Source organism: Corvus moneduloides, chromosome 1 (genome assembly GCF_009650955.1).
Source record: "Corvus moneduloides isolate bCorMon1 chromosome 1, bCorMon1.pri, whole genome shotgun sequence".
In the NCBI taxonomy this organism is placed as follows: Eukaryota; Metazoa; Chordata; class Aves; order Passeriformes; family Corvidae; genus Corvus; species Corvus moneduloides.
In genome coordinates, this window is record NC_045476.1 from 152689329 (window position 1) to 152823295 (window position 133967).

Consider the following 133967-nt stretch of genomic DNA (forward strand, 5'->3'; position numbering starts at 1 on the left):
AGTTTAGACTGCATAAAAATTGTGAGTGAAAATGTTCCAAGCAGTAAGAATAGTGAACTCTTAGGGTTGTCTGCAGCAGATGTGGAGTCTCTGTCATTGAAGATTTCCAAGGACAAGTTAGTCAATCATTTTTTAAAAATAACGTGGCTAAATCTGGTTCTGCCTTGAGTCACAGGAATGGGTGATGACTTTTGCAGTTTATTTTACCCTCTTTTTATTTCCCTGAATCTAGTCCTGTAACTTGCTCATTTGACTTGCTGATTCTCTGATGGAACTACACTAGACTGAGAAGTTTTTCAGTATAGTTTCTTAATGAATGTAGACTGGGTTTGTCTCAGATGACAAGAGTGGACTTTAATTATTTTTCTTTCATTACTGGTCCGGTAACACACTGCTGTCGAAGGGCAGATCTTGCAGGTGTTACGTGTAACTAACTACTGAAGCAGTTTCCGAGTCTTCTTGCTGTTGAATGAATAAAGACAACAAATTCAAATTTTCAGAGTAGACCTGTATCTTTGCATGTCAGTTGTTAAATGCTGTCTTATGCAATGATATACTTATTGTCTCTTCATATTTCTGTTAGAAAGGGAAGAAATGTAACCGAACGAAGAAGTCGGTGAGAGCCGTTCACTACGAATACAAGAACTGCACGAGCGTGCAGACGTACAGACCCCGTTACTGCGGCCTCTGCAGCGATGGGCGCTGCTGCACCCCACACAACACCAAAACCATCCAGGTTGAGTTCCACTGTCCCCAGGGCAAAGTCCTAAAAAAGCCAATGATGTTGATCAACACCTGCGTGTGTCATAACAACTGTCCTCAGAGTAACATTGTTTTCTTCCAGCCATTAGATCCCATGTCTAGCGAAGCAAAAATATGAAAAGCATGAATTAGATAGCGCAAAAAATACAAGCAGTTTATACAACACTTGACCCACAATCAGGTGAATGTAACAAATGCATATATGAAACATCTAAAATATTTTTCAGAATGGTCTTTCAAACTAGGTGCTTTTTTCCCTCCCGTAGTTTATTAAATACCTCGTTTTACATTTGCCGTCTCTGAATGTCTTTTATTCACTTGAAGGAAACTTTGTACCTTGGACAGAGCCTCCTTTTTTTCTTGATGGTGGCATAAAGATTACAAAGCCAATAGCTAGACTTTCCCCTTGAGTTAAGGGGATTATGCTGCAAGTTTCAGTAGGTGTAAGACTGGGCTCCTTGAGAGTAAACGGATTCCATGAGGAATGCATGATACTGTATCACATACACTTCCAGGCTTTTAACTTCACTTTCCATACTGCATATAAACACTTCAGCAGTGTTCTTTTTTCTTTTTAATGAAACTCTAGTTTTTGATGACAGTAAAAATCTTACTGATGAAAGTGTTGCTTTATTGTGGCTTATGCAATACCTTCTGTCAATACCTCTGACTTTGAGGATTAAGTTTGCACATAGCTCCTGAAACTACATAAGTAAGATCTCTTATCCTGAAGCACAGCAGGTTGATAGCTGGCAGCAATTAAATTTATCTTTGGTAACTTCAATAGCAGTCTAATCCAAAACCAGCTGAAGTCAGTGTTGTATAAGAATTTGGTTCTAATCAATGCGTGTCTGTAGATAAAACTATTTGGATGCAAAAATAATATATCTGTAAATTCCTCTAAAATACTAACTGTATCATGTGGTGCTTCATTTCTTAGAAAGGTGTATATGTAAATAGAAACTGTACATACTGTAATATAACTTGACTAAGTAAATAAACTTTATGTGATCCAAAATATTTTTTCCTAAAGTTGTTTTTCTTAAACTACCAGCTTTTAACAGATAAAAGCAATGGGAAGAAAAAGGGTCGCAGACTCCTAAAACCAAGATGCTTTCTTGCGTTATTCTTAATGTCCCTCATCCTAATCGCTGTGTTAAAAGTCATGCAGTGCCTTGCTACAGGGAAGCATGAATAATTTGTGGGGCACATATAAGAAAGGAGGTTTCTTTCAGAGTAAGTTAGCATGGGAGATAGGATGATGTAAATAAAGTTAGTGTGCCCTGAAACGTGGTGGTGGTGAAGAATAATTACACGATTCAGAGTTCATATTTGGTTCTGAACAACTTAACAGAGTATTTCATTGGGTCGTGCAACACTCCAAGCCTCACAAAAATCAGCTTGTGATCATGTTTGTGTTAGATACTGTATTGCAATATCCCCAAGGAATATAGAGCCTGAGGAGGATGGCAGTTTCATGTATGTTAGATCATATATGTAGCAGGATTGTGCCAATAGGTCCTAACTACAGTTGTGGAGACATTCAGCTGCTTTGACTGTGAGACCAAGTTTAGCTTGGTGTGTGTCTGTCTCTGTTAGCAACAGCAAAGCTGTACTTATGCCACAACTGTTCTATAACCATATGATAGGAAACAACTCTGTCTTGAGAAAAAAAGGCAGAAAGCCTAATCTTAACATATTTGGCCTAGTGTTCTTCTCTGAAGGAGCTATCAAACTCCAGTTTGGCAATTCCTGAGGGGTGGAATTCAGCTGGGGCCTGAGACTCCTCATTTTAGACAATGAAGCCTAAGGTAAAGATAACTATGAGCAAGCATCAACAACTTATGGGTTTTTAGCAACTTTTAGGTTATCCTTGAAATTATGAGGCCCTGGTGCTAAAACTGATTCAGTTAAGGTTTAGATAGATCGGGTCCTCACCTGGGCTCTTGCATGTCTTTCTCCACTAACTCCACCAGTGATGAATTTCTCTGTAGTCATTGCTATTGTTATCAACACATTCCTGCCTGTTTTATACTTTTCCAACAGCTGGAACAAGACTATGTTTGTGCATACATGCAACACTCCCTGCCCTTGCACTGTTTATAGTGCAATCCCTAATCATAGAATCATAGAATAGTTTGGGTTGGAAGGGACCTTTAAGGGTCATCTGGTCCAACCCCTCTGAAATAAGCAGGGACATATGCCACTGCTTCAGGTTGCTCAGAGTCCTGTAACCTGACCTTGAATGTTTCCAGGGATGGGGATCTATCACCTCCCTGGGCAACCTGTTCCAGTGTCTCACTACCCTCATTATACAAAATTTCTTCCTTATATCTAGTTTGAATCTACCTCTTTTATCTTAAAACTCCTCTCTCTCAGCCCTTCCTTGGAGGAGAGGTACTCCATCCTTCTGACCAGTTTTATGGCTCTCTTCTGGACCTGGTTCAAAAGGTCCGTATCTTCTAATGTAACACCTTCTGTGCTAGGAAATGCCAAGAGCTAGACAGGACATGGCCAGGACTCCTCAAAGCAGCTGAGAAGTGATTAAGGAGTAGATCAGAATCCAGGAGAGATGGAAGAAGGGCTTTTTTTCAACTACTTTCATTGCACATCTCCTCCTGCATCCCCCCCCACCCCAAAAATCAGGCTGGCTTGTGCAATGCTTCTCTAATATAATGCAAGCTATCAAATATTTCTCTGGGTCATCTTGCAAATTACAGGCATCCTGATTTTCAAGAGATGCATCAACTACTGAGCAATGCAGCAATAATGTCTGGACAAATTTAAACAGTTTTTGGATTAATAAAACCCAGCCAATCCTCAGCCAGACGTAATTAGAGAGGAATGCAGTCAACCACTGATTTCCTATGAAGTAAAATGGTTCATTCACTTTATTTTGACAGTTCCTCTATTCCATTCACACCCCAAGTTAGTTATACTTGTGCATCAGCTTATCATTGTTGCATTGCTTCTCCTCTATTCCCATGCTTTCCCTTAATGTTATCTGGATTTTCATGTCATTCCTTAAGTTTTACTTTTATTGGATCATACAAGCAAAGCACAGGCACCAGGGAGAAGCAGTTCAATAAGTAGCTTCCACTTTGCAGGCAAGTTAAAAAGCTCGTCTGGGATATGAACCCACCACCCTTTGTACATTGTCATCCACTACTCTTGTCGGTTTTTTCCCCCAACAAAGGCAGGAGTTTTATTTCTGGTATTTTTGAAGAGACATAAATGTAGCTTCCTGCTGGGACTCTTCTTGTGGATTGTCCATCACTTCTTTTGGAAAGGGGAAATACGGGCACTATGGCATATGAGTTCAACTGCAACTTGAGTAACTCCTTTTGTCTATACTGTTTCACCAGCACTTTAAACTACAGTCTGCACTTCAGGAAACCAGTGCCAAAATGCCTCCATAACCTTTCTTAGTGCTGCTCTACCTGATTTCTACGTCTTTAACTCATTTTGTGAAAAGGTAATAGCGTTATTATGAGCACTGCAACCTCCACAAAAGAGAAGTGCCACCGTGTTCAAATCCTTACTAGCCATCTTTATAAACGCCAGAACTACAGCAGTCTCGATGTCTTCTTATGTTACTACAGCATTTCAGCAGGAAAACATATCTTTTGGAAGGAATCACAAGTGTTTCCTCTGGACAAAAGGAGCCAAATATCTGACCCAGTTTTACTGTCTTTTAGACTATGTACATAATACCAATTCAGTGGCTATTTTTACCTCAGCTCAGTAGAGACAGATTTTCATCTGCTATCAGTTTGGTTATGTGCATTTAGATTCATTTTACTTTAATATGGACAGTTACTATCTTAATCTTTGGGCTAATTTCAGCCTGTTCCTGAAAAAGCTCTTGACACTTAGTTAAAACACAACAATGGTGTGTCAAACCTGTGAAATTTATATGAGTAAACTCCAGTGATAAAATCCTGAACATTTCTGTAGAGCTGTTATTTTCCTAAAGAAGCAAAGTTAATTACTCAGATTGAGAAAAATTAAATTATCCAAATGTCAGCAATTCATGCTCATATCTCCAAGGATTCATATCTGAGCATCTCAGGGAACATCACTCAGCGTTCTATGTATGAGTCCATATAGCAATGTGAACTGTGTGTTGATGAAACAAGCACAAAATATGCTGGTCAACTTGTTCTTCCCTGTAAGAACCCAGAGTGCTGAGAATATTTCTCTGCCTGTTTTTAAGGGTTCTTACGCCCCTGAACAACACTGTTTTAGCCTCCAACCTTGGAAAAAATTACCAACGGTCAGACAAGAACTAGAAAATACAGTGGTGTGAATTAGGTGATAGACTACTATGTAAGATTGTCACAGGGTGAAAAATTCAGAGATTTTGGGCTTCTCTTTGTAGTAAATAGATAAGAGTAAAAAATACCAAAATGGAGGATTGTTGTTGTTCTCTAAACCTTCTTCTCCTTCTTCTACTACTCCATGTTCTGCAGTAAAAGTAGTTTGGAATGATTGGATAGAAAATTCCACAGTTCCTAGTTGTGTTACTGAATAATTGGTAGGAAAGTGAAAATAATGTACGTTTTTAGTAACTATTGGTTAAAATCTCTTTAAAAGGCTGTGTAAATCTTGATAGAGAGCCCTCACTCCTGCTTTTCTGTGCTCTATGATGTACCTGGGTCACGCTAGTGGCTCTGTTCCTCTGATAAGACTTAATAAACAACTATCTGGAAGCATTGAAACTCAAGGAAAAGTCTCGGTTTATCTTTGAAACTCCTTGCAAGGACTTTCAGCAAATTCTCTCCCATCCGGAGGGACTTGATTTACGGCACAGTTCAGTGTCATTCCCATGTTCTCTGAACATATGTACCTTTCCTTTGCTACTACAATTGAAGGACTGCCCCAAAAATAAGTCACTTAACAGTTTTTGGTGTTAACAGCTGGTAGGCTAAGTACACCTTCAATAACTGACGTTAATGATACCCAGTGTTACACCCTACAGCATGTAGCCTGAGATGTTTATAGCTACTTCCAGGACTCTTTCATCTCTAGGACTTCATCAAAACAGCATACTTCTTGTATTTAATCTGCTTTGAATTTCTCTAGGGCAGTAGTCAAACACATTGACAATGTCTTTTTTTTGCCTTCACTGTGTAAGGAGACTGGCTGACAACCTCCTCAACTGAAGCCTGACACTAGAGTGAAAACCTCAAAATGGGTAGAATTCTACAATTGATTTCACTAAGATCATGGCCTCACCCTTTCTGTTTTCCAGTATATTTCCAGGAGTAGTATAATATATAATGAAATAGATTATAATGAAATAAAAAAATAGAATGTTACTATTTTTTCTTTCTAGTCCAAGGCATAATTTTTCTTCACCCTGTTTTCAATAATTTCTAGGTGTGTGGGAAGATGGATGGAAAAAATTCATTTACTGATTCTAGTCCTAGTATTTACGTATTATGACAAATGTGGACTTCATGAAATAACATTTTATTTCTCTCCTCTGAGAACTCAATAGACTGGCATTTCTTTTTCTTCTTATTTTTTTAAATAATAAAATAATTCTTTTGTACTAAAGCTTTCTGTGTTGGCAGAAGCTTTGTTTCTTGTTTCAAAAAATAATTCTAGTTATGTCCACCATGCTAAATTTTGTAATATGAGCTGTCTGTTGAAGGCACAAAATGTAGTGTGACCCGAGGGAAAATTCTGCTCTGCTTTTCCTGCTATCAATCCCATTTTATGCATTACACAGGTATGTACACCTGTTCTATGACCAGAGCTACTACACTGGTATCAGTCAAGAGACCTACCATACAACTACAACAGAAAGAGTTTAGTTTCAAGTATCTAGAAAATATTTTTAACATTTGTTTTACTCCATGATGTTAAAATTTTTATTTCTATAAATGTGTAAAGTTAGAGCTAAGTCTCTTTCTTTGTCATTAAACCCATGTTTAAAATCTCATGTTCTCCATGGACTGTAGAGGGAGGCCAGCAGATTGCCTGCCAGTGAGCTTGCTGGAGGACACAAAATTAATCTCACACTAAGCCTCTCCACCCAGAGAGGACCCTTCCTGGTCAATTGACTTAATTGAATGATTTTTAGATTAGGCAAAAAAAAAAAAGCCCTATTTGTGTCCCAAGAAATAGATTTATTCTGCCTTGGACATGCAAATGGTCACACTAAAATAATGAAGAAAAGTGCCCTACTGACCTAAAACTCTTCACTGTTAATGGACGTTAATCTGGTTGTTGTTATTCAATGTTAGAATAAAGTATTTCCCCCAAAATTTTGCATTTCAGTTCATACAGGGAGACCTGGATCTCCGGTCTCATCTGTTGTCTCTCCTCTTCTTTAGCCTCTCGAGCTATCACCGTGTGCCAAGACTGTTTTCCACCCTCTTCCATATTTTTTCCATGCTTTCCTTATCCTGCTCCTTATTTTTCACTTCCACTGTGCCCTCAAGTGGTAAATTATGCATGTACATGCATACTCCGTGGCCAGAGGCCTTCCCTATGCACCCCATGCACCCCATGCATCCTGCCTTCTCCCTTTCTCCACGTGACCTGCAGCCTTCAGAATACATGTTGTATCCATCGCAGTCCACTTGCTTGGAGCTAACTGGACCTTTATTTTTGAAGCATGTCAAATTTATTTTTTCTTCTGGTAAAAGATAAATGCTATTTAGAAGGATGCTAACTGAGGGAGATTTGCTTTCCTGCACCTCTGGGTCTGGCTCATTAAAGACCCAGGCTCAGTGCCTCATGTTGCTTGATTCACAGAAATTCAGAAAGAATCTATCCATTAGGCCAAACAGAGACTTGAGGCTGCACATACCCAGGATTGTGCTCTGACCATCAGGACAGAAGAATAAGTATGTTAGACCCTGTGGGAGGTTTGCTAGTTTGGGTTGTTTGGGCTTTTTATCCTCTCTATTTTTCATTAAAGAATTGCACTTTAATATAAAGTTGGGAGTTTGTGCAAAGAGGCAAAACCCAAAAATCCTTACACAGATTGAGGCAGAATTAAATTCTTTGAATTGCTTTCATATACGAGTATAATCATTGAAATGCTTAAAAAGTTGGGCCTTCACCACTTTGCAAAAACTGTATTTTCAGACTGTAACATGTTAGACTGCCTACCTCAGAAACAAAATGTACATCTTTGGGGAAAAGAATCCAAATTTTAACATAATGAAAGTATATAACTTTAGCGTTCCACAGCTTACGTGCTCACTCTGTGAGCTGTGAGTTTGCAATTGTACATGAAACTCTGTCATTCTCATAATAGGACAGTGCTAAGGGCTGCCTTTGGCACTGCTGCACTGCTTAGAGGAAAGACAGAAGAGCCCATCTTGGGGCCAGAATTACAAGCACTATTTCACTTCAAATTTATAAGGGAAGATGTGTTTCAGCGGCACGGCGCAGGTCTCCTGCAAACCATGGAGAAGGGGGGACACCTGGTGGCTACGGGCCATTTGGACTTGTTAAGGATAACCTTTGGGTCTGCTGCTGAAAGCAGGGATGCATCTCTGGAAAGGATGAGGCCAACTGATGTTGCTTATGAAAACTGACACTGGTTAGGGGGACAACAGCAGCAGGGGAGGACAGAAGCCCAATTTTTAAATGTATCTAAATTTTTATTAGCATTATGGCAGGCCCCAGTCTCCTCCAGGACCTTGTTTGCTTCGTGTAGATAAACAATGCAGAAGAAAGTTTCTCATCCCAGACTTTCCAGTACAGCAGGAAAGACACAAAGGATGAAGGGGAGGCCCTTTTCTCTGGTTAGCACACAAGGCACTAAAAGCTCAGAATATATGAGCAGCTTCCTCCCCACCACACACAATTTGTGGTAAACCCAGGAAATGAGCCATTTCTCTTAAGTCACCATCCACAGCCTTAACCACAAAGGCTCTCCTCCTGCTCCTCCTCCTGCTCCTGTTAGCTTTACCCTTTTCAAGTCCACTCTGCACTTCAGACGATCATGTTGCAGAGGAAATGAAGCAATATGCTTTCTTTTCAGATAACAGAAGGGGTCTCAGGCACCACAAAAGAGAGGCCTTTAAAGAACAGAAGGACAATGAGCCCAGGGAAAATTATGGTCTTTGGAACGGTTATTATTCACTCCATAGAGAAGGGGCTGCTCTCTGTATAATGCAGATGTACTTAAGACAGTCCTACTTCATCTGATTACAAGCCATCTTGTTTTGGGTTACACAGTGCCTGGTGGAATATGGCTTTGCATCTCTTCCTTGGGATGCTTGTGAAGGAAATAGCCATCCCTCACTTGCACTAACCACTATTCAATGTGGTTGCCAAATCTTTCCTCTTCCAAGTTGTAGTGAACATTTTAGCTTCCCTATCAGAGTGAATAAAACCACAGAGGGATCAGTATCTGCAGCCCATGCAAAGTGACAGAACTCCCAACTCCATCAAGAGACAAGGAAGATCAGGAGCCCCAGGGCTTGGCAGTGAGTCCATGCCCTGCCTCCCAGGCACTCGGCACGCAAAAAAAAAAAAAAAAGAGAGGAGAAGTTTCTGCTGCAACCTTCAGGCATGTTGGAAGTGGGAGGGGAAAGGGAAGGGCAGGAGAATTGTTTTGAGAAATAGGAAAAGCCTCAAGGCAGCTGTTACACAAAGTTCTTTGAGGTATCTGTGTTCTTCTATTTAAGCTTATTTGGGGTTTTGGTTCCTGGAAAGAACTGATCTGTTCTTGCTTTAATTCACATTTGTTCAGCATTTTAAAGCCTCTCCCCAACTTAAAAAAAAAAAAACAAAACAAAAAAAACCTTGAAATGCAAGTGCTGAACTTTCACCATTTCCAAGAAAAGAGGTTTCCCAGAGGTTTTCCAGATTTACCACGAGGGGGAGGCAGCTGAAAAATTATAAGACATCTGTTCTTAGGACTCGGTTTTTTTATGAAAAAACACTGGGACATCCACAAAAAGAATGCAAGCAAATCTGTTTTCAGCCTTAAGGCAAATACTAACCTTTTTATGTCTATTATCAATTCATATCCTTTTATGTAAGTTTATTTTTAAAAAATCTTATTAATTGTAGTTAGAATAAAATTAATCATTTCCCAGAGGAAGGGTATGTGCTAATGGAAACTATGCTCTTGCTTTTATAGATAGAGTGAAATAATAGAAATTGCTTCTCCAGAACTTAACCCACAAACACATGCTGCGTGATTCTTATGAAGTAGTAAAAAAACTTTCTAAATTTCATGTGTCTTATAATTCACATTGAATTACAAAATTCATACTTGTGCTGAAAAAGCAGCTGCTTTCTCTTTCTAACGGAATATTCTACACACGCCAAATCCATTCCTCAAACTAATTAATTTCCCGTGTGTCTGAAACAGAATTTTTAAGGATATAACTATCAAAACCTGAGAATATGAAAAGTCTTAGAATGATAACTAAGGTCACCAAAAACCTTCCACTGCCCATAACATGACCAGACAAGGCAGAGGAGAAAGCCATATGAGGCAGATAAAGGCCAGGTCTCCAGCAGATCAGTGGCAAATCCAAACTACAAGGGACTGGTAATGTGTCTCTTGGATGACTTTTCTTGTTGAAGTGATGAAAATAAGAGGAGGTTTCTCTCTCAGTTTCTCTGATGACTATACTTCAACAGCCATCGAGAATGTGAAGTCCAAGGTCAGTGTGAACAGAGAGCTATGAAAAGCAGCTGGGGAACTCTTTGGGAACATTAATTACAAGCCTATGAGAAATGGTCTTTTCCCCTGTGTGAGACATGAATCTATCAAAGATTGGCATTCAATAGCAAGCCTTCAGAATAGGCCACCTTTGAAAGGTTAATGAATAACCTCGAAAGAAGCCCTTATAAAATTGTAAACATGCACAAGATACTAGCCAAGGGCTTAATAAAATACACAAGCCCCACATGCAAAAAAACAGGCAAAACAAACAGAAACCTATGGCAACTCCAAACATAACAAGATGGACCTCATAAGGAGGAATTAACAGCAAATCTCTCAATAACTTGCCTTTTGTGGCCAGAGGTCTGCTATCTCCCCAGGGTACAGAGCACAGAGAAACCAAATTAAACTGTGGTTATCTGATGTCTCTAGTGAGATTCACTTTGTCGCACGTCAGAGCTCAGTGGGTAGCTGAAGTCCAGGACTGGGAGTCAGAAAGTCTGCGTTTGGTTCCCAGCTCTGCCACAGACTTGCTGTGTAGCACTGCTCTACTTACTCAGCCTTTGTTTGCCTCAGTTTCCATGGCATAAAGAGCCAGGGATTGCAACAATGCTGCTGCACAGGGCAATGCTGCAAAACCCAGAGCCGGGCTGCTCGCACACCCACCACGTCAAGGGGGGTAACCACTGTCAAAATGCTAGTTTCTAGATGTTCAGCATCACATATTTTTGAGTTGCTAGGATTCCTGGCATGGAAGGATGGCTTTCAGACCAGCCTCACTCTATGGACAGTGGATTAAGTGATTGCTGGAAGATGTGGCATTTCTTAATTGCAGGAGGTTAGTGTGCCCAGATGTCAAGCAGTGTGGTGAGGGGAGACCACACAGCAGTACCATGTCCCAGGAGCCCAAGGCCACATTGCACGGCACAGCACTAACAAGGCTGGAGAGGGGCTGTGGTCCCTCAGAACCCCACTGAGCTGCTGGACTGTTTTTCCAGATATTAGTGACCATGAGTTGCTCAAGCTGTAGCTGTAGGGGCAGTCTGCTGAGCCACAGAGAACTGGGACCATATCATACGGCAGTGATGATAGGGAACAACCGTGCAACCTTTGTAATACGTCAGCACCAAAAAGGTGTCTTCATCCCCACGGTTACATGACACCATCTGCAGCAGAGCCAACCCCAGACAATGCACATTTTTGGCCTCCTGTGATCCCTGCAGTTTACAGATGGTGTCATAGCCTGGGGCAAACTCAATTTCATAGAAAAGAAATCTTGGAGGGAATTCTGAGACCCTGGTGCAGATCTATAATGCTACTTGGCAAGGTCTCATCCCATTATGTGCAGTAGTTTCCCATACTACCATGAAACAGGAATCCTGCATCCACCCAGGTTTCTGATGGAGGTGTATCTAACCACAGAGAGGGGAATTTGCAGGAAGCCTGTGGGAAAAGAGGGCTGCAGCCAAAGGCAATGGGAATGCACTTGGCATACAGGAACATGGGATAACAGTGAGCTAGATCCTGGCACAACACTGGGATTTAGCCCAATGCATATTCACTACACATGGAAGAAAGTCAACAGAGCCTTTCCAGTGCCAGGAGATCAGGCAACCAGCCTGTAAAAAATGACTGCCACAAATGGAAATATCTGAATTAAAAACTAAGTCCATTTTAAAAGAGAATAATTAATATTATTGCAAATTCAATCCTTCCCAGCCTAGAAATGTCACTAATAAAGCTGCATGTGTGACATGTGATTCAAATAGGTTCCCTTATCAGTCTCATTCTTTATTTGCTTTAAGAGTTGAATCATTATCATCATAAAAAGGTTTGTGTTAGAAGAGGCATCTAGTTCCAACAACCTTCCATTAGAAGGTGTCTTGATGTCATGAATTATGAATTATATTATTAATCTTGTTGTTACAATTCCCAAAAGTAACCAGGACATCATATCTTACCTGGGATCTGTGGTCAAAACAAGAACTGTGAAGCCCAAGAGCCCACCTCTGAAGAGGCTGGGTGTACTGCTTATAGCAGCTGGAGGAGGCTCCATGATAACAAACCAAAATGACAGGGCCTAAGGCAATAGGAGTTGATGTCCCCTTGCAGACAGACAGGGAACTAAAATGTATGAGCCAAACAATCTATGCTTACTTTGAAATAAGATGAAATCAGACAGGCAGGAGGTAGAATGGCTGTAGTGGAGATGTGTTTCTTGTTTACAGACAGGAAAGGTCACTGGATGCTACAACCACTTTGTAGTATCACAGGAACACCATCCTGATTCCTCCAGGCATTTCTCTCTGCCAGATCCACAGTTTGTACCTCCAAGGTCTTTACTTCCTACTAAGACTTAGAGGAAGGGTTAAAGGAAGCCAGTGAGTAAGTCATTTACAACTTTCTCCTCATCATCCTCAACACAGGACTTGTACACAGACCTTACCTGGTTCAAAGCACTTCAAGTTTGTACAGCTTTGAGACTTATGTTCTCTCATGGGAATATAAATTAAGGCTTGAATTTGTCCTTTTGGAAAAAAAAAAATGAATAAGTGAAGTAACTTCAGACAGTTTTCTTGCATTTAAATAGACAACATTACTTGCAATGATTAATAATCATTAAAATAGGCAGTGGTTATATGGACTGTAATCCAACAACTTGTGTCACAGGAACTGCTTTCTTTTTACTTATGACATCAGCCACATCTTAGCTTCTATTATCCATTAGACCCTTTTTTTTACCCTCTTGCATTTTTGACATAAGATGTCATAGAAGCTGCCTGGGGCCTTTATTTTCACAAAGTCATTTTTAGCTGTTCCTGTATTTCAGATGAAAATGTCATTTACATTTTACTTCTAGGAATACAACAGGACAAGTATAGGAGTACAATAAGACAAGAGAATAAATAAGACAATAGGAATTCAGTAATACAAGATAAGGAGACTGGGAAGCTAGAGTGACAGAAATTTATTAAGAAGTTGCCTTGGTCATGGCCTGGCAGAGAAGATCCCAAAGACCACAGGAATCTTCATAAATTGTTCTGTATGCATAATGGAGCTCTGCACAGGGGACAATTCCCATAAATGACTTTGGCAGCTGAGGAACCAGTCCTCCAGCCTTCAGGGCTTTCTCTGTTGTGTGCCCTTTGCAGGTCTGTTTTCCACTGTTTGATTTCATGTTTTTGAAGTTGTTTGAAATTTGCATCCACAAAATCATTACAAGGGAATTGTATCAAGATGTGTTTTAATAGACTTTATTTTTCCAGGCAGTCTTTCTGTCCACCTCCCAAGTCCCAGAATTGTACTGAATACATAAATAAGAAACAGGGTTGTGAAATCACCTCCAATGTGATGCAGCCCAGGCCAAGGCTCAAAAGACTGTGTTGTTCAGTCTGACCTACATCCGAAGGAAATGTAAAACCTGATTCCTGATGCCCTGACTGTGCTGTGGGCAGTGAGCCAGTCTGAGCACAACCCTGTCACTGCATCTTACAATCTCTCTTCAGAGTGGTACTGCTTTTGATCTGCTTCCTGTAGGTCTTGAGAGCTCTGAATAAAAGCCAATTTTACCAATTTTTTTCATGGAAAAAGGTCAGTATTTTAATTGTGGTAAAGATAAGGACAACAGCATGAAAAAAAAATCTGTGTTCTCTTAAATTATACCTGTAATACATAGCCAAAAAAAGTTCCACAGCATCTCACAGGCTGCAGTGAAATTGCCACCGGAATAAAATTGCCCCTAATATGACCATGTTGCAGACACAAACAATTTTGGCTCTGAGTTTTTCTGTTTCAGTTCTGAATTTTACTGTTTCAGATAGAGAGTCAAGAAGGATTAGATGGCATACACAACACAGGTGGTCACCTGAAACAGAAATTGTAAGACTTGGAGCAAATGGTTTCTGACTAAGAGAAAGGCTACAATCTCAGCATAAATTTTCTCCAGGTATTTATAAAATATTTATATTACCACTTGGAAAGAAACCTAATTAGATGTGCCTAGCATGATGGTGCTTGTACTTATAGCTCTGGTGCAACATAGATCATGATAAAATATAATAATAATAACTACAATGTGGAATTAGCCTCCACACAAACATCTAGCACTCTTGTAACTGGGATAGCACTTGTGCCTAACAAACAGCAGCTGAGACTGTCCGGCCTCTGAGAGCTTGAATGTTGCAAAGCCATTCAGATCCAGCAAGAACACTACTGAGTTTTGGCCAACCAAAGAGCATTCTGGATTGAAGCAAATTAAAACAAGATACTGGTCTACATGGGGAGTCCATACAAAGTGGTTTCATACTGCCTTGCTTTACTGTCCCTAAATGCTAAGACATGTCACGGTTTTTATTGCAGGAAGGTGCAGATGCTCAGTGAGCCTGGCCCTGGCTTACATAGCACAGGGAGAGCCTCAGACATACCAGTCCTGATCAGCCTACAGAGAGAGCAAAGCAGTACCAAGGGAGACTTGGGTTGCCTGGGGACTGGAGGAGCAGAAACAGGCTGAAACTTCATGGTATATAATGCAAAGCTAAACATCTTGGGGATTAAGAGTATTTGACAGAAAACATGGGATTGTGATTTGAGGAGAATGACTGACATGTATTACAGCTATGGTGCGCCAGCCAGGCATACACATGCATAGAGAAGGAGAAATATTTCTGTGAGTATAGAATATAACTGATATTCCAGGTTTTAGTAAGTACAGGTATGGGGAATCATAAGGTAGAATTAGGTTGTGAGCTGTAAAACCTGCCTGCAGAGGCACATGGCAGCACAAAGGAGCACACGGTGGCACAGAGAGGCTTGTCTCCACCGGGCCTGGGGGGAGGAGGTGTCACACGGCAGAGCCCTGCAGAGGGGAGCCCGCCGGGAGCTGCCGGACGGGTCAACAGCGAGTGACCACCCCAGAGAAGAACACTGAGAAAGTGTGCTGCTGATGTGGCAACCTGGGACAGGTCACGCCATATAAGAAAATACTGTGCCTTTGAAAAGTGTATAAAATCAACTCACTCCTTTGAATAAAGGATTCCGATTCCCTGCCAGTCTGGGTCTGAGCTTCAGTCACTGACATACAGGTGAAGGATTTTCGTTTGGAGGAATTTGCTATGCATTTTTCTTACATATCCATTTTCATTAAAGTTGATTTTACAGCTAGAGGAGCTATGAAGGAAACAGGCAACAGGAACAGCTACCTTACAAGACAATATTAGAAGCATCTGGCTTAGCCTGGAGCAAACACCCACGGAGAAAAATTATGATTACTCTCTATAAACACAGACAAGTAGAAAAGCTCATTCAAGAGCACATGGGCACAGGCTGGCAATGAAGTTTAGGCCGGAAGTTTACAAAAGGGTTCCTAATGGAGAAAGTCAGCAGTATATTCCAGTAGGAAGGGAAAAAGCACCAAACCAAACTTATTTCTAGGACAATGCTTGTTAAAGACCTCTGAACCTTCCATTTTACTGCAGTGGCAAAGGACTTGAATTTAAAGTTGGCTTACTTTCCAGACCTAGACATTGGACAGTCCTGGCTGTGCACAGCCTTATCAAAGGAAGCACCTGGACACTTCACCTAAAATTAATTGGGATGCCAAAATTGGGATTCATACCTCCTAAACTGTTTCAGAGGTGCCAACTTTGGTGTGGGACCACCAGAGAGCAGATTCAGCCACCTCTACACACACAATAACAATTCTGCTTTTCTTCAGCTGACAAGGGCAGGGGTGTTGCTCTCTCATGTGTTATATCTTAGCAACAAAAACTTTTGTCTGGGAAGCACAAGATCAGGACCTGATGGGAGCTGACCGTGTTCCATGTTCAGTAGGGAATAAGTAAAACAAGAGGAGGTCAGAAATCTCTGGGCAGATGGAATCGTCCCTGCTGTGCCTGCTCCTGCCCCTGCTAATGTTACCAGGCATTGGATAAAATATGAGAACAGCTCTGGAGATAGAGAGGGGAGTCCAGGCCACTTCCTTCCCAGCTAAATGCCCTCTGCCCTGAACTAAAAGGTCATGTTTGTGCTCTTCCTCTCCTGCAAAGAATGCTGATTTTTTTCGTGCAGTTTTCCCAAGAGCAATGCACCTTGCACAGTCCAGAACAGTCTACAGCTGGCCACTAAAAAGCTGCGGTTTGAAGGGAACCATGGTTTTGAATGATGGACACTGTTGTAATCACCAAGGTATGGGAGGAGAACCAGCCCTAGCTGCAGGTATAGCCTTAGGCTGCTCCAATTTGCTGGATGACAAAGCTGTAAACAGCTTTCTTCAGGGTTGTAAGCCTCTAGCCCAGAGCTTATAAAAATCAAACAAACTTTGCCTTTGCCTAATCTTAAATATCCAGCTTAAACTGAGGTACTTTCCCTTTTAGACAATTTTCAGGTATTTAACCTAAGGAAGCAATAAAAGAGCCAACAAAACTTCCCCAATAAAATAAGGTTCATCTCCTTTTTTTTCCCAGCTTAACCTCTGGGAACAGACTGCAATGACCATCTCTAAAGTCTTTCTGCTTCTCAGCTCTATACCCTGCATCTGCCCAACTCCCACTTAACTGAAGAAAATGTGAAAAACATCCCTCTTCTTTTCCTCCCAAAATATTACAGGTTTTTGGACAAAAACTTCTGATATGTGAATACAGTAGTACATACAAAATGATGGGCTAAATAAATCATAAACTGGGAAGACAAGACCACAAAGAAACATTTGTCATACTTCATGATACTTTTATTTTTAAAACTGACAAGCAGAGCAGGCAACACAGCTCCCAGCACATGAAAGGAGAGGACATGCTGTAACATTTAACTTCAAACAACAGAACACAAATAGACTGTTGATCTGCATAATTGTTTAAGCCAGTGTTTCCAAACTTTTAGAGTAATGGGACCACCATTAATGCTAAGACCCTCTTGTGGACCACCATGTACCCTGTATCATCAAATTTTTAATTGAAAACACAACAGAAAGCTGTTCAGCTTGGTTCTGCAGCCCAGCTGTGGACCACTTACCATAAGATTATGGACCACCAGTGGTCTGCAAACCACAATTTGGTAATTATCGGTCCAACTGACTCAAGACCAGGCATGTGCCAGAAAAAGCAATGGAGGGGCACAAATGTCATTACAAAGATATTACACATAACTAACCATATGGATACAGAGCTCTTTATACCACCCGCAGCTTTCCATGTGGGAACACTATTCCAGTTCCTGATTGTCTTCTTGCTAATGTCTCCCATACAGTGTATTTTTTGCAGCATATCCTGAGACTTGTTTATATGCATGAGCTTTGTGCCACAGCCAGTAGCTACAATTTAAGTATAATTATAAGTGGTAGGGAAGGGAGGAAAACTTGGCTACCAGTAAATTTCACAATCAACGGTTCTCCTGCTACTCATAAAAAAGTTTAATTGCTCCCCTTCTTGTTTGCTTCATTGTTTAACTAGTTATAGACTGGGCTGCTTTTTCCAAGTCTCTGAGTCTTGTGAGCCTGTATTTTAAGGCCTGGTTCTCCTCCTCACTTAGAGGAGGTGGAGCAGTGCAAACCAGAGATCTCTAGCCACAAATGACTACTTCGAGTCTTGCCCAAATACAGTTTTCTTATATGTTTTGGGCATCCTTGAATTCTTGGTTTATGTTTTTAGGTTCATCCAAACTCTAATTACACACTGATCTTTGAATAGCAGATACTTGTTTAACCTGCTGTAATACATGTACACACATGTACTCACATACACAGAGGGTTTATCTGCAGGACACAGTGAGGTGCTGTGCAGAAATGCCTTAACTATCTATAGATGACCTTGCTGAGGACTACACAGCACTGCACAGAGCCGTGCTCAGGAGCCCAGTGCACCTTAAAAGCCAATCTTTTCATTCAGGGTGTAGGTGGATACCACAAGGTAGAGAAGCCCAAGTTGTCTCTAAACAAGTTTACTCAGTTAGTACAAATAGTTAGTCATGACCCCATGAAGCAGTGTAGGCATATTGTAAAGGACATATTCTTTAATATTAACACACTTGAGGCTTCCATGGTGCCTTTGGAAAGGAACACTCTCATTCTGTCCTTACTCTGTCATGGACAGGTAAATAAATGCCAGGGAAGTCTCCAAGGCAGCAACAGGCTTAGATTATGCAAAGACCAAAGAGGCAAGAAAGGAGAATTTCAAGCTGCCAGAAGGAGTAAGTGGGCCTCTTTGGAGCTCCTTCACCATCCCTAAGGTGAACCCTTGCAAATGCATTTAAAAGCTCAAAAGAAATTGTATGTGAAATTAATCTTTGGCACTTTCCAATTCAGACTAGGCACGGCTTCTTGGACAGCATTTGTGGCTGCTTGGGAAGCAAACGGCACGTTATCGTTTGGAAGAAAGGTTGGGTCAGTTGCTCTAAATTGCACAGAAAATCAATGGCAGGGCCAAAAACTGAGGCAAGGAGTGATGATTACATGTTCTGTTCTCTTGACCCTACGCCTCCATCCCAGTGCTGCAAAAGGCATCTCACTTAAGCAAACACAGAGAGGAGGGAGGGAGCAAGGAAGAGTAAGATTAAAAACTCTGGAAAAGAGATTGCAGAGAGGAAGATGTTGCATACCACCCCTAAAAAACTGTTTGACACATGGAAACAGCAGCAGTACTCCCAGGCCAAGCCTGTGGAGACAAAATTATCTCTTGTGCAACATTAGTGAAGGAAAAAGACTAAGTTATTTCAAGAATGGATTTGAGCCAATAAACCAACCCATTTTTGCTGTGTTGTAGCAGAAATTTTTCTTACTTTTCTTTATCTTTGACCTTTCATTGGGGGAAAAAAATAGAGCTGAGCAAAGCTGTACTCTGGTAAGAAAAATGTATCAGTAGCACGTGGCTTCATGAAATAGAAGAGCCGTGGATGTTTTTTATTCAAGGAGGATCTCATAGATACGCTTGGTTTACACAAACACTATGCTGATGGTAATGCTTGCCTATGGCACTCCACACGATGTGCTGTTCCAACACTGCTCAGCCCCTGTGTCTGAGAAAAGAATGTGACGGCTAATGAAACAATCCTAAGTCCCTCCAAGGGAAAAGAAAAAAATTCTCTTCTCTTGCTTCCAGTGCTTCAAAGCGTGTGTGAACCTAATGATGCTCAGAGGCATTCACAGCCCCACTCCCACGCTCGGGGCCAGCCCGCAGGAAGCTGCTGGTGCAGCCACTGAGCTGCGTTACACACATGGCACAGCACAGGACTGTGGTGAGGAGTGCTCACCACACACCAGCTGCCACAGCTGGGCTGGCACACCTCCACTGGGGTGCTGAAGGCAAAGCAGCTCAGCTTCCAGCAAGGTGATGGCTCTGTGTCCTGCTGCAGCCTTGCAGCTCCCGACAGGAGACAGCCAGCTCTTATCTTCTTGACAGGGCTGTATGTGTGAACAAGCATTTATACTTTTTTTTTTTCATTTTTTTCACAGGTTGTTTTTGGAATCTGGGAGCTTACAGGTCTGAAATAACATGAAGTCTGTTTTACTCATGATACCTCAGGTCCTGCTTGGAGGAAGTACAGAAAGCAGATCAGACCTAGTCTTATTTTATTACATCTTAGAAGCTCCTTGAGGAATTCAGAAAGCCTGTGAAAACCCAAAAGACAAACAGAGAAAGAAAAGAGAAAAACCCACAAACAAAGAAATCCAGCTTTATTTGGGCTCCCCCTAAATATGTTTGTCAACTGCACAGCGCTGCTCACTGAGATGATATTTCCTCAGTTATCTTATGACTCACTGAGCTACATAAACTGTTTGCCAGTCCCTAGGGCCCTAAGTGGTGCATATTTAGTTTACCTCTATCCCTTTGCATTCTTCTTCTTATTTACTGTTCCCAACTTCCCTCCATCTCTGACTATGCCCATTGTGACCTCTCAGATAAGGAGATCTACAAACTAGTTTTTATGCTGTTTCAGGGCAGGTTTTGGGTGCATGTTTTTTTCTTCCAACTTGTCCCAGCAGCTGATTTGGTGTATGGTGGGATCTCCCCACACTTTCTTCCCCACAAACAGTTTCTCTGAGGCCTGCCACAAATTTTCACAATAGAAGCAATGGATTGAACTCCCAAGCTCCACTTGGTTTTCACTCCACCAGAGACCTTAAAAGGAACTCTTATTTTAAAGTCCCTCTGTGGGACTTACTGTCCACATCAGTGTAGACTGGTACAGATACATCTCCTGTCCCTAACACTAGGAGGTTAAAACACTTTGCTGATCTATTGCCTTGCTTACCCTGATCTCCTCCTGTGTATTAAATTGCATAAATATCCTTGAACCCATGCATCCAAGGGGAGCTGCAGCTGAAGAACCACCTCAGGGAGCCAATATCTCTTGGACTGAGCCCACAAAACAAAGCTGTGGGCAGCAGCCCCAGGGCACTGGACCCCAGGCTGCCCCCATTACCTCATACTTGTCCTCACCTCAGGTCTGTGGCAGTCCAAGGCAGCAGGGAGGACCTTGACCAAGGACCCAGTACTCCATGTCTATCCCAGAAGTAGCAATGGTGGCCAGCCTCTCCATGCTAGGCAGAAATGTTCAGCAGCCCCTGATACTGCCAAGGTGGCTTGGTCAGCAGTCAGGGACTCAAGAGCCACAATTCAACCCCTGCAGCTGCTGTGGTTAAACCATCTTCTTAATTACACAGGAAAATGTGCTTGAAATCATGACTTTCATTGGTTCAGTTCACCCTGCCTGAAAACAGAGTGAACTGGGCAAAAGGAAATCACAGTTCAGAGCCAATTTTGCCTATCTGCACCAGCCTTATCAGGATGTGGGGACATTCAGTGACTGGGAACCAAAGGTTTTTTCTGAAACAGAAACATTTCTTAAACCAACACAGATTTTTTTCACAGTTTGTTGTGGTTCATATTTGTTGTTGCTTTTTTACCCCACTCTCTTAAGAAGCTACTGCCACTGATACCTGCAAGCACTGTTTAGCAAGTACTGAAGGTTTTTCTGTCATAGACACAAACGACTTTTTTTTTTTTTAAATGTGTCATAGGTAGCTATGTCCAGAAATTTGGAACCAAGAATAAACTCTTGAGACAGATCAACTTGCAACTATTACAACAACTGCCCTTGCAGTGCAGTGCTGTTTAAAGCATACAAATTAATCTTTGCAAATGTAGGATACATTGCTTGAGCAGCTGTGCTTTTGAAGACATTGTGGACTCCTTACTGCAAGAAGACTGAAAATTACTTTCATCATACTGTTTAGAAAAAATAGACAAAGCTCAGGGATTATTAATGATGTATAAATAAATCAAAGTTAGCATTCTGGGGAAGCAGTATACAGCAACAGTGCTTGAGATCCAATGTGGTGACCCAGATAACAATACTCATCAATGCTTTCCCGAAGGAGGAAAAATTAGGGAGTGTAGAACTAGTGACACCATTCAGTTTAAAACTGATAGAGCTTTAAACTAAACAGAAGGAAACAACTTTATAAGGTTGTAAAGGGGCTTTTTGTTCACCTTTTGCCATGCCTCCTTTCACTGTGCAAGGTTGTTATCAACTTTCATTACTGACTCTTTTGGCAGATAATTTTTCTCCCATGAAACATGCAGATTTTTATAGACCAAATTAAGATTATTAAATTAAAATCCTGGATGCTTGGCAATGAAATATGGCTGAGAAGGGTGGTGGCCGATTAGCCTGTAGCACAAGGGACAGAGAGAGCTCTTGGTAAGACAGTCTCTGGTGCCAGAGACTTACCGGCCATGGTGAGAGAAAGGAGGCGCTCCGAGGCCACCATGTCCTGTTATGTTAATCTATCCCAGTTTGGATTCCACGGTTGGCTGTCAGCCTCTACCCCTCATCACTCCCCCAGAGCTCCCCCATTGGTCCCCGTTCCCTAGTCCCGCCTTTTCCCTGCCCCTGGATAAAACTGTGAGTTTCTTCATTATGCTTGTATTTGCCTTTGCAACCTTTGGCAGCGTAGGAGTGGTAAGTGCTCCTGCTGGAACACACGCAGGTATCCTTCTTGACTTTTTGTTACCGACTATATTACTGAACCCACCTGTGCTTCTGTGGGAGCACGTGTATGCCCCACAAAGCCGGGTCAGGGACAGTAATAGCACACTGTCAGGGACAGTCTGAAAGCACACAAGAAACAATCAAGTGTCTTGGCAAAAAAAAAGAACAAGCAAATAAATACTTTGTGGCTGGAAAAATGTTAGGTTGTGTTAGATTTCAGGAACATCGGGGACATAAGCTCACAACAGACACAGGAGAGCAAGTTTAAATTGTCTTCTAAATCAGAGGCAACCACATGGAGTTCTAAACTGGGGTATCATATTTTCTTGAAAAACACATCAATTTATTTTACTGAAACATTCACTACATCTGGAACCCAAGACAAGTAGCCACAACTACTAAGCTTATTGCTTCCTCTCACTGCAGGAATCCTACAGGATTCCTGCAGAGGGAACCAGCATCATCAGGAGCACAGGAGACATCCCAGACTGGTCTGCCCATACCCTGAGAGCTGTTGTATGTGCCTGGAGAGAGGCACCTATACAGAGGAGTAACAGACCTCAAATGGAAGAGTGAACTGAACGTGGGTCTTCCTGACCTCTACAGTTGTCTCCACCACCAATTCACAGGGACAGGCTCCCATACTGACCCCTAAACCTAATCCTACCTCCTGTGGGCTCTTTCCTTCCACACCACACTTCCTGTGGTTCTTCTTCATGATAGGTGATCGAAAGACGGGTAGGAAGAAGGTTCAGCCCCAAAATCAAACCAGGTTAATGCATTAAAGCATAATACTAATAAACACTTTGGTGAGTCTCAGGCAGGCCCTGCTCTCCTGCACCAAAAACTGCGCAAAGCTGGAGCTCTCTTACAAAAAGCAGCAACTCACAATTTCACGATTTCTCTTCTACTTTGTCCGCAGGCAAGGGGAAACATTAATTTGGCTTTTATCACAGATCTTCCACTCTTCTCACAATACTCCTTACTAGTGATGGAAAAGAGGCAGGCCACTTGGTCATGGTAGAGAGCATCAAGAAACACTTTCAGCTTGAGAAGCAAGACAGGGAATCCTCAAAGACAAGAAGGAAAATACAACATGGAGGACAGAGAGCACAGAGTTCTTACAGGAACAGACATGTAACAACACCTACAGAAACTCTTACATAAGAAATATAGACCCAACTGGAGGCAGTACCAGCACTGGGGTAGTCTTAACCATTAACAAAGGAAGGAATTGGAGAGGCTGGTTTGCTTTAATTGCATGCAGACAGAATGAAATCCACACCAGCAATACTATGTACTTAGTGCTTTCAAGAAGTCAGATTACACAAAGCTGAAAACAATTATGAGCCAAATTATTGCAGAGAAAGAATTTAAACAGGAAAAATGTGAGTGATAATTGGGAACTATTTAAACACAATTTACAAAGTGCCCCAAAAGGCCCACTCTCCCCTTGCACAAAAGAGGTCAAGTGGAGTTAAAAACAAAAGCAAAACAAAACAAAAGTACAAGCTGGCTTAGAGAGGAAATTAAATCAGCTTTTGCAAAAAACTCCACAAACAATTCCCCTCCACAATTCAGCCAGCAACAAAATATTAAGCAAACAAATGCCACATATATCATCATTAATAAGGAAGGAACTGCTGATAACAACAGTGTATCAGATACCAGCAAAGGTAGATGAAAGGAAATAATGAAATACAAAAAGGGGGGGGGAGGGGGTTGGCATTGAAATGATAGTAGGGGGAATCTTTTTTTTCCTAAGCATATCAGAGGAAAAAGGCCTCCTAAGAGTAGTAATTATTCACTGTTAGATGGTAGAAGTGGAAGAATCATAGAACCATAGTTCTAGGAGTTTTTGTTGTTGATAAAGGTCATAATATTTTCACTGTGTACTTAAATCTCCATAAGGAGATTTTGATTTAGAACTAAAGAACTGGCGGGAAAGTAATGCAACAGTCGAAATTCAATTTGTTGCATGTTAAACATGTTTAGAAATGCTGACCCAAAGGAACACTGCAATGCCTCTGAGGCAGGTAGCAAGATCCAGGGGACAATGCATGTCAGGGAAGGCGTTAAGATGGACCTTTCCTGGCTGCATGCACAACCCTGTCCCACCACAGACCCCCAGTCAGGCATACAGTGCTCCTGGGGCCTCATAGGATGCATGTGAGGAGGAAAATGCCACGTTGTCAGCTGTGCAGGGTGATGGGGATGCTAATTAGGAGATCCCTCTCCCGTGCTGCAGGTTCTATGCACCATACCCACAACAGCACAGACTTAGTTACAAAGCACCTCTGGGCACCTCGGGAGCCCAAAAATCAACAAAAGTATGACCTAACAAAGGCCATATGTGTTGAACAGTGAACCCAGGCCTCTGGACTGCATTCCAGTGCCTGGGTAGAAGTGGATCAGGCAGAGATGGACAGCATAAGTGGGGCCAGCACAAGTGTCTTTCACCGTTCATGTCCATCTCCCCCAGCCTCCAACTTGGACCTGGGACCTTACACGGACACCCTTGGGTTTTTTAGGCTTTCTGCCAGTTCATTTAGCTTCAAATGCAGCCTGATACCCCACTCTTGAAAGACTACTGCTATCAGTGCTGGTGCCCTGTGAGAGGCATCCTTACAGTGACTCCAAAATCCAGACTCCTATGATAACTTGATCCATGGCATTTATGATGACTTCCAAGAAGTCAGGCCATGAGGACAGTGGTTTTAAATTGCTGTGACAGATGATATGTGTTTGGCTCACAGCTGGTTGAATGTGAATATGTTACGTGCTTGTGAAAGGATTTGGGTGAACAACAGAGAGAAATGCTACCACTTTGCCTCGTCCTGGCAAACGTCCCTGCTGTGCCTGTGGGTCAGGCAGAGTCATTCTTGGGGAAGGCAGATGGAAGGTGACATTTTCTCTGAAAATCCTGGGAAGGGAAGAAAACTGCAGGCAGGAGTATGTGGTGAGCAGAGGGAACATCTTTCTTTGGCAAAGCAGGAGCCCTTCAACAGAGCAGAAAGTGGGATGTGCAGCAAGGTGCTTCTCCCATATCCCAAGAGGGACTGGCAAGGCTGGATGCAACTGAAGAAGCTGGTATGACAGGGCAGGACTAAGCCTAGGCTTGATGGAAAGGACCTATCCATAATCACACAATGAGCAGGAGTGCGATTTGTTTACAGGCTTTTTAAATTTAATGCCAAATTTCCTTGAAGTTTTCTTGTCATGATTCTTCTGGTAAAGCCTGGCCATGGAGTTCACAAGCTCCTCTGGCACCTGGATGCACTCATTTTCAGAAAAAGATACAGATACTCCAAGAGTACTGGGTATCATCCACTCTTCTGACAGCCAACATCACCTCAAGACAAGGCTCAAAACCAGACCAAGGGCTTTTCACCCACTGCTGCAACTCCACCCTCTCCAGACAAGATTTTGCATTGAATATTGCTCATAGATGAATTAAAAAATAAAGTTTTGCTTATGAGAAGCCTTAAAATAATATTTTCATGGCACATCCTCCTTGGGATCAAAAAAAAAAAAAATTATCAATCAAAAGATATTAAGATAGTTGCTGGCTAGAAAAGGAAGAAATGCAACCATAGGCGCATGCTTGCTTTCCGGCAGGGGAAGACATGCAGACATTCGATGTGATTGGTAATGCAAGCTTCATTTATTAGCAATACAGAGGCACTTATATAGTATCAGTATATATGCTTGTCAGTTCTTGATTGGTTTAAGCTTACAAAAGCGCATTCTTACTTCTACATAATTGGGTTAGATAAAAGACTACATTTGGCAAGCTTCTATTATTTATGTTTTGTCTTGAGAGATCAAAAGATCTTCCTCCCTTCTCATGGTCAGCACATCTTTATCAGAACAGCACTGTACCTCCTAAAAACTCCCTTTTGGTTCTCAGGCCTGTTTCTCACGCAGGCATTTTCTCATGGAGGCTTTTTCTCATGCAGGCCTTTGCTTGCAGGCTTTTGCTTTGTGCAGTTCTTTTATTGATTTGTCTTTATCAATAATCTATGTCCCTGATCCTCTAACCATTCTCCAACAGGCGCATTTCTGCAAAATAGTTTTGCTTCTCGTTTCTGCCACACTTAAGGAACAGCCCAGAGGGGAAATAGTGGGAAGTGACCATTATTTTGGACGTGATAATCTTAAAGGTCTTTTCCAACCTAAATAATTCTATGATTGTATGACCCCACAAAGCAAAGCTGAGGCTGTGGCTGAGGCTGTACCTGGCAGCCCTTGTCCTTGGGTCTTCACTGACCTTGGCCAATAGTGGCCTGGAACTGTGGATTTCATACAGACTGGGTACAAGGTCCTTTCCTCCCTTTGTATAGAAGATGGGATTTCCAAATTTTGGTACAAGCATCTGTAGAGATAATTGCAAACATGCACCCAAGCTTGGCTTGATCTACCTCCTCCCTGCTTTACTGCCTGGCTGGTCCAGGAGCTGCTCCTGCCCCTGCCACCCCAGCTCCCAGGGGGACCCTTGGAAGGTAGAGGGGCAAACTTCTCAGAGGGGCATGAAAGCCCTGGAAACAAGAGGATATGGATATTTAGTCCTATTTCTGTAAGTTTCTACACAGAAATAGAGACTGGAGAACAAGCTCACTGAGCTTTTATTTGCAATAACTGTGTTGCTCAAGGAATGATGCTTCTGGTGGGGTCCACTACAGGGGCTTCCCTGGCCTCTTCGGATTTGCTTCCCTTCTTATGACTGGTCTCTTCTGTGAGCTCTCTCATCTCAGCCTTGTAGTCTGCCATGATGGCTGCAACAGCATTTCTCAGAGAAGGACAAAGATGTGTGGGAGCAAAGTAATTGGGCATCTCTTTGGAAACTGTTCAGACATGCTTCCAGGTTTAAGTTCTATCTAAGCATACAATTATTTCTCACTCTAAGAATTATTTCAAGGAACATTACTATTGAAAACTTACTGCTTTAAAGTATGCCTTGCATTGCTTAATAAAATTTTAGCTGTGAGACTTTCTCTACTAAAAAATTTAGAAAAACATAAGGACTTTAATGTCCTGAATTACTCTTTTAAGGTGAGAAACAAAAGGGACTTGATTTGAGCCTCCCCACTATGAAAAAAACCCCATGAGCTGCTGCCTGATTTTTTATGTTCTGAGGTTATCTTGTTTTCCTAACACATTAGCTTTACTGGTACATTTGATCACAACAGGTCAAAAATAGACTGAGCTATATATGTAAAACAGATTAACAGATATATGAAAAGATGTCAGCTTAGTATTTATATCTTTGGCCTAGATGCTACTTAATATTTTTCAACTTCAATACCTTTTGATCTCTCAAGACAATACACATGTATTTCAACTTTTACCTCATTGAAAAGAGAGATTTTAATTCAACATTTAAAGATTATTTAAGAACTATTTTAAGTGTTAAGTGCTTAAAAATCTTCCAAGGTTCAACATGTAAAGTTTCATTTATACTAAGAGAAATCAGCTGAGATGAATGTAGCACTTAAAGTACAGGGTAAAACCATACTTTGTAAAGCACTTGCAAGTTAAGTGTGTAGGTTTAGAAGAGATAAAGAGGTTCTTTAATAAGCTTTGAAACTTGTGAGTTAAACCAGCACCAGCAAAACCACTGTGGGGAAGTCAATGGCCCATATCAATATACGAATTAAAATGCCAAAATCTATTTTGCCCTTTTCCCCCTTCCCTCCCTTTACTTTGCAGAAACATTTTTCTCAACTTCTGGGACTTCAGACCAAGGCACTTTATCTAACCAAAATAAAAGTCAATTTTTATATTGTTCAATAATTTATAATACCAAACATCCCATCAAGAGATAAAGATTGCTTGCTTTGTTTGTTCCTTACTGAAAGCTCACTGTCTGGTAGATCATGAACTACTAAGCTCACTGAACATTAATCACTACTACTTTGCAGGCGCTCTTAGAGATTCATTGTTTTCTCATTTCCTTTTATACACTATTTGGGATTGTCAGCTAATATAAGAATTTATTGCAGGTGAGCATACTTAAAGAACAAAACAAACAAACAAGAACCCCCCTAAACTCATGCATTTTGAAATAAACTTAATGGAGCAAAAAATTACTATTCCAGCAAGCAGAATTTATACAGAAATGCAATTAGCAAGTACCTTTATACATATAATTCATAGATGACAGACATAATACTTACTAACAAAAATCAAGGTTGTTTTCAACTATACATTACCATTCCTGGAAAATCAGTCTACATTATTTTTAGCACAGGTTAGGAACTGGTGTAAGGATTAAGTGATTTGCCAAGGACGTGGTTAGACAGACTTGGAAAACTGGAAACTGTGATTTCTTTCCAAAGGGAACATGTATCATAGTCACAGCTGGTATCGCTATGTAGAAAAGTTCAGTCTTATAATTCATGGTGTAAGAGATCAAACAGGTTTTAATAAAAGCCTCCTATTACCAGAGTAACAGGAATTATCTAGGACTTCTGTCAGGTCTGGGACCTACTCTGAGGCTTCAGCAGGCAAACCAAAAGATATGAAAGGATTCACAGTTTATAAATACTTTTTTCTACACCCCAATGTACTTGCCCCCCTCAAAGGAAAACCCAATGTTGAAAAACACTTCTCAGCTTTAAACACATGATCAAGTGCCCTCAAAAATCAAAGGGATTTAAGTATAGAGACGTGAGCTAAACACATGTAAGTATCCTGCTGGATTACACGCACACACAAATTTGTTATGACTGATTGAACCCACATTCCAGTTACTAGAATATGTGTAAAGCCAAGGCTGTTGGTACAACATACCCATTGTACAATACCCTAGTATTTTGCCAAGGAGTAGTTCTGTGAAGGGTTAAATGTCTATAAAAAAGAGTTAGGGAAGAGTAGAGATGATGAGAAGGGTTTTCTCCTTTTCTAGCATCCAACTTTATCTAGAAAAACATTTTTTAATTTCACTTTAGTTAGAGCTACCTTAAGGTCATGTTTCCTCTTATATTTGCAGCTGAGAAATGTGTCTAGGCAGCTTCCATACTACAGACTTGTTCCGTGCTGCCCCTCAGTTTTGGCTTTCAGAGGCTCTGGAGGCAGCTCTGGTCCCAGCAGATGGTAGATGTGCCGTGCTCATCCTGTGACCTGAGAGTTACCAGGGTGCTGCATTGACGGCTTTGGCATGTTCAGAGCATCCAAGAGTCACTGGGTGTGCCACAGCCAGTCTGTCCATCACTGCACCCATCTTCTCAAATGTCAGGCTAAATTCTAGGAGACTTTCCTGGAAATTAACAGTATCAGATGAATAACATTACTGCTTCTTCCTCTTGGTTCCACCAGCCTTCGAGACTCCAGAGTTTTGAATAACTGGCCAGGTCAGAAAGAACCAACTGTTATTTAATATGATTCCATTTTGCTGTCCCAGTCAGAGATAATCTATCCTTGCAAAAAAATTATGCTGTGTGACATTAAAGAGTCATCTTTCCTAGAAGGGTCTGGAGCACTGAAATTCCTTTTGGTTTAAAAATTTACTAATTTGTACAGCTTGGGTAACCAGGACAATGCCAAGTTTAAACCACATGTAGGACTCAGTGTAAAACTAATCTTTTCCCCTCAATAAATTTGTTCGTAAATGGCTTGACAATGTTCTACCTAGATAGGGAGGATAAAAAATAATTCACAATAGAGAATCATGATCTAAAGATGATTCAGTGTAAGACCAGGATGAAAGGCAGGAAGAGATTAAGCACCTTTCAGAGGGAAATACTTCGTTTTACATTGCAAATAGAGGGCATCAGAGAAAACACAGATGAATCAGATAATAGCGGGAAGCTTTTTCATTCAAATGTTAAAAACATTTTGAAGAAGAGATCCTGCATACACTGACACTTGCAGTGAAGTACTGCAAAATGGCTTCTTCTGTTCTTTCAGCCTTGAAAACATACCCACTGAAAAAGCAAAAAAAAGTTAACAGAAAAAAATGGCATTGCCTAAAATGGGCTTGTGAGGGTTCAGTGAGAGGATCTTCAGCTGGAAACAAGGTGTGAAGCAGCAAAGAAAATGTTTGACCAAGAAACTAAAGTTCCAAGAAGGAGGCCTTTGTTAAAGGGAAACAAACTGCCAGTGAAGTGGTTAAACCAGCTCTTAGCTCACTTACAGTAAAGTGAGAACAGGGGACATTTGCAAAAGCAAAAATAAGATCATCTAATAAGGATTTTCCATTAACAGTGTCTGGTGTGATGAAAGATGCTGAAATTGCATTTATATCAGGCCCGTATCTCCTCGAGGCTGGTTGTTTGTTTCACAAAGTGGCATATACAGGAGTTGCAAAAGTGTATAGATGCTGAAATATACACCCAGCATTTGCATCTTCTGCTTCCTCCTGACTAGCAGGTCTATTGATGCATCTGTGAAGATCCCCTCCAAAGGAGAACACTGGGCTCACCATCACTTCTATTTATTGCACCTCTTGGACCCAGATTTTTACCCAATGATTATATGAGTTGAAATAAGACCATGGAGATAAAGGTTTTTGAAGGTAGGAGATCACACAAATGATGCAATCACATCACTGGGTCAGAAATATTTGTCACTCCCAAGAAGAGTGTATTTTTCACACACAGAGCATTCCCAGCAGTTGCATTAAACAAATACCTGGACTTAGGGAGCTCCTGAAACGCTTTGCTGAATAGAGCTGTGCAGGACCTTATTTTCAGACCTACGAGTGAGTAAGAAATCTTATTGGAGTCCACAGAAACAGTCAGCACCATTAAAAATCAAGTCATATGGCTAGCTGAGCAATCAGGTATTCAGGCAACTGCCTTAAAATCATTATTTCAACACATGCAAAGTCCTCATGCTTTGGACTGAAGCTCTCTTAAGCAAGAGATAGAATCATAGAATGGTTTGGGTTGGAAGGGAACTTTAGAGATCCTCCCCCTGCAATGAGCAGGGACAGAGCTAGTTAGAAGAAAGCACAGCAAAACAGAAAGCTTCCTAGCTCTGGCCCACTGCAGCTGATAACACATATCTGTAGAGAAATACTCTACAGACACCCTCATTTCTACTTTTCATGAACAGCAGTAGAGGTTTGCTTTGTTAACACCTGACAGTGACTCAGCTGAGCCCCCAGTTACTGCTTTTGGGAGCAGCCTCAGGATGAAGTGCCACAGGATGGGTTGAGCTGAGAAGACACAGGTGCCTAAGTGGTAAAGATGCACTTCTGGGTGGGAAAGCATTGTTTAACAGGCTCAGCTGCCTCATTGCACTACAGGGCAAGCCTGCACCAATATGGGTAGCTGGATTAGTTTGAAGCATTAGTAAAAGTGATCTAAAATAATCAGGCTGCTTTGTGAGTTAAGCAGATAAGGGCTATGAAGGATCATCTCACCTAATTCCAGCTGTCTCAAATGAAAATACCTTTAGTCCCCACTAGATCATCTCAGTCACTCCATCACTAATTACCACTCTTGTTTCCTAACTAGTCATATCTTGTGTTGCTTCCTAACCCATTTCCAAGTAAAATGAGCTACATGAGTAGAACTCTAGCTTTTAAACCCTTTAGTGAAATAAACTATTCCTCCTCCTGGAGTGAGTTACAGGGAAGCAATTCTGCAGGCAGTGAGGAAACAATAACCCTTGACAGAGAGGAGGCAAAAACTTCTTCAGCCAGTTCAGTGCACCTGAGAGTCTGTGTCCAAAGCCCAGGAATATCACATGATCTGCCTCTGCCACACCAAGAAATTTAACTTTGTGCTGGAGGTGGTGGCTTGATAAACCACTCTAGGAAGTCCCACAAGAATATATCCTCAGGCAAAAACTAACACTAGATTATGTGGGGATGGACTGAGGGACTTGCTAAAGAATTATTATCTTTGTGCAAGCTTTATTTGCTAGTTTATATTTAATTATGAGAATGGAAAATACAGTCCTCTCTATGACATCCATGTTATGAAAGTAGAATTAAGCAAGGGTATAAATGTAGGTATGGGCTCACATAAATCTAAATCCATAAAATAAATAATAAACGAGCCTCTTTTTCCGGAATCAGTTGCAACAGCTTCTTTTCTTATTCAGATGAGATGTGTTTGCAGGTTAAAAAAAACCCAAGACACCAAACAACCCCAAAGTCAAAAAAACAACCAACTGAAAAAATACTTTGGAAAGGAGTGGGTGGGTTATTTAAATACCAGTAAGGAAGGCGAGCTTGTTAGGATAAGAATTATGTTGACACAAAAGGGATAAGAAGGACAAGAAGATATAATCTGACCATGAACACATTAAAACTGTTGCTGCCTGTTCCGAGCTTCCCTTCCCCCCTCCCCAAGACAAGCCAGGACTTGCCTCTGCCACGTGCTCTAAACTCCTTTGTTCCAAGCACGGGCAAAACCAAATGTAACTCAAACTCTTTAGCAGTGTCTGATTGGCCGGTCACCCCGGGTCCGCCCCCAGTCCTCCCCTTTCCCCTCCTCCGAATAAAAGAAGGGCCCAAGAGGGGGACTGCCCTCTTTGGCTGTGCAATCCTTCTGCGAACATCTATGTGTTTCTGTTTCTGTTTGAAAGCTTCTAATTGGGGGAATTAGGCAAGCTGAAGACTGTATTTCTTCCTCTTTGCTTCCACTGGTGGTATCAGCTTTGCAGCTACTATTTGCTGCTTTTAGAGCCACTGAAATGGTGGATTGCCCATGCTACCTCTCTAGGCTGCCCGAGGCTTTCTAAGGCATTGAACTACGAGCCTAGCCAGTAAAAAGCTGTAAGTATCTCCACATAAGACTTGCCAGTTTTTATCACTACAGTTCTGGATTTAGCTTTTACTTAGAGCAGCGAGACCAACAGCTTAACCGCAACCCCAAGAACTGCTCGTTGCAGTTCTTACTAGAGGTTTCCTAGACCAGCTACTACCTTCAGCGTCCAGTTGGGATGCAGTGATCTTAAAAACTCACTACTGAAAGTATTTGTACACTCTTTTGAGTGAAATTCAGAAATTCAGCCTCTAAGACTTGTGGAGTTTGGGATACTTCTTTTTCTGTCAGATAATGCTTAGGATAAAAACAAAGCTCCAAAAACCCCATCCTAAGCTAGCCTTGTGAGACATAGTGCATACTGAAATTTTGGGTGGGATTTTCCATGACTCTCTGTATCTTCAAATGTTGTAACAGTATTACAACCTAGACGCTTCAAATCCTTTTCAAGCCGTTGTGGTATGTGCTGTATTATCTTAAAAATGACAAGCCTTGAAGTATTTACCTTCATGAATACCCAACTGCCTTTCCAAATTCCAGGGCAGAGAGGGAAAATCTGAGGCTCTCAGGCCTTCTCTGCCAATCACTTTGTGTAGTGAATCCAGTGGACCATGCTGGGATCTTCGATGCAGCCCACAAGCAGCCATGGTGAATCGGTGTGAGAGAGCACAGTTGGGTGGGTGCTCTCCTCTTTAGTTATACAGCAGGAAAGAAACACTCAGCATCAGCCCCACTACAGGCAAAAGCATTCTCTTGCCCTTCCTCATTTTTATCTCACCCTTTCCTACTCCCTCATAAACCTGCTCAAGATTCCTGACAGTTTTGCTTCTCATGTACAATGAAACACCATTAAAAAGGAAGCAATTGCCTGTGTGGAAACAGAACTTTCCTGAGGGGCTCTACAAAGGCCACAAAATGAAGTCCCTGAGGAAATGTAACACCTTTTCTACAACTTCAGCACAACGTTAAAAATGAGCTCACCAAAGCCCTCAGGATCACATACTTCTCCAGTGTGGAAGACAGTAAACTTGGAATTTGTGTTGATAACATTATTTAATGCACAACTGGAGGGTTCTGAGACGGACTGATGATGAGAGCCTGACTAGATCAGAGCAAAAAGGGAGAAGCCTACAAAGGACAGCAAACAGGGAGGAGGAGTATGGAGGGAAGAAAGATGAAGTAATAGGCAGATTGTCAGGCAATACCCCAGCCTTGGAAAAGAGATGTGGACAACATCAGATAATGGCCAAAGGGAGTGAGAGGTAATGGGATCGACCCCTTCAAAAAACTCATGAAACAATCTAAACTTTTCTCAATGAATACTCCAAGGATAAAGTTTAAAATGGAATTGACTACGTCAGATTTGGGGTAACAACTGGAAGAAGAGCTCATGATTTTGACCACAGGAGGGCTCCCAGGTTTCATGAATGCATATGGAAACCTTTTGAGGAGGGTTAGAATTACATGATGAGGCATAGAAGGTGAAAACCATGAAGGTGCACTCTTAGTTCAATCTGGACATCTACCAGCCTAGCTGAGCATGCTGCATATATATTTTTTCTTCAACAAAGAAGAGAAACACAAAGAACTATTTTTCTGCAAACTTCTTTTTTCTCTACTGCCTTGAGAGGATAATTATAAAAAATGTCACTTGTTAGATCCCTCAAACCAGCAGTGTTTCTTCCGGTGTTACCAGTAAGGAGAATCTTAGAAATTAATGGTGGTACCAGTAAGGAGAATCTTAGGAATTAATTTTTTTTTTTTGCTAACAAATAATGTTTGGGGATTCAATGTTTATCACATGGGAAAATACTGTTCACATCTGCCCAGGCTGCAGCCCACACAGGTTAGATACAGCCCAGGAGAAGATAACACATCATCTGTGACCTGCTTCCTAGTGTCCTTTCCTCTAGACTCTGCAGAGGTGTACAGTAAGTGTACTACAGTTCTGAGTCCAGCAAGGGGCCTGTGGCCATGGGGAAGCAGGGATGACTGTTCATGTGGCAGTACAATGGAGGAGGAAGAGGACGATGTAGCTACTGTTGACCCAGAACACCATGTCCATGCACCGCAAAACACACCCCAAAAGCCAGCTAGAAACATGGAAAAGACTACAAGTACAAATGACAATGCTCATCCAGCAGAGAGCAGGTGAATCCAGCCTTCAGCAATGTCCTAGAGACTTTGTTAGGTGAAAATGGGCTGATGAGCAGAGGAGGTGATCTGTCACAGTCGATGCTGAGACAGAACCTGAGCTCTGGCTCATCTGGATTGGGTCTGAACTTTCTAGTCCCAGAAGAGAAAATACCAACATTATTAATAGCTAATTTTCTTTGTTGTAAGTAATGGTCTAGTTGGTCATGTGTGGAGAAGTTCTGGTTGATTCATCAGAGCTTTGGCATTCTACCCTCAGTAACATTAAATGCCTTCAAACAAAGACACGTACCTGGGTAAAGGCCACCAGCTTAAATACTCTGAAGAGGGTTTTTATCTGCAAAAGCTGGCCCTGGGTTTTAACTGCACCGGAAAAGAAAATGGGGATATATCAGGATCTTCCACATCCTCTTCTCTGCAGAAGGAGTGTGTAAGACCTGACAGAGCTGGTAGGCTAACACCAGAGCTATTTGCATATAATTAACAGATCAGAGCTGAAATAAAACAGGGAGGTCAGCAGAAAAAAACCTGCTGTGTAAGGGGATAAGAGAAGTTTCCCACTTCAGATGACAGAAGAGGTTGAAGGTCCAAGAGATGCTGCCAGAAGGGGACTGGGGCTGGAGATTTATTTGGTGGGTGTACAAAGTTCCTGTTCCTTCTTTATCCATCCTCTTCTGACATATCAGTCCTCCATGTAGAAAAGAAGAAATAATTGTCTACTTGCTGCACACAGCCAGGAAAAAGAAAACTCAGGAAAATATCCCCTGAAAAGGATTTCATCCTTTTCTGTTGAGGGTTTATGATGTCAAATAATCCCACCTCTTTTCTAGTAAATTCTAGTTTTAGGGTCAATCAGTTACAGCTGTGCTAATCCACGGTTACCAATTTCTTTGCCTGATGATGTCTCCATGGTGAAACCCGCAGAGGAAACCTGGGTGACCTCCATCTGCCTTTCCCTACCGTGTTTAGAAAACAACAGATAAGGTAACACAGTAAGGTAAGGCTCCAGAGCAACTGTGCACATACCATGGGTGCTGTAGGCAGGGCAGGGATTTTCCTTTGCGAGGGCAGGTCTGAATAAGTCACATCCCAAACTTTTGACTTGTAAAGGGAAAAAATCCTGTGGGTTTTTTTACCGCAGCTGGCTGCAGCAATTCTGCTTTTTATGTCAACATACATTTTAGTAAATGTTAGTTTGTACTCTGTAGTGACAGGCTGTTTGCAGTAACCTTGGGACTACTGCTCTTATCTTGTATTTACACAACAAGTGCAAAGAAACGAGATTAGGTATTTTTCCACAATGTTTAAAAATGCCTTTTTTTTCCTCCTCTCTTGAACAAGGGCTGAACTTTAAACATTTGAACATTTCCCCCATTTGGAAGACATACAGTTAACATGGTATTAATCATTTGCTGGCAGGTCTATCCTGGTCAGGGTATACTTATTTTTCATGACTATACCATGTCTCTCAGGTCAAGTGCAACAGTGGTCTGAGGCTGCAGTAAGGGAAATTGAAACTAGTCAAAAACCGACCTGGACTAGGACTACAGACAAGATGGACAGACAAGTGCTGTGGCATCCCTGTGGGATACAGAAGGATTCTGGTAAGGAACCAGGCCTACCAAAAGCATTTTGATGCATGGGATTGACAGAAAACCAATTCAGCATTATTTGTTGCCCCCAAAGGAAGGGAGTTTTGCTTCTATTGCCCTGTATTCAAGTTTTATTTCAGCCCCATGATTCTGAAGATTTTGCTTTACAAAATGTGCCCTGTGCTCTCCCCTCAGTGATAGCACTATCAGAAATGATTTCAAAATGTCACGTATTAAGCCCCGCGCAGTAGCGCTGTGACCAGCTTTACTGGCCATACTCTATGCGTGCACATAAACAGACTATCCAACCTCTCCATGCCACAGTTTCATCCATGCCTGTGTAACAGCAGCCTCCCAGGAAGGTTGTGAAGTTTCACTTGTCTCTCTGTGCCAAACCAGCAGAATAAACCCTGCTGCCTTAAGTGACAAACCCATTGGAAGAGCACTGTACTGGAGCAGAGAGGAGATGGCAGCCCTGCAGCACCCATACTCTCCCCTACTCTGGGAAGGCCTGGTTGTATCCCTCTCTCACAGGGCAGAACAAGCGAATCTGCAGGGGAATTTTCTCAATTGCACTGCAAGCAGTATCTCCTCTGCTTCCTGCAGAAAGGAGCCAGGGTAATCTGCACAGGAGTGTAATACAAATTTAAAGGTAATTAAAGATGTTTGATGTGGATGTGAGACTGAAGGGAAGGATTGCTGGAACATCAGTTCCTGCTGCTACAAATTTTTTTCTTTCAGATCAGGTTCTGCACTGTGTCCTCACAGTCCAAGCCAGACACTCCCCAAGTTCCTGCTCTCTCCTGCAACTAGCAACACCTTCAGAGGGGAGCTCCTTCAGCTTTCCTGAAAAGGTTTGCTTCTGGCTATGTGCAGGAATTAGAGAGCTATTTCACCCTATACAGACTGATGTATAGGAAGAAGCGAAATGCAAGGGGAGCAGGGACTTCATAAACCTGCCATGCATGTGTGTTTTCATTTGTTAGTCTTAAAATCTTCACACATTCAGCTGACCGACTGTTTGCATATAAAGCACTGAGAAGAAAGAGATCATGGCAGGATTGCTCTGGAGGAGCCTCCAGGGACACAGCAAGATTGGCCTAATTAAACATGGTTATTACTCACACTATATCCCTGTGAACTCTGGAAAACCTTCAGAGGATGGCACAGACCTGACAATTAAATCGTTTCATTTTCTTGTTCATCTGGAGCTGAAATTGCTTTATAACACAATACAAACTGATCTGCTGTTACCAAAACAGAACCAACATTCAAACAAGTGCAAAAACTGTTGAATGTTGTACCTAACCCCATAAAGAGGCTAAAGGCTGGACATGGAGAAGAGAGAAACAGCAAGTAGAAAGTATCAATCTAATCAAGCTGTTAGCTGACCAGGACAGCACATAATCATCAGTCATTGAGTACTGTGGTACTGCCAGAACAGGATGGTGACTTTTGCCATAATTTCACCATCACAACTATTCTCTTGGTCAGGTTACTTGACCTGCTTTCAGTGCTTATCTATTAAGGATACGTGACTGTGGAAAATGGGTTTTAAAAAGCAACAGTTTCCAGTAGCAGGGTTATTCCAGTTGCCTAACTGCCTCTGAAGGATTTTTCCCGAGTAAAAGGACCTTGCTAGGTGTGCAGGACACCATGGCTTTCGTTGTTGTGGCAGTTGCTCAACTGAACTGCCTCTAACCCATTGAACATGCCTCAAATTTGGATCACCAAGTACAAACAGTAATTACCAAACCCTCAAAAATAGTGTTTGCTCAACAGAAAAATTCAGTGCTTGTTCTCCTCAATGGACCTCTTGCTGAAGCCAGAAAAGGCAACATGTAACAGAAACAAGTGGTATTTCATCTTTTCAAAATGGTCTAACAGGATTGGAAAGCAGAGGGGTTCCTTCCCTGTGCCCTAAGCTAACATTCACCCTGAATATTACACCAAAGGCAAATTACAAGTTTCCTTTGAAATACCTGTCATTCCTGCAGAGCTCATGTTGCTTAGAGGGATTTACAAGGCTTTAGCTTTGCATTAGAGCTTTTGAGTTGATAAGGCATCTTTCAGTGGGAAAAGTACCCCATGCCACATGCAGAAATCACCACAAGTATTTCTCAGTGCAGTTATTTCTGCTAACACAATAAAATAAAACAGCAACATCATGCAAGACCATAGAGCCAAAGGCTGAAGAGAAGTAGGTAGGACAGAAGTAAATTGCTATTATTTACTGTCACAATAAGAAACGCAGTCAAAAAAATGATGTTTCCCAACACACTAATCATCGTTCTTTAGTGAAACCAAGAGTTAAACTGTCTCTCACAACAATTTTCAATCACTAATTATATTTCAGAAGCAAACTTCTGTGAACACAAGATTATTTTTCAGAGCTTAAATGTTCCTTTGGTATGAATTTCATATTATTTTGGGAGAAAATAATTACATAATTTGTTCAATTTGATTAAAAACCCAAGCAGAGCAACAGATTAATGTCAAAGCAAAAGAGCAGGGGTGGGCTTTAGTTTAGTTTATGAACCACCACATTAAATAATCACTAAAGTTCATGTTGAAGGAATTAGGTCTTAAGAGAAAGCTCTTTTAAATCCAAAGGAAATACCCTTTATAGTACATGTAAGAACATAAAAGCTTATCATGGCAAGAAGCCCTGCTGAAAGCTTAAAGGAAAATATTTCTGTGCTACCAGACAACCACAAGAGACAATTATTAAGTTGCAAGAATAGGATGTTTCCCATAGCTTTGTGCAGTTATTAGAATTTCCATCCTAACATTTTGGAGGTATTATAAAGCATTCAAGTTTTGTGTTTTCTAAATAAAACAGAATTTGGCACCTAGAATAATAAATTTTTGTCTACTGGTCACAAGATCTTTATTATCTATGTCAACGTGATTAATTCCAATTTACTACTTTCTCTTAGATGGATGCTACAGGGGTGCAAGTTGCTGTTGTGCCAAACTAGTTTTACTTCGGAGACCTGGCTACTGGTCTGTTTACATGGCTGAGATGCTTTCCAGCCCCTCCCTCTTCCCTTCAGTAGTTGCAACCCTCAAGGAGAAAATAGACACAAACAACTTTCATAGAGAGAGGGAAATCTCTAACCTCAAATGAAGGCTTTACAATAGTGGCATTAGTGGGTTTCAGCCTCAAAGACATTCTAAACGATAATTTCTCTGTTACATCATGTAGCTACACTAACACTAATGCTCCATAATATGTCTTCTATAAAAGCTGTCCAAGCCAAATCAGGCCATTATCCAGATACCAGCACACAACAGTGTCTACTCCACTGTCTTAGGACTCTGCCCTCAGTGGCACTTGTAGGGGGGCTTGCCAGGATTATGAGATTGTTACTGCACTGAAGTAGCAAACAGAGACTTGACCAGGTCTAGGTGATGGCTCTGAATCACGTGCACTGTATGGACTTCACTGTACCAGAAGTTATATGTGTGCAATCAGACCAAGGGGTTTCCTTTGAGAATGAGGGCTGCCATTAAGCCTCAGACTAGGGGAACACATCTCAGGCTCTGTCCATTAGAACAGGATGATAAAAATCAGATTTTCTTCTCACAGCTAAAAGTCCACTGTTGTATATTTAGCAATGTCACCTCTTTCAGCTTCTGTCTCATTTCAATTTGCCCCAAAGCTGAAGCAAAGGATGATGGAGCAGGTATTCCCATGAACCAGCCCAGACCAGCTGTGGTAGAGAAGGGGTGTGACACAGCCCTACCAGCAACAACCGATGTTATCACCTTGGATCCTTTCCACAGTTCCAGAGCAGGGCCAAGTGGCCTCAAGCATGGAATAATTCCCTGCTAGCTCATGACAGCAAGCATCCTCCCCTCCCAGCTCTGCCCCTATAGCAAAACCTAACCAGTAATGACTGCTGTGGGTGTCTATTTTATGTCTCATTGCTGAGTACCAGGGCAGGGCACCTGGGCCCCGGAAGTCCTCTTACCAGCAAACCTAAGGCTCTTGAGAAGGGCTCTGCTCACTAAGAGATCTGTCAGCATCCAGCTGCCCACAAGCCCCTCTGAACATCCCTGTGAAAGGAAATCAAAACACATTAAAAAAACCTGAATGTGTGGTTTATTATATTTAAGATGCTATTTGTCTATAGTGTTTAAATATGTCTGTCACACAGTTATCAGTAAATGAATGTAATTTTACATGTTCAGTATTTTGATATACAGTACAGGACTACAAGTGTGGTAAAGGAGCATGAGAAATTTCCTTGATGCACGCATCAAACCTTGCAGCACCACTTAAAAGCTCCGAGTAAGGACTCAAAATGCAGTATTACAAGCACTACTAAATCAACCAAGAGACATACCTATATTAAACATTAGAGAAACAAAACAAATGACACAAAGGTTTAATGTTTAAGATTTGATACAGGATTAAAATACTAATATTTTTAATGTCCTGGCTTCAAATTAATAAATATAAAAACAATATAAAAATATACACCAATTGATAAAAGGATGCACTGAGTAAAGGTTAGAAAGCTAAATTTCACTTTCAAACGTATGCAGGTATGTCTTTAGGGAGAGGATTTCTGTGTAGCTGCGACTGGTCTTTCGGAAGAAGTCCAAGCTAGTGAGCTGTTCAATGTCACGCACACGTGCAGTGTGCATCTTCAGAAGATCTTCAACCCACTTTGATTCATCCTCAGAGCTCTGGGGAAAAAAAAAAAAAAAAAAAAAAACGTTTTATAGTAAGTCTTGTCAAAAATCATCTCCAAAAGCAAATGCAACTTGTCTACACATTTGTTCCAGATTTGAAGAACCTCTGTGCCTTATTCAGGAATGAATAAGGTAAATGAGTTCCAAGAAAACAGATTTGACATTTAGCAAGCAAGATGAATCCTACAGTTTTAATTCAGTACCCATTTTAGGATGGGGTTGACACAAAAACATAATCATCTAGAAAAAGCTAGGTTCAAGTTGCAGGTGTTTCAGAAAAACAGCCATATATTTTTAGAAGATCCACTGGTCACTCCATGGTTTTTATCTCACAGAAGGAACTCCATATTAATTATTTTTGTATTACCAAAGGCCAAACTCTAGGCTGTTTGGCTTTGAATCCTACCCCTATACATTATTCTCAATTGACCACTACATCATCTAACACAGTAATATTTTAATCTTTCCACTTTACTTTTAGGAGACCTTTACAATTCTTTACACAGTTGGGACAGTGGTTTATGTAGGTACCTAAAGACTCTTGTTACTGGAACATACATATTTTTCACTGATAAAAAAAAGAATTTCACCAAACATTTCCTGATACAAAAAAAAAAAAAAAAAAAAAAAAAAAAAAAAAAGAAAAATCAGGAAGGTTATGCTGCCAGAGTGATTGGGGTCAGGTTGTATGCTCTTAGGGGATAGCTGCTGCCTCATGCCTTGTGCCAGCACCAGCACATGTTGGAGTCATCCACAAACTAAGGTAACTCGCAAACACATCAGAAAATCAGCCCTGCGAAACGCTGCAGTGACTGGGACTGGCTGTTTGTGTGCCTTAACCAGCCCAGCAACATGTGCCATGAGCACTGCACCCAGGCCTGGGCACTGCATGATAGGGAGCAGACATGGGAAAAGGACAAAGCAAACAGGACTTTTCCCTCTTTGGCCCCTCTGGCTGGTACCTCTAAACCACTGCTAGGGAAGCAAGTTAGGAATGGTATCTCCGGTATTTAGACTTCATGTGTGTGACTTGGAAATCTTGCTGATAAAAATCTACTTCTGGGCCTATTCCTGGAAATGAACTCTTTTCTGACTGTCTCAGCAAGGTCCTCCTACTAAGTGACCCTCTCATAGACCAAGACTAAGCTCCAGCAATGCCAGAGCCCATCCAGTGTAGTAGTTGTGCCACAGACCAGGAAGTGGGTCACCCAACAAAAGCCGGGAGGGTGAGCGCGGTCGTTTGCACAGAGGACACAAAGTCCCAGACAGATCACAGCTGGCTGCTCTAAAGCAAATGTCCATGACCGAGTCAGCACCTGTTCAGTTCAAAGCTCTCAGCCCCAAACCAGCTTTCCTCTCCATATCACTAACAACCTGAGGACCAAAACCAGGTCTGGAACAAGAAAAGAAAGATGCAAATTAAGAGGGAAGAGGAGGGAGCGCATCCTGCTCACTCCCCTTTGCCTGCAGTGCCATGCTCCAGGAATGCCGCCTGGCAGCATGTGGCTGCAGGAAGCCCCTGCTCAGCCTTCAGCCTGGCAATCAGGAGTCTGCAAACAGGCCTCAACAGGGTTGTTATTGCAAATGCAGCCACTGTGACATTTTTGTTTTCCTCAAGCCTTTCTTCTGAGCAGGAAATCTGCAGAGCTCAAAAGGAAGTTATGAGCAAGCTACAAAGCTCACTTTTTTTGAATACAAGCAGTGTGCAAAAGATCTGCAACATGAATAAATCACAGGACTGTGAGGCTTGTTTAAACCTAGTCCAGCAAGATGGCATTTGCATGACTCCAGAAAATCAATCCACTGATTTCCATTTTTTTTTTTTTCTAGTCCACAACCTGCCCATGAAGCCTCAGGTGCAGCAGCAAGGATCTGAAATACAGTGATCAACTAACATGGTATTATATTGCCACATAATAATGAAGTGTTTACATTTAAAATGACAGTTTTCTCCAACTGTAGTGCTTAGTCTCACCCCCATAATACAGAGAGTTTTAGAAGGAAAAAATAACAATTGAAAACACGGAGACAAATAGAAATAGGTAATCAATTAGGAGGCTAACCCAAAATCCAGTGGAAAAAACACCAGATATTCTGCACAAGAATCTCTCTGAATATCAAATGGAAAGCTGAACATGATGCATGTAGACAGGTGGGTGAGGAACTCACTAATGAAAAGAAATTTAAATGTTCTGCTGAAGGGAAAACAGTTGCCTAGAGAAAGTTTCCAGTAGTTTCTAGGGTTCCTTCAACTTTGGTCTTGGAAAGGATTTTGTGTAATGTTTTCACACATGCTTCTTGTGCCAAGGTCATTAGTTGCTAGCAAAAAGCCCCAATAGTCAGGAACTCCTGTCAATGCAGAGGAAGACTGGAATAGCACAGTGGAGGATGCAGATGCAGGAGCTCCCAGTATAGCATGAAATTGGGTTATCCAAACTGACACACAGAAGAGAAGCACCTGAGTGTATCAGTTGTGCACAAATGTGAGCCACCATTACAACACAGCTATGGAAAAAGCAAATTATAGGTAGTATCAGAGGAGTTGTGTCCAGTGGAAAGAAAACCATTTTCATTTTGAGATCTGAGCTGCAGTACTTAATCTCATTCATGATCCAGGGGAAAAAAAAGATTGGACTGGATGAGATGCACAGGATGTCTGCCAACAGGCTCATTCTCTCTTAAAAGAGCAAAAAAGATCCTGGGTCTTCCATGAATAGAGAGAAGTATATGCTTTGAGAATCATCATAAATCATCCCTAGGGTAAATCCCAAAGAAGGGCTATTTAAGACACAGAAAAATGTTGACACAAGAATAAATGGGCATAACCTCACCATGAATAAACACAGTTTAGAAAAGGAACAAATTCAGATGAGAAGAGTAGTGGTGTTCTTCAGTGGCTGTGTGAAGAGAGAGAATGTGTGTACAGCTAGAGCAGAGCAGAGGGAAAGCTAATATTTCTTCAAATCTTAAAAGAAAACTGTGGAGATGTTAAGGTAAAATTCCTATGTTATCCATGCATTTCATCCATGAAGTATGGTGAGGTTTTACGCAATCACTTCTTCGGACAAGTAAGGTGGAACATCATGTGCAAAAGTAAGACTGATGCTGGATTTCAGTGGTAGAAATTTGCCTAGCTGTATTTTCATTCAAGAGCAACATTTAAATATTTTTGGAGTGGTTCTTTGCTATATAAAAGGCATGGACCAATATCTGCTAATGACCTTGCAGAAGCACTGAAGTTTTTCTCAGACTGCAAATACATACACTGTAAGTAGCACAACCTACAGAGAAAAGAAGGTTGGTTTGAAATGTAAGAAATCAAAAACTAGAAGAGACCATTATTGTAAAGAGCTCATAAAAAGGATTTCAGCAGTTTAAGAGAACTATGACATGCAATATCAGGAGGAAAAAAAACCTTACTTTGTCATAAAATTACATGTGGGCCGAGTTACAAGGGCAGAGACACTTAATACCTGCCAAAGTAGTGATTTCCAGATCACTAATTGGATCTTGATTCAGAGAAAAGCAGTCCAGAGAAAAACCACAATGCAATATATGTAGGACATTCTGAGACTCCTGGTGGAAGACATCTCTGCCCAAAGCAGTTGAGAATCTAAACAGGGGAAAGCCAGACCTGCTCAAGAGAGAGGGATACTGCTCCAAAAGCATGGGTTTAAAAAGTGGACCCTGAAAGCAGGAAATGTTTGATGAATGAAAAAGAAACACTGTTCAAGGTCAATTGTGTTCAGAATTGGAATGACTATTTCTGCTTCTAGCTGGAAAAGGAGTCTTAACTTTTTTTGCCTATACAAAATTTATAACATCAATGTGTTCATTCAGGAAACGGTTATTTGATGAGTGAGAAAGAAACAGTGTTCCAGGTGAATTGTGTACAGAGTTGGAATGACTATTTCTGCCTGTAGCTGGAACAGGAGTCTTAACTTTTTTGCCAATACAAAATTCATGACATTAATGAGTTCATTCAGGAAACAGTCTCCTGGCAGCCTATAGTGAAGTGTCTGTGTGCAGGAATCCACACAGCTGTGTAATGGGAGAACAAGTTCAGGCGGAAGGACAAGTCTAAATACAGCTGCCTGGGAGCTCTGCTGTCCTCGCAGAGCACTGGAGCCCATGGGGGACCCAACGCCCTCCTGCCACACGATCAGCTGCCAAGTGTGCACTTTCTGCAGTGCTGACCAGACCAAAGCCTTCATTAAGATTCTTACAGTAGATGATCTTGCATCCTAATGGAAGATAGGAAAGAAACCAGAAGGGTGTTTGGCTAGCTCTGTAATAAGAACCCAAACCTTTCCCTTGCATCAAGGTGTTCTGAAAACAGCAAGAACTACAATTCTACCCTTGGCCGGTTATAGCATCTACTTTTAATACTGTTGGGTTGGATATAATCATGCTGATTGATGCACCCAGACTGCTGTAGCAGACAGATTGCACTGTACCTGCATATAGAAACTGACCTCCATAAAAACATCAGGCTGGCTGCCAGCACAGTATGTCTACCTATACAGCCTCCCCCCAGTCTGTTCTGAAGTTACACTGACAAAACATAGAATCCTACAGGCAATAAACAATACTGCCAACCTACTGTATGTCAGTGCTTCCAGACAATTTTAGGTGCAGTAATAGTTCCATATTGTTGCTGATATAATGAAGGCGTGCATTCGCTTAACAGAGGCACTATCCTGTGCTTCCCATTCAAGACATCAGTGAGCGCTTGCTTCTAATAGTAATGGGTTTTCACATGTCCCAGGAACGTGTTTACCCCAGAGCTGCAGTAGTGCAACAAAACTTACATTGCAGCTCTCATCATTGTCAGGCCGGTGGGGAAGGATGTATGAGAGCACAGAGAGCGGTCCATCACACTTGTCGGCTGGCTGAGTGAAATCTAAGCAGCTGGTTATGATGGCATAGTAATGAGTTGGAACAGGGATTGCACTGCCTTCCACAAACCTGAGGGAATAAAGCAAATATTTATCCACAAAGGATGAACTTGTTTGGAAGAAGGTTACACAAACAACATGGTCTTTCCTCTCCTACGTGTGAGGACACACATACATTGTTGAGATGTGTTTGATTCCTGAATACTGTTGAAAGTGAGCATCCAATTAGCTCACACTGTGCTACATAATTACCTCCTGCAGCGCTGAAAGGCTTCTTCGGTTCAAAGACATAGAGAGAATGCATTACAGAATTAACAAAAGACTTGAGCATGTAACTAAATAGCACTGCTCTTAAGTTCTAGAGAATTTTAGAGACAATAGACTCTGTGGAACCTAATTCAGCTTCATCTCAAACCAAGACAAGGATGAACACAATTTCAAAGTCAAGGTGAAAAGTTAACTGCTGAATTGTCATTTCCTTATTTTTATCACTGTCCTATCTACATGGGCATTCAGTCCCAATAACTTTAGAAAGAGCTAGAAAATTATGTCCCCTCCCAAAAATCAAATGATGTTCAGATAATTAATTGTTTAAGATAAAGTCATCAGCAAGAGAAGCAACAGCAAACCAATTTAAAGACAAACTCTTACTGTTTTATTTTGTCAGGTGTGTCATGTAAACCATCATAGTCATAGTCAAAGATTGGTCCACTTATAACATTGACTCCATTTCGTTCAGTGGCGTATCTCTTCACCAAAACCCTTTGGAAATAGTTCCACACCTCTGTGGGGAAGAAAACCAAACCAAACAATCAAACCAAAAGTAATAAAAAAACCCCAAAACAAACAGAAAAAACCCAACCAAACAAAAACCCCACAACACACCAAGATTTGGATAAGTCAAAACATGTCGAGGTTACAAACAGTTTTCTTCTTCCTGAAGATAAAAATCCAGTGGATATTATTTGTGAGATAGTAGGGGAAATCAAAGACTAAGCATTACAGAGTTACTGCAGCTTCATTCAGTTTTGTCAATAAAGCCTATTCAGGCTTCTTTGTTCTCTGTTGATTTTTTTTCCCCAACCAGTGATAAAGGAAATGCACGGTACAGCTCCCAGGCTGGCATTACCACAGGCCTTGCACAGAGGTTCTGCTGTTCCTTCACCAAGCTGTAGAAACAGTTATTCACACGTTTTTGATATCTCTGTAAACGCTACCTTTGTCTTTGTTATCTGCTTACAGGGAAATATGCTGGGGTGGTGTGTTTTGGGGGTTTTTATTAATTTTAAAAAGGATACAGCACCACGATTAAAAGCTGAAACCAAGCATTTTAAAAGAAAGGGAAATACAAAGGTCATATTCATTCAGTTAAATTCTCCTTCGATACAAAATGTTTAACTTTTAAACTAAATGCAATCAAAGAGGACCAAAGTCATGTCATTACAGCAGCCTTTGGGAAGAGCATGACACACTTTCTCCCACCATGTCCTCCTCAACCTTAGCAAGTTAAGATTCTTGCAGAGATGGGAAACACACTGGAATCTCCAGTGACGTCATTCTTACAGTTCTTTTTTTTTCTTCTTTTTTAACTAACAGAAGTGTATGTAAACAAAACTTCTCAAACTTGTAAGAGTTTAACTCTTGTCTTGTCAGCTCAGACCATTAAGTCCATGGTTCCCTGGAGCTGGTGGCAATGCCAGCCTCAGAAAGCTCCCTTGTACACCTTGTTCTAAGCCAGCTGGGGCTGATGCCCAGGGTCCCACCAGCAGTGGTCTAACAAGAACTTCAGCCTAATCACTTGGCAATACCACTCCTCCAGCTGCTCACTTCTCCAGTGCATGTGCCTTAACAATAAAAAACAGTCCAAAAAGGAAAGATTCCATCTCTCCTCACTGCCTTGAGTTTTGTATCTAAATCAGAGCCCTGTTCCACTTCCCACTGCAATCGCATACAGAGCAACACCAGGGCAATGTGGTCCCAGCCCAGGGGCATAATTTTTGTAGCTCCAGCAAAGCAGGAGCTGCTTAAGCCAATCTCACTACGGAAAAGATGGACACAGAATTATTGCCTGTGGGGATGGGATGGGACAGTCAATTATAAAAACAAAGCAGAGGAGGGGGCCCTCTGCAGCCAGCACTACCACCAAAGCCAGCAAAGCATAAACTGCCACATCCTATTTCACCTGTTACAGAAAAATATCCTTATAATCAGCTTATACTTGGCTCTCAGCACTGCAACCTGCATACATGGAGTGGTTTGTAATTCTGCAGGAATGACATTAGTACCAGAATTTTTTTGCAAGGAATCCTTCACCCACTTGTGATGAAGAAGGCCACTAGACAAAATGAGCTGCTAGAGGTGGGTTGTTCTCCTGTGATTAGCATTTCAGCAAAATACTGAGATTAACATTAGCATAAAGAGCACTTTTATGAAGTGACTCAGGAGCGGGAAATCCCTGATAATTTTTCACTACGTAATCAGTCAAGTGCTTTTGCTCAAATTTCCAGCAAACATCACCACTTGGTCCTACACAGAGGCTTTTCAGTTAAAAACACTCTTTTCTGGTTAAAAAGAAACAGGCTCCCATAGGCTTTGATGTTTATCCAAACCTCTCTGGCCTAAAATCTTAATTGGAAATCTCACAAGAACAGGCTCTTGAGATTCTTCCAAGGCTTGTCAATCCCTGCCGAGCCAAAAATGCCACCAGAATAGCCTGATGGTTTTCCTACCTCTTGGCAAGACTAGAGAGAAAAGGGATGTGCAGACAAAAGAAATGTTAGTATTATAATCCTGCAGCACTGAAAGTTTCAGACAGGTTTAAATCATCCCTCATTTTCCATAAATTGGTTTTCTCTTTTTTCTTTATAGGTAATAAATATGTTCAGTCTCCTTCTAAGGGCATGGAGAGAAAAATCAAATCTAATCACTTGTCCCCGAACTACAAAATGCCAAGGACACACTCCCAGGCTTGAACATGCTCTCAGGCTCCAGCTGTTGCCTAAGTATGTTCCGCACTAGCTTGGGCTACAGACAAGAGAATCTGAATGATCTTGCAGACAGTGAATTACTGTGACATAAAGCGCAACTGCTGACCTACAGCACGTCTGTGCTCTTACCTTAGCCCAGCACCAAGGAAAATAAACTTTTCTTAAAACTTAAGCCTTTCTTGTGGTATTTATTTATTATTTATTTATATTGTGGCATATATAGCCTGCCCATACCTAGCACTATACAGGTGCCCACAGGTATTATCTGCTGGCTATAGGTAACTGAATTTTATGTTCTAAACTTCTCCCATCAGTTCATTCCATAATCCAACACACAGTAAAAAAAAAGCTTGTTGTTAAAGAGGAGTATAGTCATGGAAAAAAGCACTTACTTTTGAAGGCAGGATACATTGGAATTATATTTGTTATTAGAAAAGCATCATATTTTGCTTCTGCAGAGGAACTTAATTCTGAAAACAGTGAAACAGAAAAATATTAATGAGATGAAATATAAGAATTTTGTAAAAGATATAAATGTTTTGAAAATGGCTTCAGATCTTAACCAAAGGGAATACTATAATCTAAACAGCAATCTGAATGCTATATCCAGAAATGCACATTACATACACAAAATTTGTCTTTAACATGACAGCTGAGCATGGAAAGGAAGGATTTTATCTTTACTTCAACTGTCAGTCTGTTCAAACTATTTTCATATAGCTCATCTATTTTTGCTCTCTTAAAAGGCAGAGAGCTGCTCTGCAGGCATTTACAAAAGCGGCCAGCAATTTTCTGGGAAAGAAGTGTGGAATTATCTTCTAGTTCTGAGCAAGCCTTTGCACCAGTAATTCCATTTCAGAAATCCACCATAAAATATTTCAGCCACTGAGTGAGGAAGGCAGAGCAATGAAGTTCACAGCTGTGAGAAAGTTGTGCCCCTTCAACATTTATTATTCCCAAAAGATCACTGCTCCAATACTGGAGTAAAGCAAGTGCATCAGGAGAATCAAGAACACTTGTTTACATAGGCTTTCTACTATCACTATTTCTATAGGATGGTAGAAACTTTTACAGTATGCAAAAGTCTAATTTGGATTTATGAATTAAAAATATGTTTATCTTACTGGTGTTTGAATTCAAAATTAGTCTGTTTTTATCTGGTGGGGTTTGCCTGGAGTATGTTCATACCAAAGGTTTTCCCTAACAAAACAAGACAATTGCAAAATCCTTAGGTACTAAAAAGCTATCTAAACTTACGAGGAGGGAAGAGGAATCCATAGGAGAGCTGTTTGTCGCCTCGGTATGCGGCGCAGCTCTGGCTGTTTCCTGGAGAAATGCGGAGGTCAGGCCTCACACAGCTGGCCAGGTGCTCCGGGACACCTGATACCTCTGCCTGTATTGAGGAACATGGAGAAAGCAAAAAAAAGTAATTTCAGCTTTTACAGATAAAAGGAAACAGTTGACAGACTGCACAGAAGGCCTTCTGTAGTAAAATAAACCACTACAACCAAATCCTGCTCCTGCATTGCTACACAGTCCCTTCTTCAGGGAAATCTCCATGGGAGATAATTCAAATGAAGGCACTCATAATAAAACAAACCCCCACTGAACAAAACAGGAGAAGAAATATATGACCCTTCTGCCTTAAAATTCTTCTCTCATGAAGGAAATAAAAGAATCTGGGCATTGTTTACAGAGGTACTTGACATAATTTCTGGTGCGAAAATTTCCCTGGGAAAGGGAAATTTTAGGACTTCAAGAACACAGATACCAAAAAATTTTCCCCAGGATTTTTTAAGCACATTTCAAGAGTAGAGACAGCTCTAACCTGTTTGGAAATAGTGTAGGATGTCCAGAGAGGCATCAGGAATGTTTCACTGTAGCCACTTTCAAAGTCGTGATGATGCAAGATATTGTATTTTGTGCGGTACAGTACTGCAGGGCGTCCATATAAAAGATGCTTCTCTAAAGATCAAAAGAAATTACATTTACACTTATTACTAAAAATCTTAAGGATGAAAAAAAGAAAAATGGGGCTGGCTTTTTGTCACATGCTGATTTTTCAGTGATCATTAATGGGATATTGACATCAAATAATTACTAAGGAAATCTTTTGAAAGAGAGAGAAACAGCTCTTCAACTGTTCTGACTGCAATCCCCATTCCAGGCTCACAATACCCTTTGGGATTAAAAGTCCCTTCTACACTTGAAAGCTTGTTTGTGTTACAGGTTGGAAAGAGGGTATTTTTCCAAACCCTGGAGACTCTTCAATGATCTTTGTGTCCACATTTCAGTCACACATGAGGTGATAAGCACTTTTCTTCATAGCTTTAAATCCGTCCCTGGTCTATCAGTCTTGCCACTCTTCTCTGGACTTTCTCTCCTTCCTAACTTTTCTGTAAAGTCCCTCTCAAAACGGAGGCGAAAGTGGGCACTCACTAAAAGAGTAGTTTTTTCCCACTTGGCTGATACAGATTAGTTCTGAAGACTGATGTGATATTTTTTGTCAGTAAAATCAAAGAAACAAACTAAGAAAAAAGCCTTTTCCTTACTTTGGCTACAAAAAGATACCTCCAGCTCTGTAAAAACTGCCCTTCTTCTGTCTTGGTGATATGTTATGGTTAAATGTCCTTAGATAACTCTGACAACCTTGCTTATAAAAAGACAAAAACATTGAAAGAGATAGAAGAAAAATAGATTTCCTGGATAATCTTGCATTGCCCTGTAGAGTTCATTGAATTTGATAACCTTTTGGCAAACACACATGGCTTGCTTTTGGAAATTAAAACAGAAAATTAAAATAGAAACAAGGAAAGCGGCCTAACACAATTCCCAGATAGGCATTTAACCTGAAAGAAAAGGGCATGTTTTATTAGTGCTTGACTACAAACAGAGGATGTTTTTATAGGGCACAAGAAGAAAAGTAGGAAAAGCCTAGTCTAAGGACAAAGATGATAAACTTGCTTTATTCAAGAGAAGCTGAAGTCATCTTTTTCTTCTGCCTGTGAATAACGACATGGTGCACTGTGTGGGAGAAGGGAATTAAATAAATGCAGGAAGATCTGTAAACAGGTGCTACAGCTTGTCTTGAAGTAAAACAAAACTTGCATGCAGCAGAACTGCTTGTTTAAATAAGGACACACGATGCCATTTAACAGAGAATTGACAAATGAGCAAGTGCAATTGGTTTGAATGCTCACATATTAAAATATATCGAAATACTATTTTTATATTACTACAGTGAAGAAGAATGAAAACTATAAACCAAAATAAAGATGTTGAGATTTGAACTACAGCAGTGACGGTGTTTTCTCCTGATGCCAGAAACTGTCACAGTGAGGAGTAGCTCTTCATTGATTGGGAAAATCAGTTTAACAAGATGAAAGCTGCAGAAAGGCAATTTAACTGACAAAGAGGAGGAATTACATCACATTTAGAAACTAAAGGATAGGCTGCATTGCCTGTTCACAACAGAGAAACTGAAAATACCTTCATAAAGTATTGCCTTCATAAGGGAATTGAAACAAATCTCCTTAACCATCTGAACAATACAATTTGAGATACCTCAAAAATCCGTGTCTAAACTCAAAGCTTCAGAATTTGTTAATCTGGACAATTGTTATGGTAAGGGAAATGCTGTGAATTGTTATGCTGAACTTGATCACCACTGTGAGAAGGAAAACTCTGCTTTGGTTCACCTTTCAACTCAGTAGTGCTGCTCAGAAAAGTAGTGCTCCTCTGCTCCTATTGCTCCGCTTTAACCTGGACCACGGCCCTGATGCAGCTGAGAATGCAGTCACACAGAAGTCAGCGCTGGCACACAGCAGGAACTAGTGTCCAGGAGAGCTGGGAATGCTTTCTCCTGGAAGTAACATTGACTTGAACACTGAAGAGGAACAGAATTGCGCTCAGCAGCCTAAACTAGCAGAGCACTTGTTTCACTCTATAACCTGCACCCTAAGAGCCAAGCATTAAGACCTAGTCAGGGATTGTCAAAGCAGCTGTAGCATCCTTTCTAGGTGAAACCTGAGCCTGGATAACTATGGGAAAACACAGCATGCAAATACAGTCTGGTTTTTCCCCCACTTACAGCCTGTGGTTGAATGGAGTACCACCTCATGCACCCTCTCCTTTCCTCATGTCTCTACCTTCACATCTGAGCTTAAAACTTCTGAAGGTGATGGAGTGGAAGAATTAAAACTCACATCACTTTGAACAATGCTTTAGTCCCAGTTCAGCAAAAGGTAGTGTGCACTTCGTCACATGAGCAGCGCTTCATCCCGAGATCCCACATAACTCATGTGTGTCTGTGTGCTACTTCAGCAGTTACTTGAAAAGACAATTTACCACACTTAACCACACCAGGAGCTGCTCTGGTATTAACGACGCAAAGTAATTTACAAAAGAAAATGAAATCAGCTTTCATCAACTGAGGCAGCAGGCTCTTACCTTCTGTTCCCTTGACATGAAAGCGCTTGTTGAGTTCATCCAACTTGTTCTTCTCAAGAATAGAAAAAAAAGGAACAAAATTAGGACCACTGGAGCACTCTGACATCTCATTTTACTAGGCATCTAACACAACAAAACTAGTACTATAAGACAGTGATCATTTTCTTATCTTCACTTTTACAAAAAGCCATAATTGTTCCAAGAGGGCAAAAGACTTCACAGGAGGGACCTGGGGAAATTCTTACAGATCAAATCCTCTCAAAACAAGTAAAATGGCTACAACTTTACCAAAAACTACTGCTAGTAGTGGAGGCTTTCACAGATCCTAAACACCTACCTTATCATCACATGTACATCCTATATCAAAATCTGATGCAGAAGGTAGAGCTACAGGATACAGTGGTTTAGCAACTTCATCTGGCACAGTTGGTTTATAAACATTGGCTCTCAGCAGGTGATTTAAACTTCCATGGGTGCCATTATTGGGAGCAGGCTTTAATCCAAGCAGATCTATGAAACCACCGAGGAAAAATGAATGGTGGTTAGACTCCAAACATGTATTCAGCAGCAACTCTATCAAGCCAAGACATTTATTAGTAATATTGTTTACACCTACAGCATGTTAATGAAAGCTTTTAATGTAATGAAAACACTGATCTTTTGTCCAAGTCATAAAATTGCAAATGCCACATGAATAGTATCTTTGCTTTCATGACAAAATGTTAATTTGCACCAAGACACTGGAAAAATTTTAAACTGTACAGAGTTTTATTATAACTACTCCTTCAGCTTCCAGTGCAAACTTATGCTCAATGTGCTGACCTTACACCAAACATCTGCAACACACTGATTTATAAATAAGGGCTAACTACCCCTTAGGTTATACATATTTGGGAAAAAAAATGTGAATCACATCTTTGAAACACCTTGAAGTTTTACTGTGAATTACACGTTGAAAATTTCATTTTTCTAGAAAATCAGTACTAAAGAAAAGATCTTAATGAATATCTGTATACATCATGAGATTCTTCTTCGTGGCTTCAGTGCAAATTCAGGAAACATAATCATACCAGGAAATGCCATAGAAAACTAAGTGATCAGCCTGAGCTGCTGCATGAGATGTGCAGGTGCAGAAGCAAGTCTCTGAACAGAAACCTCTTTCCTAGACTGCTGAGATGTGGACACCACACATTATAGGGGTGTCCATTTGATCTCTGTCAAGCTGCACACATCCTAACTATAGTAACGCCCTTTACTGGCCAGCACCAGAGCAAACTGAGACCCCTGAGATGTGCCTTCAGCCCTCCTGGCAAGTGCTTGGGAAAGGGGGACTAGGAAAAAAACACTGGGAGGAATTCAGGGCATGAGCTCATGGGTACCTAAATGAAGCCCTGGTAAAATAAGTTGCTGCTTTTGCAACTTCTCAAGCAGGCAGCTTACCACACATGACGTTGTACAGTTCAATGTTTTCAAAAGGAGGCACTTTGGTCTTGTACTTGAAGGTAGGACCATAACCTATAAAGACAGTCTTAAAAAAAAAACAGAAAGAAGAACATGAAGGAAGAACTTTAAAATGTGGGGGGTTTTCACTGAATATTTACATTTCAGAGACTTTCAATTTCTTCTGCCTTCAATGACCCTCCCACACATTGCTCGTACCTGCATGCTGTTTATCTTGTTGTCATAGCCATGGTCTCCGTGAAAGAAACATTTTCCTGTTGGTTTCTTGTAAACATCCACAGCTTTCCTAAATTGAAAAAGTATTAGAAAATTTCCCCAAAGGTGTCTGACCTCACAATATCCTTTGGGGGCAGGAAGGATAAGGTTACAGGACAATGCATTATTTATCTTTCTTGAATAGCAGTAGTAGGACTGCAGGCTTATACAGCATCCCCAGGGTTTCTCCCTCTACTCCCACTCTAAGAAACAACTATTATTGATAAAAACCTTAGTATCTATTATTTTCTCAGACCTTCTCATATCACAATCTCCTGCAGGCTGGAGGTGTTGGACCATACTCTTCCAATCCTCAAAAGGCCCACAGAGGCTGCTCAGAAAGCACCTTTGTGATGTTACAGTGCCACAGTGTCATACAATGCTATAAAGTGCTTTCGCCTGTTTGCCTTTAGCCCAATAAACAAAAATGGGGGGCAGAAACAAAGCTGAAAAAATAAAGATTTTCATGAACAGAAATAGCTGGGATGATAAGTGCTGTACCATAGGAATGATAATTATCAGCTTGTTATTGAGATGGGTTTTTTACAAAATAAGTGGAAAAATAAGTATTGTGTCATAGGAATTATAATCACCAGTTTATTTCAGAGTACTTCTATACAGTTTTATAGGGCTATGTGCAGGCAAGTCATGCAGAGGACCACGTTATCCTACAAATTAATTTCTTCATGTGCAATAAAATAATGCTCAGTCAAAGCTTGATTTTGGCCTTATATTTATATCTATGTTTATATACTAGAGTTACAGCAATCAGGCTGTAACTACCAATTACACTTACACTAATGAATGAATTAGTGGTGAAGGAGAGCTCTGAAAATTCATAAATAAGCCAAAGAAAGACTGATGTAATTAGTAAGAAATTACTAAATGTAAATCAACCTGGGCAATCCCATAAATTCCAGTAAAATTCTTAAAACTAAAGCTTTTATAGGCGTAAAATTCAGAGTGTGATTCTTTGAAATATACATAACCCCAGCCACAGGGCAGCCTGCCAGCAGCCAGTGGAGTTATGCAAGAAAGCAAATGGGGTTTCTCATTCAGTGCTTCAGCAGAGTGATTCTTGCATAATTCATGGAAAGATAAGCACAGATGTCAAAAGCCACTTACAACACACTGTGTGTTTGCCTGGCAGCTATATGGGCAAAAAACCCTACCATAATTTAAAGCTCATAACAGACTACCATGAGCCAAAAGCTGTGTCATCTTCCAAGAAGCACTGAGTCAGATTCATGCAAAAAAGACCCTACCATTCTCATACTGTAATACACAACACGTGTCAAAGTATACTCAAATGGAAAGCTGTGCATGATCCATAAACAAAGGCTACTCCTCTCCTGTTCACTCTATACATGTATGTGCCAACTTGTTTTTCCTCATTCAATTTTTAGCTAACTAATAAATACTGCCCATATTCTATATCCAAAAATTCAGAGTCATATGGTTAAGAGCAACCCAAACCAGAGTTTTTCCTGAGCTAAAGCATCCTGGCTTTCTGTGGATTTGTTTTGAAACACAATACATTGCCAGCACAGCATTTTGATGGCCACCCCTCATATCCTTCCACATGTTCTCAGGCATTCACCCACTCCGCCAGTATCTCCATTTTCTTTCCATTCATCCATTTCATCCACTCAGACTCTTGCTCCCTCACATCCCCTCACCACATAAGCCTGCCCCTTCCTCCCACATTCCCTGCTCCTCAGTTGGAGTAAGCTTGCACCTCATTAGAAAGGCTTATCAGTTTCTACATTTGAGCTAATCAGTCAAAAACCACAAAGCTGCTTGAGCACATCAGTTTGGGTTTCTAACTTCTATCCAGCAATTGATTTTCCCACACTTTAAAATATTTTGTGTTCTAAACCACATCCTCATGCACGAAATGTGATTGAACCTCACACAGATTTCAAAACTCCTCGTGCTCACAGGGTAGAGGTAGATGCAAACAGACAGGGCAATCCTAAGTGTCCCATTTCCTCAGAAGAAAAGACTGAAAATTGGGATGGAAGCAAAAGCAAGGGTTACCTTGCCACATGCCATTTGCGATCCACCAGTAAATGGACATCCTCAATTCTTCGGTTGTTGGCATAGTGCAAACGTTTAGGCAGGTGCTGTTTCAAGTAAGGCTTGAAGTGCTGGTCAGGCTTTCTACACTGAAAAATAAATGGTTACAAATAGCACACTGTGAGTTAGCTTAAGATGCACATAAAACCTTTGACTACAGAAATCAAGCTGTTAAGGGCAGCACTGATGATGTCTGGAAAACAAAGTGTACATCTAGAATATGTAGTCCAGTCATTTCTGTCCAGTATTTACATGCAGCCAAGGCCCAGGGAGGCATTCAAAGATATATTTAGAAAGTTTCATCCTCATGACAATCTTTATGAAACTATCAAACAAAATATCACATATACTTAACTCACAGATGAAGAATTCTAACTGGACCAAAGCTTAAGTTCCAGAGGATGACTGAATGCTCAAAAATACACCTCATCTGCAGGTATATTTAAAGCCATCTGGTTACAAAATTTGGGGGGTTTTGTTTTGTTTTAATTTTAAACACTTTTCTTCCATTAAAGGCAAGGTTAGAGTTGAAGGCTATTAAATGCACTTTTTCAGTGTCTTTAAAGTGCTAGTAAAATGTTTACCCTAAAAGATTACTTTCCAATTCTGAAGCAATGAATAAATAGACTCAATTCAGGGAGTAAAGACAGTCCAGGAGATTCTGTCTCTGCACTGCCCAAAAAGGTTATAAAAGCTACTAGAGCAGCAAACAGTGAAAAACATGACAAACATTAATCTGTGTGCATGAAGGGCACCATTTAACATTCTTTATTTATGATAATGGTTGATTGATTTTCCTGCCTAAAGAGTGAGAAAAGCAAGCTGAATAATGCCACAAATCAAGAAGTGAACAGTGAATTATAGACAGATACCTCCCAGTCCTAAATACTTACTGTAAGGTTGGCAACAATCACTTTAGGATCATCTGTAAAGCAAAGGAAAAAAAAAAAAAAAAGATTAAAAATTTGCAGAAGAAAACACAAGTTTTACATAAGCACACTTCCTAATACTTCCCTGACCTTTACTAAAAGTGTTTTGTATATATCATAGAATAAACCAAATCATTTGGGTTGGAAAAGACCTTTAAGATCATGAAGTGCAACCCTTAATCCAGCACTGCCAAGTCTATCACTAAACCACGTCCACAAGTGCCCCATCTTTTAAACACCTCCAGGGATTGTTACTCCACCACTTCCCTGGGTGGCCTTTTCCAGTGCCTGACCACCCTTTTTAATAAAGAATTTTTTCCTAATATCCAATTTGAACCTCCCCTGGTGCAACTTGAGGCCATTTCCTCTTGTCCTGTCACTTATTACACCTGGGAGAAGAGACCAACCTCAACCTGGCTACAGCCTCCTTTCAGGGAGTTGAAGAGAGTGATAAGGTCTCCCCTGAGCCTCCAGGCTAAACACCCCCAGCTCCCTCAGCTGCTCCTCATCAGACTTGTGCTCCAGGCAGACCCTTCACCAGCTCCATTGCCCTTCTCTGGACAAACCCCACATGCTCAATGTCCTTTTTTGAGTAAGGGGCCCAAATATGAACCCAAGATTTGAGGTGTGGCCTCACCAGTGCCAAGTACAGGGGGACAATCCCTGCCCTGGTCCTGCAGGCCACACTGTTTCTGATACAGGCCAGGACACCATTGGCCTCCTTGGCCACCTGGGCACACGCTGGCTCATGTTCAGTCACTGTTGACGAGCACCCCCAGCTCCTTTTCCAAGGGCAGCTTTCCAGCCACTGTTCCCCAGCCTGCAGTGCTGCAGGGGGTTGTTGTGACCCAAGTGCAGGACCCAGCACTTGACCTTGTTGAACCTCATACCATTGGCCTTGGCCCATTGATCCAGCCTGTCCAGATCCTTCTGCAGAGCTCTCCTACCCTCCAGCAGATCAACACTCATGCCCGGCTTGGTGTTATCTGCAAATTGATTCAGGGTACCCTTGATCCTCTCATTCAGATCATCAATAAAGATATTAAACAGAACTGGCCCTGATACTGAGCCCTGGGGAACACTCTGGGCCTGGCCATCCAGACGGTTTTTACCCAGTGAAGGGTGCCCCTGTCCAAGCCACAGGCTTCCAGTTTCTCCAAGAGAATGATGTGGGACACGGGACACAATATCAAAGACTTTACAAAAGTCCAGGTAGACAATATCCACAGAAGCAGGTCACCTTGTCATAGGAGATCAAGCTGGACAAGCAGGACCTGCTTTTCCTACACCCATGCTGGATGGGCCAGATCCCCTGGTTGTCCTGCATGTGCCATGTGATGGCTTGGTGATATGTAGTTGCTTAGGTAGTGTTCTCACTGTTTTATGATCTGGGCCTTAGCTTAATACTTATTTTATTTTCTGAAAACACAGACTTTCAAGACTTTTGGCTGTTTTATTTTAAAATAAAACATTATCTCCAAACACAATGACCTTCCTTGAAAAATTTTGAAAGCACATTTGAATGCAACAATGCACTCTGTTAGAAGCAGCAAGATAAATATGTAGCATTTTCTGGTCACTTTTAATGTTTGACCGGTTTCATAGGCTACTACTGAGTAAGTGAAAAGCCACAGTAAAATATTCTGGATTTGTCTTTTGGCTATTAAAGGGACGTGCAAGATATAGAAAGACCAAACCCAGTAACACTAACTATTTTCTTCTGTGGTGTGGGGGAAGCATTTTTCAGTCATGAGAGAAAAACGGGCTAAAAGAAAATCTTCAGACGTGAAAATCTCGTGTTCAAATACTATTGTTTTGGTTGCTTAAGACATGATCTTGCTGAGATTGAAATAGGCTCTACTGACTCTCAAAACACAAGCTGCAGGTTTTTGCATTGCAAAGGTGTGTTTGCAGTATTGAAACAATATTACGGAACGGTAAAGAATAAAGACATTGGTAATTTGCCATTTAAGGAGGTAAACCCCAGTTCCAAAGGTAAGAAACATGCTTCTTTGTTCTATGTTCAAACTGTTGATTTATAAGCAATCGCAAATATTCGAACTAGGAAGCTGCAGACAGAAGCCAAAAGAGGAAAATGTTATTGTGGGAAAACGAGTGGTATGACTCAGAGGTCAGACAGACAAGCTGATCTTTTTGAAAGATATTGCCGTTCATCCTCCAAAGAAAACTTATTTTTCTTAGCAATTTGGGAAGTCAAGGATTGAAAGATCTTTAAAAAAAAAAAAAGGACTTCTCAGAACTGAAATTTGTTCTCAGTAGACTCTGGAGTCTAGGAATTCAGTCTCATGCTAGTCTACAAAGCTTGAACAACACGTGCACTACTTTCAACATATCTTTACACACTCATCATATATTCCTCAAGCAGAAATATCCAGGTAAAAAAAGTTTACAGTAAAATAGATGCACACACAAATCGGTATTAAGAAAGTTTTACCACATTTTTATGATTTCTGCAACTATTCTGGAAGTATTTAGTCTTCAAAGATTGATCTTTCTATGAAATTTGTCCTCAACTGCAGCATATCTGAAGTGTTGTGAGGAAACTTGGCTATCTGATCTTCCCCTATATCAAAAGCTGTCACTCTTGGAAGCATATGGTGAAAAAACACAGGTACTTATGGTTTATTTATGCCTTACACAGTTTGCATGGTAACTTAAACTGCTAGCAAAGCCAAGTTTGCCCTTGTATGCTGAACCAGAGCAGCCAGGGTGCTGGTGCAAGCCCTGTCCCGGTAATGCTGCCCTGGAGGCAAAAGGAGGGCAGCTGGTCTGTAATGCTTGAAATCACAGAGTTAGTTTCACCAGAGGACTCCTGCCCGAGCCCTGAGAGCTATTGTCAAAGATCAGTTAATCTCAAACACTAAGTCAGGGTAAACTTCTAAAAGCATGGTTCAAAATAGCAACAAGTTTTACTGACAACATTGGCCCTGAATGCATGTGCTAAATCTTCCTTATATCCTTCAACCTCTCCAGTCTGTTGCTGTTTAGCAACCCACATTACTCATCTATGCCAAAAGTATGATAAAACTACTGAATTCAAAATTAGCAAGTCACTTTTTTTCCTATTAGCTCATAAAATATACCAGATGCTATTTTTTATATCCAAGCTGTGCAGTGCTGAGATTCCCCAAACAGTTTTTGTTGACAGAGGAGAAAAGTGCAGGAATAAACTCACGATGACATGTGAGCTGGCATGTGAAACTGGCTTGGAGTTCCCATTCCTCCTTGATATCAAAGAGTGGCGTTTAACACAGAACATTTAAGCCCTCCCCTTGACAGTTCCACCACTGTGGGGTCTGTGAAATACAGACTGGAAAGGGAGCAAGCAACTGGTCTTCAGTGGGATTCCCTCTGAAATTCCTGCCAACACCCTGCAAATTTACACCCTTTGGACAGCATCATTTCAAGGAAGGAATAGAGTCTAGTTCTCAGAATATGAGAGGTACAATTAAATTAACTTACACTTCAGGTTATTGCTAGACCTAGGGCGAATTCGTCCCAAAGATCCAGGCAGCAAAATTATATCATCCACATTGGTCAGATAGTTGCTTAAAAATTCAGTTCTTTCACAAGTCGTGTCTTCCATCCCTGAAGAAGGAGAATGCAAAATTAAACCACCCTGAAAATGACCACATTTTCCACAACAGCAAAAAAAGGAGATCCCAAACACCCTATGTATTATTTCCTTTTGGATGACTAATCTTGTTCTTTACAGCCATCTAATTCCAACATAAAACACTGGTAGGACTCAAACTAGGAGTGCCTATACAAGAGAAATACCACTCTGAGCGTCGTAGGAACGGTCACCACATGTACCATATGTGCACTGACTCAACTCCAAATTAAGCTCATGGAAAAATCCAAGTCTGTTTCTAGTTTAATATACTACTTTGGGGATTATTTCTTTTTAAACAAATGATTTGAAGAGGAATAGCACACAAAAGGTATTGTCTGTTGGTGGTCTGTTCTAAGGCAGCCGCAGATAAACAATTTTCTCTTGCAGACATTTGTGGTGGGGAGGAATGTACTGCCAGCCACAGGAGGTTCTCAGCACAAAACTGCCACCCCTGGAAATCCTTCCTGACCCCTACCCTTCTCTACCCACAGCCAGAAAGGAGGCATAGACCATTTTATTGCTGATGTAGCAGTTCATGTGAGACTGTCAGGAACAAAGATCTAAAAAGAAAAGGACCTTTGGTGGCATCGCTAAGAAAGTTACGCAAACTCAGGTTTTTCTTTAATAAAAATTTCTTTTTATCTTTGGTAATATTTATTATTTATTCTATTGCAGAGTTTATTCTAATGTTTGAAGGAATAAGACCTACCAAATAATATCTCTATTTTTAGATGACTACATATGACCATGAAATACCTTCTTACCTCCTTCCTCCATTATTTTGATGACTCTTCCATCTAAGCTGGGTACAGTCTTACAGATATTCCAGCCTTTTCTCTAGTAGGATAACTTGACCCACTGATTGCCATGGAAATGCCTCAATCTGAAACCTTACTTTTCTCCTCATGTACAGGAGAACAGGGCTATTAATTTTTTCATTCCATAAAAACTGACAAGAAGATTACTCTAGGCAAATCGTAGCCCTCATACATGCAAGAAGAGCTACACTTGGATGTGATATCAGAAATGCCAAGATTTGAAAAGCTCTGAGTGAAGAAGTACCTAGATCACTGTTACAAAAGAGAAGTGTCCCTCCATGGCAATTACAGGTGAGCTGAGTGGCCAGTCCACACCAGCTGGCTCTTTTGGGAGACTTAAACTACCAGAAAAATGATCAGCACAAAAGTATCTTAAATGGAACTTTGATTTAGGTCACCTACTAGATGTACAGCTACATTGTTTAAGCATTTCTCTTCTGATAAATATTATGGCTTAAAATTTACCATGATCACCAACAAATATAACATTGACACATCGATGTAGTTTCAATTGTTTCAGTCCATCCATTAGTTGTCCTACTGTCTTGTCAATCTCTCTCAGGGGATTCACCATCATCTGTATAAATATTCAGAAGGGAAAAAAAGTTAATTCTGTCATTGCAATGTTCCTACTTCTACAAATGGGAGTCCTTTGCCAAAACTCTGATGGGAAAACCATCCAGGTCAAGAGGCAAAGCCTTGGCTGAGCTGTTACTCCTACAATTATTGTACCATTTCCTTTTGTATATCCACACCATGACTTCAACATGAGAAAGCCCTGCTGAGATGCTGACACGAGACAGCAGAAGATCTTTATGATCTAGGCCTCCCATAAACATGTGTACAGTTGGTAAAACAATGTATAGATAGCAGAAAAACACATGTGACTTTGGGGTTCAGTTTCTTTCTTATAGATAGAGAGCAGTACTTTTAACAGGCTATTTTATGTGAATGGTTTAGTCAAAAAATGAACATGAAATGAAGCTTTAGACTTGGGATTCACATGCCAAGTCACTTAGTGAAATTCACTTCAAAGGACATATGATACTAGGATGACAACATGCACGTCACTTGAGTAGCACATGGGGCTCAGAGGGAGTGTTCTTCAGCTTCAAAGCCAAGAGTTTCCAACAGTTCAAATGACAGTTCTGGCAAAATTTTCAGCAGGCCCCAGAGGATACAGATACCATACTGTGATTTCTTCCTTTAAGTTTCTTTTTCATTAAGGGAAAAAAACCAAACAAAACAAAAAACCAGAAAAAACCAAGACACAGGACTGTGTTTTCAGCCTTAAGAAAACGAAAGATTTTTTACCAGATGGCACAGAGAAGGGAAAAGCAAGATTTTAGACAGAGGACTCAGATTTTGTTTTGATTTTAAGAAGAAAATATTTGTTGTCACTATATGCCAACTTCTTCCTCACTTGTCTGATTTCGCTGGTTCAAGTATCCACAGTAAAAAGCCTCCCAATAGCAAACAGAATGATAACAAATTCTGGATGAGAAAAAACTAGATTTTGGCAGAATTTTCTGAAGTAAACACAGTGTTGGTGTGACCCAGAAAGGGATGGTTCAGAAATTTTCCTGCTGCCTGAGTCATTAAGGGATAGATGTTAAATGAGTCTGCTAGGTTATGGGACAGGAAATGTCAACTCCCAATGCACAGAGAAGGGACTTACAGGAGAAGGAATCACGGTGAGGAACAGGAGGAACAGTTTCTGCAACATATGGAAGTGGTTCAGACAAAGGGTGAAATTTTGAAATATTTTAATTCAGGAAAGCCTAAGTAGTTACTTAAGTTAAAACTTTGAAACATTCAAGTTTGGAAAAAAAGAAAATTGTCTGTTTCAGCATTCTTTCGCTCTCCAATGCAAAGTATTTCTTCTACAGATGGGAATTCCATTTTTATGAAAGTCTATTTATATTATGTCGATCATATAAGGAAACACAACTTGTACTCAGAATCCAAAGCTTATTCAAGGATGCTGGAAATCCAGACAGATTTTCCATTAATGTTTACTTTTGTCAGCAAGCTTGAGTCTTCTTTTAAAAAATAATAATGATGATAAAAAGATAGGGCAACAATAATTCAAGGATTTCAAGTGATGGTAATTTTGTTTATCTGCCGTCTTCATCAGTCTGACCTCCTCTTACAGCTCCTTCCCAGATGTGACTTTCAAAGATTTATTAGCAAACAAATAAAACTCTTGTATATACCTTTCTTCACCTAATATCAAGACTTCGGAAGACTGTACAGAAACATTTTATCTTTCAAGATACATGGATCTCTGGGATGGTGCTACAATAAAGAGTTTTGGAGCATTGTGAAAGTGCTGGGGGCAGGATTTGAAACAAAAAAACCAGCTAGATTCTCTCACAAGTCTTCCCATAGAAGTCTGATTAGAAGGAAAAAAGAAAGAATCTTACTTTTTAATTTTTTTTTTTTAATAATTGGTAGGATCCATCCTGTACTGCATTCCATTGCACTCAAACAGCATCAAAGATGAACTTGCAGATATGATGGCAACTGTTGTGTAATACTAGGGTTCTTGTTCTGAAATAATGGTGACAAATTTTCACAGTTGACTTATCAGAAAGAGTTCATTAGGGATAAGTTTGGATGACCTTTTCACTCAGAGAAAAAAAGGCAAAAAAAAAAAAGGAGCAACCTGTGTTCACATCACTAGGAATGTTATTTCTACTCTATTTCATGTCAGAATGGCAAATTAGAGAGTAATAGCAATATCATCCATAGTAGTTATTAGTTTTTCCTCTCAGGTAAATCTGTGTTAAAAGTTCTCTGGAAAATTCCTGGGGTTTTATACGTGATCTTTTTTTTTTTGCATGTCTTTGTTTGCCATGTTTTTTACACTTAAATAATGCGTCTCAAAATAACTCTTTAAAGTTGAATTGTGCAACAAGTCAAAAAACATCCCCACAAAATAAATCTACTGAGAAGAATGTTTATAGCCTCTTTAGGATACTGTGGAGTGTAAAGGCTTTTGTTTCAAGCTTAAAGGAGAAATACGTAGATTGTTAGTGCCAGGTGGAAAATGACAGTATACTAAGGAATACTCTTTTCATCCACTTGCACTTTTTCCTAATAAAGCAATTTCTATTTGATGTTTTCCTTGTGAAAACAGACTTATGCATCACCTTTTGCAAATACAGGATTCAGAAGTCCTGTAATAAGAATTCCCTACCCTCTAGTTACAAAATGACTTTAAAATGTGTATTTTTAAAAGAAATGTTCTTTCCCTTTTAGATTTTATGAGTCGTATTTTCAGGACTTTTCCACAACCATGATGACTAGATACAAAATCTCAAATAATCACCATGCTCCCATGAGCCGGAAGTTACAGAGGCTACAACATATTGCAGAACTTGTAATAGTTCAGAAGGGTTAGCAGCAGTGGTAATGTCTTCCCAGAGGTTTTTCTGACATTGCCTCCAGCTGATGGCTGGATTTAAAAGTATAAAGAGATTATAAAGATAACTTTCCCTAATGCAAACAGTCTGAAACAAGAAAAACACAGCTCCCAGAAGGCTTAGTCTGGGTTTGGCTGCTCTCCTTTGGGTCCTTCAGTACATTTATAAAAGTTTTGGCTGCAAAATACCAACCTGAAGCATGGAGTGAACTCCCGAAGTTGAAAAAAATAAAGACAGTGTATTGCCTAAAAAGTGGCACTTCCATCATAAATTTTTCGAACTTACTTTCTTCCGACGAGTTTCCGTAGAATATTGATCCACTTTATGTACTTTTCTTCTTTTCTTTGGAGCTGCAACTGGTCTTTCCTGTCTCCTCTTAGGAGGAAGCTTTCTCTTAGGTCTCTTAGGCGGAGTAAGAGGGGAGCCATAACTACTCTCCTGTACTGGCAGGGAGAGATGTCTGGACTCAGAAAAAAAGCCTGTCTCAGCTCACATCAGATAGTAAAGCTACCTGTGCCAGATAATCCTGAAGCATAAATGCTATGGCCTTATGAAATATTTAGGATTTTGGACAATTTAGGATCTACCCCTTTTTAAGGAGGAATTTACCAAATTGTACTGAAAGCAGAACAGCAGTTACAAGAGCAGACAGCATAAAAGCAAATTAAGTTGGTGTTTTGAAAGATAGGTGGGGCTTCTGTGTTTGAAAATACATAGTTATATAGGGGGTATTAGTTATCAAATATTAATCCATTAATATTATCAAGATTTAAGTTAATTTCAATTACAGCAAAATTCATTGCACACAACTTAATGAGTGTCCAGGGTAGAATACTGGTGGGAATGCACCATTTTACTTGAAGGATGGTTCAGATATGAGTATTAGAGCCTGTCCAGTCTAAATGATTTCTGCAAGGTTTCCCACACCAACTTTTTGGCTGATTTAGTGACACCAAGTACCCTCATCCATAGCACCAGCAGGTACCACCACTGTGTGACAGACCCTGCACCTCCCTGAAATCACCAGAACCCCATTTGCCACTATTTGGGGTCTGCAGATCAGAGCTATGAAGGTGAGACTCAGTTAACATGGAGCTCACATCCTTCGAATCAGCTGGGTAGGGCAAATTAGTGGCAATGCATGAGAAATCTGTGCTGCTACCTGCCTTATTAACAGCTTTATGGGCATTTTTAAAATATAACTTCCTAGCACTTTCAGTATTGCGTCTCACTGGGTAATGTTGTTGTCCCTAAATTACCTTAGATAGGCTTATGGAAGGAAAAAAAAATATAGAAGGAAAAAAAAAAGATCTAGCTAGAATAAACTGCTATCCCATTAATCAACTTGCTTGTAATTTTAAACTGCCCCACTGTCACTGACTTTAACACGAGTTGCAGGCTCTTGGCACTGCTCGAGATGGCGTGTGAGGAGCTGACAGGTGACACCTACCAGGAGATAAACTACAATATGCTGTGTGCAATGGAGCACGCTTAGTGCTGGGGAAGAGTTAGAAATTTATGATGCTATTTAAGTTCTACATACTTAGGCAGCTTCTCCCAGTTGTTGAGTTACAGAGCTCCAAAAACAGGGAAGGAGAGGAAGGGGATGTTACCATCTGCCATGCTGTTTCATTGCTTCCAACACAAGCAGCTGGAAAGGAGATTCTAGTCCAGTCTCATTCGTCTTTCTCCAGAAAGGCATTTTAATAAAGCAGCACCAGAGTTCTCTGTTTTTAAAACGCTTCAAGCTTTGTGCAGTCCTGATGAGAGGAGCGGCAGGGAAAGGAAGGATTCTCATTTTACTGTCTCTGAGTCGGCTCAGCCAGAGCTCCACAATGCCAGAAATACGCGAGCGCGGGAGACCCAGGTCTGAACACTGAAGTGACTGTCTCAAGACAGCATGTTAGAGGAGCAGCAGAAATGGCTTAGCGCTGCCAGATTTCCACATATTTTAGAGCTCTTATGGTAGTATATTTCTAGAATATTTTATGTAAAAAAAAAAAAAAAAAAAGTTAGTTCGGAGAAAAAAAAAAAGCCAAGTTCTTATTAACCAGCCAATTCTTAGTCTTGCTTGAGAAGAGTCAGAACAGAGTTATGGAGGAGGGAAACTAATCCCTCCCCACCTACAGAAGGAAACTGTAACATCACAAGGGTAACTAGCCAGCCAAAGCTTTGCTTCTTGACCCGGACGGACCAACCTACCAGAGTTCAACTGCAGAAGCACAGACGGAAAGAAAAAAAAAAAAAAAAAAAGGCAGAAGTAAATCAAAAGCAAGCATATATTTTATAACTCCCATAACTGCTCCTGGAAACTTAATAGAACCCATTGAAATACTTTCTAAAATGTTTTCAAAGAAAAAAAAAAAATACAAAATACCCCCACCCCAAAGCAAAAAAAAAAAAATCAAAAAAAAACCCAAACAAACCAAGTCAAAAAACCCCCACAAAACCCCAAAACCTAGACAACCAACTCATTTACACTGAAATTCATGCTAGTGGATATGCAAAGTTACACTTGTGGAGACTAGCTATAATATCAATTCCATTTATATAAAAAACACTGGCAATTTGCCAATAAATTATAAGTGTATCTAAGTCCCTTTGCTTCTAGCTTTAAGACACTTTGCACATAGGATGGTGTGCATGTCCTGGGAAGATCTAAGTGCCATCTGGATGCCATTAGACCTCTAAGATTATACATTTAAAATAAATTTAGAACATTATTTGGTATAATAAGCTCAAATAAAAATTCACTTTATTCTAATAAAGGTTTTTAAGATTTGGAGGTTTTCAAGGTATAAAACAATTCCTCAAACTACTACTGCAGCAAGAAAAATCAGCATGAAAGAATCACTCTTCAAAAGAAGAAATAAGAAGCCCATTGTTGATATAACCCAGTTGTTGCAAGCTTGTTTTCAAACATTATTGTTTGGTTGATCTGCCTTTGCATGAAGAAAAATGGTCAGTAATACTCCGAATATACTGCTGCCAGCGGTATACAAGAAAAATGATTTCACAGGGAAGTCATGCTCTTGGTATCAAGGAATTAGCAAATTGGGATCCTTCTGAGGACTTTCTTCCACATGATGTAAATTTCACAGCTCCTAAAAATTATGCTGAAAGCAGTGTCAAGAGAAACAATATAAAATACTGCCTAGCTTTTCTATCCCAAAACCAGGCCCCTAGCATGCCTCAGCATCTGTGTACTTACACAGCTGTATTCGTTTACTTCAATTTCCATTGACAAACTTTGGTCCGCTGTTTGAACTGCGAAGCCATACATGCTCTTCTGCTAACTCATCTGTTCTCAATTTGCTAGAAATCAGTTTTCATGGTCTTCTTGTGTTTAACATAAAACTATCTATTTGCAAAACTATCATAAGCTATTAATTCACACTTATTAAGAGCCAAAGCTTTGCCTTGCAATTAGAGATCAACCTTCAGATAACCATCCAGAAGAACCCCCACACAGGAAGAGCCTTTGGGGGCTCTTTGCTTTTATAATGAACACTTTGCTACACTTTACTTTTTAGACTCTTACAAATAACCTGAAATAAGATTGCCACATTGCATGCTAAACAGACTTGTTAAACACCACAATTTAAAGAACATTTTCAATGTCATCATCTTAATATTCCCCTTTTAAGTCCATGGAAAAAGCTCCACAACTCTGTTCAGAAGCAAGTGGTTGTATCCAGATAAATAAAATTAGAGTTTTCAGTCATAAAGCACACACAGTAATTGTAACATTTCACTAAAAGGAGCTGTAAAGCATTATAAATTGAGAAAATTATAATGATTATAATTTTAACAATAAATTGAGAAATTTATCATTAAATCAGAGAGCTCTCATTACCAATACCTTGCCTGGCTGAATCAGACACAACTCCTATTCTGAGCCAAACGACAACATGGACACATATCCGTGTCTGTCAATTTAGCAAGTGCTGGCAGATCTTAAGCCCTGTTTATCCAGAAAAAGGACTGCTTCTCTCCATCCAACATGGTGCTTCAGCGCTGATTTGGAATAATTCCTCACACTCACTGCTCTAGGACCGTGGCTCAAACTGCTCCAACAGGGCTGCTACCTACAGCAACTTCATAACTACTGCAAACTATTTAAATAGCCCAAATAACTCAACCATACTAAAAAAATATTAATGCTTCTTCTCTTTGCTCTCTTCTCCAGTCAAGAACAACCACCAGATGTAAACCAAACAAATAAAAAACTACTGCTGGTACCTGGCTCCTCAAGGAGATTTGATTGCCTTCCAGAGGGTAGGCATCTGATAAACTCCTCACTTTTTGAAGACTGCAAATATTTGGTTACCCTTTGAAAATCTTATAAAAACTCCTAAAGTCTTGTGATGGGAATCTTCATGCATTCATTTGCACTGAAACTAGGGAACCTTTGCAAGATGTCAGAGACCATTGGAAATGCCAGATCCCAGCCACTAGAAGCAGGATATTTGAGTACAGAATTTACTTCTCCCCCCTCCACAAATCCCAGACAAGTGCATTAAGTTCTTGTCACCTGGACAGTGCTGACAGGGGAAACAATACCCATCAGTCCCAGACAGCTACACAAAGTCGAACAAGGGGTTAAACTACTACAGCATGTTGCACATAATTTTTCATTAAAATGCCTCATGGTGCTTTAAAACGTTTTCCAAACTCAACAGTATGGTCTTGAGGGAACAGTATTGGAAAAGCTTTCTGAACCCCTGTAGGGCCTATATGAAACTGGAACTAGCAGCCTTTTACATTTCCTGACAGACTGCAATTATTACTTTGCTACCACCGGCTGTCAGCTTTAAAGAAAGCTTTTTTCTTCTCTGCATTTTATCTCAATATTTTCTGTATTATATTTTAATTACTTTTAAGAAGGATAAATTGTTAGAGGAAAGTTAAATTATGCTGTTGCACACAAATATACTCCTGTCTTTGCCAAATAAATCTTTCCATTTGCATTATCATATCACACAGAAAAATAGCCTCCTGAAAGGCAAGGGCAGTTCCTTCTCCCAGAAGTGAGTTTTACGTGATAAATCCTTTAGAAGGTAATTTTGTTTTCTCTGGCAGAGGAGAAGCATACTTCAGAAACAGGTGAAAACAAAGTTGCTAAAAATGTTACTTCTGAGCAGCATCAATTTTTCGGTGAAAAAAAAAAAGTATTAGAGACATCTGCTTTTTCTGTAGAAAAAAAAAAATCTGTACTAACCTCTGAGTTGAAAGGACCATATCTGTGGCCAGCAGCATCGGGTTGCTCAGAGTAGAAGGCATAAACATAAGGCCTGAAAGAAAGAAAGGTCTTGTTCAGGTTATCTTTCCTTCAACAACACCACAAAAACACGGGCCTGCGGGGTCAAGTCAAATCAAATCAGCTTTCCAATGTGATTTAGCTCTATGGAAAAAGGACTGTTTCTCAGTCATTGAATCCTAGAATTATTTAGCAGCCTTTTGTTTCCATGGTATAATTAGTTGTTTTGCAGCTATATGTATATATATATGTGTAGCACACATGCTCGTTCTAAATCTTGTAGGAGAAATCATAACAGCAGCTCGCCTGAGCCTTGCAGCCAGCAGCATGTGGGAACTTGTGGACCAAAACCCACTCATAATTAAAATCTTAACGTTTTCCTAGAGCTCAGTGTCCAGTTCTACAACTGCCATTGTCTGTAAGGTTGTTAAACCATATAAGGCTCAGCAGGATAAGAACAATCCCAGTTAATCCAAGTAACTACATGATTTTTGATAAGAAATAAATTCATACCATACATTTATTTGGAAGAATCCAGCTGCTGCTGGTTAAAAGCTGATATGAGAACAAAAAGAAAACAAAACAAAAAGCCCAAACCAACTAAACAAAAAAACCGCAAATCCCAAATAACTCACATTAAACACAAAACCCAAACAAATCCTTAAATCAGTAATGGCCTGTAACAGACAAAAATAAATTTTAGCATTAAATTTTTGCTTGCTTTTGCAGCTGCTTATAAAGAGAAGACAAACCAGCAGTTATGCAACAGCAGATGACATTAAGTGAATTACCTTTCATTGTCTGGAAGGGTTAACCACTGAAGTATTGTTAATATTCTGCGTTCATGAGGGATGACACTGGACCACAAAATACAAAAATATACCTTGTTATCATAGGATACAAAAAGTATCAACAAAACCTTGCTTTGAACTGATTCTAATATGAATATAATGCATCATAATAGCATAATTTTCTTTTAGCATGCTGTATTTTCTTTGTTGCTCAATACTGATTGTTAATTTGCAAACAGAATCACATCAGACCTCCTGAATGTCTACATACTCCAAAATAAAGATGATTAAAAGTCTGCAAGTGTAGTCAGAACTCAAAGCAGTAAATCTAACTCTTCTAAATAGGAATGAATAAAAGATCCATTCTGGTGGCTTGAACCCAGGCGAACTTCTTTGTATGCACAATAATGCTGCCATTGGATAGCTGGCACAAGTAAAATCCACTACATTGCTCATATCAGTGGAGGTTTAAATAACCACCCTGCTCTGGTAGTCTTGTAGACACTGGAAAAGTTTGCACTGCCTTAAGAATAGCCAAACTGAGGGCTAGGCTGGTGTGAACCAGAACAGAGCCATCTGAAACACCAGGCCAGCAGCACAGGGACTTGAACAACCCTGACAGCTTCTCACTCTGCAGAGCAGACCCATCCTTACTTTACTGTTTGTACAGGGATTGCCATTCTCACTTGGCTGCTGAGGCCAAGTTCATGCTATGAGAATGACTAACCTGAGAAACAGCTGGTAAAGTTCCAAATATCTCATCCTAGGAAGGCTCTGCAGGTCAGTGACCGCACAGTCATTTTAATACAATAGCACAGTCAGTCCAGATTCCATTAGATCAATAGCAGAATCCCAAGGCAGGAATCAGACACCACCGTCAGTCACCATAATGAACTGAATTCAGCACTCTCTGGAAACCTCTGGCAGAGAAATGGAGATGGCAGCAGCCATTTGGAAATACCTTCATTTTTAATGCCTTATAGAGAAACAGTGGTCCTCAGTCTCCAACTACATGGAGAACTTTTGGTTGTAAAAAAAAACCCATAAAAATGAGAATTTTTGCTAAAATTTGCAAATAAGCCAAAATTTTAAACTGGAATAATAATCTTGGGTATTGTCCCGTTTTAATATTTTTATTAATTGTGCAATATGAAAAGAAACCCCATTATTTCAATTAACTAATTTCTGACTAAAATCTTTCGAAAATTCTGTTTTCCTGGAAGAGTCTGCCTGAAAATTCTCCCAAAAACATTCTGTGTCCCAAATGAAATAACGCAGTTTTAAGTCATATATATTTCAATTACACAAAGTAGCCGTCTCACTCCCTTACTAGTGCTATTCATACAACCTATCCTTGGCTACCTTTTTTACCTTCTGTATCCCCAAGCATGCATTGGCCAGGGTGTTTATGGTGACTGTGTAGTTGTAGAGCTTAGGAATCACATTCATTTCTTTGGTTTGTAGAGCACCAGAGTGGAGCTCTGTCAGATCTTCATCCTGCAAGCCTAAACCTATCATCAGCTTGTGGTGTGTTTTATTATTCCCTCCACATGCTTTAAGATATTTAGAACAGTAAAAAATATTATTTCTAAAGGAATCACAAAAAAAGAAGTCAAGTCCCCTTATTACTTCAATCTTGCAGTTTAAACATTTTCTTTGCTCCTGCAATCCTGCCACAAACTCAAAATTATCAAAATTCATTTATTATTGGTTGTAAAGATACATTTTAGTTGGGACAAGAGAAAATAAGTTGGAATCATTAAACAAAAGAACAAACAGCAAAGATCCCCAAGGCTGTCTTTTAAGAGAGGGAAATTGGATATCTTGCCCAAAGGACAGACTGTATTGTAAAATGAATGAATCAAGCCTTTAAATCAATTAGACTGGTGATGTCAGTTAACATAAGAGGACAATAAGAGTCTTCCACACTCGGAGGACTAAGAAACATTGCTAGCAATACTAAGGAAGCAAAAAACCACACTGTGAAATGAAAGACAGCAATTTTTCCACATAGTCACACATGTTTTCTTTAGACAACTGTTAAAAGTCAGTGCATGAATCTAAAGCAGCAAACTGTAGCATCAGCTTTAGTTATCAGAAACATTGCACAAATGAAACAATAGAGGGTTACAGGTACAATCTCCAACCTACCAAATGCTTAGAGAAAGGAAAACAACTCAATAAACACTTACACTGAATTAATTCTGAATTATTAGTTTAGAATCTCCATAAAACAGAAGGTACTTACATAGACCAGAAGAACGTGCCAGCTTTCACCCCTTGCTTGGCTGCAGTAATCCAAATCTAATGAGGAAAATATAAGAGGATTAAAATGTGTTCAGATCTCTAATGACTCTCTGAAATCAAAAGAAAATGTTTTCAAGACACATTCTTCTACCCTGAGCCTGGAAGTGAAAATTGCAGTTTTCAGCCTCGGCCCTAATTTGAAAACGTGGGGTGACAAACCTATGCAAACTCTGTAGCAGTGGGTCAGCTGCTGTGCTGTAGACTTTCACCCCTAAATCTCTATGTTGCTTTTAATTAAAAGTATTAAGATTCAAGGCCAGGAATTCCTGCAGTATTTAATTTAATTTTCAAAACTCAACCACTACTCACCTGATTCTTTTAGCGTTCAGGATTTGGAGGATACTCAGTTAGAAAGGAACATACCTTAACACTAATCAGTGTCTGCATAAATGTCCCTCTTCCCCTATCCTACAATCAGTAGCCATCAACAGAAAATGTGTTAGAAGAGAGCACACAAAAAAGGGCGCAGAGAGTAATGAGGTGTTAAGACTACAGGGAGGCACACCTTCCTACACAGATTTTTAAGAACTTCTTGAGCTGACCCGACAGGGTGATTGATGGAAATGACGGAAAAAATCTCCACGGAATTTTCAAACCCTTTTTTCAATCCTTCAAGTCCCTTGTATTTTGCTAGCTATAAATCAGTTTGCAGCAGAAAGTTCCACAATGTAGTCACACACTCTATGAGTGTATTTTTAATTTTGCTTGGTTTAAAACCTGCTGGTTTCACTGGGGTTAGGGTACCACTCTCATACTTTGAAACATGTTATTAATACTTTCTCTTCCCACTTCTATACAACATTCATGATATTCCTCTGCATTTATTCCTCTTCAAACACAAGTTTGTTTGATCTTTCTCTAATGAAAGCCACGCCATACTTCTGGTTATTCTCATCACCCTCTCTTTTCTAACCTATGACAAGGCAGGGGGATGAGAATGTCAGAACACCAGAAAGGTCCACAATCAAGGAAAACAAACGAGTTTGTCGCTCCATAGAACTAAATTTCTCTTGCAAGGAAGAGCTACCCAAGTTACCTTAAAACTCATTTCAAAAGTGGCAATGGCTTAAAGGCCAGCGTTGTGTATAGAGCTAGATTATTTCCTTCCATTATTTATGCATACTGCAATGTATACACTTCATGAGGAGTTAAGACAAAATGTAGCTCCTTTACATAATAATTGCAGTCTTTGGCTTACTTTAAATCAACTCTTTGAAAATACATTCAAAGTCCCTGTACCTTGCTCTAACACATTTATAAACTGTCATCTGGATATGCATCATTCAAATGTTGTGCCTGTATTATTCACACATCAGTTTTAATTGAAATTCATTTGGGACAGTCTAATGAAAGATCATTTTCACAATGAGGCTATAGTTAACAGCAATTAAATTTGGATACTGTAATGTCACTTATGGGAAAATGGGTCATGTTTGCCTTTCCATTGCCCTGGACACACCCCTTACCTCTTATCTTCTGTTCCACCAAATCTGACTGGACTCAGTCCAATTAAATTAAAATCACAGCTATAGAAGTAATTTGTTTGCATTTTATTCTAACTCTTTGATAATTTATCCTCTTTTCCAGTGAAGATTACATCCAGAGTAATGCTATAGAAATGGTGTTTTACTAAATATATGCAGCAAGATCAAGAGCAGAATGGCCACGGGTTTGCCCCACTCTTCATTTTCAGGTGTTTCTCCTCAAGAGTCTGATTTTAGGCTTGGTTCATATTTACACACACTCAAGCTGCCACCAAACAGGGAGTCCCCCAAACATCTCCCCCAGCCTCTGCAGCCCCAGCCTTCTACCAGCACTACAGTTTGCATGGTGACAATGATCACAAGATGATGTGGCTGCACAGTAACTGCCAAAAAAAAAAAAAAAAGAAATGGCTTTGAATTTATATAGGAATTTGGGAGTTGTAGTTGAATAATAGGGATATTGTTTTCAATATCTCAGGATACTGAAATTTGAGTATCACAGCTCTGACAGGATGGGACAGAAGGATGCAGTGAACATGAAAGATGAGGAAGTATGCCTACAACCAGTGACCATGTCACTGAGCCCACACACTGCCGTCAGAAGTATGATTGCAATGCAAGGATGCTTGTTTGCACCACAGAAGTCAGCATAGGGTACATAACCAGCCTGGATACTATGTCTAATTAAGGCAGTTATTCATTACATATTCATTAGTGCATCGTGGTAGTCCCAGGTCAAAAAGGGCCCACACTTAAAGCAGTTACATTTTCCTTTGCATTGCAGATTTATTCATAGAGAAAAAACCCAGCCATAGCAGAGAAAGGAGGTCAAATACACATTCAGCATGAAGCGTGTGTCAGCTCCCAGTACTTTTATGCTCTGTCTTGCTCTGCATTGTCCCCAGAGCAGATTTATTTTTCTTCGAAAAAGTTTGTGTTCCTGCAAAGCCTAAATAATTTTGCAGATATATTTGGGAAGGCACCAACAAACTAAGTCCAGGGAATTCTGTGTTTTAATTTTACCATCTGCAAACTCTAGTTTGACTTTCTAGAGCTTTGGCCCACACAGGCCCAAACTATCCAGTCTGCCTGGTTGTATAGATGAGACCAGCCAAGTTCTACCCTCAGCAGCTGAAGATGTCCCATGGTGCTCCTGTCTTAGCACAGCTGAATTCACCCCTGACCCTGTGTATTTTAGACAATGATTTTAAACATGTGCCAAAAGACACTCTCCCCTCCAGCCAGGCAAGTAAAATACTTGTCATCCTGATAGATGAATAACTGCATCATTGGTACATTGCCAAGGCAGCCAGCACATCTGTGAGAAAGTGGTCGCTGTTCTTGTTGAGCATAGAGTGTGCTTCATGAATGTCACCTGAAAACAGCATGCACACCTTTCTGTGCCAGGGGTAATGCACATAAGTGGAGATCACTCCCAGTTGTGCAGTCCTAAGAGCAGTAAGAGCAGCCTAAAGGCACCCAGACTGGCTTCAGAGAGGAAAAACTGCACCTGCCAGTATTTCACCTCAGGAATGCAGCCATTTACATTGGCATTAGCTGTTTAGATGAGTACAAGTGTCTGCTGCACTTGAAATAAGATCAATAGCTAAGACAAGGATCTGTTGAAGTCAAAAATCAGCAAATCAAAAGGCCTGTATCTGTCTACAACATCTGAGTGAGTCTGAATGACTCCACCCTGACTTTGGCAGGCAGAGCCAGATTCAACTCAAGCTTACAACAAACCATTACTACTGGACCTCTGCTCTCCTTTGTTTTTTAAGGGGAAGGGAAAAAAAAAAAACAACCAGCCCTTTGGTTTATTTAAACCCAAACTAAGAAAATTCAACACTACCCACCATAATACCTAAAACTCCTACTCAGCAACACATTTGAAGAGACATCTTTCAGGACACAGAGAAGCAATATTACCCTTTGTTACACAGACCCCTTAGTGGATAGGCAAAATTAGACAACAGACTGGAGCAACTGATGGGAGCACACAAGTTTATTTACTATATGGCTATAGGAAAGGAACTCCAGCAGAAATGTTGGCAGCAAACTCTTACTGCAGCCTAATCACCACTGAATGCCTCTCACTGTCTTTAAGTTAAATTCATTGTCTTTCAAGGCAGACTACAAATCATGCAGGAGGGCAGGATAGAAAAACCTTGTCCATTCAACCTTGTCCATTCAAAACAACTGAAATTAAGAAGCGAATAAGGGTTATTGTTCTGCAAGGTCAGTACCATTTGTGAGCTTACATAATTTATTTACCATATATAAATACATTGGGTTTAACTGTTAATATGTTAGAATTCTATAGTCAGCTGTTTAACCATGTCAATTGTGCACTCTTGGCTTGCATAGGGGACAAGCCTAATTGTATTGCAAACTATGTAAAGGCCATATTTGTGAATTAATTTGCTTAAGCAGAGAGAACAGGAAGAGATCAACCACTCTGTCTTCATGCCGTGCCACAGGAAATCAACAATATCTAACTTTTCCAATACAGAAAGACCCGTTAAATTATGCAATCACAGATCAAACCTAGTACACTGGGAAGTGTACCAAGAAATATAAAGTATGCATGCTTTCCTACATATATATGAAACATATGCTGTAAGTTGAATTACTTTTATTTTTATATCCTCTGTGTTGAATGACTACAATTCTCCTCTATTTATGGATGAAAGTAGACAAGGCTAAGCAATAGGTTAGGTATCAATGCCATATGGAACATGAAGTCCCAGGTTCTCCCTTCTTACTGCTAGACACATTTGCACACAAGTACCTCATACAGAGTTATTCAAGATAGCTGTGGAATTTTCTTTGAAAACCTGCACAGAAAGTGGGACACCTCCCTGGTTTTAATCTTCCATGAATAAACAAGAGCCCACAACTTCACAAAGGCTGACTCATATTTGTAGGAATGGGAAATTCCTTCCACATCCAGGCAGAGGTGGGAAGGAGGAAATCACAGCATTTCCTAGTAAAGAAATGTGTACAAGACTGGGACAAGCATGTAGAATTAATACCACTCCTGCACCATCTGCAATTTGTGCTGCCAACAAGGTAAAATGTGGCGTAGCCCCTTCCACACTTCTTAAAAGACGCAAATGTTCTCACAAACTTGGGGACTAAGCATTGCCTTCTTGCCCAAACAGAAGATTTTTGGTACAAGAAGTCTGTTAAATAAATAGACTCAGAATCCTGTTGCTAGTTCATGGCTCAAGCTGGATAAATAGAAATATTTATAAAATAGAATTATAGACATCTCTCCTTCTGCTTCCCCTGCTAATCAACAAAGTGATTGCAAAACCTGTTCAGGGTGCAAAGGCAGATGACAGCTTTCTGAAGCTCCTTCTGTAATTATTAGACAGGCAAAGTCAACAAAATTCAAAAAATGGTTTAATTCTAAAAACTGATATGTAAATTTGGATGAATCAGGAATATCAAGTTAAGATGCAGGGTGATGATAGCTAATGTCTACAGGCAGACCTTGAAGACTGTAAAGACAGCTTTACAAGCATGCTGTCTGTTACCTAGGAATGTCATGGTCACGTTTAAGGATTAACTTAATGTCTCAAGCTGGTCCCTTTTTGAGGGCTGTAGTCTTTAAAAGGTTGATAGCTGAATTAAAGCTACATACAAGGCATCCTAAACATCCATCACTACCTGCATAATTATGATATTTCTGAAGCTCACATTATTGAAAGACATCTTTTCAACCCAAATTCAGATCCAAGCCAGGTTACCTTCTGAAGGAGCCTCTCTGTCCCCATTAACCACAGACCGACAGTTTTGTACTTTTCATCTTCTGACCTTGGAGAGGCTAATGGATTATTTCTAAAGATCATGGAGGATCACTGAAAAAAAGCAATGTATTGTCTGAAGTGTAAGTTTAAACTCACTACATCAAACCAAGACATGGAAAACTACTGCTTAACAGAAGCCAAAGACAGCTGGGGCCTAAATTTAGTGCCTAAAGTTACTTGGGATGAAAACAGAGTGTCAGTGTCATGAAAAATGAGCAGTAAACTTAGTTTCCCCCATGGGCTCTGATGCTCACCATTTCTGTGAGATGCTGTTGTGGTATGAGGAGTGGTTTTATGGCTGTTTCCTATGAAACACTTTTGTTTTGAAAACAAGGTGGTTTAAAGCTTATATAATAAATCAACATTGTATACTAAATCAGGATGTCCCATAATCAGCTACAGCACCCTGAAAAACTTCCAAGCTACTTTTCCCCCCCTTCTGCTTTTCCTAATGCTATTAATTTCTCGTAACTCCTGGAGTAAAAGCATTCAGATACTCATCTGCCAAATCCCACTGATGTCTGTGGTAATCTCGCTGTTTTCCAGCAAAAGACCAAGTATTAGAACAACCGAAGCACGAAAGACCACCAAACCCCCCACATTTTCATACACTAGGCCAGTTTCCAGGAGCAAGAAAGTACTTCAGAAATTACCAGTGTTAAATGACATTCTCTTTTAGGCAGTTTTAACCATAATACAAGGCTGGGAGTCTCAGACACTTTTCCTGCCTTCTTGCTCAGAAAAATAGTAATTCCCAATTCTGTGCAAACCATATCCCATTCTGCACATTTTGAGTACTTCAGTTTGAGACCCAGGACCTAAAAAGAGCCAGATGAATATATGATATGACAGACAGGATTCCTGTGATACACAGACAGGTATCCCTTCCTACCCCCTTAATTGTACTGTCTTATCTTTCAATACCCAGCTATTTGGGGCAGTCTATGTCAATGTCATATTTAATGAAAATTATAAAAAGGAGTTTAGAAACTGACTGTATCTAACCAATACATAGACAGAGATAACTTCTTCTCTTATAAAAATCTGCAGTTCTCTTACCAAATGTGTAATTCTTGCACATGCAAGAGATCTATCACCTCCTCATCCAGCTACTGTGGCCACTCTATCAGGTTTGCCAAACTTATGGGTTTCCCTCATATTGTGTGTATGGGGATTGAATTATAACCCTTCCTCTGTGCATTTGCTTCCAATTTTCCAATGACACATCCAGTTTATTACATTATTTGTGTGTTTCCTCTTTAACAATTCTTCAGAACAACTGGTTTATTTCATCATCCCTACATGGGTATGCAACACCCCCATGCACACACACCCCATCCTCTGAGGATTTCATCCAGCATAAGGTCACCCACTGTTGTGCAACTTTCTTGAACTCTTCTTGGATGACATTTTTCATCCAGAAATCTTTTATTCCCTGGAATAGCATAGGTGTAGGAATTAACAGTGTTCCCCATACAACACAGCAGGTGATGAAGTATTCAAAGACTTATATTGTACTTCTAAAATATCATAGTTTAAAAGTAGAGACATTTGTACAAGCCCCAACAGTTAGTTCTCCACTAACTCCTACTTTAACCATGATTAAGGTAAGATGCATAATTTAATTTGCAATGCATTTAATTTGCAAATAATTTCCAGCTGCTTAATGAGTTGTCACACAGCAGTTGAGCCACAGGATTGTCTATGAGCTCGACTCCAGACTGCAGCAGGTTTTAACTGTGTGACTCTGGCAGTAGCTGAGATAAAGACGTTACACACTGCTGCTCTTTCACTGCTCCTAGTTTTAATCCTGATTCTTTGCTCACATTGGGAAAGATAATAGGTGTGTTTCTCACCCTCTCCTCTCCTCATCACCCATGCCAAAAGCTAACCCAGGGCATAGCTAGACAAGGGAGTGCCTACAGTCACTGACAGATTTTACAACAGCACAAATACCTCATTCTGGCTCATCTACAGCCAGACACATCTGCCTGCAGCTCTAAATTGCCTTGCCTCACATTTGTTGCAGACTAAACGATATGCAGACAACACACACACTTGCTAAGCCTACAACTGAGTAACTTCCTTTAGTCTCTTGGGATATTTCTGTCTTAAGAGATTTGGGAGATGATACAGATCAATTTAGCAAACAAATGACAGATTATAGTGTTCCCAAACCCCTTCTCATTTCCTCTACCATCTCACTCTTTTGTGAGGTTAATTTGTCAGAGAGCATTTAAACTATAGTTCCCTAAGCAATCAGTGCAATGAAACATGCATGCACCTCGGCTTCTTGCACTTAAAACTTACTAGTTTCACTTTTTTTGTCAAAGCAAGCCAGCACAGCGTGCACTAATAGGGGAAAGTGCAGCAGAAGCAAGGGAACTGTCTTGGCTGTAGTAACACAGAACACTTTGAAGGACTCCATTTCCTTGCCCAGAATAAGGATTCAGACAAACCAAGTCCAACACTAATCTAAGAGGCTGGACATAGTTCAGCCTCTGCTGCTGTGCTCAAGGCAGAAATTAATTCTCAAGTTTCCACAGCCTCTGCAGTAAGTCAGGTAACAGTGATTACTTGTGGACTTAACTAATAGTTATGAAATTGTGCCATGCTATGCTAACAAAATATTTATACTAAAACTGTTCAAGAACATTACTAGGACAAAAACCTGAGAAACCCATAATGAAAAGGAAACATTATGCCACAGTAACAAAATGATAGTGTTACACTGCTGCCCCAAGTGAGGCTTTTTTCCTAGCTGCATCTAATTTATACTTATCAGTGCAAGCACCTTTCCATAGTCAATGGATTTATTATTCTGAAAAGCAAAAGCCAACTCAAAACATTACATTAAACTGATAGACAGACGGCCAGCTAGGGTGGGGGGGTAGGGATTAGGTACAAATTGTTCACATATGTTTTTTTAAATTATTATTATTGGCTATGTTCCACAGCACAGAGGGAGGGTAGAAGAGGCAGGAAGAAAGAAGTAGGAGGGAATTTGAAACTTACTGGTTGACCTCCCCACCATCTGTGATTGAATTTCTCTCGCCCTCGAAGACTGAAGCTGGCATCAAACACTGGGTCATACATCGAATTGCCAACAATCCCATGTGATTCAGGATAGAGTCCCTTTGTGCAGAAGTAGATTAATTAGTAAAACCCTAATGCACCAAATGCAGTGCTTCATAGCTATCTGCAAATACCACTAAATTATTTTAAAGTTAGTATCTTTGTAACTATATACCAGAGAAGTTTTTTATTTTCAGATAAGCACATTTAAATCTGGCTGTAGTAATGAAAGCAGTAAGAGACTGAATTGTGCTAAATAGCACAAAAACTCCTGTTACTCAATACTTTCAAGTTTTTCACACTGTTTAAAAGTTAGTTTGAGGTCATCAAAGAAAAAGCAAAAATGTATGAAAAGAAGATCAATTTGTACTTTCAGTTCCTCTTCATGAATGCCCTTTCTGGACACAGTAATTCATTCTCTGGTTGCAAGAGTAACACTTAGCATTTCCATTTTATAGTATTTTATCTTCATGAGTGCTTCTGTGAGATAAGTTATTTGCAAGAAAAACAATTGAGGCAGGTCGCCCAAAGCCATGGCTTTATATCACAATTTGTCCTGCAGTAAAAGCAATTTAGGGAGGAGAGCAGAAAATTCCTTTCTCTGGGCCCTCTCCCATCCCAGACTACTATTTCTCCATACCCTCCTGTCTCATCCATTTAAACATTTGTGCAGTGGCTGCACAAAAAAAAAAAGGGCAAAAAATTGCAGCTGCAGGTGCAGACTCCCTTATGGCAGCTTTGGGAGCACTGTCAGTGTCACACAGGTGTGGGGACAGCCCGCTGCCAGCGCAGCGCAGCGATGGCTCCTCTCACTGCAGGGCTGCACACTGCAGACGGACTGCTAGGGCAGCCCCACTGACTTCGGCTGCTCCAGCCAAGGAACAGCTGCTGGCTCTACTCTGGGCAGCATTTCAGGGGTGGCTTTTTTTTGCCGAGGAAAACTTTGACCTGTAATTACACAGCAGTACAAATAACTGCAAAAGCAGGCATAAGACAGCATAGGAAAGCTGTGACAGTGTATTTCAGTCCATTTCAGCATTTCAAAATAAAAAAATACTTAAACACTTTCTTCAAAATGAATAAAATACTTAAATAAATACCAAAGAGGATGGACGAAAAAGCAGTTATATATACTTTTTTTTTTTTTTAACCTTCCTTCCCATAACACACATTTCTACCCCAGTGCAACATTTTATCATGAAAAAGTCCTTCCCAGGGACTTACAGTAGCAAGGGTGTACAAGTTGGGGAATGTTTTTGTAGGGTAGACAGGTCTCATGTAAGGAGAATGTGTTCCACAAGATCCTGAAAAATCAACAGCAAATTCAAACATGAGGAAGCAAAGCTCTTAGACATGGAAAACAAAACCAGAGAAAGTAATTCTGTGACTAAATATGATGCAGAAACTAGTTAAATTTTAACTAATTTAAATGAACTTTCTGCTGCTTAACAGCAGTCAGCAGTAAGGGCAGTAGTAAATTACTCACGCACTCTTTGTACTTCACAACTAACAACTGAAATAATGCAGCCAGACAACTACAGAACCAGCTACATTCCCACAGACTGGGTTTTTTCCTGAGGCAGTCTCCATCCAGAGTCATTGGAAGTATCTTGTTAAGTAAAACAACATGAGAAAACACATTTTAAGTGATAAATACACCAAAGCTGCAGTTTCACACTGGGCTTTGTGGCCTCAGCCCCCACATCATAGAATCATTTAGGTCAGAAAAGATTTTCAAGATCATTGAACCAACCATAGTTGGCTACACAAATGTGAGGGCCAGGACACACATAGGGGAAAAAAACCCCAACACATTTCAGGGGTGTATGGGCGCACACACACAAACTACCATACACAGAGGCTCAATACAGAGAGGCTCAACTATGCAGTGCATCCAATACTCCACAAACCCAGGGGAATGCCCATTCCCAGGGAGATGAGTGCAGGGCATGTTTTCAGCCAGTTAACAGGTATCCAGCTACAGCTTCTGCAGCCAGTTATCCATACCTCTGACATTTCTGAATCAAGTGGAAAATTTTGTGGACACCTTGCAACTAGCCTGTAAGCATGCATGATACATATCATGTACTACAGATGCCTTTCTTTGCTGACAAAACCACATGAAGGTCACCGATTCTGAGCAGCATTTCCCAAAGCAGCAGCTGTGTGTTACATTAATCAGGGTGCTTTCAAGTCACCAGTTGATACTACCTAATTTAAAGGGGACTTCTGCCATTTCATCTCCATGCTGACCCTTCTGTTGCTCAACAGACAGTGAAAGCAATTGGGCCGCAAGAGACTGTTTTCCATTTTTTGCCAGAAAATAGATTTACTCACTCAGTTTTTCAATATTGGGCATGACCTTGTTCCCTTTCTTCATATATGATGCACGGAAACCATCAACAGAAAAGATGATCAAAGGAGGACGAACAAAGCTAAAGGCAAAAGCAGCAGGAATATAAGGCAACATTTCAAAACTTTAGTTTTTTAATTTCCACTTGCTCACTAAGCCTCCAGGAAATCTGAAAGTTCAGTTACTGTATAAACTACATATCTATAGTCTCTTACATATGTAATAGACCAACAGAAACTGATAATCCTCACACTTAGTAACAGCCAGTGTTCACTCACACTCAGTGAAAGGGCTGATACCCAGCATAAAAGACATCTTCCCTGAGCAGTTAAAAACATATAACCCATAAAGACAAGTGCTTATAGAAGGAGATGGAGAAGGAAAATTACCATGCACAAGTACACAGCCCTAGTTAAACAATCTCTAGTTAAAAACCACGTCCCATGACAGCTGGTCTTCTTTCTCAAACATAAGTCCATGTGGCATTTGGAGCACATTCTGTGAGGTACAGTTCACTCTAATATACTCAAGTTGACAGTATTTCATGTTACTAAACTACTTTTTTAATTTACTACTGCTACTGAGAGTCAAGCCCAAGCAGGCAGATACGTGTCATGGATGGACACACCCGGGCTTTTAATGTCACCTGCTGCAGAGGTTAGCAGCTGTCATTGTCACCAGGAGAAGCATCTCCAAACTATCCTCCCAACAGCACAGGCTGAGCTGCAACCCAACACAGCACCTGAGCAGATGCTTACCTTTAAGGATAATAGTGAGACAAATAGTTTCAAAAGTGCTTGCTTTCTCCATGTTACTCATGTGCTCAAATTCCTCACTAAGTCAAGCCTGTACCCCATTGCAGTTTAGAAATCCTTTAAGAACATAATGCTAAAAGTACAAAATTCCATTTAAAAAAAATGGCCTGAACTGTGTTCACATACACCTGAATTTTACTGAAAGCAGAACAACCTAAGCCTTTCCACTGACTTCAGAGGAGTCTGGCTACCTTCTCTATGCATGTAAGTGAAGCAGGCAAACCCAGCAGCAGTTTGCAAACCCAGTGATTGAAGACCGACAGTTCAAACCCATATATCATCCACCATTACTCAACCAGCAGCTCAAAAGCAAATGCATTACAATATTATGAGCCTAAATAAAGGTAGATGCATTACAAAATTATGAGCCTAACTGTACAAACAGTGAAGCCCAGGCAAGCATCCAACCCACAGTCATTCAGCCTGCATGACAGGGCCAGTGCAAAAACATGGTGGGCAGAGGTCCAAGGCAGAGCTGGGGACCACTGGCTTTGCTGCATTTGCCTTTCCAGGTGCAAGCAAAACACTTACCCTGCTGGACATTCAGGAGCCTTTATCTCTTCACAGTCGTCATCCACCCAGTGGGTTTCTCCTACCAGAAAAATCACATTGGAGTTTCAAAAAATAAAAAATACAAAAATCTGTGGATACAGCTACAGGTTTCACAGAAAATATATGTATAAAAAAAAATAAAGTCTTGCTCCAGTCAATGAACTGACTTGTCATACTTCCCATGAATAATGAGAACATCTTTTCACACAACTGAACAAGTGATCTGGTTATATTCTATTCAACAAAAATATCAAACTAGCACTTCTACAAGCAGCTCTTAAAACTGGAGTTAAAAGTGTCCTTTTGACCGCAGGAGACAGTGGTAATGCTTTAGGCACACTGGTCATCTATTTTAATTTTTTTTATTTTTGATCTGTCAAAAACAGGTAGTGCTGCTTATGTGAATTCCCACCCTCCTCCCATCAGCTCTGATGTCTCCATGAGCTGATTCAGCTGGCTAGAGGCACAAAACAAAATTCATTCTGGAGAAGAAAAACAACTCTAAATAGTTTTCAGCTGGTTTAGAGAGGTGATCAGCTCATGGATCAGGTGAGACTCAAGCTAAAAAAAGCATTGAATACTCTTTCAGAGCTAGATTAGTTAAAATTACTTCGTGTAATCAACTATTTTCTTAATGTTTTCATTGCTGAGTGCTGTCTATAGAGTGGCTCATGACTTGTACTTTAACAGGTCAATTGGAAAAACCAAATTATTAACTAACAAGCCTGCTTCCTGAACCTGGCGCTATTAAAGGAACTGCAATTCAATTAAAAAAAACAAAACAAAAAACATCATAGAAAAGACCTGCAGGAAATGTGAGCTGCGGCAATTCCAACTGACCATGACAAGAGGTGGAAGGACAATTTCCAAGAAAAAAAACCCCAAACAACACATTATCTTCAGATAGGCAAAGGCACAAATAAAGAGGAAACACTGTTCTCATATAAGGCTTAGTCCTGTCAGAGTTCCAGGGTCGTTGAGATAGTTTGTTATTAGCCAATTAAACAATTATGTACATTAAAGCTGGAGACAAATTCCTCTGTCTTGGCCCCTGTAAGAGAAAGCTCACAAAAAAGGCAGGAACTGGAAATGATACCAGTGTTTAAGTGGTCTCAGTTTCAGGTTTCTTTGGGACAGGGAAAGACAATCTACAGGAATTTGTTGGAAAAATACATACTTCATTTGGATTCCCAACAGCAAAACCCAAGTAAACAAAAAGGCCCATTTTCAGTGTATGGATGGATCTGGACTGTTACAATTTTGTGAACATAAGCATTTGTCCAAAATGGTGAAACAATTTCAAACTGTAACCCTTGCCCCAGTAAAGTTAATGAATGAAAAAACCTAAGAACTAGCTGAGATACAAAAGCAAAAACCTGTAGAGCTCATTACCAAGGATCAGAAGACCTGCTGTGAATGGCAGACACATTAGACAGGCAGGATGCACTCTAAAAGAGCAGAGCACTGGATGAAAATAAAGTCTTTGTCCACCCACCAAGCCCTGCGGGATGTTCTGCAGCCAGGGTGTGTCATGGTCATCTGCAGCCCATGGCACTCACCTGCGAGTAATAAATAGCTCTTGGATTCTTGCAACTCCTCTTCCACAAGAAACAAAGCCTACAGATGTTAGGCCAAGTAGTTTGAGCAGGAGCTTTTGTGGTGGGGGTGGAGAGAGGTCTTTGGGACAAAGATAACATATCTAGGAATGCTCTGTTCCTTCTGAGATCATTAGATATCCCTGCACTCCCTGTGATGCAGACAAATGCATCTGAACACTTCAGAGCTTTGCTCTAAACTCTTCTGCATCCACCTCTGCCTCTTCTCTTTCTACCATTATCGCTACAGGCAAAGATAACGTCCTTCTACAGATTATTTGTATTTACCTCAGCTAGTACCCAGAAAATTACAAATGCGATTCCCATTTCCTCCACCTCCTAACAACAACAACAAAAAAAAGTAAAAGCAAAACAAGAAGTGTTCTTCCTTGGGATGAAAACTCTTTACCCACAAGACTGTTTTCTATTCGGTTTGGAAAGATAAGAGGTAGAGTGACCAAAGACGTACCTTTGCAAACGACTTGGTAATTAGTACAACAATCTCCTCTACTTAAGCAGTCTTCAGAGCAGTGACAAGCATTGTCATCATTCCTGGTTTCTCCACAGCGATCTTTGGTACACTCCCAGCCCCGAGCTAAAATATTCACAATGTAAGCAAGAATAGAGATTGTAATCAAAACAAAAAGTATTCATCCACACTGTAACAACACTCTAGCCGTTAAAGTAGGTATGCCAACCAGAAACAAAAAGGACCCTTGTCGCTTGCAAGTGCAGGAGGGCTCCTCCACAAACACACTTGGGAGTATTTCTGCCACCTGCTCAGGTGTTGTGCTGCAGGCTTTGTACAATCTGAATGCCAGAAAAAGTGTGGAAAGGAAAAGACAAAAAGGGATCTTGACAGATCAATGGTGGGACCTAAAGCACAAACTAAGAATTCTGGCATTTCTTGGGTAATCTTTGCTTTTCCTCACAACTACTACAGTCCCCAGTTCAATCCGTAGAAAATTACAAAGTAGAAAAGAGACTGTGTGAATGCAAAATGATGCCTTACTCTCACCATCAGTTCCTCACCCATAGTGCAGATCCAGCACCAACTGCAAAGATATGAAAAAAAAAAAAGCTGTTCTTCAAGGAAAAGCATGGCATGGCTGCTGTGAAAACTCCAGCTTTTCTCATCCTGCAAATGAATTTAAGATCTGGCCTGTCTAAATAAGGTGCTCTCTCAAGGGTAGTACACTCCTTTGGAACAGGGCCTATGGTTTTAAACATATAGTTTTCCATAGTAAGGCCCACCCAAGAAACTTTAAAAATCACTTTAGACAACATGCACCCAGTAAAACACCACACATCAGAGCAGTCTTTTATCCCCTTTTCTCTTCATTTGGGGCTTTTTTCTATAAGTGTGTAATATTTACAGATTACACGTGATAACTGCCTGAATAAATGCCTGTGGGAGTATATGACCATTAGCACAACAACCCCAGGGGCTATACAGGTAACCATATGTATACGTGTATGTGTCTGCTATGGACAGGAGGGTGAGGAACTGAAATTCTGCCCTTTGGTAGCAAACATCCTGCGGAAAGTCTTCAAAAAGAGCCTCTCATTCTGCAGCCATTTACACTAGGGGTGGAACAGCATCAGCCTAAAATTCAGAAATTTTTGTCCTGGAACAAAACTTGTTTTTCAAACTAGATTAGCTCACCCCTTTTTGGTACCAATTTATGGAATTATATAATCATTAACAGAACTGAGGAAGTCAGGACTTTCAAGCATGGAACATCCATGGGCAGTGATATTTTTAATCATGAGACTTTTCCTCTAGGTGCTTAGAAAGTGGAATACTTCAATAAAGCAAGAATAAGTTCAATAGCAAAAATAAAAGGCACCTGTGTCAACTCTGACCACTGTGCAAACACTGAAGGAGATGGGTACAACTAATAATTTAAATGCGCTATGCTAAGAAGTAAAATATATCTCATGTCTTTCTTTGACGTTTTCCTTGCCTATGACTCATGGAAAAAAAAAAAAGCCAAAAAAAAGAAAGTGAAACTATTGCTATATTTCCATCCCCAGGGTCCAATGAATTGTAGTCAAATGTTTCTACCAGTGTGGTATATGCATCCTAACTCCTGGATATGATGGTCTGGGGCACGGGTAGCAAGCTCAGGCTGTCTCCTGCTCCAAGAGGACCTGCACCCCTTCAGTGCTTCGAGCTACTAAGGCACACTCACAAGGGAGCCCAAATTGCTCCAATATTAAGTTATCAGTTGGGATGAAAAAGGATGGCTGACACAAAATGATCAATATCCAGTTTTTACCGCGGTTTTTATTATTGCTTTTGATTTAGTGTCAGAAGATCTGCTTTTCTGTGTGGTATAAAGAGTACCCTGCTTTTTCTGCCCATGCAGTGAGGAGCAATAGGTGCACAATTCCTACTGCTCCTTGCAAGGAAATATGGGCTGCATTTTGGGCTGAGCTGAGCCTGCCCGGCCAAGGCAAGGTGAGGAGGAGATGCAGGTTATGCCAAGGAGTGCTGGCTTATCAAGCAAGTCCTGACCACTGGCAGGACCCAGGTGTCAGCAGCGCCTGGCAGCGCAGGACAGGAGACACATCTTACCTGTCTTTAAGCACAGCTCATCAAAGTCAAAGCAGCAGCTGTTGTAGCTCTTGCACAGGTTGTCACAGCGGCAGCCAGGAGGCTCTGCCTCTTGAAGTTCAAAGCATCTGTTTTTGCAGGAGCCAGAGGTATTGATCCAGGGGGAATCTGACAGAACTGTGCGGAACAAGAAACAGACCAACATCTGTCAGTCTGGCAGCAATGGGACACGCAGCTCAGCCCTGAGCCACTCAAATGAGCAAGACCTTGCTTGCTCTGGGAAAGGGAAGGGAGCAGGGAGAGAAGAATTGCTCGAAGAAACAAGAACAAATTCAAAAAAACTTGTTCTTTTGGGGGAGAAAAAAAAAAAAGGAAGCAGCATGCTGTGATAACATCCTGCAAAGAAACAGCCCTGGCTTTACCTCTGTAACAATCAAGAGATCATTAGCAGAAATGTATTGAAGTCTCCAAGGCCCCATTTCAGGAGCTGTAGCTATTCCACAGAAGCAGGCCTTTGTTTTCAGAAACCAAGTGACATTTTCATGGCTGGCTGGGCAGTTTACATAGGAAAGGACTCCAATTAATCCACATGCAGACAGCAGGACTTGGTTTGCTACACTGGAAGGTGTCAAATCAATGTGAAGCATGAAAGAAAACTTTAAAATGCTCTATAAATTAATGGAGAAATAAAGTGAGGCTTTTTGGTGGGCTTCTACAGAGCACCAAATTATAAAAACCTTAAAAATACAGAAGTATTTAAGAAATTAATAGTTTTTATGTGTATAATTAAATGGAGGACTGCCAGTCTGAAAACTATGAATAATGTATTAGACTTCAATAATCTATTTATTAGTAAGAGCTGTTAATGTCAAAGACTATATGTCTGCTCTTTTCTCAAAACTTACTATTTTATACATTGAATCTATTTTAGAAGTTTTTCTTATGAGAGAATCCTACATCACAGCAGGAAAATTGTGTGCTATTCTCTAGGGTTAATTGTATTTTATGAAATAAAGTAAGGAATTTATGTTATCCTTTAAATACAGAGGTGTTCCAAGGAAAATTTCACAATGCCTTTTGTTCCTTGAGAGACCTCTTAAAATTTAGTATTTGAAATTGTCTTGTATTTTGTTTTCTTTTAGGCCATGGTTTGGTTTTGGGTTTGGCAAACCTCACCATGATTAGCAGTATGACTTTTAGAGGACTGACGCAATGGCACTTTTGGGAAATAGTTGCTCTGCTATTTTCTTATGTATTTTTTTCCCCCTACACTTTTACATAGCTGAGAGTTTAGTTTCCACATAAACGGAAGGGAAATCTCTTCCCAAATCAGGTGGCATTAACCGAACACTGTGAGAATGGATGGAAAAGATGATGAAGGGGGAGTTTGGAGGTGATGTCTCACCAGCTCTCATCCCAAGCACTACTGCTCCACCACTTCCCTTGGAGTGGCACTGGCTGGACACCAGTACAAACCACTTCAGGAAATAGGAAACCTGTCAGAAAATAAATGCTACAGCAAGATCATAGGTAAGAAACCTACATGTACCATGGTTGCAGTCGTGGATCATGGCAGTGTTGAGGCACACTCACATGACTGCTGGAAAAGGTAGTAGCAGACAACTCTGTGTCACTGTTTTGTGGGGGTTTTCAATCAGGTCAGCAGTGCTTGGGGCAAGTAACATCATACACAGTGAAGTTTCACTCTATAGGTACATACCCTGCAAGCATGCTCTTAGTGAGCCATCAGTATTTTGGCCATCTGAAATTCCAAGGAGCTAAAGATTGTGCATCTATGCTGGCACTACACAGATCAGTATTTTCTTTGCTCACATAAGTAGGTCAGAAAGCTATGTTAAAAATTAATCACATGAGAATTGTTTCAAATCATGTGAACACTCAAATTTTCAGAGCTATGAAGACCTGGTCCTTATTTTTGATGACAGCTGCTTCTTGCCAAATGCTTCTGAAAATCTGTTACCAAAAAATATTTTCATGTTATTTAACCTCTTCCACTACTTTCTCTTTTAGAAGCCAGGTAATATATAATCACAGATCCAGTAAGCTGGAAATCAAAGGTTTTAGAAACTGGAAGGTATTACATACCAGCATATAAACCTTACCCTGGGCATTACCCTTTTCATTTCAAGGGGCTGGTAGGAAGATCTTTTCAGAAGGAAATAAAAAAAGCCAAACCAAAAAAACCAAACCAACACATCAACATGTGTGTAGGAAAGAGAAGGTGTAAATCTGACAGCAGATTACATAAGAGACAGTTAACAGCAGATCAAGGACATGTTGTAAAGAGCAGCTCATTTATATCAGGAAACCACTGGAACAAACTGCCCACAGAAGCTGTGAAATCTCTGAGCTTGAAGATTTTGAAGAAGGGCTAGGCCAAGATCTGTCAGAAGCACTTCTGTAACAAGTGACCAGGTGTTGGGATATGGAGGTCTACGTGGCTGTTCAAGGTCCCATCTAGCTCCATCTTCTATAACTGCAAAGTAGGGCTTCCATTTCATGTAAGAAAGGTTTAGCCCACCTACCTTGTCTAATTTTTTCACATATCTTGACAACTACCTCATTAATGATGTAGAAAATCATCCCAAATCACTTAGCAAATTCAAGTCACACCTCCTGAGTCAATGCAGTTTCCATACTGCAGCACAAAAGAGGACTTGCTGAATTTCTCCAAATACATTAAGATCACTCCTTTGTTTCTCGTGCTTGACCTTGCCTTTGCAGCCAGACTATGATTTTCAGGTCGTGCACAATGACATGGCACAGGTACTGGTGCATGCAAAATGTTTGAAAATATATCATCAGGAGTTCTATCCCTGGTGAGCATTTTCAAATTAACAGAAACCCCTGTACAGAACAAACTTAAACAATTTAAAACCCTTTCCAAAATTCCTGCATCCCTTCACAGCTCCTGCAGTCAGATGATGCAGCAGGCACAGGGACCTCAGCATGAAGATCCTTCTGCCCTTATTTCATACATAAAGCTTGTCACATTGTTTTCCATACATTCCTTTTATTGCCACTAAGCTCAAAACAGCCATCTAATTGTCTTCAATGTCACAGGTTAGAGAGTGAAGCTAAATAGAGCAATAGTGTCTTTGTGATTCAGTTCATGGAAGTTGTTACATTTCCATTTTAAAGGTGTTACATTTATCTTAGAAAGTGCCATATCAAATTATTTCCTTTGATTCTATCTGACTACAAGGTTTAAAAATAATAAAATCCATTTATTTTCAGTAGTGTGTCAAACAGGACTACACCTTATAGACATGCTTACAGAGGCATTATAGGAAGGAGACTACCTGGTAACAATTTGCCATTTTGGATCCCATATGGAACCTATATGGAACAACCAGATACTTAAACAAAACATCTGGAGTGCTAGTTCTGCTAAATAATACTCCTATTATGAACTTGCATTTCATTGCAATGAGTTAAATACAAATGAAAAGTCAGATAAAGGAAAAAATACAAGTGTTCCAACAGAAGAAAGGTGTGACTCCATTTTTAATGGCATGCTTAAAACTGCAGTGAGAAGAGATAGAAAGACTGCAGTGTTTCTCCTTCCAAAGCATTAAGTTATCTTGTTGTGATCAAGAACCATGCTTCAAGAGATTACTAAGGCCATTTTCCCTGAAAGTGCTTAAAAAGATGGCTAGGAAATTCATTACCAAGTAACATACAAAGGCAAAGTTATGAAAAAATGTGAGCTTTGGTTCTCTAATGTCTCTTAGAAATTTTAAGTAAAAAATTTATTTCAATTAAATAATTTGTTGGGTACAAATATTAAACATCTCAAGTGTATAAAGACATCTGGGCACTGTAAAAGGAGAACAAGAAGGGGTGTTCTAGGCATTGTTGTGGTACTTTGGCATGCATTTACAAGGGACTAGGAAAAAACCATATTGTTTTTGGCTCAGAGCAGAGTTCTACACTAGAGGAAAACTAAAATTTGCTTACAATCATGGCATACCTCTGGAGAAATAACGGATTGGTTTCTACAATAATGCTTGGTAAACAAAGTGTTTTGTCAATATAAAATAAATAATTCTCAACACCAAGACGCTTGTAAGCAAATAAGCTAAAGAACAGTGAAATTGAAAAAGAATTTATACCAATCTGTTTTTCTGGATATTTCATTGGACTGCTCTTCTAATGAAATATAATTGGAAGTCATGCAATTAAAAGTGACTAAGTAGGTTCTTTGATCACAGTGCTTTCAGTTTGCTAAAAACCCCACAGGTCTCCAGTGTAACATTTTACTGTCTATACTGTGACTGTACTCCTTCATTCTTTGCCATCATATTTTTTTTTCTCCATATTTTTTTTTCTCTTAATAAAAGTAACCAAGCCACATAAACACAGAATGGAAAAAATCCTCCATTACTTTTGTCTCTCATTATTGCATCCTTGACTGGACTACTTCAATGCCAGATGCTGGGCCAATCCCACCTGCAAGCAAATTTTCAATAGACTTCTGAAAGTAGACCATCTCCTGCCCTTTTTCCTAAGAGTAAGCAAGTAGCTAATCCTGCTACTGGAAGGAGCACACAGCTACTGTTCCCAGCCCTTGCAGTGTTGAACAGTGCTGGCTGGCTCAGCAGAGTTGGCACTGATCAGCTGCAATGGAACCCCAATATCAGACCTTTGGGACTTCAGTAAAAACCAGCAGAGCCCTGCCTAGACAGTCACCAGCGAAAGCAAAGCAACTGGCACTCAGGTGTTGAATACCTGAAATGCAAATCCTTCCCATCCCTATTACACACACTACACATCTGTTCTACAGTTAACATCCTAGAAGATTTTTTAAAAAAAAAATATTTTTCAAGCAATTTTTTTTACACATATAAAGATCAAAAGCAATAGCCACTATCTTCTTGATTACCTAAAATGCCCCTACTCAGTGACCAGCAGCCCTGATAGTGGCTGCGATTAGACACCAATTCCTCAAAGAGAGAGGACAGGAGGACACAGATACATTACCAGGAACACAACAAACTCTAGCCACGGCAAACAATTTTATAATTAAAATTCACAAGCTATCATTACAGACGGGCGTTGCAAATGAAACCCTTTCACTTCAGTTACGTTAACCAGCTCTAAGTCAATGACCGCAAGTTTCCTTTCTCCTGCCAAAGGAACAGAGACACAAGTCAAGCCTGCTTTTTTTTTTTTTTTTTTTTTTAAATAAAAAAACTCTAGTGTTCTGGTTTATACATTTTTCCATTTGGACTATGCTTGAGCTCATGGAACCCTATACTGCCCCACAACACAAATAACAGTTCCTCCTGTGGCATGTTCTTGCTGTCTTCCAAAGAAAAAAAAGTAGAAGGCATAAGAAAAACAGAGGACTCGGTGACAGCACATCTGCACGAACACCTGCTCTGCTCTCCCGGCCCTCTCCGCCGTCAGATGTCTGCCGTCTACTGTTCACAAACCAGCATGACCTCAGGAACCACAGAAATAACCAAAGCTTTTCTCACCAGTGCCTCTTGAAAGCATTAATCAAGTTTCTAGACACCACTTCAATAGCTACCAAAATAAACCCAACACCCTTAAAGCCATCAGGGAGTTTCTGTTAGGGCTAGAAGGAAGCCATGCAGAGTACAAAACACTGCAAACACTTCAGAGGAGCTGATGAGACCAGTCTCTGTGAGACTGACAGTGCTCAGTTCTAAAATAAGCTAAATTTTCCATAGTCACATGCACACAGAGCAAAAGTTTAAGTAAATAGGAGACCTATAGGTGAGTCCCAAAGGTCAACTGACTCGGGCTCAGCAAGTTATTTGTTCTTCTCTATATCCTAGAGGGAAAAGAACAAGCAAACTACTGTTACAGAGTAGGAATGTTTTCTAACCACAGTCTATAACACAAGGGTATACGGTGATGTACAATTTACGTCTGTTACTGTACCTGAGACCGGGCCCTCATCCCATCCTTCAGATCTCCTAAATCGATTTGTTGTAAATCCCATGCAGACATTTACTCCAAAGGCAAAAGCAAATAAGGATATAACCTGCAAAAGTAAAACAGCAAAGTAAGCAAACTGCACAAGAAGCAGGACTTTTGCACTAACAGCATTATGCATAAAGGGCAGAGATAGTCCTCAGTACATTGGAGCTCCCCAGCACTGCAGTTCCCATCACTGGAGTAGCAGCTGACAGCGTCACCGCTGGAGAGAAACACGAACCAGAAGGGGTTTATGAATAAAACATCTCTTTCTGAAGCTGAAGCGTTCCTTTTTGTAGGAACTTATTCAGAAGAGACGGGCTGCTCCTCCTCTGAAAGCAAACACGCTCCTCTCCTCCCCTACCTGGTGCGAGTGGACGCAGCCCTGCTTAGCCATACCAGGGAATTCTTGAAAAGCCTGCTCCGCACCGTCGCCTTTTTTTATAGTGAGCGCAGAGCTCTGTTTGCTCGGGGAGTTCGGGCTATTAGCTACGAGTAATCCCACCTGGTGAGGTTGACAGGCTCGTGTGATTTGTCCAGGGGGTGATTTCATCATAGTTCACTCACAAATCGCAGCTCCGACTGCAAGAAGCTCCAGGCATCATCCCTCGCTGCGCCCTCCCCCCAAACGCACACCCGCGCGCTTTTATGTGGTTTCCTCTGGCAGAGCAGGGCTCGCTTGTGCCGCTGCGGCCAATAGCTGTTCCTGCTCGTTTTATTCTCCTCACAGAAGTAACATGCTTAAAAGAGAAACCAAATGCGGCTCCATCTGGCTCGGAGAAGAAGCGGGGGGAAGCTCGCTGGGGGCTACGAAATACAAATCTCCCGCTGCCACCCCCAGAAGTGCCCCGGGTGGTGTCAGGTGTGGCAGCCCGGGGCTCGGCCCGGGGCGCGCCCGCAGCCGCGGACCCCGCACGGCCGGGCGGGTCTGGGGAGCGCCCGGCTCGTTCCCCGCGGGTGCTCCCCAGGTTTGTCACTGAGGCCTCTCAAAACTGGAGACACCTTCAGAGCGGGGGCAGGGGGGTAGTTACCAACGCTGTTCTCCCGTGCTGCTGTGGCCGGGCAAGGCTCGTATCGATGGAAACACAAGCAGTTTCATCTGAATAGCTGGAAACCCCACACTTCCAGAAAGGAAGGGAAGTGACACGTTCCCTCTGCCTCACATTTCCCCATTTTCATCAACAACAGAAAGCTTGGTTGTTTGGATAAGCACTTTTATTAACAAAGCAAATGATAATGCTGAACAGAATTACGGTTCAAATCAGTGGCTTAAATATTATTTGCCAAGGCAAATTATTTACCACTGTAGTTTGCCACTTTTTTTTCTCTGATGAAAGCTTCTTTCATGAAAGTGTTTACTAACAATTACATTTAAAGGGACAGAGTCAAGGTTTGTAAGCCCTCGGACGGACTGAGCTTCCCTTGGGACCTGTCCCATATTCTATACTGGCATTAAGAGACACAGTACAGTTTTCTTTAAAATATCTTGCAGTATTAAACACATACAATTTTGAACTTTGTTTAGAAGTAACTTTTACCTGCTGAAATAACTCCCCTTCCCACCGTGTAGTTTTACAGGACAGGGTCTAAAAAACCCTTCTCTTTGCTGTCCAAATCCCAGCCTGCCAGCCTTTGCTAGGACCTGATCCTTTTTCATGCAATTTCTTAACCGAAAGTGCCTCCATTGTGCAGCTGCAACTTTGCATTGCAAGGCTCAAGGCAAGGTAATTAGCTTGAAAATTCCTACACTGGGACATTGTATTCCTTTTCCTTTAACAGAGACTATGAATTCAAGACCCATCTTCTAATGTTCACTTTATCATTAGCTGCGCTTAAAAGATTTAGGTTGCAATAAGCACTATTTTTCTAGCAAAAACCTGTGCATAGAGGTCTAGAGAAAAGTAATCATCAAAGGTCTTACTAGCTGTTCCTATAAAATTCTTCACCCTTAGCCTCTGGTACATCCTGTGGTTAAACAACTTCATCCCCAAGCGCTAGGTAAGTACAGCAGTGTGTGACCGCAGCAGAAGGGAAACCTAAAGTGTCACAAGTAAAATTACTCAGTGGTGTTGCCTATGTATCTTAACTAATGAAGTTCATGATTTCAGAGGCAAAATAGGCAAAATATGGGAATCACCGGTTCCAAGCTCTCCTCCAGGCTAGGACCTTCGGATGACCAAGGGACTCAGGCAAAACACAACTAACTTTAAAAATCGGGTGGTCAATTTTGAGTGCCCAAACCAACACATGAAGTCTCTGAGATGCTCTCAATTTCAGAGCCTTTGCTGTTCCTGTGTATCTTCCTAACACACAAGTTCTCAGTTCTTTTGAAAAAAAGTTACGTGTGTTAAAAATGGTCATTCAGAAAAAAAGAACCTCAACAAACAAAACCAAAAAATACAGCATTATGAATGACTTCTACTGATTTAAACACACGTATTTCATTTTTCCATTCATGTAACCTCTCTGGAGCTTGTAAACTTCACTATTTTATATAAATGGAAGAGCTTATTTTATGTTTCCAAGTCCATGTTACAAGTGTATTAAATTTATTAACCTCCTTTGTAATGTCCTTTAGAACTATAGATGACGACTCTGAAACTGCTAATCTTTTTCATCTGTGTTATGTAAGACACATTTTCCAGTAGCTCTGAACTGAACACACAATCAGATGCACAATGTTCTTTTTGTGACAAGGATTGTGCCTGAAGCCATCCCAGATTCAAAAGGGACTTATTAGCATAAACAAGGTCTAATGATTTTGTTCAGGAAAAATTTCACTGCTGGGATCAGTGGCAACTAATTTTTTGAGCAACTAATTGCCATTTTACTAATCAGAAAAGAAAGGACTAAAGCTGACATAATGTATTCCTGGCCCAAAAATTCAGCGATTCAGTGGAAGTTTTAAGGTTTAAATGAAACACATTAAAAAGGAATTTTAACAAGATCATCAGAAAATGAAATGCCTCTTCCTCTGTTGTTGTACATAAAAATTGGCCTTTGGCTTTTCAGGCTTGTATGATTACACTGATTATTTAACACGGGATGCAAAGCTTGCAACGAGGCACCAGATGGCGCCTTACATGACACATTCGTGCTGTGACATTTCCAATTACAAGCGTTCATAGAGTCACAGAATCACAGAATCACAGAATCGTTTAGGTTGGAAAAAACCTTTAAGATCACTGAGTCCAACCCCATGTCCACCATTAAACCATGTCCCTAAGTGCCACACCTAAACGTCTTTTAAATATCTCCAGGGATAGTGACTCCACCAACTTCCCTGGGCAGTTTGACAGCAATTTCTGTGAAGAAATTTTTTGTAATACCCAATCTAAACCTCCCTTGGTACAGCCTGAAGCCGTTTTTTCTCTTCCTGTTACATGTTACTTGGAAGAAGAGAACAAACTCCACCTGGCTACAGCTCCTTTCAGCGAGTTGTAGAGAGTGTTAAGGTCTCCCCTGAGCCTCCTTTTCCCCAGGCTAAACACCCCTACCTCTCTCAGCTGCTCCTCATCAGACTTGTGCTCCAGACTCTTCTCCATCTCTTTTGTCCTCCTCTGGACATGGTCTAGCCCCTCAATGTCCTTTTTGAGGTGAGGGGGCCAAAACTGAACATGGGATTCAAGGTGCAGCCTCCCCAGTGCCAGGTCACTACTGCCCTGCTGGCCACACTGAAATATACAGATACAGGCCAGGATGCCACTGGCCACCTTGGCCACCTGGGCACATGCTGGCTCATGTTCAGCCACTGTTGATCAGCACTCCCAAGTCCTTTTCTGCTGGGCAGCAAACTGACTGAGGGTGCCCTCAATCCCCTTGCCAAGATCATAGTTTAAAGATATTAAATAGAGCTGACCCCAGTGCTGAGCCTTGGAGACTGGATGCCAATTCTATGTAACTCTATCACCACTCTCTGGGCCCAGCCATCCAGCCAGTTTTTTATCCAGTGAAGAGGGCACCCATCCAGCCCATGAGCAGCCAATTTCTCCAGAAGAATGCTATGGGAAATGCTATCAAAGGCTATTCCATAGAGTTACTATAAGCAAGGCAGTACTTACTTACAGTCTTACATAAAACTCATTTTTCTTGAGCAGTTTTTCTAATGAGGAAAGGAATGCAGAGAAATCAAGTATATTGACTGAGTCAGAGGTTGGGGATGGAGTGGACTCTAATAAAATGAGCCTTTTTAGCTACTCCTGTCCACTTTGCACTGGATGCTGGATGCATGGGATGATGGGGGACCGGGATGAAAGCCTCCAGTAGGCTCCACAGCAGCATGAAAGACAGAAGGGTGAAGGACTTCTCTAAAGTGTCACAGAGCTCTCACTGTCCCAAACACAGCATTCACACATTGTTGTGGCCAAGAAAAACAGTCAGTTGAGTGTACGAAATAGCAATTTCAAGGAACAAAACCTTTTGACAAACTATAGAAATTCTAGTATCCACATCAAGCCTACTCAGGTACAAGCACTGTGAAACCAAATGAACTTCCAGTAGCCAGAGTGAGCATGGGAAGAGTTGAGTACCTTGCTGAAGACACCCCGAGTCTTCTTAACAAAATCAAAGAGGCACAACATACCAAGCAGAACCAATTCCTGTGTATAAAGGACTTTAAACCACATTTTTATTACAGAATCAGAGAATGGTTAAAGTTGGAAGGGACCACTGGAGGTCATCTAGTCCAACCTCCCTGATCAAACAGGGCTCTCTAGAGCACATTTCTAAGGATGGTGAATATATCCAGAGAAAGAGGCTCCACAGCCTCTTTGGGCAGCTTGTTCCAGTACTCAGTCACTCCCACAGTAAATAAATTCTTCCTCGCATCCTGGTGGATCTTCCTGTGTTCCAGATTCTGCCTGTTGCCTCTCATCCTACAGCTTGGCACCACCAAGGTGGTGGTGGTGGACTTTAGATACTTTTAGAGATGAAAACCAAGTATCTTTGCTACTCAGCCAGCACAGTGACTGATAAACAAGACAGAGAAGGAAGGAAAGATGTATGTGAAGGGAAGGATAGCAAAGCCAGCCTTGGTCAGCAGTCTGATGACCAAAAGAGGGGCAGGAGTAAGAGTCAGTGCAGGAGGGTGATGACCTATGATAAGTGGTCCTTCAGCAGAGGTCAGCCCAGGAGCCAGGCTACAACCAGATACGAAAATGCAGAACAGTGATTGCACACTGGGTATGGAGGAAAAAAGACACAAGAGTTGCTGCAGGATGATGGATCTGTATGATCTGTATCTGCTCAATTTGTAAGAGCATCACTGAAGACCCCAAAATAGGGTCACTGAGAAGTCTCTTTTTACCTGCTGAAGGTAAAACACTTCAGCAAGCAATAGATTTCAAATGACTGGCAGCTGGCTTGGAAACAAAAAGGTACAACATGATCATAAATGGTAGGAGGGAACCCAGATGTTCACAAGGATGCATTAAAGGGGTAAAGGCAGGGCAGAGAGAAAAAGGAGCTCTCAGCATGGGCAAAGGCCATACTATCCATTCATGTTTGAGAGCTGCAAATGTTCAAGACACTTCTGCAAGTGTCTTTTGTTCTTGCACACATAAAAGCTGCATTTTGTCAAGGAGGCAGAAGGCACAGGACTGACTGGCAAGGAGCTGCACCATTATGCCCTCTGTTACCCCACCAGCCTGGGAAGATCCACAAAGCAGGCTGTACTCACATGAAAGTACACCCTCCTCACCGCAGTTTCTCAAAACACCACCAGTCTTCAATTATCTGTCTGCTCATCACTGCCCGGAGGGGAATGGTATGCAAATCATAGTGCCTGGTGCACTGGAGGACTGTGCTGAGGATGACTTTCATGGCCAGAAAGATCCATAAAGCAGTGCCAGACCCTCAGGGACAATCATGGACAAATTAAAGTCTTCAAAATTGCAGTTTGCTGCAGCCCAGCCCCTGAAGCACCAAGTGCCTTAGGCACATACAAGCCCATCAGCGTTTCTGAGCATCCTATATAATGCCTGCAGGGTTCACAGGGTTGGAAAGAGAACACCCAGATAAAGCCCAAAACTCACTGAGTACAACCAGCAAAGCACGTCGACCAGCAAAGCCTGTTGCACCCCTCCTCACCTCATCTCACCTCACCCTCATGTACGTGTCCTGCTCAAAACACAGGAGACTGGGATCACGCCTGTCTGAAACTGAGTTCTGCCTACCCAGAGACAGAAGAGGAACCACTGGCCAGAGGAGGACCCGAGTCCCTGTCTCTGCTTTACCTATGTAAAACACTTGCATAGTCACTGGGATAACAACTGAAACCCAGGTGAGCAGCCTGGTGAGAAAAAGGAGGACATAACGCAGTAGAGAAATAAATTTTCCCACACCCCACATCAGATACAACAAGGTTCAGTGGTTCAGTGAGGACTGTGGATTTGGTGACAGCACTGCAGCTCCTGAAGCTGCCTGTGATGCCTGTGGAGGGATCTTGGGCTCAAGTGCACCCTCCACACACAGTAACCATTTTGGTGGCACACAAGCAGAACAAGGTTTGTAAGTGAGGTTGTGTCTTTTAGCAGGACAGCTAGGTCAGCTGGAAAGAGGAGAGGAGTTTTCAGTGACCTGAAGAAATCTTTGGGTGCCTGAATGCTTGTCTCTCCCAGCGGTACCGCAGCTAATACACCACCTGCTCCAACACAGGGTATTACACCTCTCACTGTGAACCACACACAGCAGCAGCAGCATTTACACCAGTCCCACACCTATGTTTTCCTCATCTTCAAAGAAACTAACATATACCAAATTCAGTTTCTGGACGACATTACTATTATGAAGCAGCACAAGTACTTCACTAAAATGCATTGAGAATTATATTTCTTAAGATAGTCATATCTAAAATTCTAAATTCTAAAAATTCTAGCAACTACAGAATAAAAACTGTTCTGTGGTGAAAAATCTCATCTTCAGGGAGGATATGAAGGAGTGAAACATGGAGCCACAGAGCCTGTATGTGTTTTTAGCACGGCCCATAAAAGGTTGTATATTTGGATCTTCATCCTTGTTTTCCACTGCTTGATATGGGTATCACAGGTGCCCATTAACAGTTTTATATCGGTCTTGTTAAAAGAGCTGTAGATTTCAGTGGTGTGAAATCCACCCACCTAGCCCCCAGACAGCAGTCTGGAGGTTTCAAGGGTCTTGCATGGTACCTTGCATGTGCCACACACAATCACTGTTAATTTATTTGAATTTTACAAGTGGTACAACCTAATACATCCCATGAAAATCATAGCTCCTTTAAAATAATGAATTAAAGCTAAAAGAGGAAAAAACCCCAACCAAAACAAAAACTAACAAACAACAGTCAAAAAAACCCTTAAAGATGGGAAAGTTACTTAAAGATGTAAAAAGCAGGTTTTCTAGACTTCAAATCATATTTCTAGTTTCTTTTTGTAACTTATATGTACATCCTTTACCATGTTCAAACCTTTCTCAGTAGAATATGATCTTTGAATCTCCTGGGTATATAAAACTTCTTGTGGGGACTTCTACAGTAACCCTGCAACATACCTCTCTGACTTGATTACGTTTACCCTCAGCTCAAACTCTATTTTAGTACATTTTCAAGGTCAAGGCTTGGATATGATTAAAAAATTTTCCAAGTGCTAGTCTCTCCCCTACAAGTAAAATGTGGATATAATTAATACTGTTTTGTTTATTTTGTTTTCCTTGCAAACAAGAGTTTCTGTTTGTTTGAAATCCTTTTTTTCATGTTTTCAGCACTTGGATCAAAAAAGAAATATTTAAATTAATATCTTTCTCGTGGTTAATCTAAAAAAACACACTGATATTTTCAAAACAGCAAAATCCTATTTGATTTCAGTTTAAAGAGATATGTCACTAGGAATATTGTTCTCAACTTGCCTGCAGCTGAGGCTTTGGACATGCTTTGCAGCATCACTACTTCTGCAGAAAGATCAGTGGGGTCAGGCTGGAAACAGAGGATTCCCACACAACAAATAGGGACATGCCTTCAGGTGGGCACATTTTCCTCCTGGTTCTTTGTATAAGGGGCATCTCAGGCTGAAGAATTGGCTGCTCTTATGGTGATGCGTGTTCACACCTATGAAAGCTTTTTTTTTTGGCATGGTAAATGAATGCATGAACATAGAACAGACCTTGGCAGTGTAGAAGTTAAGACCGAAAAAAAAAAAAAAGCTGAGGGCCTTCTGGGGCTTGAACCTCCTTCACATGAGTATGAGCCTGACTCAAGCAGATCTACTTTATTTGCATAAGGACTGCAGGACACCACTAAATGCAATCAGTCCAGCACAAAGAGAAGGAAAACCTGAAGAAATTAGGACAGTTGATAAAGAAGATATGTCCTCTTAAAAATTAAAATAACAATTATTAAACACTGCCTAAACTGCCTGATCTGATTCACTGGCCCCATGAACATTTAAGTGGCAGAGGATACAACAGGAACTGTCCAGGCTTTTGTTCATAGAAAAATGCATATAATGAGGACACAGCTAACATGTTAACAAACCTAATCCCATTTGCGGCTCTTTTTTGGGTGTACTGATTTATCTCATAGTTGAAAGACACACCTTTATGATGTACATTTGATAGCTTAAGCTATCCCCAGCTGTTGAGAGGGGTGAGGTATTTCATTACCTTGGAAATAACTGGCTTTTCTGCCCTTTTCCTTCAGAACAGAAATAAACCTAGCAAGTGGAATACAAGTACCAAGTGTCTACCACCAGTCCTGGCAGACTGGCAAGTCCTTGCTATCACTTCCATCCTCTCACCCCAACCATTTCTGGGGATACACTGCAAATCAAAACAGGTTAAAAACTTCCCTTCCTTTGACAGGTTTTTCAGTTGGATGAGTTTCCTGCCCTGGTCCTCAGCCCTGGCAGCAGTGTGTCTGTGAGACACAGTGAGCTGCAAACTGCTGCTGCTTGCGAGCCCCAAGCCAGGCACTGTAACTGAGGAGCGTCTGTGGGCAGGGGCAAGTTCTGCTCTCCCCCCACTACCTCTGCTCCCAGGGGAGCAGTGTCACCCCAGCATTCACTAAACACCCTACATTTCTTAACAGGCATCCGCTGCTGCCTGTTGTAACGGCAAAGCACAAAAGCGTAAAACAATCACATCTTGCTTTTTGGTCATTTTGGACAGATGGGCCACTTTCCAAGCATCACAAATTTTCCTAAGTTGAAACATGTCACCACAAGTTCAGTTGAAGGTCACATTTTTTTTTCTGATTTCAGCCGAGTGCAAAGATGACAAATGTAAGCACAAAGGGAAAAACATCCTGTTGGAACAGTACTCCCTGTTTTCTATGGGTGAGAAAAGTATAAGCAACATTTCAACAACAAAACAATGTGATCCATTGCTGAATGATTTTTTTTAAACCCGTATCATAATGTGTAACTGAATAAATTTCAAAGTCTGCAGGAATGCAATATAAAAATAATGAAGAAAAATGCTAGCAATCAAAAAATGTGCAACTCTGCATGGGTTTGCATAAGGATTATCAGGGGGGTTTAGGCAAATACTTTTTTACTTTCTCAGCATAAAACCTTGGAAAGGAATAAAGTATTTTTTAGAATGGATTAAACAAGTAAACTGCAGAGAAACCCAGGTCACTTAAATATTTATAGACTTCTTCATGACTTTAAAGCAAATAATCTTATGGAGCTAAGTTTTGTTTAACTCATATTTTGTTTTTTTATTTAGCAAAACAAGACTTTCAGAAAGAAACAATTCATTGGTTTAATGATTGCTGGCTGCTGTAGACCAAAAGCAGCTCTGCTTTGCTCAGCCTTCAGAGAAGGCTCCCCACCCTAGTAAATGTCCTTTTCCCAGCAGACAAGACTGAAATCAGCTTGAAATTATACTTGTTGAAGATTTCCATGGCAGAGACAGAGGTTCCCGGGCATCCACAGAGAGCCTGCAAAACAACTGGGACTATTTAATTTATTATCTTTTCACTGTCCATGGCTAACCCTCCTTCAAGACACTGAAACCAAACAACTTTGATGGCAATGTCTGATCCAACCCATGTAAAAAAGACTTGAGCATACCACTGCTCTGGTGAAGAGAGTGGGGACATCTCCTTTGCCAGATGCAGGGAAGGCCTCCAGTGCCTGTGGTCCCTGCTCAGATGTGTGAGCTCAACCTTTTGACCTTTTGGGAGAGGAGGAACACTCTGATTAAATCACCTTTAAAATAAGAAAAAAAAACAAAAAAACCCCACATTTTAGGCAAAGAAGCCAGGATGGATGATGGAAAGAGGCAAGGAGCAGCAATATCTTCAGGTGACAGCTGAAGTCATCAGAGGAGGAGCACCCCCTACCCCTCTACCCCTGGGCAAACTGAGTTCCCTTTGCACTGAGACAGCAGGAGCACAAACTTCCTCTGTGGTACGTTAAGCCATGACAGCTGGTTTGAAAATGGATGTGGGATTATAACCTCATCTTCAGACCCCTGCTTGTTGGGAATCTAAGCCTGCTGAAGCATCTGCTTGATTCTGCAGATAATTCAGCATGGTTTTGGAAGGTACTGAATAAAAAAAAAAAAAAACAGCACTGGGAAAACTTCTGATTTTTGCTTCCTACTCTGATGCATTATGAATAAAACAACTAAGCCAACCTCCAAACCCCATTGTATAAGGGCAGGTGGAAGTACAGTCAGACTGCAGGACAGAAGGCACAGGGGAGAGGCATGGGAAACTTTTGGAGAAGTGGCAGGTTCAGCACACAAACCAGGCTTGATGCTGCCGATGGCAAACACCAGGAGAGCACCGTAGATGAAGGGTACCCAATATCCCACTACTGTCACAGCCATCTCCTGCTATCTGTGGGGAATGCTGGGCTGGCTTGGCAGAGCAATGGAAGGGCAGAAAAAGACATCTTAGTTTTGAGGGTGGAAAGAGACAAAATATATTAGGAGAACAGAGCTTTGGAGATTCCAAAAGGGAATCTCCTTTTTGTTCCTGCTGTTTTGGAGTTTGGAAGGAGGAAAACATCCTTGTGACCTCTGCCCTATTGCTAATGCTTTCAGTTGTACTCTATTGCACAAGTCCATTATATGTTAGGGATGTCAAAAAAGTGAAGTGTCTTTAGGTGCATTGAATTTATGTGGTCAAGTACAAATTACCTGAGTTAGTGCTTTTGGACTTGGCAGCCAGCTGAGACTGGGACCCTTCAGGTTGTTTCCTGTAATCGAGGACTTAAATTCTTTGCTACAATCCTGTCATTTACAAGGAATGTACAAAGAAATGCTCTTTCCCTGAGCAGGGAAAGGAATCCTGTTGTTCTGGATATCCAAAAGGCACTTAAGGGCTTCTTAGATTTCTCCTGGATGAAGGGTCATCAGCTCCAAGGGAATTTCATCCCATCTTACAGCATTCCTTCTGTCCCAGCTGGAGGGGTGACCTTTTTTGGGGTTTTCCTATTGTCTTCACTGCCACTTTAGCTGTTCAGCGTCAGCATGGAAAGAAATAAAAACAAGCATTTATAGGTGATGGCAACTAAATTATTTACAAAATATTGTTTCATCAGGACATTTTCTCCTCCTACCCTCATAGTGACCTTATTTTCATCAACTGGATGTTTATGATTGTCACAGCCAAAATTTTGGCTGTGCCAAGAGCCTTTGAGGGATGCCTAAAATAACTGAGGAAGCTGTACCTCTCTTCCAGTGTCACCTGATGCAGGTACCAGACTGCAGCCACAAACTCATACTCTTCTTTCTCCAAAGAGGGCTGAACCAAACCATATTTCTCTTTATACAGCCTGTGAAGTCTTCAAGTATTGCAGTGAACATCCTTCACTGATACAGATCAGTGCCACTTCCCATAATCCCACTCACATCTGAGGCTGATGCTAACACACCAAACCATGGGCTGGTGCAGCTGGAGGGGCAGTAATTTGTAACAGTCCTTGCAATCAAGAGTTTTCCTGCCCCATTTGGTAGCTCCAGCACTGAATTTGGTGCAGCGTTGGTCCTCCTTTGCTGCTGCCACAACACAGGTTCCACTATCCTTTCCCAGCTCCTATAGCCCTTGTCCCATTCCCCCATTCTCCTGTCATTGGCCAGAAAAGGTTTTCAAGGTGTCACATTCAACAACAGCACTGGGGACATGCAGCTAGTATGACTTAAAAGATTTTTCAGCAGGGCAAAATATACAGCAATAGATTCAAATCCACAAATGTTCTGTGGATAGTAACTCCTATGTTTGAATTCACTTCATTGTCTTTGCCCTTTTTACTGCTAATTGTCATGAGTGCTCATGCATCCTGCTGCACCAAAATCTGCCCTAAGAGCTAGCACTTAAATAAGGTAGTCTGGAGCGACTCTGCAGAGCCCAGTTGCTGGAGTCAAGTAATGGAAAATTGGGTGTGTGATGGGGTGTCCCTGGGCTGTATTCCTCCCTTCTGCTTTGTTCTGCTGTTTGCAGAACAGCTGAGGGAAGTGTTCCAATCCTGTCCCAGGTTTGCACAGGGCTCTCTGTAAAACCTGGAGTGATTCCCTGTGGAGCCCATTTGAGAAGTCCTTGCCTTTGCTGGCTCTGACAGCTTTTGCTGTTGCGTGAACAGAGCAGTACAATCATCCTTTCTTCAGGTTAACACGTTTTCCCCTTGCAAATTATCCACTTCTGGCAAAAGAATGACCTGGGGAGACAATTTGTGTGTAAACCATGGTATGGATGGATGGTATGGATATGTCTGGGAGCTAGTGGGCTAGTGCTGGCTAAATGCATGTGTAGCCTGGCAGCCAGCCTCAGCAGCTCATCCTGCTACGTCTCGACAGCCACCTCCACTGCCACATGTGCCGTTATAGAGCCAGAAGCTTGAAATTGGGTGTAGATCAAGAAACGTGCAAGAACAAAGCATTATTACCCAGGACAATCCATATTATCCAACATATCCCAAGTTCTTTGAGCAACACAGGTATGAGAGGCAGGACCTCAGCTGAACATACCATTAACAGCAAGCAGAAGGGAACAGAAATCTGTGAAGGGAATAAAATGTTAAGTTTCAGTGATGGGGATGGGAGACAGGTGCAGCAGGAGGGATGGCTTCAGGAGAAGAATGGCAGGAACGACTCTGGCCATGTCCCACCAATGCTGTTTCTGCAGGTTTCTACATCAGATGACACGGGAGGAAAAAATTAGGTTATGGACAAGGATGGGTTTCCAGGAACTTCTTTAAAAAAAAAAGGAAGCTAAAACTGGTGAAGAGGTAAGTGACAGCAAAGCCAGAAAGTCCTCAAAACTAGAAGGCTTTCAGGTTAAAATCTTTAACTAGCCTAAAAACATGGAAACAGAAGAACAGAGAGTGAGAATCCAGAAATGTGCAATAGTGCATAATTTGGAGAGGCTGGGGCTGCCATGGGCTGGACACAGCCTGTCCCACCACAGGACACGGCTGAGGCCCTCACGAGATGGCAGTGCCTTGGGGAGAACAAAACGGAGAAGGGTAGAAAGTGCTGTGCAGGTACTGATGAGTGAGGGGGAAAGGAAGAGAAACAGCTCTGCAGACACCAGGGTCAATGAGGAAGGAGGGGAGGAAGTGCTCCAGGCACCAGAGCAGGGATTCCCCTGCAACCACCAGAAAATACCTTAGAGAAGCAGGTTTGTCCTGAATGACTGCGGCCCATGGCAAGGCCCCACGGCGGGGCCGGGAGATGTGTGAGCAGGAGGGAGCAGCAGAGAGGGGCTGTCATGGACTGGTCATCCCCCAGTGCTGCCTGGGATGGTGGGAGAGGTGAGGAACCAGGAATGAAGAACTGGGAAAAGGGGAAAGAAAGGTGTCTGAGGACACAATCTCCCAGCACAGATGTAATCCATCTGCAATAGGAGAAAAGTTCTGTCTGGCTTAGGGCAACAGGACAGGAGCTGAGCATACCTGCTATTATCTTGTATTTTTAATCTCTTTTAATCCAATTTTTCATGTACATCACTACCAACTAGAACTTCCAAGCAATTCGTCGCTTGAATATTTTGAAACATGAAGCCTTCTAGGACAAAAGACCATTTACCATGAATCTTTCTCATGGAATTTAAACAACTGTACACAACAGGAAAATAGTTCTCCTATAGTGATAGAGCCAATATGTATTTATTTCTATATGTACGTCTTTTTGTGTATTAAAGTGACAGTGACCCTGTTCTCTTTTATTCTGTGTAGAGCACACACAGTTTCATGGGTTTTGAGACAAAGAAAGCCTGTGAGATCATTTGGTCTGGCACCCTACAAATACACTTCTCATATCACACAGTGACCAGAGCAGGGAGGGTGCATCCCAGCTGGGCTGGTGTGGGTGGCATGGGGAGAGCCATGCTGGGAGGCTCAAAACCCCTCATCCAGCAAGGTGTGTCATAGGTCAAGGATGCTGTCAGCTTTGTAAGCAACTGAAAACCACTTAGTGTTCCTGGTGTGTCAGCAATATCAGGTTTTGATGTGTTTCCATAAGTGGTCCATTCATCTGGGGAAGTGCCACGAATGAGCACTTCCAATGGCACATGGGAATTCAGACAAGCTGGTGCTAGCCCAGCGCTGCCAGGAGCCGTCTCATGCACCACCCTTCATTCATCTATCACAAATATTCATTACCTCCACTTCCAGTTCAGCTAATGTCAAAGGATTCATTTGGCATCCTTTGGTAAAGGCTGAAGTGCAGACACTGCTATGAACAGCTCCAGCTTTCAAGAATGGTGCTAACCTATCTTTAGCTGTCTGGCATTCAAACTCAGCTGGCTTCCTTAATGAATAATTGGAAACCTCCCTGTTGCAGTGACATTAAACTCATAGTTTAACCTTCATATTACAGCCTCTGAAATAAGCTAGGATTTTGTAGAATAAATATTACTACACAAATGGAGCACTATTTTGTTTTCTTAACATCTTATACAGGCCAGCCTCCTAGGAGGAAACATTTCTACAGCCTTGCACTTCACGAGAAGCTCTTAATCTACAAATGTCTTTATCTGTCCCTGAACAGTCCAGCAGGTCCCCTGTGGGCAGCCAATGTTAGGGGCAGAGTCACCTTTGCTTTCTTTTAGGTACAGGCAACACCCCACTATCTTTCCCTACAGCCAGTGCTCTCTGCCAGCCCCCAGCCCACCTTCCCAACACCCCACCGCACATCCAGTGGGGAGGGTTGGAGCATTCATGTAAACTTTGACACCCCTGAAATGCCCTATTTCCCTTTTTTGTTTTTAATTGGACAAGTCAGCGTCCCAATTCCACTTGCAGAGCTCAGAGTTTCCATCACAGATGTGGGGGCAATAAGGAACAGCCTGCACAGCACTGACACATGCTGACAGGAAGCTTGCATAGATCAGCAGAAATCAGAGCAAATCACAACCAAAATCTAAGCAAATCAGAAGCAACAGAAACTTGAAAGAAGGACCCAAGACTAATACTTCAAAATCAGAATAATCAAAACCATTATGAGTTCATTATGAGTAGGGGAAATACGAGGCATGCAGTGTGTCATTGCTCCTTATCAACTTGCCTCTCTAATCAGCACTTTACAGTTGTGGCACGGGGAGTTACAGAAAAAAGTACAGATCCTTGAGGTGCTACTAGCCTGATTAAAGAAATCCATGTATTTCCCCTGGAGAAAAATGCTTAGGGAGAGGTACCTGTAACAGGAACCTTATTGAGACGGATTGCCTTTAAGCCCAGGACTTTACCAGTGAAGCTCCAGACACTGGAAATTTTAATATAAATGTGATGTAGGAGTGATGTAGGAGTTCTAAACTCATATTTATGTACTTGCATAATATTAATACTGTAGGAGGTAAATATAAACAAAACACATGATACTTTGCTCATGTCTGTGCTGGATGCCAATTTTGATATTGTTATAAGGTAAGAATATATATGAAAAGCAGTTTATATTAAAAAGGTTAAGAGAGGAGATCTCTTCAGGAGGCAAAACAAGCTGTACAAGAACTACTATGGTTTCTAAAGTACATTTTCTTCTCTGTGCATTAAATAATCATTTTTTTCTCTTATTTATGAATCAGGGTTCTTCCAACATCACCCCTGAATGCATTTTGGAAGGACTTCCTACTTGCCAAATCCCAATTCGAGTTGCATTTTGCAAAAACACATTCATGCTGCTTCATTACCCGACTTTCTTGTAATGGTATTTTTTTAAGGCTACTTTGGCAAGCCAGGAAAACACACAGGGCAGAAGGGGAGGGCAGATGCTCCTACCGTACCAGAGGGTCCTTTTTCTCCATGTCCGAAGCTCCTCCTGGCTGGCCGCGGCGCTGGCAGCGGCTCTGGCAGATGCGCGGGGCCGGGAATGTGCCGGGGAGGTCGCGAATGTGCCGGGGAGGTCGCGAATGTGCGGGGAGGTCGCGAATGTGCGGGGAGGTCGCGGGGTGCCCCGGCCCGGGCCGGCTCCGGGGGCTGCCCTGGGCCCGGCCCCGGTGCAGCGTGGCTCAAGTCAGGGTGCCAGCTGCCCCGGCAGGACAATGGCTCCATTGGGACATAGCTGGGGGACAAAGGCGCCGCTTTCAGGAATGATTTTATATGCATACATGTGACCTTTGCCTGAAATGGCTCTATGGAAAGTGTCCCTGTCCTGAAGCTCTGCTTTCAAATGCGGCACTCCCGGGAGCTTGCTTAATCTGTTCCTTTTTTCTCCTTTTTTATTTTTTGCCACAGATGCCTCAGGAGAGGTCATGTGCACATAACAAGGTGGTGCTGAGCTTTTTCTCATTATTTAATAGAGCTATTCAGTAATGGATAAGATTATTTTCTTCACTTTGCAAAGTCGTTCACTAGGATCTGCTATCTGGAATGCTTTTTCTGCTTTTAAGAATTTAACTACAAAACCAGAGTACCCCAATTTCCAATCCCATACTCTTGAGCTAGCCTCCAGTGGCTGACACTTCCAGATACTTCCAAGCTCAGGCCACCTTTGCTAGAGTGCATATAATTTTAAATTTATGCATCCAGATAACAAGAGCAGGGCCTTTGGGTCTTTTATGGATTGGAGCAAGTTGTTTATTCCTAATAAATTTATTATAAATTAATTTACTTTAACTGTGCTTTTTAAGTATTTTGAAGGCTTCTTAAATGGATATAAAATAGTGGCTGTCAATACACACCATGCATGAAATCCAAATATTGCTCTAGCTGGGCTGGAGATGGGGGGTGAAGACAGAATTTATCACCTTTACCTTGGGATATGGCAGTGAATGCTGCAGGTGAAATGATGGGCCCTCAGAGTGATTCTTTATTAGGTTACAGGGAAAGTTAATAGCAGTGTGACTCTCAGGTTAGCCAAATTTTCCTTTATAAGACCTTGATTTTTGCTGTTTATTGCTCTGACAAACTTACATTTGCACTGACATTTTTGTGCTGAAAAGAGTTGGGAGTTTTTAATCTATTTTTAGTTTACAGCAAAATACACCAAACATTTTTGAGGTTAAAACAAAGAATGTATTCTTTCTATACTAATGTTAAACAAAATTATCTGTCCTTTCCATAAACAGATCTCAGGCTTACATAGCCTGGAGCAACAGACCAGATTTTGGGGACCAGGGAGGAATGGCCTTTGTGAAATGAATACATTCATTCATCCCCACCAAATTCCATACAAACTTTGTCAAGTTATAAATCTTTAAGAGATCTTTGTGTATACTGAGCACTGTGTGCAACTTGGTCACACTTAATAGCTGAGCTCTCTGAAGAGCATCTTTGCTGGATGTCTTTGAGCCCCTTACTGACCATGGATCACACTGCAGGTTTATCTTAAAGGAAGGGAGTTTTAAAAGGTGCTCACAGTCCCAGCCAGATGCAGGAGTGTGGTCATGGCTGTCTGTCATACACCAATGCCTCAGCACAGCTGCACACACAGCCTACATCTCTCTCATAAAAAGTGTGGTATTGTACATGCTGGGAAAGCAAATTTCTTGTCCTGAAATAAATCCCACCCCACCCCCCAAAAAACTCCAAACTCCACTGTGAAATCTCCCCAACCACCCTCCCTGTTCCCTATAGCCTCTTCCTTCGACATCAGGTCTTTCAAGAGAGGGAACATTGAAAAGTAGGATAAAATCAAAGCTTTGAGGAGCTACTGCATAGACATCAGGTCCTGGATCATAAATGAAACAGGGCTCCTGTTGGAAAGACAGCACAGAGCACATGATAATGCACAGAGACCACAGAAGCAGACAGATTCCAAGTGTTTGAGAAATATTAAAATATGGTATCAGCATGTGAGGTCAAAGAATATTAGATACAAATCCAGTTAGAGAACAAGTACTGAATACAAGCACCGAATACAAGCAAATTAAAATATACATATATTCTGCAATATCTAGATGCAAAATGTCTGAGCAAAGGGAGCAAAAAAATATCAAAGAAGAAACAAACTAGCAAACTCGCAGATCTCCACCTCATAGCAGGCTGCTCCCAACACTGTGCTCCCTAATACTTGTTTGAATTCCATGTAAAAAAAGATGTATCTCACTTGCCTTAGAAGCTAATGTGCAGCCTGCCATGCTACTGACAACTTTTTAGCCCCATCTCACTTTAATATGATTTTTCCTTCTTTTACTTTGATTTTAGCTTATCGCTTTTAATTATTTGTTGCCCCATGAAAAAGAATCTATACTACAGCAGAGGGGCTTAAACTTATTGTTACAAGTGGTCTGCTGAATAAAGACGTCTGCATTTTAAACTGAATGATTTCTCCAATTTACAGTGTTAATATATACCTGTATTTGGAGAAAAGCACAAGCTTCCCTACCTAGTCTCACTTCAGCATGGTTTGCAGGAACTGGCAAGATTTAGCATTTCCCAATATATTCATTGCAACCTAAAAATATTTTGGTCGATCTTTACATCAGTTTAACATCACAGCATTCTTGGTCATACAGCTACTCACTTCTTTTGAGTCATAGTCAATTAAAATAAATCTTAGGCAACTCTCACTCTGTATAAACACATTCAGGCGGTTTAGCAAAACAGATGCTGCTGTCCCTAGATGTCATGGGGAGCAGTGGGTATTGCTTTAGGTAATGCTTGGTCAGAATTAACTACCATAGTTCAAGCAGGGGCAGTGCCCTGGGGCAGAGGCGCACACAGTGATGGAAGTGGAAGCCGGTGCCTGTCCTGAAGGGCTTTGGGAATGGATTTCTACCCAAAACCACATAATTTTTAAATGTGTATGTAAGAGTTATTTAAGATCCCTAAAAGGCAGTCTGTGCAGTGCCACCATCACGCTTTTACAGGCTGTGGCCATCACTGCATTTTCACAGAATCATAGAATGGTTTAGGTTGGAAGGGGACTTTAAAACTTGTCTAGTGAGAAATTCCTTCCTAATATCCAATCTTCGCCTGCTCTCTTTCACTTTGAAGCCATTCCTCCTTGCCCTATCACTACATGCCCTTGTGAAAATACCAAACAGCCTCTCCAGCATACCCTCAGTGAGCTGTGATTGGAGATGTTGGATCTGCTTTCTGGACTAGGATTTAGGCACCAGCAAGGCACAAGTTGCTCAGATCAGGGCAGGGCTGCACTTGCACAGGTATAGCTGCATGGAGGAAATTTCAGACACAAAGGTCCTATTTTGATCGTGCAAAACATCCAAACTAATGAAAACAAAAATTACAAGTTTCCAGGTACCGTAGGTTCAGAAATCAGTATTCAGGAATCTGATTGTACAATAAGTGCACTGAGGAGAATACTCACTGTAAGGGGCATAGGCTCATGCTTTCATGTGTAGCTAAGGTTAATGAAAATTATAAAAAATATTTCTTTTTCAATATTCAGAACACATAGGATAAAAAATTGTACAGGCTCAGCTTTAAAGCAGCTGTTCTCATCAGAATCAGAAATCCGAACATCTCTTGAACTCATGCAATCAGAGCGAGTAGCTATATAATTAAATCATGCCACACATTGAGCACCTATATATGGATTTCTGGAGCTAACATTAAAATCCTATTTTTAAAAGCTGTGTTTACAGATATCCCAGACTGCTAGAAATAAAGACGTTTTGAACATAACTCCTTTTATGCCTGCACTTTCTGCAGTCATTTTAAACTGTATTGATACAAATAAATTCATCAGAAATTTATACTGGCAGTTTAATATGCCATGGGTATTACAGCACTAAAATCAACCACAAAAAAAACAGCGTTTCAAAAAAATTGCACTGCAGATAGTCATGAATAAAAGAAGATTGTGACTTACAAGAAATATACAACCCCTCCTCCTGTTAATCTGTTCCATATTTGATCACTGAGCTTGCATTGCAGTTGAAAAATATCCTGGGGGACTACTTAGTGTACTGCCTAATCCAACCATCCACCCCCTGCAAAGTACAACCTCATGTGGTTTTGTTTCTTTAGGAGTTTCTCTGCAGCTCCAATGACCCAGCTCAGTTTCACCTCCAGCAAACAGGTCTGAGCATGAAGAAATAGCTTCTGTGGCCAGAACTGTGCAGAAATATATAATTCTGTACAAGCATAATTGCATGAGCTGAGCTAATGGAAAAAACATACTTTGTCCAGCTACTTCTAGGCATGGCTGGAGTTACTCCGTCTGCAATCTGAATGGATTATGTGGTCTTGTATCTCTGACTTTGCCTTGGCATATTTTCTTGTTCTTAACCCTTCATTTACTGTATTACAGCTACATAAAAGCTTTGTTCAAACTCCAAAGGTTTACCACTTCTGTTAAACAACATTTTTCCTGCCATTAGATGTTTTTTTTGCCACTAGACTTTGCCCACCAGTGGGGACGTTATGGTATCCTTTATCCTCAGTTTATGCAAAAATATATCTTCATTCTGAAAAGTCATCAGACCCAGAGCTTCTAAAAATCATTTGTCAAAATATTAATCCTCCTTTCCTGGGCTCTGTTAACCACAGCATACCAGGCTACAAGCAGTTATAAAATACCACAGCTTTACAAACCTACACCAGCAGGATCCACCTGTGTGAAGGTGTCTGCCATGGAGAGTTCGGGATGGAAGAGAAATGGCCAAGGGTAAACTGTAGCCAGGAGTAAATGTGTGTGGGAAGACGAAGTTTGGATATGTGGAGACTCAAAAAGATTGTAAACTAAAGCTTAGTTCTCCCTGGCCAACATGAAAAGACTCTGCATGGGCTGCAGTTTTCCTCTGAGAGAGCTAGAACTAGCTGAGATAGCTCATAGCTTCATCACTTTGGTCATCATACAGGGCACTCCAAGTCCTGGATAAGGCCAGCAAAGAGCCACAGGGAAGAACAAAGCATTGCCAGCATCAGCCAAGACCCTGCTCCTTGGCTTGAGGGCTGACACCATGGCTCCTTATCTACCTTCCTTATCACTAAAACATTGCTCTCTACACCTTCAATATTTCCCTTCAACTGGTTTTCTTCTCCCAAAGCCAATCCCCTATGCCTATCCCAAACAACATCTCTTTATTCTAACACAGTTACAGCTCCACCTGAATTTGAAGTCCCTAGTCTTGTACAATATGTACAAGTGAAGTAAAGTTCTACATCCTGAACAAGATGTACAAATTTCTTAAATTAAACAGTAACTAGGGACCAAATTAATAAAATCCCTAAAGAAGGAAACACAACAAATTTCAAGGCTGCTCTTACCTGCTAGAGAAAGTCCAGTGTTAAAACCTGACTATAAAGGCCTAACAAGAGATACTGCACTAGGAATAAGGGTTATGAAGGTTAAATAAAAAATAGTATGATAATTGCACACTCCCAGATGCTGACAGCAATCCATAGGTGACAGTAGCCAACAAACATAGCCATAAATACAGCAAATGTACTGTAGAGAACAGAGAAGCCAAGAAACTCTGGAAAAGGTTTACAGAGGAAGGACTAAGGACTTCCAAGGGGTCCCACTACAGGACAGCGGTTGGAAATACACATGGATTTGCAGGTGATACACCTAGACCAGCCTTTGGAGCACAGTGAGGAATTTTGACCACCCACCAGCTACTGTGCCAGCAAGCAGCTGTGGGTCCAAGCTGTGTCATGACCTGGGTTGTTGATACAGTGTTTGTAACTGAAGATCAGTGGGTTGGCCACCATTACTATAGTGCTTGGATTTTCATCTTCCCGGAAAGAAAGCTGAGTCTCCAGAAAACATAAACATCTCAATCTTTTGGGGGCTGGGGAAATTGGACAACATTTTTACAAGTAAAATATAATAATGATTTCTTATTTCTTATTGTCTCCACTTGGGGTGTAAAAGCTATTTCAAGTGATTGGACAACTCATCCTTGCTTTTTGTGCGAAGCCCATGGAAAATCCATTGTGAGAAGAAGCTACAGGCACAACTGCAACATGGATTAGGGCCTTACAAGTGCTAGATTGAGCAGGTATCCATCACAGTGACAGCTGCTCCTGCACTGAAATGTACTCGATTCTGGGAAAAAAAACCCAAGAGGGAACTGGCTTGTTCAGTTTTGGATGCTGCAGAGAGGAATGACTGTGCAGTGAAGGTTTTTGGGCTGCACAAATCAATTTTACATACAACTCCTTGAGAATTCTAAAAGGACTTGTTTGTTCACAAAGCTTAGTTTTATTTCTGCTTACAATTTATCTTCTGTTTTTGATTTCTCACAACGTTTGTGTCCTTTTTCCAGACCCCCCTGCAAGTCTTTATTCACTAAAGCTTTCAGAGTTTTGTTTTTGTTCTAATTTCTTTGCCTTCTAAGTTGTTTTTATTATGATGTACCACACTGAGTGCTATAACAGCCTGTGAGGGATATTTTCTAAGAAGAATAAATTATGGGCATTAATACAACAAAGCACAGAGGTTTTGAACATTTGGTTTCAACGTGGAAAGATTCTCTTTCATATGAGAGTCATACTGAGGATTTATTTCTAGGGGTCTTTTTTCTGCTATTAAGATCTAACGAAGCAGTATTCTACTGAAGGCTTATTTTTTTCCTTGCACATACTGTCATGGTTACTGCAGAGCTCTTCTCCTGTTTCTCATTTCACTGCAAGGTACCTATGTGCATATGAAAGGTGTACTGTGCAGGGTTTGCTTTCAAGTTTTCCATTAAGGGGGTGGAAGGAAGGTATGGGGGTTTTGTTTGAGCTTCTTTTGTGGAGAGGGATTAAGGAAAGGATACGGAAACCAGGGGCAAAGTAGTTCTTTAAAATAAATCCAGATCTCCCCTCTGTAAACACATGCCAAACAAATATACAAATTACAGCAAATTGCTTGTCTGTGTTCACAACTGGGCTCATGCTAAAAACTAAGAACACTGTAAGCATGAGTTAGAACATTTATTTGGACCTCCTTGAAAAGTCTTCCTTTCAGTAGGTTCAATCCTGCAACATAAGTAATTTAGCTCTCATGAGTAGTCCCATTGACTAAAAGCAGGGCCTGGATTTACAGGGTCACCTAAACCAACAGAGGAGTTTCGAATGCAACATTTTCCCATAAGTCACTTCCCATTATACGCTTTTGCCACCTGGACTCCATCTCCTTAAATCTGCTTTATTGGTCCCATATGCCTTTATTCAACAAAATGCTCGAGCTTTGATGGAATGGAAGGGACACAAGCGAGCACCAAGCAGCTTTCCTGAGCCGGTGCTGCAGCCGTGCTCCTGATTAATGCCTCCATTCATAGAGCTGTGTCCCCACACTGCACAGGGAACAGCCTCCCACTTGTAATGCCCAAACATGCTGGCTTTCTCTTCCAGATCTGCTCACAAAATCCACTGCGTCATGGCTGCCTCCAGCTTGCAGCTCTGTGCCTGTGTCCTTTACATGATGGAATTGCCTTTTGCTGAGTACCCACTGAGAGCTTGACAACAAGGGCTTCAACTCCCATTGTTTTGTCCCCTCCTAGCTCCCACGAGCAGGATCTCAACCGCAGCCCTGCAGGTCTGGAGGCTGGCAGCCCCCAGCTGGCACCACTGCCCCCTTCTTGTAGCCCCCTTCTTGTACCATCTATGCCTCCCAAGGGATTTAATTTAGTTCCCCAAAAGGCACAAAATACTTTTTCCCCCCTGATTTTGGTTGGATCTCGTTTCTGGCTATTTAGCAAACTGGCTCACCAGATCAAGCTGAGCCTCTGGGCTGATGCTCAGGAGTCCCTCGAAGTAGAGTGGAAGGAGGACAGGACCACCATCTTCAGCAGTCCTGTATTAACTAATTTTAGAATCATACACAAATTAGGGAAGAGAAAGACACGGCTCCATCTTTCCTTCCAGCCTTGTATCTCCATACTCCTTCTCCTTTTTGTCTGCGTTTTACAATGCAAGAAATATAAGAAAACATTTTAGTGCAGATTTCCTGAAAACAATGGCAATTTTTGGACCTGGACAGATTTTTAGCAGTACCTAAATGTATTTCAATGGTGGCATTTCAGCTATACGCCTCCTGTTAAGGTAAAGATGCAAACAGTTTGATCATATCATACTCCAGATCAAAAAGTGGGGGGTGGGAACCGCAAACTGCAATGTTTGACTTGAACTCAAGTGAAAACATCTGAAGGCTTTTGTGGGTGTTTGAACTTCTCAGTGACAGGAATCAAGGTAAAAGCAACTTGATTGTTTCTTTTTATCACTTTCCAGCCTTGGTACAAAAACAGGAATTCATTAATTACTTCAGACACCAGTGGGGTTGGATTGGCAGCAGCGAGGAGCTCCGAGCCCTTTCCTTGTAACTGCTGTGATGAAAAACTCCTGTGTTTCCTTCCTCACCACATGTCTCACAAAGAGATTTACGGCTGTGTTTTAACCACGTGTCAGCGAGCCAATGCATCAAGATTTACAGCAGAAAATTTGGAGACTTATCTTCAGCTGAATTTTCCCACTGATAGCTATTATAATTTATAATAAGTGTTTGCATATTTAATTAGCTGTATGATGATAGTAAACACTAGAGAAAAGTGGCCTAAATGGAGGAAGCAAGTGAATGGCACTGTATCCCTTCCCATCCCCACAAAGGTTAAGCAGTACCTGAGAATCAGATTTCTTAGCTGCACCATGCTGCTCACAAGCAGCAGCAAGTAAGTGTATAGAAATACCAAGAAATGGATGTTTATTTGCATGTCCTGAGGTTTTGCTTTAGTTCTTGCAGGATCTCTTACCATCAATGCTACTTCTGTCAGTTCACTTTCAACCGAACTCCCAAACATCCCAGCAGAGACAAGGACCCATACAGTAAATTTAAGGTGGTGATCACTTGCTTAGACACCTTTCACCAAACAAAGAATTTAAAAGCCATTTCTCCAGGGTTGATTGGTTTTGTTTTGGTTTTGGTCCCTGTTCTGTTTTTGGCAGTCCACATGCACAGGGCAGGGGTCTGTGAGACTGGAACAGAGAGAGGCAATGGACTTGTGAGGGGATGCCAAGAAAGAGGCCTGGGGCAGGTTAGAGCTGAACACCAATATTTTCTTTACATTTCCTAGCACTGTATTTCTTGACAGCTCTCAGCCACTTTCATGACATGGACACCAGGGAATGGGACTGCACAGCAGGGAGTCCCTCTAGGTGGCCTAAGCTACACAGTTTGCTGTTACAGAGGTTGTACTTACTTCTTTATCAGGCCTTTTTCCAGACAACAAAAGCTCAAATCTAGCTAATGTGATGTCAGCTTCTCCCTCTCATTTTCTGGCCCATGCCCAGAGCATAATCTTCCTCCATGTTTCAAATATGAAACCTTGCATTAGGGCTTTGAGCATTTCCACTTTAAGTTGTTGCAACCTCTTCCACGTAGCTGGAAGAGCATATATAACTCAGACACCACAGCAACTTGCCAAGTTGTGTTCAGCTGAGTTTCTTGCTTCCATTTGGAGTTAGCTGTTATGGATCACAGTATTGAAATAAACACATGTCAGACGGCATTAATGAAGAGCTGTTGAGCTGACTTAGAAAACACCAAAAAGGTCTTCATCACAGCCTAATTTCAGGTTTCAGATTTCTTTGGTTCATCTCAAAGTTCCAGGTCCATTATTCTCAGTACCACTGCTGATTATTATCACTACTTTTGCCTCAAAAGGTGAAAACACCTCCAGACTCAGCCTGCTGCACCTCTTGCTATCATCCCACCCCTAAATCCATTATCTCAGAGAAAAGCATTTAATAGAAAAAGCCTAGAGAAGACTGGCACAAACTACCAGGTGACAGCAGCTATCTTTCTTCCACTTTCTCTTCTTGCCTCACTGACAGTAATTTCCACATAAATTTTGGCATATAAACGTCTTCCTGCAAGAAACACATTTTACCTTTTACAAGGTAGCACCTTCAGAAAACACATAATTACTACTGAAGTAGAATTTTTGTTTGAACTGTCAGTCCTCACACTTTTTTGAGGGGACCAGTATGAATTTAAAAAGTAAAATTAAGCACACATGTACTTCAAAAGATTACTTTTTAAGGTGTCTTCCTCCATTTTAAAGGATTCATAGAGCACAATTCCATCTAGTTTCCTTCTCAAGTTATCTGCAAGACACTCAGGAATTCTTGAAGCACTACAAAAGGCCAATTTAGGCATAAATGCAATACATGCATAGTAAAAATAAAACAGGTAATCCATTTTTACAACTAATTGTTGGAGCATGTACTCTCCAGCAGAGTTTCACCCCTGTATTAATTCAGCTCATACTTTACCAATAGCTAAAACCAGCAGGATCAATGTGGAACTATGCAAATAAATAGCAGCAATAATAAAACATCAAGAGTGTTCCAAGAGTGTTGCCTCTTTCTTGCAAAGCAACAGTCTACTCTCTCTGATCCCTTATGCTTTTGCCATTCACCTGAGGTTGGACGTAAGATGAAATTGTTAAATCAGAGGCTGGGGAGGATGCCAGACTTCCAAACCCAGGCTGTGAAAGGCCCCCTCTGTCCATTGCAGAATTTCACAGGGACTGCAGACGGCAGATCTGAGACAGCCTTTCAGGCCTGTCTTTATCAGTCAAATCTCCTCTTGTGCTCTGGAGGAACCCCTGGAGACACTTCAGCCTCCTGGTTGTGCTAGTGCAAGGGGGCTTGGCTGTGTGCACCCCCAGACAGCCAGACCCCAGGCTGCCAAAACTTCCCTTCACACAGGCCCGCTCTCAAGCAGCACCAGCCTCCCTCTACTTGCAGGACTTCTGATTCTTGAAGAAATTTTGATACCTGTCAGGAGAAGAAATTAAGACCCTTTCAGTTTTATTATATTTCTTCCATTTTATAGGCAGGCTGTTTCTTTTTTGTTTGCTTTGCAAAAGACATTATACTATAATAATCAACCACTGGAAAGAGTTTGGTTTTGATTCCTTTGGATGAACTGCCTTAGACGGACTGTGTCTGAAGTAGAAAAGATTAGTTCTGTATTTACTAACATGCCACAGGCTCAGGGAGAAAAGGGGGGAGTAATCCCTCAAAAAGGGCTGTTTGTTATAAAACCCACCACAAGTAATCAATATACCCCAAAAGAGCAAAGGCAGTGATGGAGCAAACCCTTAATGTGAACCAGACCGAGTAACACGCAACAATCAGCTTGATGGGTGAAGTAGTGATTTGGCAAATGTTCTGACATTCCTTGCCATGGGATTTCCGGGCAGTCATGGTGAAAGTAAGTAAACATGCCTCATCAGAAATAACATTAGCAACAGACCCAACAGTAACACACAGCTGGGCTGTTCATTCAGAGCAGGGATTCCTTCCTTTACCTGATACTAAATCTTATTCTCCACATGGGGCCACAAAGCAGCTTGGATATAAACTTTATGTCAAAAATTCACTTCCATCAAAATACTCCTGAGCTGGAGGTGCAACAACGTGATTGCCAAGTTCGTCCTTCATGACAAAACCAAGAGGTTCCCTGAATTAATCCGTATCCATTATGACTGTGTGAGGAAACAATCCAGGAGCTGGCACTTTCTGGCTCCTCAGTTCACATGCTTTCCATTACACAAAGAAATTCTATATTTCAGCAACAGGATTACCCAGGCCTTTCTGGGAAATTTTAAGCCAAAGCAATTTCCTCACCTAGAAAACAAGAGTAAGAGGGTTGAAACATGTTAAAGGTTTTAAAGAGTGAAAATAGTGATTGCTATTCCCATGTAGCAACTGCATCTTGATCTTTTTGTTTGTATTTCATTGAAGGAACTCCTCCCGTCCCTGGGGAGCATGAACTTGCAGAATGGAGAGAAGTTAGAAAAGGGGTGTCTCATTTTGTCAAGTGATGGATTCAGTCCCTCCAGGAAAGGGAATATAATACATAAAATCACTTTATAAATCTTCAGCTCAAGAGCTACTAATCAAGGGTTCTTTCAGTGTCTGCAAATTCAGATGATCTCCTAATACCCAGCCCTTCTTTCTGATTAGCTGCAAAGAGTTGTGAGCTTTTTTGGTGACACCAAACTTGGGGGCGAATTTGAGACAGTCCCCTAGACTGGAAATCAACAGCAGCAATTGTATACAGAGGTTGGGACTTTTGGATAAAACATCAGGGCCCATGGGGAACATTCCTGCATTAAAGTCAGTGTTTGATTCCAAAATTTGATATCTCCAAGATGCTAAGAGCGATTTCAAGAAAACAAGACCATCACTCAAAGCGTGACAGAGGCTTCTAACTGTTACAACATCATCTCCAGCAAGCATTAACACTGCATTTTAAACACTGAGTGCTGGGGTTTGATGCAGCTCCAGGGAAGTGCTTTCCTAAGCTTCGGAGAAGATGTGCTAAATTTAGAATGTTGTCCAAAGAGAAAACTGGTTATAATCACCAAAAATCCATCTAATGTTTTACAATGATCCTAAAACAGGCAGATTTAACAAGGGATGGCAAGTAGCCACTGACTTGACTCCAAGGTCACCTGTCAAATACAACAATCTGATCAAGTACTGAGAAGCCACATGATGTTCAACAAGCAGCACAAGGCTGAAGGGAGCTTGAAGTATGGCTGAGGGACAACCTCCTGCCTAATGCAGAAGGAGCTCCCAGCTGGTGCTTCTCTGTTTTGTGCTTCTGTGCTACTGAGAACCTGATCAAGATAGCAACCATGTGTTGTGGAAGACATCAAATGTAGGCCAACAATTCTCCTGCACTTTTTAGTATATTCATGTCTCTGCAACAACCAGTTTTAGCATGCTCTTAGAGTATCAGCATTATCACCTAAATGCAAAATACATCACCCAAAATGTACTCCAGGTCACTCAGACTAGGATAGATTCCCATTTCCACTCAGTCTGTCCTCTGGCCAGACACTGATTGATGTCTGTTGCTCTGGCTCATATACATCCTGTTCAGGTGCTTCCTGCACAGGTCTTGGTGCTGTAGACCCTTGTTTCAAACAGCATCAACCACAGCAACAAGCAGATGTTCTTACATCTTGCTTTATCTGCTTCCCACATCGACCCCACACAGCAAACCAAGGCAGAAAGCTGTTCCACTCAGAAATGTCAAGCCAGCTTGCTCTCAGACACAGCCATTTTGCAATGCTAAATGCTGCTGAGAAGAAAGAGGCACAGACCTCACCCTTGCTGTTCAAATGCTGCAGAGCTCCACATCAGGGCTGCAGGACCAGCTGAATCTTTCAGATGCTGCCAGTGATACCAGCAGCAGCACAGCAGCTCAGCACAGTCACGGCATACAAATTCCTAACTTCTTTATTATGGAGCACCATTCAAAGCTTCTCTATAAACAAGATGATCAAGAAATGTCCTTGCAGTGGTGTCCAAGCAGTTTCCAAAATATCTTGACAGCACTCCTTTGAGGTAAAGGCAGCACCACTTGCAGATGAGACAGAGGGACATTAACAAAATATTTCTACTACATTTAAGAGCCTATCTTAAGACTTCAAGAATGCCAGTTTCAAGAATGCACAGCATTATAAAGCACTACTACCAGTCTGTAATAGGCACTACCAGAGACCGGCTGTACTAGATGTGTGCAGCACAGACCCCTGTTACCTTCACATGAACCCATCGAGACTCAGCAGTTCTACTAATCAGAGCTGGGCATTTCAAGCTGAGTGCTGAACAGAGAAGTTAAAAAATGACCTTTTCTAAAAATTATAGCTAAAATGACCTGGCAGCATCTTGTAACAATTCTGTCTATGGAGACACAGAAACAGGATCCAGCTCTCCAGAACAAGATTGAGCTGATCTGAGCATGACCTGAGTTCTCCTGCAGCCCCATTCTCCACTCAAGGCACTGTGTTGAGATTGTCTCATCATACTTGAATGCCAAGGTACTGTGTAAAGTTGCCCAGATAGTCTTATGTCTATTCAAATGGACCTTATTCATAGTCTCCAAAGAGAGTACTTTGGGTTTGTTTTTTTTTAAATTATTTTAAAAGACTGAATTCAAAGAAGAGCAATTCCTAGTGTGTTGGTGATGATGGGCTGTCTCCTTCATGGCTCAACAGCAGTACTGGAACATGTCCGGCTCGCATGAGGTAAGAGATTGGCAACCACAGCTGTTGTAGGCTGTCATCCCTTTGGTAACTCATACCTACAGAGGAATAAAACACGTATTTCAAGCAAATGGATATGAAACCTGTTGCCCAGGAGCAGTGAGACTCATGAACCTCTGGTTACAACACAGTGGATCATGGCTCTGAATTATTTTGTTTAGCCATCTTTGCCCATTGTCCCTTGATATCCAGTTTTCCTTCCTTGATGCTACTGCCTCCCAGATCTTCCTTTGACTTTATGCCCTGTCACTGGTTCCTTTTCCCAGTTCTTGATCCATTCGCTTAGCTCCCTGGGATAGCTTAGCTTTTTATTTCATGTTTGATTCACCTTCATCAGAGGTCTGTCCAAGCCAACAGACTTCACTCTGGAATGGCTGAGCCCAAAGTTCCCTTCTGCTAATTCTCCCCTGGGGGCAGTGATCATGTGAACTGCTTCAGCCTTGTATTGAAGTGCTAACTCACAGAAATTCACAGGGCTTTCATTTTGCCATGCTGGAGTCTCTTCTGGAAATCAGGCAAGAACTTCTAAATCACGTGAATCGTTTGGCCAGTTCTACCTCTCACATCCACTGAAAAAATGTGAGCCTTTCAGTATTTCAGGCAGATGTTAGTGGATGATTCAGGGAGCAGATACACATGGTTGCCAGCCATTGAGTTGAAGAAGCCCCAGAGAGAGTCTGAGAGATGATAAAGTTGAGCAAAACTGAGAGTTAATCCAAAGCTTGTAACTTGCTCTCAGCTCCCTTGGGAACACACAACACACACTGAGCAATGGATTCCAAAATATTAAGAAATAAGCTAGCGTGTAAAAAAAATAAGGATCTCCTGTTGAATTAAGGAGTTAGGTCATTAATGCTTGTTCATATTACATTACTCACACTTGAGAGACAAATAACTATCTGTTGCCTCACTAACCCACATATTTATTTGAACAAATATTTCCCAAGAAGTACAGAGAGAACCATTTCAACAGAAAAGTTCTATATTATGGTCTTATCATAACAAGCCACTTCACAGTACACTGATGTGTATCGTATACAAGCATCCATTGTGAAAAGCTATTAAGTATATCTCATTTTACAGTGCTGACATGTTGGTTCCTTCACAGAGGTCATTAGCTCACAATGGGGCCTCTCATTTCCCTATGCCTTACTAAGGTTTTGCTGTATTTTAGAATCAAACCTTAGTATGAGCATTATTAACTCAGAGGGATATGATCTGTGCCATATAAAGTCAATTTACATAGAAATCCTGCAATCATTCAGAACGAATTTTACGTATTTATATATATAAAAGGAAAGCTACAATCTCTGAATGGAGAAGACATAGTACATGATTAGCTCAGTTCCAGATGCTTAAGATGTTTAACAGAATAGCCTTCCAAAAAGGAAAAAATACCCAATCCTAAACAAAATTACCTATTTTCCTCTGGGCCAAAAATGCTGTTAAGTCACCTGTTCCCAGGCCACCCTGTAAACAGTGCTGGACATGAGCAGTGTGTGGAGGTGAATTGCTGCCTATATTTTGACCAACAGGGGGTCTCAATAGTGTAATACCTGCTTCAAATGGTGGCACTGATTACCTAAAATCAGCTCAGACTCTAGGGAAAGGTACAAGTCATTACCTCAACTCATGGCCACAACCAGAAATACGTACTGATAAAAATACAGCTCAAAGGCCAATGCCCAGTTGTGTTTCTGGGCAGCCCAAGTACACATTACATACGTAATACAGAACAGGTAAATCAGGTCCAAAGTATATTTGATTTTTGTAAAACAGCAGTAAGTCATGTATTTAGAAGCTTTCTCTATTCTTCATAGCACAAATCATTAAAGGAAAATTAAAAGTGAACTGCCAAGCTGTTAGTTTCAGTTGGATGACAGATATTCTGTCATGATACATGGCTTGACTCTGAAAAAGAAATGGAGCTCTTGCTAGGTTCTTAATTAAGGAATACAGCACTCAAGGACAATGGTCAAAAATTAAGCAGCTGTTGTACATTATATACATTACCTCTTTCTTGTTTTCATTTTATAAATGATTTTATCTCCAATTAAATTTTTGAACTTTTTTTGCAAAAAGAGTACTGTTTTCTGCTGCCCTCTCCACACAATTTTACTCTGAGGTTTTCATATCCTTTCATCATAGCAGTAGACAACAACCAATTCTTTGAAGTCCTTTATCAGTTCTCCTACAATTTAATTGCATTTCTCTTCCATGAAGAGACGCACAAAAAGCTTTTGTTCTCTCTCCTCCTTTGTGTCTTGTCCTACTTATTAACTGCTGAGAGTTTTATAGAGCACCTGGAAGATTTTCAGTGTTATAAAAAACAAATGTCTTTTTGTAAAAATCTGACTCTCAAAATATACGCAACAGAAAGTGTTCAGTATTTTCAAATTAGTCAACTACTCAATAACAAACGTAATTCCAACACTTCAAAATTACATTTGAGATGGAGAAGCATTTTTGACATGTACTGCTCCAAACACAAGAAAGATGCTTGCACAGACTCTGGAACTGTAAAATGTCCACAAGGGACAAGGAACAGCTATGTTTGGTTCTCAGAGAGGAGAAATAAGCTGTAGCAGCCTGCTGGCCACAGAGCTGGGAACAGACCATGAAAAGTTATGATAAGACTCAAATCCCCAAGTGTAGGGCATCAACCTGCTCCTAAGCAGCTTAAACCCTCTGCTTTAGTGGATGTCTTTGAGTTGATTTATCTTTCTTGAAGTTTGGACATCCCTCTGACATGGGATATATCTATAAACTGGAAGAAGACTTGAAGGCAAAGAAATAGCAGAGGAAAACAAGTGATGACAGCAGCAGCTTCGTAATACCTAAAAGCAGAAGAAGCTGCCTTAGGAGGGTAAGTGACAGAGCTGATGTGAGATGTTTAATCTCTCAAAGTCTCTCTTTCCCAAGACCATCCCAGTCCCTTCTCTTCCTCCCTATCTCAAGTTTCTCACTGTACAGAAAAGCTAGGAATTAAGTGACTAAAACTAGCAAAACAATAATGCATTGTTAATAACTTCCATGACTGCCGTATCAACTTGAGAAGTTTTAGTCAAGTAGCTTCAAAACTTCTAAGAAACCTTCTTCCCCTCCATATGCTTTGGCTCAGCTCCTGGGTGGGAAATGAGCTACAAAAGAGGTAAGTTTAAAAAGAGACTTTTCCCCCCCAGAAATATGGTTTTGAAAAGGGGAAGAATCAACCAGGTCTTGCAATATGCTTTCATTTGTACTGTGCTTTCAAACTCTGTCCTTCTTTTTAGGGAATATTTTAATTTAGAGGTTTAATCAGTTACTTACACTTCACAGAGTGCTTTATTTATAAAATACAATATTTAGAAAATGAAAAGTGCATTTTCAGAATGAATTGCTTCAGATTAACTCTCTTATGAAATTCACTTCTGTGGATAAAAGAAAAATAAAATATAACAAATAATAATAATAATAATTAATGAAGAAAGAATAAAAGTAATTACTAAAACTCTATTTGACCTGAAATGACTTTTGGAGTAGTTTTTGAAGTGAGTTTCTTTTCCACTCTATCACTGAGACCATCTTTTTAACACAGCAAAGAGAAAACAACTGCTAGTCACATAAGCTCATCTTACTCCAACCTTCCAAAAATGTCCAAAATTAATCTGATTCAAAACAATCACTCAACTAATTCACAACAAAATTAAGACTCCCAAAGATGCGCAGATGTGAAAACTTGAATTCTCCCTATTGTATTATTTTCTCGAAGCAAAGTCACAAGAAGCAGTGGAGCCAAGTGAACCGGCTGCTGCTGCCAAAGACGGTTTTGTTCCTGCTCATGCCTCCCTCCCTCCCTCTTCCCACCCCACCCTTGGCTCCATAAGTCAGGCATAAGCCTTGCTGCCTACTCAGCCTCTGCCCAAAAGTTTCAGCTTACTAACAGTGCAAGAATAACTCCAATTTTACTCACAGGTTAGAGAGTTGTATCAGGCCACAGAAGAGCCCAGTTAGCAAAAAAATCCTACATGGGACTGTGGGGTTGGGAGCTGTGGGGGGAAAGAGAGCTTCTTGCTGCAGGAGGGACAAGCTGTCAAATCAGCCCAAAGCATGCCCACACAGATTCACTTTCATTCAGAAATTAAGAAAATCCAGCTAAGTATGCTTTCATTTGTTCTGTCACTTTATGGTGGTTACCACATCCTAAGCACCATACAAACTGAAGGATTTTTCAATAAAATACAAAGTATTTCAAATTAAATCCTGACTCTTCTACATCAACAAAGATTGTTAACCCTGTAGATTTATCAGGACAAAAATAATAGTGAAAGAAAGCCTTAGAAATGTGTTTAGAAAAACGATATTTATGGTTATCCGATGACTATGGAATAATGCAGACTTCAAGTATTAGCTGCTCTGACAATTCATATGCAAACACTCATATTATTGTCATTTAAAATTATAAAATCAGGAAGTAAACATATATTTTAAGAATATATATTTTGATGAATATATAAAAATTGAAACATACATAAGTAAGTAAATCTCATCTAACACAGTTCTGAACTTACCTTGTGTATTTTAAGGGCCGCTGTGTAATACCCATGCTCCATTAAAAACGGGGTTCCTAAGTTTCTGAGAATAAACTACCACAAAGAACTGAAAATAATGCCATGACTCAAAATTTCTTGTATTATAATTTAAAAAAACTCTATTTCTATGAATATGAAATCAACTAAAACTAAGGAGGTCATATATCCCCAAAAGCTAAACAGTGTAAGACACTAATTTTTGTTGATAGGAGTCCTGATGTCAGCTTGAGTGCTTTATGGACAGCAGGGCTTATTGATAGAAAGATGTTATGAGCTCTCCCAATGACTCCATGAAGGTGCATCCTCTCTCCCTCCCTCCACAGCACTGGGACACTCTGACAGAGCCTGGCAGTGACTGACCAAAGCTGAAACTCCTGCTTACCTGGACACCTAAGGAGAGAAGCTGTATCCTCATTAGATGCTTCAGCATGCCTACAAATTTAAGACATGCAGTTACTTACTTTGTGGACATTTTGTTATATAATTATACTGAGAAATAAAGAAAAAACCCAATGAAAAGTCTGCATTAGAAACACGTAAGAGATATTTTAGCATTACATATTTGCCCTACACTTACGTGTGTTCTAACATTTATATTGAACAAAATAAAAGAATTCATGTTAAAAGCAGAGATACCAAAATAAATTCTTCAGACTTTGACTGCTTTGCATATTTTCAACAATGCATTAATTTCTACTTTATATGTGTAATGTGCATTCTTGCAGTATTTGGATAATACCCCAATTAAATAAAATATTTTTCCTTTTGTTTTAAGAAGAGTGCACTATAAAGCAGGAGTTTTAACCAAAAATCAGAACCCAGGTCAAAAGCAACTGTATAGGTTACAGGCAACCCATGAGGTTGGAAGGTGCAGAGGACAAAGAGCTTAATCCACCATCCAAATACCAGACTTTAACTTGAATCGATGTCAGGTTATAACTTTGAAACAGTCATCAGTTTTTCAGCAGAAGAAAAACTCGAGCTAAACCACAATCAGTGAGATCTTTGGCAGGCAAAGACTTCAGTTTCCTAAACCTTCCACAAGTGCCAGTCTCATCCAGGGAGGCATCACAAAAACTACACTGACAAAAATGGAAGATCAAAGAAACCATGAAAACAACCATAGCAGTGAGGTCCCTGCACTGTGGCGGGGTGAAGCATCCCATAAACATCCCCTCCAGACGTCTGCCAATCTGCTGCTTAAAAGCCTACAAGAAATGAGTCTTCACATCATTAGGTGCCTGTTAGAATACTTTTCATCTTAATATTCAACAAAAATATTTTTTCTTGTGAATAAAGCTAACTCCTCCCTTCCCAAAGGAAATATCAAGAACAACTGATAAACACTTTTTGTTGTAGCAATATTTTAGGTATGAGAAGGGCAAGTTCCTTCCTCAAACTTCTTTTATTCTAGACCAGGAATACCCAGTTCCCTTTATTTATTTTCTTATATACAATGTTATCTCATTTCCATTTGCCCTCTTATTTCTTAAAATGTGTTGCCCCAAATCACTGGCACGACAGGATAATTACTTTCACATCTTATATAAAAAATCCTGTTAATCCTTAAGTGACTTTTACTTTTGCAATAGTATAAAACTGCTCACCTCTGTGCAACCAGATGCTTTTTTTTTCACTGCACCATACAAGATGGGGAGAATGGCTTGCTTTCAGACACTCCATTTTCCCTGGAGTTCAGTATTTCACATTCATTCCTTCTGAATTTCAGTTTGCTTTTTTATAATCACCTGTGCAATCTGCCGAATTATTCTGATTTCTGAGCACACTTATCAGTTTGTGAACATTGCCTATCCATGTTGCACCATCTGCAGACCTCAAACTTTGTATTCCATCAAATACACTAATGGATATTCTGAACCACGAACATGATGTAACCTCAGAAACTGCACTAGAAAAAGCTTTTTTAGATTCTCTCTGTCC

The 133967-nt window shown here is 40.9% G+C and overlaps 2 protein-coding genes and 1 long non-coding RNA gene across 13 annotated transcripts in view; 2 read left to right on the forward strand and 1 right to left on the reverse strand.

The window, feature by feature from the left end:
• The window catches only part of CCN3 (cellular communication network factor 3), a 6893-nt gene extending 5111 nt beyond the window's left edge, over positions 1–1782 (forward strand). The window contains 1 exon segment of the mRNA XM_032132120.1: positions 584–1782. Within this exon segment, the coding sequence (XP_031988011.1) occupies positions 584–880 (297 nt within the window). The 3' untranslated portion in view covers positions 881–1782.
• Positions 1783–40942: 39160 nt separating this feature from the next.
• Positions 40943–113560, reverse strand: ENPP2 (ectonucleotide pyrophosphatase/phosphodiesterase 2). 11 transcript variants are annotated; one of them, XM_032132153.1, is made up of 28 exons: positions 113406–113560; positions 113278–113365; positions 97044–97146; positions 91131–91286; positions 89019–89144; positions 86934–86994; positions 85572–85669; positions 84459–84538; positions 83175–83294; positions 74802–74857; positions 72554–72619; positions 71724–71796; positions 68705–68714; positions 66788–66945; positions 63540–63651; positions 62103–62228; positions 58584–58615; positions 57652–57779; positions 55555–55642; positions 55336–55423; positions 54233–54405; positions 53896–53947; positions 51275–51411; positions 50704–50839; positions 49839–49916; positions 47111–47243; positions 46373–46529; positions 40943–41555 (listed from the first exon to the last, which is right to left on the reverse strand). In XM_032132153.1, exons 1-28 carry the CDS (start codon positions 113543–113545, stop codon positions 41385–41387), a joined length of 2946 nt encoding a protein of 981 aa, XP_031988044.1. In that variant the 5' UTR covers positions 113546–113560; the 3' UTR covers positions 40943–41384. The 11 variants fall into 11 exon arrangements, with proteins under 11 accessions (XP_031988044.1, XP_031988032.1, XP_031988024.1 ...); XM_032132141.1 differs by having other exon boundaries at positions 53896–53944; positions 113273–113560; XM_032132133.1 differs by having other exon boundaries at positions 113273–113560.
• On the forward strand, positions 43406–49366 carry LOC116454976. Its single transcript, XR_004244279.1, has 2 exons — positions 43406–43459; positions 49328–49366. It is a non-coding gene; the product is annotated as an uncharacterized LOC116454976 (long non-coding RNA).
• Positions 113561–133967: the final 20407 nt, after the last annotated feature.

Coding starts and splice junctions, on each gene's coding strand:
- ENPP2 (XM_032132133.1), bottom strand. CDS start 113,545: ATGGAGCCATTGTCCTGCCGGGGCAGCTGGCACCCTGACTTGAGCCAC. Junction 54,406..55,335: donor ACTGTACAACGTCATGTGTG/GTAAGCTGCCTG, acceptor GTGGTTTCATAG/ATCTGCTTGGATTAAAGCCT. Junction 41,556..46,372: donor ACAATGATGAGAGCTGCAAT/GTAAGTTTTGTT, acceptor TTTTTTCCCCAG/AGCTCTGAGGATGAATCAAA.